The sequence below is a fragment of the Aspergillus bombycis genome (assembly GCF_001792695.1).
Source record: "Aspergillus bombycis strain NRRL26010 chromosome Unknown contig00072, whole genome shotgun sequence".
Lineage (NCBI taxonomy): Eukaryota > Fungi > Ascomycota > Eurotiomycetes > Eurotiales > Aspergillaceae > Aspergillus > Aspergillus bombycis.
In genome coordinates, this window is record NW_019170074.1 from 54,522 (window position 1) to 188,418 (window position 133,897).

Here is a 133,897-nt window from a genome sequence, read left to right on the forward strand (position 1 = left end):
CTTGTTGTTATTGTTTGTTTTTCTATCTTCCTCTCCTTTTCAGTAGCCAAACATAGTTCGATAGCTGTGGTGTTGGGAAACTCACCCTAGGTGGCTGGTAGCCAGGCTGTGGCTGTTAAAAGGGGCTATCTTCTCCAGTCCCTTCTACTTATGTCAGACAATCTCTTGTGAATTTATTGTGATCTTCCTTTATCCTGAGAGACCTTATGATTGACTATCCATTTCGCATCATATTATCGCAGCATCTTTGTCCTCAATAGCTCCATTTTATGAGCCTGACGTCTAGAAGTCGATTCTCGTGCGCCATGATATGCCGGTTGACGAGCATCACCTATTCCAAAACCGAGCAACCGACTTCCCAAAAATATCGTCGCTGTTGGCCAATTCGCGGTCGTCCATAAGTTAAATAATAAGGTTGTTCGAAAAGTTCCATCCGATAAGTCTTTCATTTACAGTGCTCAAGCCCTTGAGCTCGAAGCCAAAGTCTATAGCCACCTGGGAAGGCATCCGATGCAGCAACGACTATATCGACCTGCGATATGAACCAAACGGGGATTTGGAGTCATTTTTGAAGCGGAGCCTGTTAGACGATCAATTAAGAGATCATATTGCCCGACAAGCTGTTGAAGCTGTGGTTGTTATTCACGGGGAAGGGCGTTATTCACTCTGATATCTCTGCGCGGCAGTTTCTGGTCGATAAAGACTATAATATCAGGTTATCTGACTTTGGTGGTTCATTGCATGGATCGAACGCTATTGTTATGGAGAATGCGACGCATTTCCTCCCCCGCGACGAGGAATCACCAAATATTACACGAACTGACATATTCGCTCTGGGCTCGACTCTTTACGAGGTATTTGCTGGACAAAAAAGCCTTACGACGGGAAGGACGAGGAGGAGGTGCAACGGTTATATTCAAACAGAATATTTCCAAAATTCGAGGGAATTATCAACGAGCTTTCATGGCAAAACATTACTCTGAAGTGCTGGATGACCAGGTACACAGCCGCTACAGAAATCCTTGAAGATATCCCATCTATCGCCTTGTCCACGCTTCCCTTCTATTTCCCTGATGTCATGTGATGCCCCACTACGAAACGTTGGGCACGTTTGACGAGAGTTGGAGGGGCGCAAACATAGAAAGCATATCAACACATACAATTTCTTCGTATAGTACACTTGGAAGTAATAATCTTGTGGAACATCTAAGAAGCAGAGACGTAAACTAACAGAGGATACCAGAGATCTTATACGCGGGGGAGCGGCTGATCGACCCGATAACTAAACAATCTGAAATTGACTTGTTATGGCTGGAAATATCGGGGACAAGGCAATGCAAGGGGAGTGGGAAGAGATTTCAGGTTATATATTCGAAATCAAGGAGTGTAGAATAATGGAATTCGAAGATATTTTATGCAATATGAAGATTGGAGTGTCCGCCATTGCCCAGAATAGTATACCGTCAATATTTAAACTGCGAAGAACAGTACATCTCTAATATATCATTTCCTTTCTGTGCTTTTCAGTTGTCCTATCAAACAGCGATTCCTTGGGGTCTCCAAAAATAAGAATACTATTTCTTTGGGAGATTGGGGCTCTCTTCAAATTCTTTCTAGTTACATTCTCTCGATACTGTTTCCTCTGCTCCCGGATCTTCTAGATTTCTTTAAAATATTGTTTCTTCCTCAAGCGCTTGGAATCTTCGATATTTTTGCGAATACAGAATATCACTTTGTTAAGCCGTAAAGATAGATTTGTTATTTCCTGCCAATCATCAGACTTTGACATAAAATTAATAACTGTGCTTTCAAGCGCTTCAGCCTTTATAATTATTGTTTTTCAACTGTAAAATACGAGTAGCTATTTCTAATCGAGAACGTTATTATGCACTCTGCAAGGAGAAAGTTTTGGGAAGATATTGGATAAGACTGATTCTCTAGTAAAGATAGCTCTGTAGTAATAATTATCATTGATTATAAAAACTAAACTAAGTATATAAATAAATATTCTTCCATATTCTAATTTATTCTACTTCTATTATAACTCTGTTAGAGATAGATAGTGGAGTATATTTAATTACAGTATATTATTTTACATACTCCCGATATACTCTCTTGAGGATAGATTATAGAATAGATAATTATATAGTAAGACTAATACCGGCTGTCTGTTAATAGTTTTGTTGAATATTTCTCTATAACTATTTGTTGGTTATCGCGTAGCCTTCCCCGGTGGTGTTTCCCCACTTATTGCCACAAGCCCATTTAAATTGCCCTTTTCAAGATCTGGCAGTTCAAAGAGATGTCCGTTAAATGCAGTCATGGACGGGGTCAGGTGTTTAGTGATATATAACTTCATGTGCGGAGTCAGCTGGGAGCCGTGCGGTAGTATCACCTGCCTCCATACCTTTTGATCCGATCCTAAATAGACATTGGCATTGTGTACTTCTCGCCTCCAATTCTCCGAATCTGCGTCAACATCGCAAGTCGCGACTAAATGAGAGCGGGCCTTTTTTTCATTATCCTTGCGTTTATCTTCGGATTCACGGGTTGCTTCGTTCAACCCTAAGATGGTGGGGACTATCGCTGATACCATCGCAATTCCGATCACCATTTTGCTTTGGGGCGACGAATCTGGTCCACAGCTGAGTATGAGCTGAGACTCAGAATTCATTAAGTACCGATCAGCAGATGGAGCATTTACCCGCTTGTCATTTGCAGGATGTATCAGACCAACTCAGACCCCAAGGAAAAGCTCCACGGCACCCGAGAAGACCTTGGACCAGAAGACTTCACCCACAGCGCACCCAGTCACCAACCCCACCGGTGCTGCTCCTGACGTGCCGAAAGGGCCATGGGGCACTCCGTTTGCAGAAGCGCAGGAAATGACATCCGATGAGTTAGTTCTTAAACATGGTTAACCTCGGAAAGTGCTTTACACTTTGTCCACTATTGGGTCTACTGTGTAAAGCACACGCCGAGAACAGATATATGGTTATATTTCCACTCAGAGCCAGGCAGGTTCTACACAAGGATAGAGTTGCAGCAAATTTCGCTGACATTGCGGATCTAGAAGATTCTGATGGCTGCTTCTGAGTCAATTAATTTACTGTTATGGAGTATTCCTAATTATCCTTTGCCTTTCTTTACCTTTATCTCCCTTGTGTCATTGACAATCAAGTAGATGTAAACCGCCTAGAGTGCCCAACGAACCAAAGGCGCTTATGTGGCTAGCCTATTTGATACTGGCGTGAAGAAAGACTGCGTCAGCTCTAAGCAAGCGGTAGAGAGCATGGGAGAAACATTCTTATCTCCGAGTCCTCTAGCCACCGAAACTTTCTACCGGCAATGATCGACATCTCTTGTGTTCCGCCGCTAATGCAGGTTGCTTATTCTCAGCCAAGGAATGCCCTTGCTTGGCGATAGTATCGTCTGACCATGTCTGAAGAGACGCTCGTTTTGAGAAGTCGGCCCTCAGGGACAATATGAGTTCTGGAATTAGTCCACCACATTAACAGCGTTACCCGTCTCTTAACGTTCGTTCGATTCATTGTAATATCTGTCGAAACAGCTAGCCCTCGGGATAATGTAGCAGATACCTTGTGCCCGCTGAGACATTGTCTATCCTCGTTCCCACAGCTTGAGCTATCACGCATCACTATCTTTCTGTCCATCTTGGCACACATAGCACTGGCTATCATTACGCGGGCCGCTTTAGGCTACAAGATTCAGGAGAATGAAAGGTCACGCCTACAGTCTTGGACATGCTATCTGCAGATATCGGCAGCGCCAAGCCCGATTTTCATGTACCACGCTTACACAAGTCTCCACAGCGGAATCAAAGGCCTTGGAGGGAGAGTAGATGCTCAGCGCATATGCTGAAGTGGCTGAGACCGGACGACCGGCTGTGTGGGAGACATTCTATAACCCACGTAAAGGCGAGCAAGTCCGTACCATTGTCCTGTGGGGCTTCTTCAGGAGAGTAAGAATATGATGCAACACATCTTTGACAGGTATAAATACAGCTCGCATACTGTGTTCTGCTTGTCCAATAGCACAGTGTCTGCTTCTTACGCCCCTCACTATGGCGCTCATCAACGTATCTGCTATCAATGCAACGATGCGAGCTGTTGTCTGGCAAGGAGATGCATATAACGTTGCTGTGGTGGACCTGCCAAAGCCTACTATCATAAACCAGACAGATGTCATTGTTCGCATGTCTAGAGCCGCTATTTGCGGATCCGACCTACACATTTATCGAGGAACACACCATGGACAGCCGGCTCCGTTCGGGCTGGGACACGAAGGGTTTGGCTACGTATCTGAGGTGGGAGCTGGTGTTGACTCACTCAAGATTGGGGATCCAGTGATCGTCCCTTTCACCGTTGACGAAGGGCATCTGCACACCGAACTCACCACACAGATGTACGGCGGGTACGGGAATGGAGGCAGCCTCGGCGGCACGCAAGGTAAGTACTTCTGTCTAATATGAGGCCCATCCAGGCTGACGGTCAAATTCCCAGCCGAATATTTGCGTGTGCCGTTCGGAGACAATGGCCTCATCCCAGTTCCAACACTCGAATACACCGACCCAAGCACCAATGATTCCGCTTCACTACTCAACGATTATGTTATGCTATCCGACATCTTTGGCACTGGTTGGGAGTCTTTGGACTACGCCGGATTCGACGCGGGAGACACGGTCGCTGTATTTGGAGCTGGGCCTGTTGGACTGATGGCTGCATACTCGGCCATCTTGCGAGGTGCATCTACTGTCTACAGTGTGGACTACGTTCCAGAGCGACTGCAACTTGCCGAATCCATTGGAGCTATACCGATCAATTTCCAGGACGCAGACCCTGTGGAACAGATACTAGCCCTGGAACCGAATGGAGTTACTCGGAGCATCGACGCAGTTGGATATGAGCAGGTGAATAGAAACCTGACCGTACAATCGGACGTTATCATCCGTAATATGCTGGCTGTCACATCGACCGGAGGGGGGATGGGCACAGTCGGAGTTTACTCGCATGAATCCAATAATACCTCAAGTGCACCTCGTGCCTCGACCGTCCATACTCACGTCGATTTCCCACTCGCGGCATTCTTCTACGGACAGTTCACTTGGGGTGCTGGACCATCGAAGCCAATTGAACTTGCGCCTCAGCTTCTGCATCTAGTCACCTCCGGCAAAGCGAGACCTGGGTTCATAGTGAGCGATGTCATCAACATTGAGGACGCTCCGGAGGCATACGCCAGGTTTGAGAGACATAATACCACCAAGGTCATCATCGCTTTTGACTAGTCAGCTACCCTGTCCGATTACTGGTGAGGGCGTTGGAGTTCATGGCCAACGAATTGCTTGATAATTATTATGAGCACTTGTATTCTTTATCTGCTGTTTCAATGTAACTCTCATTTCACTCCCTTTCGGTTAGTTGCCTACACCATACTGGTTACCACTACCACGGCTCGGAGACTGCTTTTTAATCTGTTGAAATTGACTATTATTATAAGCTTGCCGAGGTAACTTGAACTTAGACATCATAGCACTGCAAATTATGCTGCTCACTCGGTTGCAGGAGTCTTCGTTCGGTGATTCTTTTTGGCCCATAGACTGTACCCAATAGAGAAGATCGACAGGAGACTAGAGGGCCTATGTCAGTTGAGGTTCAATTACGTTCTTGATCAAGTGTCATACCCATCAATAACGCTAAGCGCAATCGTTGCAGCGTGAACACCATGGCTGCCACTTCCATCACGCTTCCTATAGCAATGCCCGTGATTGTATTGACATTCATGATTCCAATATTGTTGTGATGCCAATGTACCGATGGTCGCAATCCAAAAGATCGCCGTGACACAGTTAGCTCCGACGAGAAGCCAGAGTTTGTAAATGCTCTTGGCAATGAAAGATGCGGTAAGAATGTAGATGGCAACCAGGATCGTTGCAATAGCCTGGATAACCTGTTAGATTTATGCAACGAGTACATGGATGATACTGTGTGCTGAGATATAAACATTCATGTCTACGGCAGATAGATGCACTCACCGTAAAAATAGCAAGCCCGAAGCCTGTCGTGGTCGATGCTATAGTAACGCCATAGATCGAGCACCCGAGGATGATCAACGCGATCACGGATTGTACCACATGGATTCCAAGCTGTATCGTCTCCATCTTTCGAAGAATTGCAACTCTTTGATCTGCACTGGTAGGTAGTTAACAATAGTCGAACCTGGCGCACCATGCCATTTTATGTGCGATGATCGCGATGCAACCCTTCAGCGCAACGGCCGTGATCGAGTGCACGGTGTATCCACCATATGGAAATTTTGCCCTCTGGCGATTTGATCGGGGAGAAAATTGACCAATCCTCTGGGGTGTAAGGGTTATTGTTACTAAAGATTTAGGTAACGGCCGTGGTGGCGCAGTGGTCGGCATCAATGCACCAACACACGAAGACCCACTGCCATCCGACTTTTGTTGCGGAGAAGAGTTTTAGGGCTACCCGGTGGGTCGCTCTTCACGACCTGGAACTATGGTGCCTCCAATCTCTATACCACAGCGGATCTCAAGTGTGTCATGGTTCCATTACGATTTACTGCACTTCATGTCTCTATCCTTGCGGACACACAACGTGTTATGTCGAGTGTGGTCTGGTGTCAGCCGTGGCTCGACTTGATATAGTGGGCTGCATGAGCTCATCTTCGGAGTCCCCCGAACGATTAGGCTACCAGATTGAATGGAAGCGAGGCCCCACCGATCTCCAAAAGTGGCTGTGATGATGCTATTCTTGCTTCTACCACAATCATTTCGTTGATATTTATAACCCTGCAATCAAATGCTGTATTCGTTGTCTGGCATCAATGCTTGGAGGCCATAGAATAAAAGTGAAAATAGCCGCCTCAATAAAGAGGATTAGGGAAAGGGGAAAGTGTGCACCACACACGATGATAGGTGCCTGGTAGAACTTCCAGACGCATATCCTCCTGTGCCAATGATGGCCATGAGGTAATACGATGCAAACGAGCTCTGACATTGTTTACCTCCTTGTCTTGGAATGACTGTGCTAGCCTTATCATATGTCAGATTAGGACCCAGACTTGAAGAGCCCTTGGAGAGATTGTGCTTGAAGCCTGTCTAGTCAGGTATGATATGTGGACGTCTTGGGGGAATCAAACATGATGGTGTCGGGTGAATCCATATCACACCTCGCGAAGCTAGTGGCTAGCTGTGCAAACGACGTTGTAGATTTGTAGGCACTTGACTCCATTGATGTAATTTTGCAGGTTGATTTCGCATTAGGCTTGTCATAATTTCTCGGGGCATATTACAGGATAAACATATATGTAGCAGGGAAAGAGCCACATCAGGACATTTCTCATCTCTGTAACACTGTTCTTTAGCCTGTGTAAATAATACGTGGAAGATAAGTAAGATAGATGGGCAACTGGGTAATTGATGACCATATAGACCCGCGGTTCTCTGGATATAACCAAGTACTAGTAAAGCCTTAAGCAGAAGCTCTGCAGGACTACGCCGTGCAGGGACTTCTCTCGGGGAGGTGAACAACGCTCGGAGTCGGTGTTCATGGGCAATTAGGGCTGGCATCAATAACATATGCTCGACGATGGTGAGATATGTCAAGAGGTAGTGAGTGAAACCGTCAAGAACTCGAAAGAAATTGATTTGAATGCTTGATCGGGAATGTCTGTTGTATGTAGGAGAAGAGGAGATGGCCGTGGACGTTAGCCGTACGAAGGAAGTGGCAATAGCTGAGCTGACCCAGGATTCACGCGAATCTGACCGTCGGCTGATTGTAATGCCGAGCCTAAGACTAGTTCCACAACCCATATCCAAGGTATACGCACACCGTTGCATATACCTTCGCCAGCTATATGTACCATAATTTAGTTAATGACAACGAAGGCCATTCAGGATTCCTCTTATCCTGCACCGCAACTGCCTGGTAATTACTTAGACAGTTTAATACACGTTCAACTTCTAATGCTGACCGAACATACGGCCATCTTCTGGGACCAAGAGAGATATCTATCAAGAAGAGTGTTCGGACTAGATTGACCCGAGGGGATCACCAGTGGATGTTTCAATCTTTAATTGGATGCCTCATCGTGCTGGGGAGATCCTGCTTGGGCATCCTGCATTGCTCCACAAGCCTGTGTCTCGCCCGAGTCATTTATCAAGACCTGCCCTCCCACTCTTTCGACGGCACTGATGCTTGAAATATACTTCTAAGCGCCGGAAGGATAAAGACACCCGCCCGTCTCCCCCGCAGAGAGAATAAATGTACGAACCGGTATTTGCAAGTCATGCTCCCTCCGTGGGATGCATCGATATAACCAATGCGTCTATCGTGGTTGACACAGAAGACTTCGAGGGTATTCGTATCGCCGCGGAAGCCCTCGCGGAAGACTTTGCGCGGGTTACGGGCCAAGCTGCTTCCCCGATTATTTCGAATCCAAGCCAAGGCTCCACTGCAGAAGTCGCTGTTGTGGTGGGCAGTTTCACTCGGTCGCCCACCATCCAGAAACTCATTCAGGAAGGCAAGCTTGACGTAGCCGCGATTGACGGGAAATGGGAGTGTTACATGACAGCGGTCCTTCACGACGCTATTCAGGGAGTGACCAAAGCCCTTGTCATTGCTGGAAGCGACAAAAGAGGTGCGATCTACGGCTTGTACACGCTATCCGAGCAGATCGGAGTTTCTCCGTAAGTTGGTGTTTATCCCTCCTGCAGACCAAACTAATCCCGTGAGGTGGTATTGGTGGGCCGATGTACCCCCGAAGCAAAGCAGGGAGATTTATGCCTTAAATGTTGTCACCAAGTATGGGCCGCCAAGTGTGAAGTATAGGGGAATCTTCCTCAACGATGAAGCTCCATCCTTGTCTGGCTGGGTGCACGAGAAATTCGGACCGAAGTTCAATGTCGAGTTTTACAAGAGAGTTTTTGAACTCCTCCTTCGGCTCAAGGTATGGAGCCGTGATATTGTTATGGTATATTCCCGATGTCTGACAGTGTTTAGGCGAACTTCCTGTGGCCTGCGATGTGGTTCGGCTTTCCTCATCCAGGAAGCAGCTTTTTCATAGACGATCCCCTGAACCAAGAGACAGCTGATACATATGGTATTGTGGTATCCACCTCGCACCATGAGCCAATGCAGAGGGCGATGAATGAATGGTTCGACCGTCCGTATTATGAACCAGAGAAAAGCTGGTCATGGATCAAAAACAAACCGAAGATCACTAAGTATTTCCAGGAAGGTGCTGAACGAGCAAGCAAATATGAGAGCTATCTCACCATGGGCATGCGAGGTCATGGTGATAAAGCAATGGATGCTGAGGACCCACCCACTGTGCTCAAGGACGTTATTTCCACCCAACGATCTATTATCAAGAACACGTACGGAGCGGAAGATGGCGTGCATCGTAAGCCTCAGCCTCCTTGCACGGACCGACATATCATTCTGACCTTTGCGTAGAGCTAATGGCACTGTACAAGGAAGTCCAAGAGTATTACGACAACGGGCTCCCCATCCCCGAGGACATTACACTCTTGTTCGCTGATGACAATTTTGGCGCTGTCCGCAGGTTACCATCGGGTGCGGAATCGACAAGGCGTGGGGGAGCAGGTGTAGGTTCTGTAGTTGTACAGCTCGACACGAATCTCACTGATGCATATAGATCTATTACCACCTAGAATATGTCGGGGTTCCGAGAAGCTACAAGTGGCTCAATAGCAACTCGTGCGGGAAGATTTGGCAGCAGCTAGAACAAACGTACAATCGAGGAGCCAAGGACATCTGGGTCTTTAACGTGGGAGATCTGAAGCCGATGGAGGTTCCTTTAACCTTCGTTCTCACGCTTGCCTGGGATGTGGGAAACCTGGGAATGCATCAACTGCAGGAGTTTTTCTGTGCCTTTGCGGAAAACAATTTCCATCTTGGGTCGGCCGTGTCGCAACAGTGCTCGGAATTGCTGTTAAAGTATGACCGGTTAGTCGCCCTTCGGAAGCATGAGCACATAGAACCAGAGACATTCTCTCTCATCAATTATGGGGAAGCGGGGAGTATTCTGCATCGTTGGCAAGAGCTCTTGAGCCAAGCGGAAGAAGTCGAAAGATCGATTCCCGCGCCCATGATGCCTGCGTACTTTCAGCTCATCCTTCATCCGATTAAAGCCAGTTATATCTATGTTGCACTCAGGGTTGCGCAAGCGAAGAATCAACTGTACGCCATTCAACGACGCAACACAGCGAATTCGTGGGCGTACGAGGCGCTCCGCCTCTTTGAGGAGGACTTTAACCTCAGTGAGGAATATCATTCTCTTCTCAACGGGAAATGGAGTCATATCATGCGCCAGCCCCATTATGGCTATACACGGTCATGGCACGCTCCGTCTCGCGACATGATCAACGGCCTCTCTTTCGTACAAAACCGACAAGACTCAAACCCCATAGTTGGCTGGGTTGGCATCGCTGTCGATGGGCACCCCGGTGTTCGACCGGGGCTCACTAATGAAGAATCCGATCGTACTCATCCTAGCCGTCGCGATCATGTTGCGGGAGTGACGCTGCCCCCTATGGAGCCCTATGGACCCAAATCTCGCTACTTCGAGATTTATTGTCGAGGCAGCAAATCCGTATCCTGGGCTCTCACATCGCCGCACCACTGGCTGACTCTCTCGCCATCCTCGGGAACTATCCAGCCAAAGGGCAGAGACGAACTTGTGACGGTGTCCATAGACTGGCAACAAGTACCGAGTCATTTTGACGATATGCTGCTTGTCGACTTACGTTCTTCGTTGGGCGATTTCGAGCAGATTCACATCCCAGTAACAAGCCGATCGCTCGCTGCGGATCTCACTGGATATGTAGAAGCAGATGGGCATGTTTCAATCTATGCCACATCGTTCATAGATTCGCTCTCATCCTCATATCGTATCCTTCCATCCATAGGTCGCACGCCGACCGGTGGCGTTGCTCTGGCTGTCGGCACTCCAGCATCGCATGCAGACTATCTCCAATACCCGTTTATTACATTCACATCAGTAGCCAGTGCGACACTGATCCTCGAGTTCACACTTACTTTGGACACCGATACCACCTCCCCCATCACATACAGCGTTCAGGTTGACGATGGGACTCTAGCGTCGCACCGCTTGGTGGCCCAGGTAGAAAAGCCTGGCAAGCTACCTGATGGGTGGCACGACTCAGTCATGAACAACGTCTGGACTCGCCATCATTCGGTAGACCTTAGCATTCCTGGCCTGCACACACTCCGTATCCGGCTTCAGAATGAAAATTGCGTCTTGGAGAAGATTGTGGTGAATCTCGGTGGTGTACGCGAGAGTTATCTTGGTCCCCCACAAAGCTTCTTTCATCTTGGCAAATAGAGGTAACTTAACGCACGGCTTGTGTGAAGGACCATTAGCCTCAGGAACTATAACGGACTATTGGTACTCCATTGTGTTCTCCTGGATCTAACCATCTATACTTGATCCCAGAATGTCAAATCGGCGGCCCCATAGCTAAAACTACCGTCAAAGTACAAGTCAGTCCCTCCAGGGCTCTGAAGAAGAGTATCAAGAAAATACGCCTCTTCCGCGGGCTCATCATGCCGTGTCATCTTGTCTAGGTTTTGTGCACGTCCAAAGTCCCTGGTCTCGGTTCGAGATCGCAACGTGGCGATGAACGCCGGCTCAGCCAAGGAGCTGCTAGGTGGATTCGAGATCCATGCCTTGTGAGTCATCTTGCGAACTACCGCATGATGGGCTCCCTTGCTCTTAAGTATGTCTGGGTGGTTCGAGTAGGCAACGATAATCTTCTCCCATTTTCGGTCTAGATCCGTGCTCGAAAAGAACCCGTCCGTAGCCAGGCAATTCAAAATGCATATCAAAGCGTCCCAAACAAAGAATGTCTTGATGTGCCACTGAAACCTCTGTAGATCTGAATTAGCATATAGAGCGCAGTCAGTGTCAAGGATCTTCTCTGCCAGGACGCAGAGCTCCCATCGTTGTACGCCGTTGGAGTTTTGACTCATTAGGGTCGCCATCCGACTGCGCAGGCGTACCATGTTCGCGGCAGACCTGACGATACCAAGTGTCAGGATATGTACTGGATTTGTGATATCGCAGTGCCTCAGATACTTCATCTCTATGTCACTTTCGAGATTGTCTATTAGCCTTTCGATCTCGGCGTTATCTCGCACTTTGTCCTTAGGACTGATAGAGTTCATCTTTACTGCTGTGCGGGCATAGAATTCAGATAGCTCTGCTTTCGTGAGACAAAATAGCATCTCCGAGGCACCTTTCTGCGCATTGGGCGGCTGCTTCATGCCGGGATGTATCTGTTCATCGTTCACGTTGAGTGGCCGCTTCGTATCCCAGCCACCCGGTGCGATGGAAATACCAGTGCCTGACAGTTGACCGGCGTAGCCATCAAGGGGGATGAGTTGCCAGAAAAGGCGCCTTCGCATTTCAATGTCAAAAGGAGAGAGATCTAAGTTATCCCCGTCACGGTGTAGTCCCATACGCTGCGCGATACGGACCGCGACACCAGTCCAGATCCAGAATGTGTGTGGATCTGTTTGAGTCCGCATCGCGATCAGGAAAAGTACGTAGGCTTGTAATACCTGCAATTCGGTGGTTTTCAGCCAAGACGCATTGATTAACCCTTGTTGTGTGGCATACTGATACTTTGACATCAGAACAGCCCTTGGTTCCTCAAATTCTCTGATACAGTCCTCATCGGCGATTGAATATACTGCTAAATGGTAGACAGCAAATACAAGACACTCTTGAGCTTGCGTAGCTCCAATCGAGTGTTGTGATACTATTTCAATCATTTCTGTCGTTGTGGGTATGTGCAGGACCTTGCAGAGAGGCTCGACATTTTGGACATAAATTTTCCAAAGCTTCATTGCGCCTGGATAGGGAGGATGATAGCCTGAGAGACTTTTTGATACCCTTAGCAGTGACCCAGAAATTAGATCATCTACCGGCAAGTCCATGGCCACGGGAGCAGCTTGGTCGTCCACCCCATTGTTAGACAGCTCTCGCATACTTACTTCTGCCACATCGAGCCACACTCGACTGTCGATGTACCGTAATTTTCCATCCTCGGAAACTAGCCTTCCAGTCCTTTCTGCATCACTTTGAGCTGTGCGGGGAGGGCCTTCCTCATGGACGCTCCCCGGAGTTCCTCTGCAAGAGGACGACCGTGTCTCGGTTGTCGGGAGAAGGCCATTCTCCTGTAGAATGCGCTCGTACCTTGCTAAGCGCTCGTCCAGATACTCGCTTTCCCTACGTTTCCGCTTCCGCGGCGGTTGTGGTGCCTTATAGGCGCACTCAAGCCTGGCCTTTTGACAACTCGAGCAGGACGGCATGGCCCTATCGCATTTGATTTTCCTCCGTACGCAATGCTGACAGTTGTAGGACATCGTAGTGAAGGGTGTTGAATTACCCCCGATGCTACCGGACGCGGTCTTGCTTGTCGCCGGTGCGATTGCCACAAGGCGTGTATTCATAGCGATTCTTGGTGGGGTCTGCTTCTGTACTCAACTGCCCGCGATACACTGGCTTGTGGTCTGAAGGAGCAAATGATGTTGTGTATGGAGTAGTGCTGTCAAGGGAATCGTCTCTCCACGTAAGCACTAAGAAGGTGTAGAGTGGTTGGAATTCGTATTCAACTGGCTCGGGCTACGGGCCGGAATGTCGACACTCCCGCTCGGCCCCGAAGTTAATCCAAGCCTCCTATTGGCTGGCGTTCTTTGACCTTCCATGGAGCCCTATACTACTACTAGTAGTACTAGTAGTACTACCAGGTACCGAACTGCTAGTAGGCCCCCTCTCCAGAGAGTATAAATCGGTCATCGTCCGTTCGAAATTGAGCAGAGAATCGACAAGTGAATTGTGAACTCGGTATTTGGGCACCACATGGGTCAAGATGACAACCCAACACTCGAACGCACAGGATCTCGAAGCCGCCAGGTCCAAGTCCGACGACCCAGCCAAGCAATTTGATCCCGACCTTGTTACATGGGATGGACCACACGATGTGGAAAATCCAAAGAACTGGCCACAAAAGGATAAATGGCGAAATACTGTTACCGTCTCCATCTTCACTTTTATCTCCCCGGTTTCCTCCTCCATGGTTGCTCCCGCATTGGCCCAGTTGGGTGCGGACCTTAACATGCGGAACGACATCGAAGTCGAGTTAGCTTTGTCAATCTTTATCCTGGCCTATGCGATCGGTCCACTGTTCTGTGGCCCGGCGTCTGAGGTCTACGGCCGCGTGCGCCTCCTACAAATTAGCAACCTATGGTACTTAGCATGGAATCTCGGCTGTGGCTTTGCGCAAACCCCAGCGCAATTGTTTGTATTTCGTTTTCTTGCCGGCATTGGTGGTAGCGCTCCGGTTGCACTTGGAGGCGCGGCTATTGGGTGAGTTGGGCAGATGTATCCTTATTCCGATATCAACTAGCACTAACCAACTGGTCGGTAGGGATATCTGGACCCCAGAGGAGCGAGGAAAGGCAATGGGAATCTATACACTCGCCCCGATCCTCGGTCCGGTGGTCGGACCCATTGCCGGAGGGTTCATTGCGGAGTATACGACCTGGCGCTGGGTCTTCTGGTCATCTAGCGCTGTCGCAGCTGCCATTCAGTTGGTTGGTTTGATCTGGCTGCATGAGTCGCATCCTGAGACTCTTCTGAACCGGAAGAGGAATCGCCTTGCCCAACAAACAGGGAACCACAAGTTACATACTAGAATTGAAGTCATCAACCTTTCCAGCAAGCTTGGTAGGGCCCTGGGGCGACCGGTCCGCCTGTTCACCACTCAGCCGATCGTGATGGTGGTCGCGCTGTACATGGGTTACCTCTTCGGGACGACATACCTCCTGCTAGCCACATTCCCAACCGTATGGGGTACTCAGTACGGTGAGAGCCAAGGCATTGCTGGTCTTAATTATCTGTCAATTGCTGTTGGGTCATTCATCGGCCTCTTTCTCAACATCATGCTCATCGATCGCATCTACCGAAGACTCACAGAACAAAACTCCGGTAGGGGAGTACCCGAGTTCCGCATGCCAACCATGTTCATCGGCTCGGGGATGATCACTATTGGCCTCTTTTGGTACGGCTGGAGTGTGCAGAGCCACATGCACTGGCTGATGCCTAATATCGGCGTCGCCATCTTCTCCGCTGGTACTATGGGATGCTTGCAAGGGATGCAAACTTATATCGTTGATAGCTACACAACCTACGCTGCCAGTGCCATGGCGGCATGTGCGCTCCTCAGGAGCTTGGCTGGGTTTGGGTTTCCGCTCTTCGCTCCGTATATGTACAGAGATCTAGGCTACGGCTGGGGTACCAGTGTCCTGGCCTTTATCAGTATTGCGATCGGGCTTCCCGCTCCTTTGTTGTTTTGGCTTCTTGGTGCCAAGTTGCGTGCTAATTCCAAATACGCCTCTGGCTGAAGAGCTAATCGAACATCATTTAAGCGTGTGTGATTTGCGTAAAGCGAATGCTGTATACCCGGTTGACCGCCGAGCGCTGGGAGGAGAGAATAGTTCCCCAAAATAGATATATTTCTTGAGTGTAACTCGTGCGCTATAGGATTAGCACAAACAGTATGCTGAGCCCACTGCGGATTTACAGTGCACGAAGTCGCCACCCGTTCCTGGCTCTTCATATAGATTCTTGGTGGGTGGCTGAGGAGAGCGACTTCACATCATCGAATACATCCGCATACTTCACCGCACGCTCGGCATCGCTCTCCCCCTGAGAGGTGGGACCATCGAATATCACAGCAATCTGTTCAAGCGTGTAGCCCTTAGTTTCCGGATAGAAAAAGTACGCTGTCACCCCGTAGGTTAGCAGTACCACAATGAACACGATATAGTACTTCCATTCGATCGCGTCCAAGGCAATGGGGTTCACAAATGTATTGAAGAAGATTGCACAGATAGAGGCTACCCAGGCCACGGTGAGGCCACGAGATCGGAGACGGAAAGGCCATATTTCGCACGGATAGGCGGTTAACAAAGGGGTTCTACAAGAGATCGCAATGTTAGCATGCATTAGTCCACGACTGTGCGTTAGAAGCTTGGAAGGTGGAAAAGCTTACAGACAAAGTCCATAGCCTGCAAAGAAGATGAAGAGAAACGGGATGACGGCCGCTCCGGTGGCTACATGGTGCGTAGCTGCGAAAGATCCCGACAGTGCAGTGACGAGGACGTAGCTCACGAACATAACTACGGCAGATGCCAGGAACAGAGGACGACGACCAAATCGGTCAATGAGGAATGCCCCAAGGACGGCGAATATCAAATTCCACATCTGCATACAGGCAGAGATAAGCGTCTGATCCTTCACACTGGTCACTCCCACCGTATCCAGGATGAGTGCCAAATAATAAGAGACCACACCATTACCTGCCCATTGCGCGAAGATGCCCAAGGTGATGGAGATGAATAGCCGACGTCTGTTTCCAGGTGTTTTGAGCATCTCCATGTAGCTAGCGCTGCTCTGTGTCTCCTGCTCCGCTGCAATAGTAGAGCTAATGGTCGAGATCTCATAGTTTACCAGTGGCGAGTTTGTGTCTCCCCCCGCATGATGGCGTGCCAGGATTGTGCGCGCCTCCTCATGGCGGCCAACTGAAATCAACCAGCGAGGGCTTTCGGGAGCCAGCAGAAACCCCGGCAACGCAATCAGTGGTACTAGGACTTGAAGGAGCGATGGTAGTCGCCAGGACCACGACGATGGGTAGGTCCGTGATGCGAAGATCACCCACCCTGACACGGTTCCACCTACGTACCATCCAGACATGAAGAGCGAGATTAAAACGCCACGGTGACTAGGGTATGCGATCTCGTTGATAAGTAGCGGTACTGAGTTTCCAAATAATCCGGACGCCACGCCAACGAACAATCGCGCTAGCAAGAATGAAGTCTCATTTGGAGCTGCTGTTTGAAGTGCACAGCCAAGAGCTAAGAAAAGATAGCCGGCATAGACCCCTGGCTTGCGTCCAAACCTGTTCGCTAACCACGCCGCAACTGGGTACCCAACACCACCCCCAAGCCAGTATATGGCATTCAGCCATCCAAGACGTACACCAGTAGGATAGTCCAGAAAACTATTCCACTGGTCAAGGGCTTGAAGTCCATTCATCAGAGATCCATCGTAGCCGTTTGCAGAGGAGAACATCACTAAAGAGAGTATAATCAAGTTCAGGCGAAGAAGATGACTTTCCTTGTACCACGCTGGCCTGTCTGCGGGAAGGACAGCTGCGAGCTCTTCCTCCCCGGCGGGCTTGTTTGTACTGTCGGTTTGAGTAGTCCCCATGGTATTCCCAATCCAAGCGTCAGGGTGTAGAGAAAGATCACAGGAATCAGAGAGACCAACAAAGACCGGGGGAGGATGTGAATTATATTTCCGAACCCGAGCTAGGGGTGCGAGCACGACTAGGAGTTCGGGATTCCTGATGGGTCAAGTTTCAAGGCAATAAACCGCCATAGAATTGGCAACTAACCCGTGTTATGCCAGACGGCAGGCAATGAGAATTTTGGGCGGGGACCAATTATTGTACGCCGGAAAACGCCATAAGCGTTGTCGAGTGCTATGGGGCTGGTCATATTCAACACCAAGAGGCGAACTTGTGGAGAAACTTGGGGAAATCCGGGAGACAACAGTGGAGCGAGATCCACGCGGCGAGGGAGAGACGCAACGGAGAAACGGAGAAAAGGAGAAAAGGAGAAATAGGGCATCGGGAAGGTCGCCATCTCGGGCAATGAGAGTCAAGGGGCCCGGTCCGGTGTGGAGCAAATCTCCCTCTCCTTCACGCCGACGGAGAAACGTACTTCGGGAGAGCTCCGCCATTGAACCATAACTGGGATCATGAAAAGAAGCGCAGTCTTTCGTCTCATGCACATACAAAAGGGGCCAGATCGACCGCACAGAATGGCGGTAATTGACTACCCATCGATATTTCTTCCATCGTCCTAGGGGCTTTGTACAGGCAAAGGAAAAGATATGGGCACCATGCCGTTCGTCAAGTCTGCCCCCGATGGAATCGCCAGCGGTTTCGATCGCATTGCAACTGCAGATATTGAACGGATACTACAGCAATTAACTCCAGACGAGAAGGTTGCACTTCTAACCGGTATGTTGTCCTCGCCAATGCGTGATCGCAGGCGTCTAGGAAAACACAAAGCTCACGCCCCATTGTGAATTTCTTACTAGGGGAGGATTTCTGGCACACAGTCCCCATTCCACGACTAGGGGTCCCATCGATCCGGCTCTCGGACGGTCCGAACGGCTTACGAGGAACAAAGTTTTTTGGCAGCGTACCGTCCGCATGCCTTCCTTGTGGGACAGCCATTGGCGCGACGTTTGATCGTGACCTAGCCGTGACGATTGGCCATCTGCTGGCGGCAGAAGCGAAGGCCAAAGGTGCCCATGTGGTCTTGGGCCCAACTATCAACATCCCGCGTGGCCCGCTGGGTGGAAGAGGCTTTGAGTCGTTTTCAGAAGATCCGCTCCTTTCGGGTATGATAGCCGGCAATTACTGTAAAGGCTTGAAGGAGAGAAACATCGTTGCGACCCTGAAGCATTTCGTGTGCAATGATCAGGAGCATGAGCGCATGGCGGTAAACTCACTCGTCACCGAGCGTGCACTTAGGGAGATATATCTACTCCCGTTCATGACTGCCATTGCTATAGGTGAGCCTGATGCTATCATGACGGCATACAACAAGGTGAATGGTATCCATGCTGCAGAAAGCTCCAGGCTTCTTCAGGATATTCTCCGGGGAGAATGGGGCTGGGATGGACTATTGATGAGTGACTGGTAAGAAGCAGAACAATTGTCACCACACATGTTTATGCTCTGTTCCTGACCATATATCGTTCTACGGCTAGGTTCGGAACGTATAGCACGACGGAATCCATTCAAGCTGGTCTCGACCTGGAAATGCCCGGTCCAACGCGTTGCGCGGCAGTGCTCTCACACATGCCATTGCAGCCAATAAGGTATCCATGGCCACCGTCAACGCGCGCGTTCGGGCTGTCCTGAAACTGGTACAGAAGGCCAGTCGATCGGGAATTCCTGAACGAGCCCCAGAGGGTCATTTGAATCGGGAAGAGGACAGGCGCCTGTTAAGAAAGGTTGCTTCAGAGGCCATCGTCCTCATGAAGAACGAGGAGGGCATTCTCCCACTAAACAAGCGGAGGCGAGTTGCAGTCATCGGTCCAAATGCTCAGGTGGCAACCTACTGTGGCGGCGGCAGTGCGGCGCTGAATCCTTACGATGCCGTTACACCATTCGACGGCATCACCAATGCCGCATTGGAGGGCGTGGACTTTTCCCAGGGGGTCTATGGCCATCAGAACCTTCCATTACTAGGCAAGCGTCTTCGCACCCCAGATGGCCACGCGGGTTTTTTCCTGAGAATCTTCAACGATCCACCTACCGCAACAACCAGAGTGCCCATAGAAGAACGTCATGAAACAGACGCCATGGTATTTTTCCTCGACTACAGCCACCCTGATCTGCAATCAATTTGGTATGCGGACGCAGAAGGATATTTCACCCCAGACGAGTCAGGACTTTACGACTTCGGTTTGTGTGTCCAAGGTACGGGGAAGCTTTATGTGGATGGACACCTACTCGTCAATAATGCCGACGTACAGACGCCTGGGTCAAGCTTTCTGGGTTGCGGTACCATCGAGGAAAGAGGGTCTCTTCATCTAGAGGCCGGAAGGGAGTATAGAATCCAGGTTCAATGGGGATGTGCCAAAACGGGCAAGTTCAAGGTTCCAGGCGTTGTTGATTTTGGACACGGAGGGTTCCGATTCGGCGCCTGCAAGAGGCTTTCACCAGCTGAAGGGATTGAGGAAGCCGCCAAGCTAGCTGCTCACGCCGATCAAGTTATTTTGACGGCTGGTCTGAGTGCAGAATGGGAGTCAGAAGGTGAAGATCGGACGACCATGAGTCTCCCCCCTCATACAGATCAATTAATCGAACGGGTTCTGGCCGCCAACCCAAACACAGTCATCGTGCTACAGAGTGGAACCCCGGTCGAGATGCCCTGGATTGACCAGGCTAAAGCAGTAGTGCATGCGTGGTATGGAGGAAACGAAACAGGAAATGCCATCGCCGACGTCATTTTCGGCGATGTGAACCCAGTAAGTACAGATTTTATATGCTGGAGGCGAGGTGCACGTTTAACTTTCGTCGCTTTAGTCCGGAAAACTTCCTCTTACCTTTCCTCGTCGCCTCAAGGACAATCCAACATACTTCAACTACCGTTCAGAAGGCGGAAGGGTTCTGTACGGGGAGGACGTATATGTTGGCTACAGATTCTACGACGAGGCTGGCGTGGACCCGCTGTTTCCGTTCGGTCACGGTCTCTCCTATACTACTTTTGAACTATCTGGCCTGGAGCTGACAAAGGGGTCCAGCCATGATATGAAAGTGAAATGCACGGTGCGGAACACGGGCCAGAGGGCTGGGGCTGAGGTGATTCAGCTTTACGTGGCGCCGGTCTCACCCCCAATCAAACGACCCCTCAAAGAATTGAAGGAGTTTCGCAAAGTGTGGCTAGAAGAATCTGCTCAAGAGGTTATCACTATCCCATTGGATTTGGTCCGTGCGACGAGCTTCTGGGATGAAACAAGTAGCAGTTGGTGTAGTTACCAGGGAGCCTATCGAATCATGGTAGGCACCAGCAGTCGGGGTAACTTCTTGGAAGGCTCCGTAGAGCTCGGTGAGACGACCTTCTGGTCAGGGAATTGATGGCATTGTCTGCAACACGTGATAACGAGTTCATGGAGTCTAAATGAAAGATCTTCGCTTGAAGTGTTCATGGGATGGTAGCTTCGCTTCGGACGCGGTCTGTGTCCACCCAGGATTGTAGATGCAGCGTATTGATACTCTCACTGCGGTCTAGGCGAGAGAGCCAGCTAGTGGCGTCTTGAACATACTCGGCCGCTCGTTTTGATTCCGGTTCCTGTGGGTGGAATGGGCATGCCATGATGCTCGCTGCTATATCCCGCACTTTGTATGCGAGATGAAGACCATTGGCTTCCAAGCTAGCCTGTGGAAGTGTGTGGAGAACAAAGAAGAGTTGTCGGCACAGTTCCTCTCTCTCTAACCACAGGGCTTTCGGGTCCGTCTTGTATGGTGAATATCCAGGGCAGGATGCCGGCAGTGATCCCCTTTGACCAGTCTGTGCCGCCTCCAGTTGGTCAATAAGGAGGCTTTGGAGCCATAGATGGGTGACATGGATATTAGCCCGCATGGTTGCAAAGTTCGATCGCAAGATCGCATCCGTACTACCATCGTTCAGATGCTCCTCATTTGGTGGGCCCCATGGCCGGAGGATGGCAGGGATATCATGAAGGAGGTACTTCAAACTTTGTAGGCGATTGTGTAAATAGGAGATTTGAATTTGAGGGTCCCGAGCGCGAATGCACGGACACGGTTCCTCTGCTGAGTGTCCAGGCAACGGGTCTCTTACGGCAGCCCAGAACACCCGTGAATGAATAATGAAGCCAGTTACCAGGCATGGGGTTTGAGTCCTTGAGACCAGAACCTCATTCTCCAGAATATATTCGTCATCCACTTCCAACGGCATCATGTCCTCTGGATTGATGGTCTGTAACAATGCAGGGTCCAGGTATGATAGTCGTTCTCCGAGCATGTTTTGAAGTCGAGCATGACTAGATGAAAATCAGCTGGTGGCTCCTGGACACCAAAGTGGTAAAATACCTACACCAAACTATAAAATATCAGCCAAAACCCCTTCTTTCTCAATTGAGTCTCGATGCAATTAAGGCCATTATATTGAGAGATGCAGTGAAGGTTTAAGAGGCGGGCAATCTGCATTGCTTCTACATCCAGCATCCGTGATTGATTATGATCCCCCAGCTGCAAGAATGCTGCATAGAGCAGATATGAGATAGCATATTTCTGAAAGTTGATTTCATCGAAATAGGTGGCAGTCCGCAACCTTGTGATGCGGTCGGCGCAGTAACTAACCATCTCCCGTCGTGACTGAAACTGCAGGGGAGGGCTCAGCGAACGATAATGTTGAAATCGGCTGGGTAAGGTAGCCACAACCACTGCCGCGATGGCGAGAACCAGGCCGAGGAAGCCAGAGTCTTCACAATCTCGGTCTTCCTGGAGAGCCCGACGAAAGGACGGTCGGTGTACGATGGGAAGCAGGGGGTACAAGTGGTCTATATAGTCCTCCATAATCAGTTTGAAGCAAGTTCGTTCCCAAAGATCATCTGTAGGATATTTGGTATGTTGCGAGAGACTCCTGTCATTGTCGGGGACTGGGATGCCTTCAGAGGAAAGCGACCGCGACACTGATTCCGTCCGTAGCCTTACAAGCATGTTAGTTATACCAAATCAATGGATCCAGACGTGCGAGAGCGCGCCAGCCAATCATACCGTTTCTTTGGACCTCGTACTTTTGAGGGAGAAAGAAATGTGCAAGCCAGATTCAGTCTTTCGCATCTCGAACATCGTACCTGAGTTCGGTGGCACTTGACTTTCCGCCTTCTACAGATGTCACAAGCTTGAGTGGACAGATCCACGCGTGAGGCCGAGTTCAATGCCATCGTTTGTGTCCGATGTCATAATAATGAATCAATCATGGAGTACGGAGTGTGGAGTCCGGGGTCGAGGGTGAGATACTACTAGTAGTTGAACGATGCATATCCAAGCGGCGCCCAAAGCGGTCCTACTTCTCTAGCAGTATTCGACTATTCGTCTGATAAGGTCACACCGCCTTGGCCGGAATGGTCAACTTACCATGACATCACTGTAGAAAATCAACCTCCGTTTCGTACGGAGTAGAAGAACTTGGAATAATCTGAGTCCACACCAGTCGGGGTTGGCACAAAGACAGCGAATCTCTTCCATATCACTGATTCACTTAATTTCCTACGTAGTCGAGGGTTGGCCGACGACCCGCTTTCACATATATATCTTCTCCCCGCTTTTATCCAACCATTTCCAAAAATAAATCTCAGATAAGAGAAACTAACCATATCTCTATCCCAGGCAGACCACCAAAGTGCGGTTACTAATTAACTGCTAATATATAAAGTACAGTCTACGGCGTGTTGGATGGTATTGTGGGTGAGGTTTATACAGCAACCACCTGGGGTCGAATATCCCGAATTCTGGATGAAGGATCGTCGATAAACTAGACTTCGCTTCTAAGTTCTTGAACAGTAGTTTATTCTCCGTAGTCAACACTTTGCGATACGAAAATATAAGAAGAAACGGATATACGCGTAGTCTAAATGAGTGCCGTGGATATGGTTCTATGTTCTAACTTCTAAATGAGGGAGTTATGGAACAAACCCCCTGGCGACGGATCATTGCAATTTGCCCCAACGGTCCTCAGGCCATGCAAGATCTGTTTGTTCTGTTGTTGGGACTGGAATCTGATTAGAAAATCGAGAATGGCGTCGATTTGGCCTCTTTAACTGGCTCGATGGGGGACCCACTTCATGATAAGCCGAGGTCTGGCCACGCCTTCGGTGCCTTTTCCCTTTTTTTTCTATTCATTTTCTGGGAACCCTTGAAGCTAGACCCTAGATTGCATATAATTTATAGACGGCGCTACCTTTGCCTGTGTCGCTTCTTTCTTTTTTCTTTTTTTATATATTAATATATATATAGATTTTGTTTTTTATTAATATTTTGATACGTTAATTTCTTCTTCATGGAGGCCGCACAATCCTTTCTCTCCTCCCTCTGGCAGTCCGTTGGCTTCTGGAAAGCCGCAGCCATCTTCTTCGCCGTACTGAACCTGAAGACGCTACCGATCGTGTGGCATGTACGTATCCGATGCTTTGCGAACATTTGGCGGAATTGAACCGAGTCCACTGACCACACGCTAGATCCGGGTGTACCGCTACTTCTTCAAACATGGCTACCTCATTACCCCTGCTGTCGAACAACCCCCTCGCCCCTCGACCGAGATCCTGAAACCCGTCAGCATCTTCTCCCGCGCGCCCATTATGGAACTCGATTTCAACATGCACAAGTCCAACTCGACCTACTTCTCCGACCTCGATGTCTCCCGAACCGCTCTGATGTCGAGTATTGTGGTGAAAGGGGCCGCGCTCTTGGAGAAGAACCTGAAGTCGGAAGGAAAGAACGGTCCGCTGGGATTTATCCTCGGCAGCGTCTACACCAACTTCAAGAGAGAGATTCCGGCCTACATGAAGTATGAGGTGAAGTCGCACGTTGCCAGTTTTGACCAGAAGTGGATCTACATCATCACCTACTTCCTCAAGCCGGGCAAGGGATCCTCGAAGAAGAGCCAGGACGATAGCGAGGTCCAGAAAAAGAGACTGCTGGCGGTGTCGATCAGTAAATATGTGCTCAAGAAGGGTCGGTACACGGTTCCCCCTAAGGATGCGTTCGAAGCTGCGGGATACACGCCTCTGCTCGACACGAGCGCGGCCAACGGACACGCGACGGGCGTGGAGAATGGACATGCCAACGGGACTGCCGTTCACAGACAGGAGACTGCCGATGGCAAGTCCGATGAGTGGGACCGTTTGAAGGCGGAGGTTGATCGGGGGTTGACCATTGTCGAGCCCTTCATTGACCAGGAGGACAAGCTCATGGAGGATTATGTTCACAAGATGGGTCTTCCGGGATTCGCATAGAGCTATAGACTAGACCTTTGTATGATAGAACTTGCATTTCGGGGTTTGATTGGGCATAGATTCATTTCGATATACCAGGAGTTGTTTGCATACTGTCATCGCGAATATCACATTGTTATTTCTCACGAGTCATGACCGGTAAACATAAAAGTGGTGGCTGGACGAATGCACTCGGACGCTCGGATCTCGGACGCTCGGCGATCGCCCCGAAGCCCCAAGGACGATCCATCCAGACTGCATTTACCATTTACTCCACCATACATCGCAACTGCCGTGAGAGGAAGCCCTTGAGGAAGTATGAGGTTCTTCTTTGCCGGTTTATCCGTGAACGTTCGTTAGATGGCTCTTATAAAAGCCGTTCATGATCGTATCTCTATGTCGTGGAGTGTTGTCCTCAGCCTATCACACAGAACCGTCCTTGCCCTGAATCGATCACTCGACGGCTTCATATTCCTCCTACCTTTTTCTACACCAATATGTTTTACGAACCTGGCCTTACAGAACATGGTCTCCCCCATGACCCTTTCAAAGTAAGAAAAATACCTGGTGGTTGACTTATCGGTGATAGACTGAGGGGATCCAGGCTGACATGGATTCCACTCTAGGCCTGCGTGGTCCCTCGTCCCATTGGATGGATTTCCACCAAAAATAAAAGTGGACAATGTAATCTGGCGCCATACTCACAGTTCAATAACCTGACGTTTGATCCGCCGTATGTCATGTTTTCTTCCAACCAGACCGCCACTGGCGTGCGTAAGGACACAGTGGTGAACGCTGAAGAAACTGGGAAATTTGTCTGGAACTTGGCAACCTGGGATCTGCGTGAAGCGGTTAATATCTCGGCCGAACAGACCCCCTATGGGACCGATGAATTTGAACTGTGCAATATCACCAAGGAGCAGGCGACACTCGTCGATGTTCCGATGGTAAAGGAGTCGCCCGTGAAGTTCGAATGCGAATACCACACGACTGTTCGACTACCAGGAAATCCACCCATGGGGACCGTCGATATCGTCATTGGAAAGGTTATCGGGGTTCATATCGCCGATGAAGTACTCACGGATGGATTGCTGGATATTAAGAAAACACAACCGATCGCTCGCTGCGGGTATTATCAGTATACCGTTGTTCGCGATACATTCGAGATGGTAATTCCAAATATGTCGGCGGACGTTCTATATGGCTTGGAGGGCAATGCGGCTCGTAATCGCCAGAAGAACAAGGAGAATGAGGAGAGTTCTAACAATTAGCACTTGCTAATGTTGGACTGGACATACTGTCTTTGCTTACCACAGTCACTTTTGACAACCATGCTGTATATGAAACACATAGAATTACAAGTTACCATCATGCAAGATCGTCTGGATCTCTTCAGATGCCTGGGAATTATGGTCTAACTGCGTAGCACTATGTAGAACGCTGAATCCTTGCTTCATGTCGTCTCCCTACGCAGCGTGACGGAGTCCGAGGGGAATATACTGACCTCTTGAATGATCGGCGAAGAAAAATGACAAGGAGTTAGCTATACTCCACTGGCGGGCAACATGGACGAAGGGCACACAACTGACAAGCCTTTGCGTCCTGTACTTGTCTACAGAAAAGAAGTTTATAACTTACGCAACGCTTCATTTGCCTGGAGAATAGAGAAATGCGCCTGTAAGTATTCCTTGACGGGTTTGCATCTGCAAATCGCCCTGTGATTAGCATTGTGGGGGTGGTTTTGGTCAAAGTGACCGATATTCTCTTGTACACTTCGATTGTTGTCCGTCCATGCGTGAATGTAAGTGCTTTCATCCGAAGCATCTGACTGTCCAGTCAAACTTGGGATCTAATAGCCCTGCGTGTCAATGAATCTATTCTGAAAGAATGATATAAATTAAGCTAAAGTAGACATTAATCTACACAGTAAAATACATACAACCCTTGCTGTGTAACACGATCACTGCCACTTCGGCTTCAAGCGACTAATGTCTTGAGGAATACGGAAACCAGTAAATGCGTCCACCTACAGCTTGCCCTGACCAGCGTTGGAGGCAGGGGCGGTGCTAGCGGTGTCAGCGGTGGCAACGGTCTCACCCTTGAACTTGGAAAGAACGTCGACGGTGGAGCCGGAGAGGTCGCCGGAGTTGGTGAACGAGTTTGCCTTGCAAGCGCGGCCGATGTAGGAGCTGCAGGTGGCGGCATCACTGGAGGAGGAGAAGAGCTCACCCTGCAGGGAGGAGCTCTCGACGGCAGCGGTGACGTCGGCGAAGGTGTTACCCTCAGCAAGGACGTAGCCGCCGGAGCCGATCTCGAAGGCATGGTTAGAGTTGTCGTTCCAGTAGTTGTTGACGGCATGCAGGTAGGTGTTGCCCTGGACCTTGGGGGCACGGCCACTGGTCTTGTAGAAGTAGTTACCCTTCATAGTAACCTTGTCGCTGGAGCCGTCAAGGTAGACGTTCCAGTAGTGGTGGCCGTCGCAGGTGGCCGAGTAGTCGGACTCTCCATCAATGTAGTTGTTGGAGAGGGTGACGCGGTTGTCAGCCTCGGTTCCGAGGACGTAGTGCTGGCGACCAATGCGAGCAGTCTAGAGAGCTGTCAGTTATTTTGTTCCTATCCACACACAAATCATGAGATCAGGAAGGCATACGGTCACATGGTCGACCCAGACAAGATCGGCCTGGTTGATCGTGATGGCGTCACCACCCCAGACGTACTTGGGATTGATATCGGTGACGGCAATGTTCCTGGAACCGGTCAATATCTCCTCCTCATCCGAGTATGAGCACCCTGGCGGCCAACGTACTGGATAATGACGTTTTCGACACCGTTGACGATACGGAGACCCTTGCCCTTGATCACACCCTTGGTGCCCTCACCGACCAGGGACTTGTTAGAGTTGACAGTGATACCGAGAGAGCCGGCGTTATCGCTAGTGCGTGTTAGGGAGATGCTAACCCTCAATACCATGCCTGTAGCATACTTACTAAGTCACAGAGGTGGAGGGAGCGCTGGACTCGTAGTTGGTGCACCAGTCATCCTTGTTGATGGCCACCTGACAGGCGGAGCCAGTACCCCAAGGAGCGCAACCAGTGCCCGTGGTGGTACCCTCAGTGTTGGTGAAGTCAAAGGTCTTGCTCAGAACGATCACACGGGCCTCATCATCACCGAGATAGGAGACCAGCTCATCGGTAGTAGAGGGATAGACGGCGGTGGCACTGCCACCACCGGTAGCGCTAGATGCGAAGCCCTCCGCGGTGCCTGAGACACCAGCGGCCAAGGCCTGGGAGGCGAGGGCGGCAACGGTCGTGAGAACAGCAGCGTACTTCATCCTGGAAGTTTTTCGTTGGGGTTTGAGATGGTATTAAAGAAAGAGTGACAAGAACAGAGACAAAGGAAAGCAAAGAATGACAAAAGTGAGATTGCGTGTGTTGAGCAGGAGAACCAAAAGGCTTTCAGACCAGCAGAACTCATTCTTATACCTGATTTTCTCCAGCACCGTTTTGGATTCGGTCTTGTTAGGGACTCTCATAGTGGGCGGGGAGATTAGTACACAGTACACAACAGAGAGTTAATCTCGAACAGCCTCCACATCCAGGGAAAAGGATGAATGAACGAATCACCGCCGGGATGGATCAGTCACTATACATGGTGAAGCCCTTGCCGATCTCTCCGGAGTCTACGTTGGTTTGGGTAGGTGATCGTCAGCATCAGTGAAACAACTCCACCACGGCCAACCGGTAAAATGTCGGTTCGGCATTGGGGCTCACACTGTTTGATATGGTGGTTTCAAGTAGATGGGTGTTTCTCTGGCACATATTGTGCTGGTTCATTGGTGGAATCCAAGGTTGTCCGATAGGGGAAAATGCATGACGCGGCAGCTCCAGCACTAGTAAATTAAAAATCGGTCACCTTCATTTCTCAAGCTCTTCTCCTGGGGGTGGAAAATCATGATCAATTCTTGCGGGCCAGTTATTCAGAGGGTATCTGCCATGCAGAACATGTTCGCCGGGAAATCGCGAGCGATCTTGGTTGCAGAGAGTTAAGTTTGGCGATGATCGTGGACATTTGTCGGAGAATTTTTCTTGCCATGAGGTCCCATTTAGGGCTGGTCCACATCCGCCCCAACCAAGCTACTATCTCAAAGCCTGAAGGAACCATGCAATTTCCGCTGTGGGATGATCCATCAATTGACAAGAAGTAGAGCTGACTCGGGCTTGATCTTTTAAGCTTAATCTACCATTTAATATACGCTCTTCCAATGAGAGAGCAGGCCCGTCCCTGTTATCTCCCTGTTGGCGCAGACTCTCCCGTTATTGCTGTTATGGTTAATTATTAACGTGGATATCAATCTATCCACATTGTAGTATGATCGGAGAGACATTCTAGAAGGCGTGATTTATTGAACGAGCCTAGGGGGTCTCTCAGCATAGCCAACGCCGCCGATAGGGTGTTACGTATGTCTAGATGAAACACGGTATTACTGACTATGACTCCAAAAGCGACGAGCTCTAGACTCACCACCTGGAGTCTATTAGTCTATTGGAGAACGCCCGTATAAGCGTGTGCTGCCAAGAAACTATGACAGCGCCTCCTGCATGGTACGGAACGCACACTACCGATCTGCCCTAACTCCGTACATCGGCTGGTCGTCCTAAGTTCCCAACATACATCCCGAGAGGAGATACTCCGATCTACTGTGTACTCCGTACTATGTGTATTTTGTCAAAAGGCTCCACTCCACTGGAGTGGGCCCAAAACCTTGTGGTAGTGCTTACACGAGGAGAAGCGGCTGAGGCTGTTCAAAACTCATGGACTGACCTTGAGTTCCGGTTGTTCTGGTCTAAGATTTTTTTTCTCCTTCTTTTGCTACAGGCACTTACGTACCTGATGGATACAGTACAATTAGACTGAGTCTATAATGGTTATCCACAGTGACTGGTTCGGGGATACTATCGTCAAGCATCCATCCATTGCCCAAGCCACTCAACCAATAAAAGGTTCAGACCTAAATGACATGCCTACGAAGCATTTATTAAGGGATAAAACACACTGATGACAAAGCTTATCCTGACATCAAGCTCTTACAAAATTAGCAAAACGACAAGAGGATGGTCTCATTGACCGCTCCTTGCGCAGCGAAGGCGGCTTTGTTCCACCAGTCTCGACAGGGATGTAAAGCACGACATTACCCTGTGCTGTGAATGATGGGAATGTAGAAGGCATCATGCCAGATTCCGATACTCATAGTACTGGTTAAGATCCCGGACTATGCTTTTGACTATGTACACTAATGTTCAACAACCCACAACCTCCATTCAATACGAATGCAGGGTGGTTGACAAAGCCTCCCATTCTTTCACGCCAACACCGGCATATTGTCCCTGAGCACCGGACGCGACTAAGATTGCGCGGATTGCGACAGTATCCACCGTTTCAAACGCCACCACGTTGGGCGTATCGGTCACTTCCAGGGGATACGATGAGGTATTTGCAGCCCGTTGCCACGTACCAGAACCGTCCTTGTATTCGATGTACCATTCCTGGGGAGGCGCAACACCTTCATTAGCCCCAGCAGCATGGTCAGCGAAGAACGCCATAGATGTACCATTAAGCTGGACCGTTCCATTCCAAGAATAAACGAGCGTGCTTATTTGGGGTGAGTCTGTTGCCTCGTAGGAGCTCCAATAGTCTGGTGGTAAAGGGTTCGCTCGAATGATCCCATCATTCAAGGCCTGTGCCCAATACTGAATCGGCGTCGGGTTTGCAGAACTTGCTACCGCCTGGGGTGCCACATTGTAAGTGGGCGGGACTGGCGGTTTAGGCCCGAAGGTCTGTTGCACAACATTGATTTTGGCGGGGGTTTGGCTATCGTCCCAGGTGAGCTTATCAAAGGCAACACTACGGCGAAAGTGACCTCCTCCAATGGCGTCGGCCGTGTGGTACACTAGATACCATTCATCATTCCATTCGACTGCTCCTGGGTGAGAAGTAGTTGAGGATACAATCGGGAGAATTACATCCTGGAACGTCCAGGGGCCCATTGGAGACGACGCGGTTCCGTAGGCGATACAGGCGTGATACGAGGTTGGTGTACAGGGTGAATCAGACCCAGCATTGTTTGCTGCAAACAACATGTAGTACACATCCTGCCTCTTCATCAACCAGGGCGCCTCAAAGTAACCCGTCAGGCTGGTCACTTGCGTAACATTCGATGTCACTGTAACCATATCCGGGTCTAGTTGGTAACCAAGAAGCTGCCCAAAAGTTCCGAAGTAGATATACACGTGTCCATCGTCATCGACAAGCACGGTTGGATCGATGTTCTGGATGGTATTGCCGGGTGGTGGAACCGACTGGGAGATGATCGGGCCCGAGGGGTGAGCATCCTGGAAAGGGCCCGTTGGAGAGTCCGAGACGGCCACGCCGATCGCAAATGCATCTTCATTGGTGCTATCGGCCTGGGTCACCGGGGCGTACAAGTAAAACCGGCCATCATGACCTTGGACCACTTGCGCCGCATACGCACTGCCAGATGCGGCCCATGCAAACACTACCTGAGGGTCTGCGACGTCGGGATCCAACGTCCACGCACCCCCCTCTGGCTTTGCGGATGATGAGACGAGCATCCCCCATTGGTTCATCACGAAGGCATTCTCATCCGGAGGTGCGCTGTCGCGTCCCGTGATAATATACAGCGTGTCATTGACGACTAACGGAGCAGGGTCGCCGGAGTACCACGACCCATTGGACAAGATCGGATTGCCATTTGAAGTAAATGAGAACGGTGAAGAGCTATCTACCTGTGCTGTCACCGTAGCCACGCAAAACGCCAACTTGATCAGCAGCAGAAGCATTGTTTGTAAGGCGCCAGAGGCCGTGCCTTTGGTCTGACGTGCTGAGCAGTACTTAGTTCCAAACTTTATACAGCTTCTACCCATCGTTTCACACGGACTGGCCTCCGAGAAGGACTGGGAAGAAGAGCCAAATTAACCGACGGGACCAGGTACTAACCGAGTCATGAAACAACCTCTGCAAGTCTCAATTTCCATCTCTAGGGGTTCGGCTTTTCCCAAGTCCACCAATAAAATTCCGGAGAGATTTCTCATTGATGGAGGTGGGATATAGGTAAAACGTGACGACAGTAAGGATTACATGGTAGAGGGAGCTCAAGAAGCTCAAATAGATAGATAACTATAGCTGTCCTTCGGTCTATTATCCACATACGTTATCGTGACATTGCGAGGGAAGTTTCTCCAGGGAGTACGCGGCCCGTGTGCTGCAAGATATATATATCTGAGTATGGTTATTGAAGGACCTTCACAGATGTGTGGACTTGTCGTAGCAAATCAATTGCATTGCCCTAGGATTCCTATCTTGGAGAACCATGTCAGAAGTGTAAGAATCTACTTGTCAATGAGATTGTATTTCGTTTGATATCTTGTTTGCTGACGCGTGACTCTTGTTTGTGGCAGCGACAAGTGGCGGTGCATCGCGTGGTTGTTGCCCCAGGCAGGAAGGAATGTGACCGAGAGTGCGCCGTCCTTAGCGCCCACACTTGTTGCGCATTGCTGTGATCGCACAGCCAATGCTGAGAGCATAGAGCTACGAATCACAACATACGGGTGCGGCGATAGATGGGAGAGTCTGCGGCGATCTAGTGTGATTGTTCTTTAAAGCTACTTGATAGTGCTATCCCTTCATCACCTTCTAAGGCTTACAACACAGCAGGCCTCTCCAACCAGTCTAAGTTACTGCCTGGCCACCGTGACAGTCGCGGAGCCTCCTGATAGATCAACCGCCACACCTCCCCTTGTCTGGTCCCCGCTGGCTGTGACTGCGTACGCGTCGTTTGTACCAGGATTCTCAACCCATACGATCGCCGTGGTCGCATTGGATGTCCCTCCGATAAGCTTCAGTTCCAGAGAGTTTGGTCGAGTTACGGAAAATGAGAATTCCTCGATTTGGCCAGCATTTATCGTGACGTAGACACCCATTGACGCAACATATACACGTCGCCGGACGGCATCACGCGGTTGCACGGTCACTGTGTCGCTCTCCACGGACAGATTGCCGCCGTATGCTATGATGCCGACGTCAGGGTCGTCGACGATGTATGTACCAGCGCCCAGCATCATTCCGAGGAAGTTAGGACCGTAGTCTCCGGAATAGTCGTCGCCCTTGAGAGTATCGGGAAATGAGTGGAACGCGTTGTACATCGAGCCGTCCTCCCGGATATTGCTTAACGGGCCAGTGATGCCGCCGTAACCAACCCGGAGGAGATGAGTATCAGTCGGATTTTGTCGAAACTCAGCGAGAAGAGGCAATGCGTTGAGGCTGGAACCATAATGATGAATCATGCGCTCAATCCGCTGGAGCTTCCCGGCATAGCTAAAGGATCTTAGTAGTGGAACGACAGATGGAGAACCGAGTCCTACATGAAATCCCAGTAACGTCGGGCGTTCCCATTCCAGCCCCAATGAGATACTGTCGGCATCAAGCCCAAAATGCTATTGATGGTCTTCGTCGTTGTCTGCGTGAGATTGAAATAACTTTGCTCGTCGCCATTGTTAACTTCCGGGCACGAAGATACCGCAAGGAAATCCTGCGTAAGAGAGAGAGAGAGAGAGAGAGAAAAGAGTGACTTACTTGCTCCAGTAATAAACGCCCTCCTGACCCGTACAATCCCACGCCATTTCACTTCCAAAGGGTTCCGACTGCGAGTCCCACGCTTCCGCGCGAAGTTTCATGGCGGCCTCTACTGCGTCCGCCTCTTGGGTCCATCCTTCACGTTGCAGGTCTGCCAGAAGCTCCCCGACAACAGTTTCTCCCATCAGGCCCAGGCGCGAGTAACCCACCAGGCCGTCTCCGGCAGAATTTGTCGCAAAACACGTCACGGTCGTATTGTAAGCCTGGCCCAGGTACCACTGCCACGAGTGCACCTTGAGAAGCGTCGGGTTGTCGCGGCCGACGCGATACAATGACCAGTATGCTCCAATAACGTGGATATAGTCATACGCACGATCAGTGGAGTATGAAGCATCCTTATTCCAAGACCACCAATTTCCCCAGTCGATATTGCTGCTGTACTCATAATTCGGGAGTTGTTCTGGATCGTAGTAGAAGACGCTCTTACGAACCGTAAAATCGGTGTTTTGAATGGTACCAAAAAGCACTTTGGACGCAAATTCTTCCAGCTTCGCCACCTCCGCCGCGTTCGGAAGACCGTGCTCTTTCATCGTGGAAGCGAGAAATATGGCGCCGCCTTCGTCCATGAGTCCAGCAATCCAAACTCGCGCCTCTTGAAGCACCTGTGCTTTGGTAGCCTCGTCATACGTGATCACCGAGGGTGCCCGACCGAAGGGGTCCTTCTCGTCGTCAAACCACATGGCAGTGGTTGAGAAATCACCCAACTTGGAGATCACATCCGGGGCAGTGTCTGTGATGAAGTAATGGACTGTCTGGACTTTTCCGTCCGCGTAGGAGATGGTGACCTTGGTCCTTCCCCAGGCTGATTCGGTGGGAGAAAGGGAAACTAAGTTGGATGAAGGGCGTGCAAAGTCGAAGGCATCGTTGTCGGATACGATCTTGGAGACATTGGCCGAGTGAAAGATGAAAAGCTGTGCCGTAAGGTCGCGGGGAACGACATATCCTGTTCCTATGGTCAATGGGGTATTTGTCCCCCGGACAGCTTTTTGAATACCGCGCACCCCATCCTTTACCACGGAGAAGCGAAGGCCTACCGTGGTGGATTCGCCGGGTTTGAGGCTGCGTGCGGTTGGCTCATTCCATGGATTCACCTCAGCCCATTCCTTCTCCGCATATGCCTTTGAATGAATCTGCCACTCATAGAACCCTTCGAATGTTTGGCTACCGTACCCGGTGTACTGGTCAGATACCTCCGCGAGGTTGCGCCAGGCTTCGAACGGGGTGCTCGTATTGACCAACGGGGTGATAATCAAGGCTGGACCCTGTCCGGAAGTCGGAGTGAATTGTAGATAGCCGGCGTCCAGCCCAATGTACGGGTCCACGAGGGAGCATTGCGCTGTAACCTCATCCGCCGTGCGATTTGTAAAAATACTGTTGGACTCAATCGGGAAGCCCAGGCTGCCGATTTCTACGCTACTGTTGCCCTTGTTCGTGAGGGTGAAGCTCAGTCCTAAGTCTCCATCGACATCCAACCATTGGCGAACAACTTGTAGAGCAGAGCTGCCAGGCAACGTGGATGTTAGATCGGCCGCGGCGAGCGCATCAGCGTCAAGCGACTTGACAACGGCTCGAGCCTGTGAGGAATCACCAGCAGTCCATTCGGTATCCCCCACCGCGCGATACCGGAAGGTGATGTCTCCAATATGGTACTGACCGTTGGCTGCTCGGTACGGCAAGTAATCCGACGGTAAGAAGTCAAAGGATGATCCGGATGGCCTGAGCGATGCTAGGATCTGGGCGTCCGTAACGAGCCGAAGGTCGAAGTGGTCGGTCTTCAGATTGGTATAACCATTCGCTAGGCCTAGATCATCACTCTGACCCCGGACGAGGAAGGCCGAGGCGGAGATCAGTGCCAGCGACGTATAGAAGCGCAACAACCCCATTGCGCAGATGGCGACGAGTAAAGCATTTTACGCCCGTCACTCAGAGCGCACGCCACATTCAAATATGCTTCCCCTGACGATACGGGGTTGAACCCGCCCCCAGGCAACACTTGACATCATGGCTGGGTTCCATTAGGGTAGTTTTCCTGAGGGGAAATTGCCCAGTGTCCGACCTGCATAAGCGCACGTCGGCTTCGCATCCCGTTGATATGCAGATTCGCCGATTGGTGGACACGATTGATTCAGGGGCAGATATAGTGAGACATCTCGCTGTAACCCTGATCAATCTCGCATCATCTGATTGATTGACTTGAACTCGAGAGGATGGCAACTCCCTTTAAAGTGCGGAGACAGAGACGGTTGCATTGACACTCGGATAGCCATCCATGCCTATTAACCGATGCATGCGACGATCACTTTTTCCCGCACGGGCTTCCGACCGCAAGATGAGAAAAGCATGGCTCCACCGGACCATCAGAGCATCCCAAGACAAGTACTAGGAATGCGACCCTTGAAAAATCAGGAATCTCCGAACATGGATAACCGACCGTTGATCTTCAAGACGCCGTATCTGAGGCTACATTAATTCGACTTGTCTCCCTGCAACTTACATCCAGCCGGGTGTCGATTTTTTTTTTTTTTTCAGCATGCTTTTCAAGCAGAGGAAACACTCAGAACAGCTATTTCAGGGGCGTTACCCTGGTTACTGGGCCCACTGTGCAAGGTATATCGCTGAACCGAACAGTCCGAGTGTTGCAGGCCAGAGGTACAATTTCCCTCAAAACCCTAATTACCTGCTCTGGGTTCCTCTACCGTCTACGTGTTTGCAACATGAGAATTGATGGAGTCAAGGCTTTGATCAGCCGTACTATCTGGCGTACAAATTAGCACCATTGTATCAGCCGCTATCAAGTCGACCTGAGCTTGTAGTATGACGCCGGTAATCGCGGACTATTAGCACCGGTATCTGCTACGCTGCTCACATTAACCTGAGTGCTGACAACAATGTCCCCCCCACGATTGTGGCAAAGCTCCTCCTCCGAGTCTGCGTGTGAAATGTTGGTAGCGCCTTGTTTCAGTCTCTGGACAATGCTGCCTTTGATCATCTTCCGATTTCCGCGGGCTTTCGAAGTCGTTCCCAGTTCGTACGAAGATGGCTTCCGACCGCTTGAGCCGTACAAAGTTCCTGAAACATGTGTCCTCCAGACCGATCGGAGGGAGGGCATATTGGCTGTCATGATCGCCGTGCAGAGCTCAATTGTCGTGACGATCGCAACGGAGCCGTAGACGTAAAAGGTCCTGGAGCCGCTGGCCAGTTGCACAAGGACGATGAAGCGGAGAAGGGACACCAGAATTGTGCTCCCACCGACGGTAAAACAGGCAATCAGTCCCACTCGTCGGCGTGCAGACATCTGTAGGGTCCATAGGGGATATATCGGCAGAATGTAGATGAGGAGATCAGTCAAGACGTTCTATGAGGTGCGAGGCTATCAGAACTCCGAGCCTAGACGGCAACTTTTCCGGATATTGTTTCAGCTCACCATGCTTGCAGGAAAGTACAGCGTTACTGCCGTGGGGATACACTTCGCATTCGGATGGGCCTCCGGATGGAAGAAGGCATCCAACGGGAGACATTGCAGCCCGTAAAAAAGCAGAACCGCCAAGGTCTGCGCCGAGGTAAAGGCCATCACTCCATATATGGTCCGTTTGTACAATGGCGAGATACTCAATACTCGAAGATAGAAGGTCAAAAAGGACATTTTGATCAGCCATTGGCAGAAGATATACACGAATTCAATGACGAAGAGAAGCTTTCAGATGGGTCAGCGAGTGGGATGTACGACTCATCATGGCCGACTTACCGTCACAATCTTTAGCAAGTTCTCGGGTGGAACGTCTTTATCCTGTCTATAATTATAAAGAGGGTCTGTGAGTATGACAAGCACCTATCCTCAAGAACGATCGACTTACTTTCCCCCTCCGAGCCTAATCATCTGCCCCAAGATGCCCTGGTTGACGAGCCACGTTATCTACCACTGTCAGTAATAAGTCTTCAATGAAAAGGAAGACAAACCAACACTCGCAGCTACCATAAACCAGTCGTCGGCGCCAAAAGATTTGGAGAGGCAAAGGCGAGAGTATATTCGAAGGAGACACGACAAGCTGGTGATGACTACGAATGGCATCGACACAGCCCAAGTCATAGGCTGCAAGTTTTCGTTGATCCCCATTCCATGAAGGTCTTATCACCTGAAAACCCTCATGAATCGCACTGCCAGATATATAATGTTGGATAACCACGGGCATCTCGTTGCCTCTTTTTCTCTCTCTGCTTCCTGCTCATTTTCCACGTCCCACCGGCATTTGATCCTGCATAGGAGAGTGAACCAACTAGGGCTGGATCATCGATGAAGTGGAGCTTCTCGGGTTTGGCTGACTGTAGCGTCCTGTCAAGGAATTTAGCGCGTAGATGCTCCCTTTTTCAAAGTAGTCTAGTCTCACCCATTTTACTTACAGAGGCCTTTGTTGCCTCTATTCCGATAGGGTCGTAAGTAGCCCCTATGCCCACTTTGCTTCTCTCAAGGCATTCAACCGGAGTAGGCGACCAACGAGAGGCCTGGCCTCAAAGAATTCTCACTCACGTTTACTGTTCCAAAGTCCACCAGCAAAATAAGGAGCCAATAACGGCTTCTGAGTTACGAGACCAGTTCGGCACACTTCAAGATTTAAGGCGCTTACATGCTTCAGTAGCCCTTCACTACGGGTCAATTATTCTGTCCGCGATACTGTATGTCGGTATGTATGTACTATGACTCTGGGATGGAACACAGGATGAAGGGGTATTCCCCGTTGGCAACGATGCTGTGGAGATCGCCATTCGTTTTGTCTACTTTCTGAACGTCCTCCACAAGCCCCACTTGGGGTATATTCTCATTGGAGTTGTTCCTAGATAGGGTCCACACGGGATATTCGCGGTCTTCATTCGGCCTCCCCTGGCGTGCAAAGATAGCACACTCGGAAGTTTGCCGCCCTTGGAAGACGGCACAGAGATTTGGGTAACGGCTTGCTAGCTTCTGTAGGAGATGATCTGCATCCTCATGCATCTACGCCAACTGACAACTGACCCTATCTTCTGGACTGGGCAATGGGCGGACCAGTCGTTGAGGTGGCATATCAAAGACAATCGAATTGTGTGAAAAACAACAATTAACGGTCTTGAATGAAGATGGTCTGGGTGATGCCGGAATGCTATACTCGCCGAGACGTTGACTATTCAATAACCTAGTTGTTCTAATGGCATATTGTCCCTTGAGCATGAACCCTAGTTTGAGGAGAAAGACTGAGCCGCGTCGGTGGCCACATTATTGATCCTTATTATCCACAGTAATCTGTGACCTGTATACTACCTGGATGCCATCTAGTCCGCATACGAAAGTACTGTATGGAAGGATCAAGATCCTAGATGAAGTGGACCTTAATATAGTCTGATAAGGCCGCAAACCCATCAAGGTCCACCGGCTATCATATCAATATTTTTTAAAAGGATGCACTGAGCCATGGCTAGCTTCACCGAACCCACTTTCCAGGGTCATTAAAGCTTCTCCCCGCAACCTTGGTCACCACAGTGGTAATAATACTGTGTAGCTTCTGTGTACTTTGGTTTGGCGAGGCAAGGGTGTTAAATAGAGTTAGCCTCTAGTCATGGAGTGTTGTTAAGGTTGACACCCTAGGCATAGGTCCTGTATAGGCTTGAGGTCCACTGCAGTATCTTCAACCGTAGGCGAGCCTAAAGGAATCCGATACTCCATGCTCTATGTGATCTGAACACAACGAATCTCTCTGAAAGTCGCTGCTGTAATGTTCCCAAAACTCTGGTCAACGAACGTATAATGTCCGGCCACGCCTTTCACTCGACTATTGCATGTCATCTCCACGAGCCGAATGATCTCCGGGGTATTTTGATAGTCCGGCAGACACAAACCAGTTTCGAATTACTTGGCATGTAAGTGACAGCTTTGGGTATCGGCCTAACGACACCCCTGGATTCGAAGGAGGCTTTATTGGGAAAGCTAGACGATAGACATCCAATCACCCCCGAGTAATGCTGGTCCACCTGATGCCTAGAAAGCTTTCTAGTTCATCTTTAGGCACAATCATTGGCTAGGGCTCTCGGCATTTGAACGGGATGCATGCTGTGTTGAACGCATAGATACGCTGTTAATAACCCTGAAGACCCCATCACCACTTCAGTCTTGGCTGTTTCCCTTCCCTGGAAAATCTTATAGGTTTGTTTTTTTTCTTTTTTTTTTTCACTTTCCTGTAAATCCTGAACTACTTTACTATCGGACAAGCCATGGCTCCCAGTGCAGTGAGTGCCCAACAGCTCGCAGAAGCGAAAGCCAAATTCAAGCAGGACGGATGGGCCGTCGTCCCTAATGTGATCGATGCCGAAAAAGCAACAGAGGTCGTTGATCGCCTTTGGAAGGCAAAGGAAGAGAGTGAGCGGCGAGGCGATCCAACCTACCTGGACTGGCTGGATCCCAACTCCAGCAACGTCCGTATATTCTACCTGATGGAACTGGATCCTATCTTTCGCGAGCTAATCTCACACCCTGTCGCTGTGGAGATGGTTCAGTCCGCACTGGGCCAAAACTTCCTTGTCTCCAACTTCACAGCGAACATTGCACTGCCCGGATCCAAGTCCATGGGCCTACACTCCGATCTCTCCCTACAGTGCCCCGATCCCTGGTTGTCGACTTGGGGTTTGAACGTGATCTGGTGTTTGCATGATGTTTACTACGAGAACGGCGCCACTTTGTACATCCCCGGGAGCCACCATTGGAAGACCAAGGCGGAGGTGCCCTCAGATGAGGAGGCAAGGAAGCTCCTGGTGCCATTTGAGGCCAAGGCTGGGTCGATCATCGTGATGGATGGGCGCCTCTGGCACACGTCCGGTTGCAATATCACTCAGGATAAAGAGCGGGCGCTTTTGTTCGGGGCTTATAATGCCCCGTTCCTAAGAGGCCAGGTGAACTGGGGTGTTGGGCTGTCGGAGGAAACGAAGAAGACCCTGAGTCCTCAGCTCCGGGAATGGCTAGGAGTTAATCGGGACGGCAATCTTGGGGTGGTGACAGGAGTCAATGATGTCTTTGCTGAGGGTGCTGCTCCTCCTGCCCATGCGTGATCATACGATTTCCGTTCCGCGTAGTTATTGTATTTATGAAGTTGGATACATGAAATTGATATCCTCATCCTACCATTGCCACTTTTCAGGTCGCAGTAGGAATGCCTGTTCCTGGCCTATCTCCTGACATTATATGATCGAAACACTACGTTGCCAGGCGCTATACTCATGCACCAAGAAAATTAGAAGAATGAATATGTGGAAGAGAAACTAGCACAGAGAGTAGGATTAAGAAAGTATGTGAATCGCAAGGGGTATCCAACAGAGGCTAACTATAGTTCCATAGCACATCTATTTACAAAAGCCACCATCTAAAATAGTTCGTTTCGTCAGATCATCGCTTATCCAGCCTTCAATGAGCGCTACTGTATCTCCAACAAGCTTGTCATAGTATGTGCCCCGCGGAAGAAACATTGACTGATGAGCCGTGATCTCGTCGATGCCCTCCATCTGCACTGGGATCCACAGGTGCTCTTTGCCATGGGATATATCTTTCGGAAGGTAGCAGAACTGCCGGCGGGCTGCTGCCTGGGACTTATTGGAGATCTCACGGCCCATTTTAGGGTTCTCATGTTGGCCATCCGCTACGGTGCTTTGCATAACCGTCGCCACAGAAGACTCTAAATGCAATGATGAATGCTGGGCACCACTTGATTTAGGACGTATATCCTCCTTTCTCCCCAATAACCCAGCAGAACCAACCAAACAATGTGGTGCTGATTTCCGCCGAGCATGGCCGGGTGTGTGGTCCACTTCGAGCATATTCGTTGCATCGTTCAAGCTTGCTTCCCAATCCGGTTTATGAAGGTCCTCATTCTTGACTATGTGAGTTGGAACTGAGTGGTCTGTTCCACCTGCTCTTACTGTCCCCGTACTCTTCGTGAAGTAATTCACGAATCGGACTCGTGAGGCACCACGGCTCTGAGCCTGGTAATCTTGGCTTAACTCATCGATCGCCTCCAGCTTCATGAGCTGTTTATGTCGCTTGAAGAGCTCAGGGTAGTTGTTCATACATCCAGCGTGGTCATAATACGAATAAGCATACTGCAGAATGGACCTCGATAAGTGATGTGAGTATTTCGAAACGAAATGCCATGCGCCATCCCAGCCAGTCCATCGCGTTAGCTTCACGTCATTCTGAAAGGCTGGGTTGAACGTCGTGTCTGGGCTATAGATGCCCTCATTTATGGATGCAATCGAATCGATGGTGTTGCTCGTTTCGTCTGGTTTGTGGCGGAAAAGTCTCCCAATGCCAGTGGTGACCACGCGAGGATGAAGGCCAAAGAAAGGCACATCAAAGTTGACTAGTCCCAATATCCGATGGTTCAACGTCGTGTCCGGCACACGCCGGGTTCCAGACTGTGCTGGCATCAGTGCAACCTCTGCGCCGACGATGCCTCCCAGGCTGTGACCCAAGAGAACAACATCTACATCTGGAGCTTCATGGGGCGAAAGCCTGGGAATGCTCAGTATATTTCAGATACGATTAGATGGACTCGCCCGGTTATCTCACCATTGGCTAAAATTGTCTCGGGCTATATGCACCGGTCCTCGAGTCTTATACCGAGGATAGATCTTCGTATAGACCACATGGGTCTCACGTAACGATATTGTTAAAAGATCATGAACATGTTTGGGAAAGTCATGGAAGCTTTCTTCGGATCCAATGAACCCATGGATGTAAACCAGGAGTAGTCTACGTTTCCCTTCGTTGGTGCCTTGGTCAGACTGGCTCAGGGCTAGCGAAGCTGTGGAGCCATGATATCGACTCTGCCCGACCGTAGTATATAGGCCGGACCCTGGCGGAAGCAAACCAGGCGACGGCTCGGTAGATTGAATCGCAGAGTAACTGGGCGGGTTGTCTTCTAAAGGGCAATGGGGCTCGAGTATGCTGGGATTCGCAGCGGACGACATCGCGTTGCAGCTTTCCGGATGATTGAATTATTTCCCCACTGCAACCGTAACCACTGGCGTAAGACCTCCAAATGGCCTTTTCATGTACCTGAGTCTGAGTGAGTTGCATAACAGTTACACTACAGCAGCGACATATGCGACGAGAAAGTCCCTGTTGATCAGGCTACCGTGTGGCATTGAAGCTCGTACTCGTATTCTCTCCAAGCCTCGAACGGGTCCACTTGCGAGACTGAGGTTGACGAATGAGGATCCCATGGGGATTCTTGGCAATAGGCTCTAATCTAAAAAAAGAACCTAGCAAGACAATGGATTTCGTGCATGGGGTACTGGGGTAGGCGTATCTCATCTATGAATCCTGGACGAACTTCTTGGTGGCGCCCGTTTCAGCCGTATATACTTGCTTGCGACCTACGAAGAAAGACAAAGAAAAACAAATCACGAAATTGAAGGAAATACTGCAGTTTAAGAAATGCAGTAACCCGCCTGAGCATATATATATTGAACAGAAAACCCATTCAGTGGGAAATTCGGTGAAGGGCCGTCTCTCCCTTGCGAGACACGCCATGTATGTTATACTCGTAAAACCTGTGATTGACTGGCTACATACTCGCTACAACCCCGAATCTCATTTGCTTCAATTTTCAAAGCGAAATGAGTTTGGCCTTGGTTTTTCATTTATTCCTTATACTCTTGGTGTCCGTTCGCAGAGAGATACCGGGAATCCGAAAATAAGGCATCATTCGCGACTTCGTTCTTCCGCTCGTATACCAATGGAAGCCACTAGTATTGTTCGTGGAAAATGAAATACCAATCTGCCAGTCGAGAATTTTACCATCAGCGCCTTAGAGAGTTCTATTTAATGCGTGCCCAGACTCGTTCTTCGGACCCTAGAACCGGTGGGGCGTATCTGGAGAAAAAAAAAACGCTGTACTTCAACTGGTTATTACTATATACAAAACCCTAATATACATATTATCGGGGATCACTCCAGAGAGGATCAATGAGATATACAAGACCATGGGCTACGGCCGCAGCGAGAGGCGCCACCTGCAGATTCGCTCGTCAGTATACAGCCTCATGGAAGATCGCCGGAAGAGAACATACCCAGTGCACCCAATGATAGCCGGGGAACTCCGATGCGACATAAACGCCAAAGCAACGGGCGGGATTGAGACCTGATCATCAACCTGTTAGTACGATCCTTCCCTGGCGGTCCTCGCCGGTCAAGCTTACTGGCTCCAATATACCCCGGCCGCGTGAAGGCCGTCGCCCAACAGACCACTCCCAGGACGACACCAACCAACCAAGGCCCCGCGGCATGCCCGAAGATCTTCGCTTGACGGGGATCCAGGGCCACGCCGAACGCGAGGAAGATCAACACTAAGCAGGCGAAGAACTCGATAATGAGGGCGGCGTTCACCGGCACTAGGGAGGTGTCCACATGGCAACCTCCGACGGTGAAATCCCGGGATCCGTAGGCCGTGTGAATGGCGAATCCCGCTAGCGCGCCCCCAAGGGTCTGGCCTGCCATATATAAGATGGCCCGAGGGAGCGAGATGATCCGCGCGAACAGCGTGGCGAGAGTGATGGTGGGACTAATGTGGCCGCCGCTCGACGGCGCAAAGGTATAAATGAGCAACGGCGTCAGCAGGAGATTGGTGATCCCGCCGAACAGGGGCGAAAAGAAGGTCAGCGTGTGGTAGATGCCAACTTCGGTTTTGGGGGCTTCGACGGCGGCGGGAGCGTGCAGGGTGACCCATGCGGAGATAAAGACGTTCATCATACTGGCTGGCAGGGGGGGACCCAAATTAGTTGAACGTTCACTACTGCAAGGGTCCAAGATAAGATTCAAAAACGCACCAATGCATTCCAGACAGGCAAACTTCCACAGATCCAAACTCAAAAATCCACGCAGGTCCAAGATTTCGCTCAACGACATCCAGGGCGCCGCGTCCGGCACCTTCTCCAGGACCTTCTCATTGCGCGGATCACTGCGATCGACTACAAAATCCTGATTCCCTCCCAGTCGTCCAGCGAAGGGAGCAACCGCAGGAGTCAATTTGCTTTGCGGGTCATGTCCCTCGTATTCAGGGAGATAGGGCACCACCATGTTTTGCAACTGGCCAGTAATCGAATCGCTCACCCTTACTCAACTGGGTGTGATTCAAAGATAAGAACGAAGGGAACAGGGGGAGATAAGACTACATTTTAATCCTCTGGCAGGAAGCTAGAAGATAGCTCCTGTCAGACTCGGTTAGAGACTACGCGATGGCAGCAGGACGAGTAGAGCCTCCGAGTCGTCTCGGAAAGAGACCTGCACGGATGTCTAGGGATGCGACAACTCGGCAATCCGACGTCGCTGCATCGGTGTGGGGCCGCTTGGCAAGATAAGAATGCAGTTTTAACTATTTTCTGGAATTGGTTTGCAAATACGTTTTGTCGAAATAAATCCCAGCAGCCACTCAGAGACGGGGAATCGGATTGATAGCTGGATTCCATCGCCGGCTCCTCCGCTAGGGCTAGAAGATAGAAATATGGGTCCTCTCGGTAAAATCACAGCCGACGAGTCTAAACTCTTTCCCGGCTCAAATGCCCTGGCCCCTTGGCATATATCGTGCCTGGTTCATTCCCTTCTGAGCCCGGGAGGCGACCCTCACGCGGGGAGGACGTTGGCGATGGAAGAACGTCTGGTACCCAGACTCCAGACGTATTTCTGGGTGAGATGCAAGTGTGCCTTCATCTAATCATCATATCGTATCTGCGTGGGATCCGGCACTTGCCCCAGACTTTAAGCGAGCCGAAAAGCCGAGCGTTCGCCCAGAATTCGCCACGGCGAGAAGGGGGCAAACTCGTCGTTTCGACCAGAGAGCCCCCCTATTGCTTGTGGCGTAGATAGCTCCTACATCATGCTCTTCCATTGTCTACTTGATTTATGTTCATCGAGCATGTATACTTCTCGTCGGTCGTGGTGGATTCTTTTTCCGTGGTACTTAGGGCTGGCTGGCTGGCACGGTTCTCCGGGAGAGAATATTCCATGAGCACTAGTGATCGAGTACTCACCAAATTGAACCGATCTTCGGACCTTTTGCATTCCCTTTGCATCAGGAGATCCGTTGCCCATCGGAAATCTTCGGGATGCCAATACTCTGGGCTCAGAGTTGACCAGGTCTAGGTCGCGGGCCCTAGATGCCTCCGCCGGTCTATGAACCATTCCGGGTGGATAGAGATGCCTGTTCCTATTCCCGGATGCCCTTCCTACAGTCCTCGCGATGTTAAGGCCACGCTGGCTTATTGCGCACGTCTGCATCTGGAACGGACCTGGCATCTCTAGTTGCGACCGTACGTAGGTGGAGCTGGAACTTTACGCTCGGAGTTAAGCCACTCGTAAGCAGACTGGTAACTAAAATCCCTTAGTGCTTGAGTAGGTCACTCATGTCGCGCAACCAAATTCGAGTTCATCCGTCGTGTTTCATGGTTGGCAACGTTAGTTGCAGTCCAGACGGTGGAGTGATATGGCGTCAGTATAACCCCGTTTCTTGCATATACCAAAGTCCCGTTCAAGGGTCTGGAGATAGTCCTTCTGCAGTTCAATGAAACGAACGATATTCAATTCTCGCCTTGACCCACATGGTTCATCCACCCGATCTTTGATAACGATCTTGATGTCATTTCGAAGTGTAATATAATTATACAGATAGGCTGAGTGTAGGAGGTTCTCACCCTCTCAGAGCAATTGCACGCCCGGCAATTCACCGGCCCAAGGCTTGTGCACGGACAATGAATCTATCGCTATCTTTGGAGTCGACTGGAAATACCAGGCGTTCATTTCCGTAGAGCCGAATGAACCTGGGGCTTTCTCTGATCGATCTCAGCCCTGGCATGTCCACAAGTCGGCTGGTGTTAAGGCACATGGCAGTCAAATCTCTTGAACGCTGATACTCGGAATAATTCGTCCAGATCAGTGAAGGGAAAGTGAGCTGGTCGGAGTCTCTCAGCGCTCGCCGCATGGCATTTTCAAGACTCGACGGATGTATGAATACGTCTCCCTGACCAAACAAATGAATTCAAGTGCTCTAGCCCCGTAATGTCATCCCTAATTCAATTATCCCCGTGCTTGAATGGCCTGGCGAAGGACAGGCGCAAAACACTACCTGACGCCGCCATTCTCTGACCCCAAATGTACCCCGAGACGCGACAGACACTCATTCAGGAACATCCACTCCACTAAAGGATAGATCCTGGCCAAGCTCACCGACACCGTGGTCGACACATGCTACTCAATATAGAGAAGACATATATCCTGCGAAAGTGCGATGGCTTAGCCCTCATTATGTCATTCTGTGCCTTCCCACAGTGTACCAAACAATATGGAGGGCTCCTATCCAACGATAACCATGAGTTGTCCGCGGCCTGGCAGAACACGCTTTGCAATAGAGCCGTTGTGGAAGAAATCCTTGGGCTTTCCCTTAACAGCCTGCTCGTGGAGCCGTGCTGAATATTGTAGGAGAGTATTCGGGGTCCTGGGAGCAATAACGGGCTTTCCGGTAGCGTTACTCGACTGTTTTAACTACACATGTCAATATATGCTGGGCTATTGGCCAGCTGATCGCACCCAATGTCTTAAGGGCCATGTTGCGGCGTTCTGACCAGTGGACCCACCGCACTCCATATGCCCTCCATAGATGTGGCATTAATCATTGGTGTAGCTCTGGCAACGGAGTCAATATGGTGGTTTGTTCGCTACGGCAAGCGGCAGGCCACGAAAGCAGCTCTTCGGTGTCTAACGATACCTATTGCTGATCCTACCTTCAGCATCGATGATATGGTTGAGGTGACGATATACACAAATGAGATGGAACACGGAGCCACCAAGGGTATGTCCTACGTTGCGCCGACATATGCTGTCTTCCATGGATCGCACAACTACTCTATGGAAGCTCGTCTAGGAAAAGCCCCACATGCTTCCTTTAGCATGGAGTAAACGAGCCAAACTCCTGTAGCTCCTCCATTGACGAGTACGCCTTGGGATATCCCTTCAGTTTGAGCACAATGGGGGCTCGGGGATCATCAAAATCCCTAGCCCTGGACATGGAATCCCTACGTGTCGTGTCAGGACACAGGTTCGATTGCTCATGTTCCCGATGGGTATCAAAGATTACTCCTGGGGAGCCGCAACAACGGTGGTGGGGGTAGTAACACCAAGGAGACGAGATATCTTTGCCAGACTTTCAGTAACTTGTAAGGAGGTTGGCAACAGGGGTGTGACCGTTCGAGACGAACGTCGGTTTGTAATGGGGCCTGCTTGTTTCAGGCAGTATTGGTTGCATTACATGTTAGGGAGTAGTATGTGGTAGCCCCTAATGACATGCCAGTTTAGCCTTGGAGAGGCTGACATATACAAATAACTAGTATCCTTTCTTCAGTGCAGAGCACCCAACAACATCGCTTTCCTTTCTTGGGAATGCCACTACTAGCTAATATCTCTGGTGTCGGGGGGCGGACGGTGTCGAGTGAGAGTAAGAATGATCTCACCTTTAGATTTTCTCGATGCAAGCTCAACTACTCCATTCCAGGCAGAACCGGTTGATCTCGCAACCATAACCTCGACAAGATTACTGGTTGATGCCGACGAGCCAAACCATAGCGACAACGTATACGGCGTCGAGATAAGGTCACCGAGCGCGAAGAAGTATACGAGGACGCAAGCCAACACGACAAACCGATGGTTCCTGTCTCCACCCGAAGATAATGAAAGTGAGAGAGAGAGAGAGCCTTTGGTATTGTATATTAGAACAAGAAATGAATGGTCAACTCTCGTCTGCTAAGCAAAAGGGAAGACTCGAGAAACGGAGCAAAAGCCACGGATTTATGATACAAAGCAAGAGGTGCACTTTCCATTCTTTCCAGCTTCCCTTCTTTCCATCCAGACAGGATCTAGAAAGCCGACTTGGGCAGGCGTGGGTGAGGATGGTAGCGGTGTCGAACTTGGATACAGCAAGGACATTCAGCCGTGCAATGGCCGTATACACCCATTTCCATCTTGCCATTGGGATACTTATAGATCAATGGGCGGTAGTATGTCAACAGCGGCTTTTCACAACACCCACAAGCGCGTCCACAGCATCCACCGGTGTCCGCACATGGCAAACGATCCATGACCCAACTGTACGGGCGGCCATATCGATCTCGGTGAGAACGGAGAAGTGCAATCTCCACCACATTCATGGCTAGAGGCATTGTCTCGTCCATAGTAAGCAAGGCCCTATTGCTTGTCCAGTATGCCTCCATCAGCTCATTGACTTCATCCTCCCATTTCCCCTCGCGCGGGTCGCAAGCTTCTTTGTCGCCTGGCGGCTTTTCCTGAGACTCGCCTTCGAGTTTCGAGCGTGCCACCGGTTTGAGACCGAGTAAGCGACGCCTCCGCTGCAAGATCGCATAACCAAGATTTCTTTCTTCAAGATACGGTGTAATCCACGATTTGAGAGCCTTGTCCCATGCGTCGCGATCGAACCACCTTGCCGATTCTTCCTCCCATTGCCGATAAGCAATGTCAAAGTTCCGCTCGCATTCGGGTGATTTGGACATTCTGTACTGGGCAACAGCAGCTTCCCTTGGTAGGGGTCACAATAGCGTTGCGGAAAGTAGGGTTTGCGCAAGGCAGGTTAAGTGTGATATTGCATCTGCTCGGGGGAGATTTGTTGGATGATGGTCACCCGTTCATCTTGGACATCGAGAGCATGAGTCACATTCTATTGTGATCTCAGGATGAGCACTAGACCACGCGTAATCATTCGGTCTTCTGGTTTCTCGCAGAATTCAATCCAGCCATGGATAACACAGCCGCTTTCGACATCATACCGAGTGACACTACGAAGACATTCTTTTCGACGTCGGCTCTCGTGTTTTCACTGTTTTGAAGTAGATATATTTGCTCCTGGATATTTATCATTTAAACCTATGGAGCACAGCTGATTTTACCTATCCAGCATGTCAGCACTGCCGACGAGATGGATATGTAAGGTGGTCTACCTACTGGCCATTGAGGTCAACAACCAAAGGGGCCCGATTATCGCTTGTAGGCTGTAGCCTCGGGCAGGAACTTTTTAAAATCCTTCATCAGATCTGGCTCCCCGTCAAAAAGCTCCTCGACCTGCTCATACACCTTCCGCAAAGGCAGCGACTCCCGCTGGTACGCCTGCAAGATCAGAAGAAACTCGGTAAAAAGTTCCGGGCGCTCAGCGAACCGATCCTGGCGGGCAAGTACTTAGCATGGGATACAAAGATACCATGTTCTTGAACGAGATCCTTACCTTCACCTTATTCACAAAGGAAGCCGCATCCCCAAGCCCCATACAACCGTCATTACCTGAACCTTTCTGCGACGAGCGCCCAGGCTTAGAGGACGACATGCCTGTCGTTGCAATTCACTCTGGCGCTACACCTTCCACCTTTGACGTGCAAGTCAGATTCCTTCTAGACGCCCTGAATTTAAAATCGTATCTTATTAGTTATGACCACTTCAGCCGCTCCAAGGGGTGGAGTAGCAGCAACCAAAATCGAAAGAAGGAATACCGTTCAAGCACAATAGGAGTTCAAGTGCAACCGAAATTCCACACAGAGCGTGTACAATAAGGAGTAATTGCCTCCAAGACAGGAGAGAAGAACGCGAAGTTTTCTCGTGTTTTAGCTTGCCAAGAAACTGGTTGCCTCGGTCTATTGCCAACGTAGTATTGGTCAATGTTGCGACGTGGTACTTTCATCTTCATCCGTCGAGATGGCAGGAGGCCCCTTCCTAGTGACACATGATGTAGGAATCAGGGGTTCTAATAACTGATCCCCGTACTTCGCACCTCGTACTTCTCCAGAGTGCCGCCCATATATACAGTCCATGTGGGAAGGGCTTGATTAACAGACATGAGAAACACTAGAGGAAAGCTTCGAGTCCAAGCACCCCCACTTATTGCACTAAGAATGGTGCGAACAGATGTGGATCCCCTGTGTAAGATTATGGAGACCAAGTACACATCACTCCCAGAAGAAGAAGATCTCATCTAAATAGAGTAAGGCTCTTGAATGTGAGCGGGTATCCATGGAATGTAGTTCGAGACCTACACAGGCAGTGCTTTTGGTCGACAGTAGACATAACAACAAAAACAGGAGAACAACAACATTGAACCGGATATGATAGCGCCTACGAACGGTAGCTCCACCGGTGGAGAATTTCAACGCCTTTCCCAAGTGTGTTCCGGCACGAGAGCATTCGGAGAGATTTTTATCACATCACATCACAGATATGGAAACACTGGAGCGGGTCGCGGGGCCGGTCGACGCTCTTGTCTATTTCACTGACTATCGAATACCGATTGAGCAGTGGCTGAGATACATCGATGGACATATGCCAGATCATTGATGACCCGCTTATTCTACAATTATGCAATTGCATGGCTACCAGCGTCTTGATTACTTGGAATTGTTGGTTGATCGATCAATCGAGCTCTGTTCCTAATATAGAGGTTTCTCTGGTGATATCATGATATGTAACATCTCGCGCGAACATGGAGGCGGGAGAAAAAAAAAAAAAAAAAAAAGTTGAACTCTCAATGAAAAGAAAAAGAAAAAGACTACACCCGTAAAAGACTACACCATCAGGTATGGGGGAGACTACTTGCTCTTGCTCTTGTCCCACACATCCACGTAAACATGGCCCAGAGGTCCTGCCTCTGGGCTCCATCCCCCATGCTCGACCCTGTACTTGTCACTATTGTCCAGCGTTTCGACCAGGTTGACGAGTCTTCCTTCACGATTGTCCCAGTGGAGTTCGCAAATCTTGGCGTCGCCGTGGAACAGGTCCAGACGACCTTCACTGCCTCTACGTCCGTGAGCACAGATCTCGCCGATGCCGTCGGCAGGGATCACGATATCGTCGATCTCGTCTTCATGAAGCGATTTTCTACGATCGTTGGGATTGTGGAACTCGCCGCTGCGGGGAGAGGTTAGCAATGGCCTTGGTCGAACGAAAGGACGGACATACTCTTCGATAACGGTGTGTCGTACGGAGATCTCGCCGTCCTTGATGTGGTCCCGAATATGGAACTCGACCCATTTGGAATTGTATTTGTTCATGTCGTCCATGGTGTATAGGGTGTGTGGGGGGGGGAGGGGTTGGAATTGGACCCGGGAAAGAGGATAATATAAGTGGGCGATGAGCCTGGAATTGTCACTGAAGATTGATGAAGTAGGTGAGGAAGTAATGGACTGACCAGGCAGACGGAAGGGGGGGAGAAGACGACCGGTATTTATTGACTTCCCTTGAGTAACAATCGTTCAGTTCGGTCATTCTTGGGGCGTTGGTGGATTGATGGAAGACGTCATGCGCTGGATCATATGACGAGACGATCAGACAATGCGGTTGGCCGATTCGGTCACCCGATCCACGGAACCCTAAACATTCTTTGCGGAGAAATCCTGGGGAACAACCAACCTAGAATGTTGTTGATCCCCCTCTTTTCTGCATCGAGACGCTTTTCATAGGTCTGTGGAAGGAAGCTTGGGTGGAGAAGAAATCGTCGCGTCATGCATTCATGTCTGTGAGTTTCAGACTGTCCTCCGTTGATCGACTTCCCCATCTCCCACCCATGGTGATTTCCCCTTTTCCTTGTTGTAAATATGTCATTTTCGATGTTTGTGGTGTGTTTTTGTTTTTCCCTTTCCTTTGTTTCCGGTGGTTCAGTTGCCTGGTTGGATTAGTCGCTTCCTCTCTGTCCTGGAAACTTTGATAGACCCCTGTTGCCAAACCATCGTTCCAACTGGTTAGTTTTGATCCTACCCCGGATGTCCGCAGGAATTGACTCTGCAGGTAGTACTCCGGAAACGCCTCCGTACCAATAGATCCTGGTTCTCATATCTTGGTCCCACCACACAATCCAGGGCTGGATGTTGTTGTGGTGCCACGGCTACACCTGGCTGCAGTGGGCACGCAACCCGTCCAAAACTTGACTAACAGCACAGATTCTCACTCGTCACTCCTCGGACGTAACGGTTGATCTGAGAGGGAACTGGTTATCTAATAGTTTCTAAAGGGGTAAAAAATAAAAAAAAATTACAATTATCTTCGGCGTGCATTGGAATCCAGGCCATGCTACTGCAACAGACTGGACCACGTCGGAAAGGCGAGATCAACCCGAGCGATGAGCGATCGTCTCCACAGTTACTTGAATGGGTCAAGGTCCATTTATTGATCCCGTGGGCACCCAATAGTGCAGTAACCACTGAGAGCGAGTGCGAACGTTTGAGCTTCAGTGGCAAGCCAACGAGCGGGCTGCCTTTCTGTGGGGAATTTTGCTTGGCATGAGGCAAAGGTACTGAATTCAATCCACTCCAAATCCCAGCATCACGCGGTGGACAACGCCACTCGGCCTTCTGCCTTTGGATGGCTCCTTCCCCTGCAAACGGCTTCATACAAGCATCTCCCGCCTGTAGACGGTCGTGGGGAAGGTCATCTGACGCAAGAGAACAATGTACACACTAGCTCAACGAGATCTCGTTGGTCAATGGCAGGATATACTGAGCCGTAGTCATCGGGCCAGCCGAGGGCGAATGTGATGGGTTAAGTTGATTGTGAGGCCAGGCCATTCCCTGTCCTCGGAGACAGCCAGAGACCGGTTGTATTCTTATACCCATGTCTATATTATATTCCACGTATTATAGTGTCTCAAATGAGTAGCATTTTCGAGTACTCCAACCGTATAGCAACCGAATTACCTCCGAACACATTGGAACAACACTTAAGACAGAATAGCTAGGAAGCGACAAAGCATGGGACAAGGGTGGGGAGTCGAGTTTCTTTAATCTAAGTATTCGAATGAAATTCTCCTACTTGCAAATGAGTCCGTGTATTTTCCTGCAACTTAATTTCTCTCTACATGCACTTCCTGCCGCACACATATTTGATCCATGTACCGAGAATTTTCTTCCTCAATAGTGGCCACGAGTGATTCTTCGTCATTCTGCCCGGGGCCCGTCACATAAGATCGACTATTCCAATCGGGTCCGCTGTCGTTCGCATCGGGCACGTCGACAGTGGTCGTTGTAGTGGTCAGCAATTCGTCCTTTCGACCCGCCCGAGCGAAGTTCCGCATGGGCATCGCAAAAGTCGGTTTGTTACGGCTTCCACTGCCACTGCCACTGCCACTTTCATCTTGCCTTTTGTAGGCTTCATGGGACTCTTTGACACTGGATCCGTGGACAATGTACCGGTAAAGGGGACGGACCGTGGGAATGCCGACGCAGATAAGGGTCACGGCAAGCTCGACCGCGGACCAGATAATGAGCGGAACTGTGTCCTCTACCGAAAGAGAGAATCAGCATATATCAGCTGTTTTGGTCCTTTGCGAAACAGAGGTGGGTCACCACAGACGTACCCGTGTAGTTAGCACTCGACAATCCGCCAAGCTCTATGGTGCGAATGATCCCGCAGATACCGGCGCTGCAGGATGCACGTTAGTAGATTATCGATCTTCAGAGACATGAAAGGCTGACATGAATCCCAAGCTTAGACTAATAGCGATGGTCATCTTCTCCTTGAACCGCATGTTGAGTTCCCAAATGAATATCCATGGCAGAATGGCGAAGTAAAAGTCGACCGCCGCACACCATGCTAAGCATCAAACAAAAAGTTCAGTAATTCGTCGGGCTGGAATGGTCCGCAAGGGTAACGTACAACCAAGAAGCACCGAGAATGGGGTAACGCTGACAATAGTTCGGCCAGGCACCCGAGGATCATAGATTGCCCTAGAGGGAAGGCGTTGGGTCCAGAAGATAATCGCCGTCATCACCGAAACAACTGATAGACTGACCATCGAGATCCAAATCGAGACGCGATGCCATCGTTTCACCACGATCCGCAAAAGGAATATACCCAGTGAAAGCTTCGCAATGGCCATCCCCAGCACGGCGAACGTCTGACCGATCATTTCCATGTACACAGCCTGGACGGCTTCATCCATGGAGAGGCTAGTAATTGGCTGTCCGAACCCGTGATGTCCGGCTATGGTGGTGAATATCGTATATAAGAGGAGAAACACCTGGTATCGAGCGTTAAGGATCGATACACAGTCACTTGACGTTCAGAGAAACCTACCCAGCCCAAATTGAAGACATGGTCATCCAACCCCAGAGCTTTGACGATAAAGATCCTCGTGTACAGCCGTAAGGGGACGAGAATGAAGGAGATAATAGCCATTACCCACATCACTGCGATTGCCTTGACCCCTTCGCCAGCCAGCATCTTGAACGCACTTGGGAAGGAAACTACGACAGGAGAAAATACTGGCTCAGCAACGCGCAACTTGTGCGACAGGTAAAAGGAGGTGGAATCAAACTGGAAGACGGAGGCATCGAGGGCAGAGTGTGAACAAGATTAGATATACGCGGTTGAACTGTACAAAGTACCTTTGACGCACATCCTCCCTTTCACCTGTGAACTATCAACAACCCGTATTTTCCTTTTCATTTAGACTAACTTCGAGTTACAGCAGGAGGGATACTGTACACCCTCCTTCACGTCCTATAGGTCCAAGCTTCTCGCTCACTACTTTGTACTTTTATTTTGCGATCTCCGTCTTTCTCAAGAAGCTTTACTTCGCTCCCCGGATACTGGTCATATTTGAGCGCGTACGGGTCCACTGGTCTGCGAATAAAGTTCTGTCAGTGCCTGTATCCACTGTCTACCTGTCAGTTCGACGTAGCGCAACGGCGGTCGGTCTGTGCCAGTGGAGCTATCCAAATTCCCGGGTGGGAGAGACGCATGGAGTGGAGATCTCACCCGAAATAGTAAACGAGCCTCTCGGGGCAAGCGGATGCAGGCTCCGGAAGAACCAATAGATGGGCTGTTAGCTCCAATGAGAAGGTACTTTGGCGTCGGGGAAGAGCAAGTGAAGCAGTCAAGAAATTCTAGGGGTGGGCACGGGTGTCTTCATAGCGCACGGCGTGCATTAGTGTGTGTTCTGGACCCAGCATCATAGCGTCGATGGCAGACGCATTGGCCAATTGTATACGGGGATCCCCTCGTGAACTTTTGTCGCAGACGCTCTAAATACCGGGAATACTCTGACCCTGGTCTCTCGAGATTATTTGCTTGTTTCATCTCCCGGGACTTTCATCCTCAACTGATTCCCAAAATGGATTATACCCTGTCGTGGGCGCTCGACTATAGCCTAAGAGGCTTCGCCGTCTCGCTCTTTGGCACACTGTGGATAGCCCTGGTCTTTTGGTATCTAGCGACCTATCTCATTTCTCCTTTACGCACGATCCCTGGACCCTTTCTCGCGGGTAAGTTGTGGAGGCCCTTCGCGCCAGTGCTTGGACGCTCTGCCGCGTCGCATCGGCCTTGATTGTCGTCATTAACCTCTCGATCGTAGGATGGACCAACCTCTGGCGGATGTACCATGTCACGCAGGGACAGTCTCAGGTGGTCCTCCATGAGCTTCACCGGAAATACGGCCCAGTGGTGCGTATCGCCCCTAATGTCGTCGACTTGGATCTACCGGAGATGCTCAAAACAATCTACAACACGAAAGGGGACTATCGCAAGACCGAATTTTACCATGGCAGCAGTGCCAAAAGCAACGGCCGAATTATTTACAACCTATTCAGCGAGTGTGACCCCGATATCCACGCGCAGCAAAAGCGACCGATTGCTAAATATTACTCCTTGACCGGTGTCTTGCCCCTTGAGCCCCATGTGGATGAGGTGATCAACTACCTCTGTCAGAGGCTGGAAGCGGAGTTCATGGATGGATCGAACGCGGACAAAACATGCCCGCTGGACCAGTGGCTACTGTTCTGTAGGGTTACCTTTTCCCTAGACCGTCGGTGATGAGTGCTGATTGTGATAGACACATGGGACGTGGTAGGACAAGCCACCTTCAGCGAGCCCATCGGCTATCTCAAGAATGGCTTTGACTTCGACGGCACCATCGCCATCTCTGACACTGCCATGGACTATTTCTCTCTCGTTGGACAACTTCCAGTCTTGGACCATCTGCTCGACAAGAATCCTCTTTATCGAATTGGGCCCCCAGCCTTCGGTAATATTACCAGCATCTCGATACAACATCTGCTGGACCGATTGCAGGGCAAAGACACCAGCTACCACGACGCAAATAAGCCCGATTTCTTAGACCGGTTCATCGACGCCAAAGACAAGTACCCCAACGTTGTCGATGACAGCCAGATCATCTCGTACCTCATGATCAACATGATCGCTGGTGCAGATACCACCGCCATCACGCTGAATGCGGCCATTTATTTCGCTTTGAAGAACCCTCGGGTGTGGACGCGCCTGCAAGAGGAGGTTCGTGGCCATCAATTCAGCCTGGATGGTGCCCCGTCGGCCGTACCATACCACATGGCAAGCGCGCTTCCGTACCTCAACGCGGTGGTCCGCGAGGCAATGCGGATGCATCCCGGTGTCGCTATGACCCTGGAACGGTATGTGCCACCTGGGGGGCTCACCCTACCCAATGGCCAGTACATCCCTCCGGGCTGCATCGTCGGCATGAATCCGTATGTCATTGGTCGGAACCGGTCTATCTGGGGCGAGGATTCCGACGTGTTTCGCCCGGAGAGGTGGCTGCGTGACGATGCCCAGGAAAGTGAGGAGGAGTATCAGGCACGCTTACGGTTGATGAATAATTCTGACCTTGCCTTTGGCGCTGGGAGCCGCATATGCATTGGGAGGAACTTAGGTCTCCTCGAAGTATACAAGGTGATGGCTACACTAATCTCACGTTACGATATCAAGTTGGCTCACCCACACCGTGACTGGAAGACGCACAACAGCTTCTTCGTTCGACAAGAGGGGATTGATGTTAAGCTCTCTCGTCGCTCTTGATGGTGTTTTGCGGCCGTCATTGATTCAGGATCTCTTCTATTTCTATTTCGTGTTGTCTTTCGGGCGTTGTCAGTACCTCCAAATCATTATGTTAATATTACCTTTTTTTTTTTTGTATGGCGATCGTGGGTGATCTGGAAAACCACACACTGTTCATTCTATCCCCCTTCTGGGGTCTATAAGCTACTTATATACTTGTCATATGTCCATTTGCAACTCAAGCAGTCAATTAGCTGGATCCGTCTCCGAGTTCATATACTCGCCCATGTGCTACCCAGGACAAATTACCATACCAAATTCTTCCAAGCAGTTTCTCGGATAAAAGAGGAGGAACAAAAGCAAAAACAAAAAGGAAAATCGTATCCGCAGCCAAATATGTACATTTCACGGCTGGCATCAGACTTTGGTCGTGATACGTAGGCCTATATATATACTGAACCGGCTCCAACAGCCATTACCCTTATACACAATACAAGTGAAGCCTCGTCAATCCATATCTTCCAGAAACCCGTTCGACTCATTCTACAATCGACTTGCCTTGAAAAATTCCTCAATCCCCTCCGATGCTTCCCATGCTTTCTCCACGGCTCGCCCGCTGTTTGCCGGCAGCTGCCGTGTCCAGCTCAGTAGCCGCTCATAGACATTTCCATCCTCGCAACCCAGCGCGCTACAGAGACTGCTATCGGTAAAGTCCCAAGCGTCCGTCAGGGCAGCGATGTTGGGGAGGAGGTGCGCTAAAAGCTCATTAATACGGACGCGAATTTCGTTGAGTTCATCCGGCGTGAGCAGTCCATGCTCCAGGAAAGAACCCGCTGCAAAGGACGGAGTGGGACTTGTGATCGTTGTCAGAGCAAACAAGCAGAAGAGATGCGATAAGACCTGCGATACAGGAGCGTCCCGTGTCGCCGAGGATGATGTCCGCTTCAGGAAGGATTCTAAGACAATATATTCCACGAAGGCCTGGCCGGCTGCTAGACTGGTCATCATGCAGGTGTTCCACGCCTCTGCTGCAGCGCAGCGATTACACATCTCTCTGTAAGAAGAGTATGCAGTGGCTAGTAGTCGCTGCGACCGTTCCTTATAGATCAACAGCAATGTGGAGCCATCGAAAAGCGTTTCCTTCTCGCAGCCCCGAAGACGAGACGGGGGGGTTTCTTCATTGAGGTATGTGCGGACGCCAGCCATGTAGTCCTTCACTTCGATATCGACGTTCTGACCGCCGCACAATGCCTTGACCTGTTTGAACAGGTATACTACCAGCTGCTGCCACATCACATAGTTCTCGCCCTCGAACGTGACGGTGGCAGAAACCGTTCCCTCGATCTCCGGGAGGCCGGACAGGGCAACGAACCCATGGCCACCGCACATCTTCCTTGCTTCTGTAGCGCCGGCACTGGCAATAGTAGTGGCCCACGCTTTTAACCCCGTGCTGAGGGCGTGCATGAATGGCAACCGCGCGTGATCATCCTTTTCTTGTTCGCGGACGAGCTGATCATACCTGACGTCAAAGTCCTTTGCGGCAAACAGGATCGCGTAGGATTGTGCGATAAGTGTCAACAGTCGGTAGTGTTGAGACTTGAACATGACGATGGCTACTTCTTCATCTGTCGCATCAGAAAACATCAATCGGCCCTGCTCGCGCACTATCGAATACCGCGCTGTAATGGTCACCGCCTGAGCTAATCCGAAGGCGACACATCGCACGATATTTCGCCGCGTGTCCAGCATGGTTGAGTATACCCGTTTGGATACTGGTAGGGTGCCCACCTCGGTCTGCGCCTGGCCATACGTGCCGTCGCGCGAGACCTGCGCATGGGCAGCCAGCAGGCTGCTCCTTGGGACGCGCAAGTAATGAAACCGTGCGTAGCCATTGCACGTCCCGTTGTAGGCCATCTTCATGCCTAGATCTCCGAGCTCCACGCCACACACGGGCGCAAAATCTTCCAGCGAGCGGATCTGGACGATGAACATATGCACGCCGTGGTCCTTTCCGCGTGTGATTAACCTCGCCGCCACGATGGCATGAGAACAGCTGAAGCCCAGTCCGCCCGGCCAGTATTTGACCGATGTCGGCGTGGGGGAATGAATGGTGAAGGTATCGGTACCGACATCGAAGGTGGCCGTGGTCTCGATTCCTCGGACAAAGGTTCCATGGCCCAATTCGGTTTGAGCATATGCCCCGTTGATTCTCATCTGGTCGATCTCCTGCAGCCAGTACCGCCGTTGCTCCGCGGTGCCCTGCAATTCGATCGTTCTGCGAAACATGAGAAAGTTCATCCCGAACGGAGACGAGTTGCATATTTGATAACGTTCGTTCAACCACTGGAAATGATGATGGCCGTGGGTTATCATGTCGTGCGTGATGACGCGAGCCCGGCGCACGCCTTCCAGGTAGAGTCCTTCGCGGTCGAGGCCCGAGTATACGTGTGGTAGCTTCATGTTATCGTGCAGGTCCAGTGCGTCCTCGACACGATGGAATGCGGCTCGTCGAGAACTAACTGTCGCTTCGCTTGACAAGAGATCAGCTTTCATCCTAGATAGCGGGGTGGATTCAAAGTACTTGTCGTAGATGACGACCGTCAGCTTCATGGGATTGAAAGTCGATGAAGCTCTGGCCTGCTGCATCAGATCCATCTGTCTATTGAATAAGGCCATGGCTGAAGAACCATCTGGTGATAACAACTCGGTGACTTCACTTGGGTAAGAAGGGACCGCTGAACATGAAAACGAGCATTGAGATATGGGCTTTGGCATGGGCTGGTCAAGTCCATATATGTAGTTGTTCTCATTGCTTTATCCCAGGCTATAGCAAGGCTTACCCCCCTTCCCTTTGTTTTTTTTTTTATTTTTATTTTTCTTTATTCTTGTATTCCCCCCCTTCTATCTTTCTTGACTCCGTATGGACAAACGCCAGCCTCGAGTCATCGCGCGCCGCAGCATCAGCCCTTCGGGATACGGCTGACTCCAGTATCTGGATTGGCTCACGCCTTCGCCCGTCAGAAAGTTTACCGTTGGGAGGAGTCAGAGACTCGACTGCGGTGGATAACATACTACGCTTTCGGGGTTTGCAGCTACACACTACTTCTGGCTGTGGCCATATCCGTCGACATCAGTGGATGCGACTTGGTAACCCACAACATTGAGTTGTACTACCTTTCGGTCATTGGACGTCGACTCCCACAGAAAGTGTATTCCAGTGCGTAGCGAGCCTTCGGCGCCCCAGGCGGCCCATGACTTCTACAATGGTGTGCTGCCTTCCTGTTCCTCCGTCTATCTAGAAGTCGCCCGGTGGGACCATGACGTTTGCGGGCAGGCCTTCAGCAGCAAAGACGTGGCTTGTGGTTCTGGAAATGTGTCAGACAGCCCTCTGCAGTGCCAGGTCGCCTGTCGGTGGACGGGGCCTTTTGAGGTTCCGATAGAAACCGCTTTGATAGTTCCTCTGTCGATTCATGATTTGCACCCTCGCTTGCTCTCTCCTCCAGCTCTCTGGCGGCTCCCCGGCGTTTCGATCTCCTGCCACGGGATTTGCTTTGTATCGGTATATATCGTCACTCACCTGGGGCGGGGGGTCTCCTCAGGATCTTGTTTTTGTGATAATTATTACTCTAATAATAATTATTATTATTACGACGATTCGGCATGCGTTCCTGTGCTCCGAGGACCATCCCTTCGTGCAAACGATTAAGTAACATAATCGAGGTCGGAATTCTATACCACTGGGGGAGGGACTTGGCGTGCAGCGCCGTTCGCATATTCGCAGCTGGCACATGCCCACTATTGGCCGCTATGCTTATCGCGATTCTGCAAGCCACCTTTGCCAACCTAAAACGCAGGCATCTGACATGAGCTTCTCTTCTGCTACACGAGTCTGACCACGGGTGAAGGAAAAAAGCCTTTGCCTCCCGGGTGATTGGGTCATGGGCGCCCTGAACCAGCTCGGATTTCAATCCAGGGTTCACAGCGCATAGCCGCAATGCTTCAGGTTAATTATAGCGCGGAATACGATGCATGCTGTGGCAGCTGAGGTGGTCGTTCGGTCGGTTACCGCAGCCATCGACCTCTCTCCAGTTCAGTTCGTTCGCCCACGGGGGAAGTTGCTGAACACTTTCAGATCCCACTCAGCCTTAACTCGCACACGGCCCATGTAGCGTCGGCCGAAAAACAAACCGGAAACACCAATCACAAAAATAAGAATCAGAATAAAAGTAATAAAAGTAATAATCATAAAAGGGCAATGCTTGGAACAGTCCGTATCCTATACTGTGTCAGCTGAGTCAAACTCAATTTGTCCCGAATCCCCCATTGTTAGGGCTACCAGGATGGCTGGCTGGCCTGTCCGCATCGATCAGAGAGACACCCTTCACCATTCGTCGCGGACAATACTTCGAATCTACACAAACAATCATTGTCCAATTCCAAGCAGGAAAAAGAAAAAAAAGTCGCAGGTCAGTGGCTCCTGCTGTCATACGCTATGGATGGCCATTGCTATGAAATGACGTCTGCGGATTGGGGCTAAACGTCGAGATCGACTCACTCGCTCCGAGTCGAGAATACGGGTCTGATGCTACATACTGCCACGTTCAGTGACATTTAAACTCAGTCCATGCGTGCAGTTCCACGTGAACGTATGCCCTACGACCCCCTGTTGACTTGGATCAGATGGGCGATCTCGGCTGCAGTCCAGCGGTTGTTATCCACACATACACCCACATAGTTGGAGGAGAACGTGAGGGGGGGGAAAAAAGGAAAAAAAGGCATCCGAGGGGTGGCTGTAGGCAACTAGGGTCAGTCGCGGGAGAAACGCCAATCAAATGCCCGTCGGTGGCGATAGTTCAGGGCGAAGTTGGCGAACCTCCAGAGGGCCAGCCAGCCTTGTGCCCTGTCAGGCATCCCACGGCAGCGGAGGCTCTCCTGGGAAGTCCAGGCTCCAGATGGTCGGACGGACCCTTCGCATCGTGGCAGTTCAGACTTCAGCCCCATAGCACTGCCTTCGCGATGGACGACACGATCGACATGCCGTGGCCCACACCGGCAAGTACGGCTTCATCGTCAGCACGATCATCATGGAGTCGAGCTGCAGCTGGGATGATGGAAGGATGGATGCCCCGTTGTTGATCGATGATGCACCGCTACCGCTGCCAAGAGCCGCCAAACGACGAGCAGGAAGACCCATTGATCGCCATTTGTTCGCGCGGAATGCATGGAGGGCTGAATATGTCAGCTACACGTTCTACGGCACGGATCTTGAAACTTCCCAATAGTCCTACCTGTATGGATGTACCATGGTAGCTAGTCAGGCACTAAAAAAGGCGCTACGGCCATACGTATCTTGCTGCAACCTTGTCGGTGGCTGGCTGCTCGCTCCTTCATGGATTCCCTTGAGCCCCGAGGGTCCCTCTGGTCGATTGCATAGCTTTGCTTTTTGTTTTTGGCTTTTATTTTTTATTTTTATTTTTATTTTTTTTCCTTCTTGCTCGTCTCGCGACTGCATAACCGACCGAGAGACATTGATCAGGCGCTTGGGACCACAATCGAGAGGCATCCTATTCCGCAGGCTTTTCAGGCAACTGATCGACACCCTGGATAATCCGCCAGCCACATTCGATGGAGAACGGCTGAAGGTCGTCCTTGAATCGCTCTTGGTCGATATGCACGAGGAAAATCTCCCGAGCTGCAGCACCTGCGCGTTCGCCAGACTTTGGGTCTGCCTCATGCCCCCCTCCCCCCCTCTTTTTGGGGCACTATATATGATCTGTCTTCGCCGTAGAGGTGAGAATGCTCTCTGCCTTGACGACATGCACGCTACCGTTTATTTGTAGTTGACGGGAAAGAATCCCTCGTAATTGCCTCGGAACTTGGAGCCACAAGGAAATTTGTTTTACAATGGGCGAAACTGATCGAGCGTCCCCATGGATCTCAGTACGACCATTGTCGACTCAGGCCAAAGCAACGCAGCCGCAAACAACCCTCGGCATGGCCCTGTCTGATCTCGTTTACATCTCGGGGCGCGAATGGGCAAAGGGGAAGCGTTACAGTATCATGATAGATCTACAGGTGCCAGTTAGGCTTGCCAAGATTTTGCGAAGGCTTTCCTATCCATGAGAATGGATTTCTGCTGATCGCCTTGCCGCCGATAGCGGTTGTCCAGCACACACATCTTCCATCGTCATTGCCTCTACGTAGCTCTCCTCGGTGGACCACACGGGGGGTTGAATAGCAGTCGTTTCGCAGATGCGCACGCGCCGGTGAGCGACAACAGCAACTCTCTCCACAGCGACCCGGAAAACCGATTTGGTCCCCAGGCAAGCCGGACAAAGCCATCCCCAACCCCCCACCCCCAGGCACATCAGAGTGCGAAATGTCCTCGCTCTTCGGCAGATTTATCATTTCCCAAACGTTGCCCACGCTGACAGCGAGTGATCATGCATCTTCGTCCGATTATCCGATGGCAGGTAAGGTTATTGCCGTCGGGTCCGGTCCAGTTGGAAAGTTACTCTTCGTTTGGCTGCAGGAGTATAAGGATATGTGACGGTCGGCGAATACAATTTCCTACATGGTGAAGCAGTCCAATGTCTAGGCTCCGCGATTCAATCGTGTCGCAGTGTAAAAGAAGCCGACAAACTCCTGAAAGGGGGTGGTGGAGGAAGTTCCAGGGCAGGCAAAAGGGAAAAGAGGACGGACTCTCGAGTCAACAAACACAAGAATGGCCAGGATGGACCCGCCCTCTACCGCCTGCCCTCTTCGGAGGGATCGGGCCTGGAATCAGTCGTTCTTCCGGAGGTTTCTCTCCATGAGTCCGAGATGACCGGAGAAGAACAAGAACAGAGGAAGGGAATCGAAACGGTCTCCGTTCTGGACAGCGTTGGATATACATCATTATTATTGCCGTATCCGTAATTCCCCCGGAATCTTCAGGTTGCCAATGGAGCTGCAGTAGAACTTCGATCGGCTGAATTTGTTGTATATATATATCTACGTTGTAGATATTGAGCGAAGGGCTGGATCACCGCCGTTAAAAGAAGGTTGCATGGCAACAACTTGAAGTAAGCTTAACTAAAATGAAATCCATCCAGTGGACATCGTTTCGCCTTTGGACAAAGAAAAGTGGAACAGGGAGCAGAGACAACGAGACCAAGGAAGGAAAAAAAAGAACAAGGAGGAGGAAAATGCTCCCACGCGGATTTGAACCGCGGACCTCATGATTACTAGTCATGCGCTCTACCAACTGAGCCATAGGAGCAGGTGTATGTGTTGCTTTGTTGCCTTAAGTGTCTAACAGGGAAAGGAACAACAAACGTACTCTTTTCTAGTGTGGCATGACCATGCAGCAGCTTCTGTTGCTGGCCTCCAATTTGATCCGCTTCCACATCTTGACCTGCTTTGCAAACCGTGGTCTACGAATTCACTGACACTATACGAATATTATCAAGATGATTGACTGTGCATTTCATGGGATAACGAGTGTGTTACGGAGTGGTTTCCACGCTGTACCCAGAATGATCGCCCGTCGACCAGAGGGACTTGGAATCGCCCTAACACATCTTGAATCTACATACAAGAATGACTATGCAGAACATGGAGGGAATTTGGAAAGCTGTGAGAAAGTCTGGACACAGCTCTAGGTGCACACCCAGGAGCCTTTCACTGTTTCTCACCCGTTTACTAGGTCACCTGTGGTGGCTCTTTCGCTAAGCTCACAAAATAGTATCTTCCCAATCCCAGGCATTACTTGGACAGTACACTTCTTCTAGAAACCTGTCACGTCTCCTGACGAGCATGCCACTGATCACCCACCCGGAAGCCAGCCGGAAAAGGATCGGACGGGTCCAAGACCATCTGCTTGAAGCCAGTGATCCACGCACTGCCCTTGACTGTTGGCAAGACAGCTTCATATTGGCCGACCGTGGTGGTTCCTCGTATATGGCAGGTGAACGTGGATCCGATAATACTCTGGTGGACAAAGCTCTCCCCTACCTGGAGCTCGCCCCTGGCGTGCAAGACGGCCATCCTGGCCGAGCTTCCTGTGCCGCAAGGGCATCGATCAAACCTTCCGGGAGAGACCACCACCGTATTCACACCGACTCGCTGGCCATTTTCCTGATGCAGGGGCTCTGTAAACTCAACAATCGTGACCTCTCTGATCTTCTCGTTTTCTGGATGAACTGGGGTATAAGTGTCTCTCACGGCCTGCTTGATTCTCTCGCCAAGTTCAATCAGCTTTGGGCCATTCTCATTGGCGATTTTGAGACCGATGGACCGAGCATCCACGATGGCATAATGCATCCCACCCCAGGCAATATCCACCTTCACTACCCCCAGGCCAGGGACCTCGACCGGGAGATCCAATTGGTATACAAAGCTAGGCACATTATCAAACGCCACGGCTTTGCATTTCCCATCTTCACAATCAGCCGTCACCCCGACCAAGCCCGACGGCGTGTCGAGGACCAGCTTCGTCACAGGTTCCGTCATTTTCACCATACCCGTGTCTAACAGCACCGTCGCCGTGCAGATAGTATTGCCGCCCGACATGGGCGGATACTCATCACTTTCCATAATGATAAACCCGGCATCGGCGCGGGGGTCGCAGGGTGGGAGGATGAGGTTCATACACATGGCCGGTCGGCCTCGTGGTTCGTTCATCAGGAGTTGTCGGACGTCGTCGGCTTCATTCTGGAAGTAGAGGAGCTTTTCATACATGGTCTTGCAGTTCGGTGGGTTGAGAACTCCACCGACAATGACATCGCCAACCTCGCCGGCGCAATGGCAGCCCACGACCGAGATGGTGCGATTGAGTCTCATCGTGTGCACGAGAACGAGGAATGTCGGGTGTGGAGATTTCCCTGCGTCCTAGAGTCGCACGGCTCTCCCTGCGATTTATATCTTTCCCCTCAGAGATGTGGAGGCCAACGACCCCCACGTCGGTTTCCAAACCCGACGGCTCCTCCCTCTTTTTGCACATAGTCACTTGTCCATCAAGGGGAACTGACTCCGGACCGCATTCCGTGGATGTGAGATATCGTTATCAGCGGGCCCAATCCCCGCCATTCCCCCGCAGTCATGATAGCCCAAGGCTTTTTTGACGAGGGACCCGCCGATCGGCTGTCTTACCGGTCTACCGGATGCCATGCCGACCTGATGTGGATTGATGCACCACCCAGTCCTATAAATAACCATTCTTCAGGATTTCCGATTCATCCAGTAAGCAAGTAACCGGGTTTATAGTCGGACCCCGCCACCGTATTCGTTTCCTTCCTCTCCTCCCACCAGTTCTCCCTCCCAGAGCGATAGAAAGGAAAGATGACTGCTCAACAGTCGCTGCAGGGCAAAAATGCCATTGTAACCGGTGGATCTCGCGGCATTGGCAAAGGCATCGCCTTTGAACTCGCCCGTCGGGGCGCCAATATTCTCCTGACCTACAACAGCTCCCGTCAACAGGCCGAAGAGGTCGCGTCGCAGATACGGAGTGTCGGAGTTGACGCAATCGCGGTCGAAGGCAAAGCAGATGATTTGTCGGCACCGAAAAACATCGCCGATGCAGCAGCGGAGCGATGGGGCTGCATTGACATTGTGATCAACAATGCCGGTGCTCGAGAAGACTACCCCGTTGAAGAGATGACATACGAGGCCTTTGATCGTCAAATAGCTGTGAACCTGCGCTTCCCGGTTTTTCTCATTAAGGAGGCGACGCGACATTTCGGAAAGGCGCCGCGCATTGTCAACCTTTCGAGTGTTTATGCTCGGGATGGGCAACCGGGATGTCTGACATATGTGGCAAGTAAAGGCGCAATGGAGAGCCTGACGAGATCCTTGGCCAAAGAGCTGGGACATAAGTACAACGCAACCATCAACTGCGTGAGCCCCGGTCCAGTGAATACGGAGCTGTGGGCCTCTACTACCCAAGACCCCGAGACGAAAGAGGAGTGGGATCGGGTGATCCAGAGCACGCCCGCTGCGCCGAGGGTGGCAGAGGTAGATGATATTGCTCAGATTGTCGCGTTTCTCTCCGAAGAAGGGAGTAGATGGACCACGGGGAGCTTGATCAATGCTAATGGAGGTCTCCTGTTTGTTTGAGGATGGGCCTGACCGTGCCTAAACGTGGACATGGTTGTTTCACCTGTGGACCTAGGCTGGGCCCGAGAGACGAGCGTCGACTAGGTGGTTCACGTCAAGACATTCTGTACCTAGGAACAAGTCCGAGTGCACCAGAACGGAACTGCTTCTGAATATGCTCTGAAAATGTTGCATCATGTGGATCAAGCATACCTAGCTGAAAGCGCATGGGTCGGCCTTGGACCTTCTGGCGAAGCCAGCCTTTGGGGAAGTGTTACTTCTATCTAGACTTGACAATATCTCTCTCAAGATGGCAGCTGCAAGCGTCAGGCAAGAATGTGGGCTACTATATTTTCAATTCAATACCAAGACTTTCAATTGTACAGGCCCGTGCGGTGTCTCCTTGATTGTCGCTTTATGTCGTAGTCCAATACATATCTCAATTACACTTGTCTGCCATTACTTGGCCATTTATGAGAATGCGACTTCCAGTCAGATTCAACGTTCAAGACTTCGCAAGTAACTAACCACTGGATGCTGAATATATAGTTCACGATCTGAATGAACAAATACATGAGAAGAAACGCAGTGAACAGTACTTGCAAAACTCGCGGATCTATGATTCTCCCAACTACACCGCGGCATTGGTGTATAAGTCTAAGTTGTTGTCGTAGCTCCCATGCATTCTGCCCACCTAAGTAACTGTTCTCAGCCATGCAGTGTCGTTGACTTGCACAGGGAAAGACCAAGGCCCAAGCGGACATGGTTAATCGGGAAAGTTGGCACACTCCTGGCTGCGCAGGCCGTGCGTATCAACCTGGAAAACGGCAAAGCGATATTCCAAGGGCACTTGATTGCTCTTAGCAGGTATATGACTACCATCAGCGCAAAGAGCACAATGGTATACACCCAGATGATCTCGGAGATTACCCCTAGGTGCTCAATCGGTAGCCCAGTTGGTGAAGGATGACGGTCATGATGCCGGTCGCTCGAGGCATTCGAAACCACAGGATGGAAGTGTTGCAGAAGGCGATTGATTTGGCCAACCCTGGGGTTACATTGGCATGGTCTCTGGCCTATCGCGCCGATTCTTTGCTTTTATATGCGGGAGTCGGCCCCTAGGGTTGTTGCCTTTCAACGTACTAGGTACCTAAATGTTAATATCGCTAGAAGATAACAGTGTATATGTTCCCCAAAAGATTCCACAGAGACGTTGTGTGTTTCCAAAGTGGGAATCGGCTCATCTATCCCGCATACAACTCGCCATATCGTGGTTTCTCGACAGTCTGCGAAGTCAAACAGCAATGTCCCGGCTGATCGCCCTCCTGATGCCGCACCGCACCCCAGGATAGAGGCTTTCCGGCCGCATCGGAATCCTCTTCTGGGGGATGACACGCAGCGCTTATGGCAACACTGCAACTGCCGATCACCGGGATGCCCGGCTTCAGCTTGAAGGTGCTGACTGTGGTAAGTACGGCAAACATAAGAACTGCCACGGCGAGCGCCGTGACGATAGCGAGTGGGCTGTATCCGCAGGCCGTGATAATGCCACTATCACTTGCACTAGGGAAGTGGGTGTTGGGCCGTGTCAAGAGCTCATTGTTGGGTTGGTAGATTTTCAGATTGATGAGAAAGATTGACTGCGAGATCAGCCAATGTATAATGGTACTACAGGCGAGGAGTGGCAGAGAGTATCTCCACGGAAGCTGTAACCAATACGTTTCTCTCTGGGCTCCCCAGGGAAGGGTCACCCGAAGTGTGGTCTGCTGGTAGGCGAACATACTCCACTCATAGGCGGATGCCATGCCCGTGAGCACAGCATTGTACATAAAGTACAATCCCGAGAGTAGCAGTTGTGGGAGGTTCGCTACGATCGACGTGGTGACAATGGACGCGGCCGTACCTCCTCGGTAGCCGGACGTGTTGACGATGGCATTTAAACTAAGTGCGCCAAATCCCGTCGTGAACGCGTTCCGCGCCCCGACAAGGTTGATACCTTTAAAGAGAAAAACAAGGCCTACGATAATGCTGGCGAGCCACCTAGAAGTGTCCTAGTTAGTATCGCCTCGCCACGGTCAACCATCTGCTGAGCGAATGGGACCTACAAGAGGATGCATGCTCCCCAGCGCCTCACGGATGTACCTTGATAACACCGCCCTAGCCAACCTTCGCCGTGCTGCCAACGTTGTGCCCACGCAGGATCAATGTCGCTTGGGTCGGGGAATATCGTGTCATCCATTTTGGAGAGGAGGCATTGCCCCTTGGAGACCATATCGGGGGACCTTAAGAAAGAGTCCAATGCATCGCCGATAGTTGCGAGAGTCGGTTCGCGAGAGACAAGAAGACATAAAAGAATGGAACTGAATTTCAGAGCATTGCACGCAATCGCAATGTATAGGATAATCGGGCTGTACAGCAGCTGGCAGGTATGACTTGACTCCGTTACCAGGCAATGGTCGATCTCATAATGCTCTGGTAGAATGGCCCATTTTGTGGCATTCCTCGTTGCCGCAGAGCCGCTGCATTGGCCATATAAGATGGCATCGGGGTGGCACATCCAGTCGCTCGTTTGTGTGAGCGCATTGGGCGCCCAACCTGTCCCGTTCACCTTATGCTCCTGGCAGGCAAATGGAACCGATGCTTCATCCCAGTTCTCATCAAAGCAGTACCTTGGGCTATCATTATCCTTTCCCCATTGCTTGCACAGTCCACTACACCATTTCTCAATCTGATCCGGATAGTCCAGGGGATGGAAATACGCCAGCACAGGCAGAGTCGTATTACTCGGAGGCGGGAAGATCTTAGACTGATTCCACGCATCACTCTGCCTGGTAACAGCCAGCATATTGAACGACCGTCCCTCTAAACCGGCTGTATAGGTGGAGATGCAACGACTGGGATCCATCTGCGTCAGGCTGCTGCGGTTGTTCCGGGCTTGATCAAACAACCAGCAAGTGACATAGCTGGAAAACTCGGACTGTCGGTATTTTTCCATCGCTTCACTGGTACAATCCAGGCCAATGTCACTGCGGCTTTCCAAAAATTCCCGAGTGACAACGAGTCCGCTGTAGTCGTTGAAGGTGGTTGTCATCACTACGGCCGAGTTCCACAGGAGGTGCAAAGGGAGAGTGCTCACTAGGAGAGCCAGCCACAACGCCAACTTGGCCTTCCCAATGAAAGATAGATTGCGCATTGAATGGACGCCGATATCCAACCATTTGCGCTGAGCGTGGGCTTGGTCCACCTGGCGTCGCGTCGGAGCCGTCAAACATTGCATGTTGTAGTTGCTCGCACCAACCAGCACGGTCGCAATCACATTCAGGGCGTAGTGCAGCCTGCTGTCCAGACTGTGAATATGGTCGCAATCGCTCTCCTGCATGATTCCCAGGTTATCGCCGCTTGGAGGGTACGTCAGCCGAACATAGATGGTGGCCGCGAGGTTGAGGCCGAGGCATATTCCGACCAGAATGCATGAAATCAATGCCCCAAATCGCCATCCATGAAAATGATTTGGATCCTGAGCCTTGCCGGGCAATCGATTATAGCCTTTTCCTGAGCGAAGGACCGCTCGGGAATACCAGCTTTTGGTGGATGCCCAAGTGCCATGTCGTGTCCATGTTTGGGCAATCTCGGGATTCTCGGAAAGCTCGACAGCCTCGTTTGCGAGAAGGTTGGTCGAGTCAACGCCCATATCGCAGTTGGAAGCAGGATGGCCTGGGTGGTGTCGGAGAGCAACTGGAGAAGAGAAGTAGAGTCCAGCACATGAGAAGCTTGCGAGTGTCTGCCGATCGCATCTCAGCCTCGCTTGGCTCGCCGATCCTTGAGGCTGATTCGCTGTCGCTATTACACGAAATACACCAAAAGAGCATGCTTTCACGCAAGGGAAAAATCGATTTACCGGTCCGAATGCTACGCATTTGACTGGGCTTTACGGCCATGAACAGATTGTGGTTCATTTCGGAAAACGCGTGCTATCCAACCTTGGACAGCTCACCCTGGTATCTACTTTGAGCGGGATACGAAGAGACACAGAACAATCTGACTACGCTACAGTGCAGTCCGCTAGCTGCTGTGGAGAACCAAATATGAAACATTATGAAGTGGGTATTAATAGAATCATTAAGTACTAAGCGTCGTCCACAGTCGTCACCACTGATTGAAATCACATCGAACCATATACAACCGAATGATGCCACACCACGCGCATCCGCTACAGGACGAGAGCGCCCGCGACAGCAGCCGCGGCAGCCCCAGCCATACCCACACGAGCTGGGTGGTTGTCTGCGGCCGCTCCAGTCGCAGTCGCAGCCGCGCCAGTGGGACCAGCCTTGTTGAAATTGCCCAGACCGGCCGTGACGGTCAATTCCTCATAGAGGACCTCAGCAGAACCGGTGGCAGTCACTCTGGTGGCCATTGAAGTAGAAGTGGACTGGCCTTTGTATTGGACCGCGGCACCGACCGAAACGGAGCAAACAGCAGTGGCAGTCGAGGAGGTAATATCGCAATCTTGGACGATCGTCCCCGTTCCTTTGGCACCCATGGTGGTCATCGTATAAACCGCGCTCATGGTGAAGGTGGAAGGGCCTTGAGTGATGGTGATGGGCTTGGTGAGGGGACACGAAGAAGAGCCCTCCTTGCAGTTCACCGCGTACGTGGTCGCCTGGGCATCACCGCCAACGACACTGCCTCGAAGGTCGTTGAACGCGAGGGTGTTGAGGTGGCCGTTGAGAATTCGGACGACGGTGGTGGAATCGTCGGCGGCAAATGTGGTGGAGAGGCTGGCCGCCAGGAGAAGGAGAGACTGGAGGACACGCACCATCGTGGCGATTCGGAGTCTTCTCTAGGACGCGAGGAGGAGGAGGCGGTCAACTATTTGGCCTGAAGGGACGGCGAAGAAGACTTGTTCCCAGGAGATGAGAAAAGAGTACTACGAAAAATTTTGCGGATTGACTGGGGTAGATCCTGTTATGTACGCGATTGCGCTCGAGCTATTCTCGAGCCTGAAAAGGGGCCCAAAGAACTTCGAGGGAGTCGCTGACTGGAACCAGGATGCGGCTGAAGTCAGACACCCTCTGATTGACTCATGGGCCTTTGACAGAGACCGTCGACGACCGTCATTAAACCTGAAGGGGCTGAATTTAACTTGATTGGCCTGCTGGAGGCTCAAAATCAGTGGATACGAGGGGTTCCACCGACTGCTGTGATAACTTCGGCCCAACCCGACTCAACCCAGGTAGAACTGACCAATTCTAGGGGATCAGGGCACCTGAAGTAATTTTGAAGGACCCTCACTAGTTTGGGGGCCAAGGCCAAGGCAGCTTGTTCTTTTTTTTTTCACCCCTCGTGGTGGGCCAAAGCCCCCAGAAGATTTGCTTCGCCATCTCGTAGCCCTATCAGGTGACCCACCCCCAGGCGTTGATCTTTCCCTAAACGGCCCCAGTCCTGCATTTGAAGAAGGGTTCAATATGCTGAACAATAACTGCGATTTTCATTGGTTCGCTGCGATCCAAGATGTGAAGCCCCTGGTGATCTGGAGACATCCCTTCGGTGTCCTCGGCTTCCAAACCCCATTGTTCCAAGTCCACCACTGTCGCGTCCACCGTCCGCTCAGTGTTCGTCTCGCAGGCAATCTTCTGCCACATTTGCTGAAAGCTCTCAAGGTTATAGTAGAGCATCACCCTCCAGGGACGCATATACTCCCTACCCTAAATGGCGCAGCTCAAGGCTGATATCGAGCGCCCACTTTAGCCGGTAGGAGTCGGAGATTCTGGCGCAGTCTGTAGCCGAGATCCAACACGATGACCCCCCTGGCGTGCGCACTGAAGCACATGCGTAAATTGGGGGAACGCGGCGATGCCTGACAAGAGAAACATACCCTGCCCAATGCATGGATATTCACCATTTTCCCAGGCTTAATCGCGCCGAGCCGGGCATTTAGCTGGCTTCAGTGTTACGCTACCGAGGAGAACAACTCACTACTGCATAAAGATAGCGCCGTAGCTCGCTACTGGGACTGTTTCTCCATTTCCTTAGGGTAACCCACATTGGTGCGCTGAGCCGAGGTCCAATGTGCCTTTTGTACCAAACGGATGTGTCGATCGGCATCGTGGGCTCCTGAACCTTGCAAAGTCTGTAGGGACAACCATTGATTGCAGAGGGTGGGGACTTTAATATACGGGGCGATGCTTGGGCGTCATTCGCCAATGTATGAACAATCTTCTGCATAGTCATAATCCAGGTCCAGTCTCCTGGCCGATTAATGCAGCACCAGTCTTGAAGAAAGTGACTCAAGAACCGACAAGCCACCAAGCTCTACGGGCTGAGTTCACGGAATCATCCTATATATACCATTCTTACCATAGCCTCACGACATCCGGAGGAGATAAAGACTTGATCCAGCATATCGCGGACGAAACCACCCGGGATGCAGAAGAGTATCGCAAGTTCTGCGAGACTGCTACAGCCAACGGAATCGCTGCAATCTTCCGCACAGCCATACACGCACAGTCCCACTATCTGGTGAGGGAACAACTTGAAGCCGTGAAGGTCGAAAACTTTGACCTGGGAAACTCAAATGCGTTACGTTTCATTCGAGATGAAGCACAGGGTTTCTACGCCGATGAAAATGAACACCATAATCGCCAGCGCGGAATCACACGTACTAGCCCTTTCAGCCGTTCTAACTTTGATCGGATCTTCGACTATGCTCTAGCACGAACCAAGGAGGAGTGGGATGTGGGAAAGTGTTCCCACGGGCGCCACACTAGTATATAAGTTCCACCTATTCGACAGTGTTTTCCAAAGCTGGGCCACCTATTGGCGGGGCCACTTCGGAATCGATATCGACTTCATCCACCCCGACATTATGAATGGGAACCCGATGGCCTTGGGCATTCAGGGCCGACGTACCACCATTGTAGGCAACGAATATGCCGATATTATCCAGCCAGCTTTCTTGAAATGATTCGGCGATGCCACCACCGAAAATATGTGCGTGGCAGATGTGTACTTGTGTCCGAGTGTACATCGTCTCAGAGAGTACCAAACGGTGCCTGGAGCTGCAGATGCAATTACCGGGCAGGGTCTGGCCAATCCATTCGCCACTCTTCGTGCTGCAGCTGCCATTTTAGAGCGACGCGGTGGGTACCCTGGTGTGTGCGTTCAAAGCCAGATGGAGAGAGACATACAGACCCTGTTGATAAGGAAGCTTACAACACCAGATCAAGGCGGCTCTCGTAGCACGGACGCGGTTGTTGAGCACTTCCTGAACGCGATTGCTGATCCTGTCGCACCTGGACACCATCGACCAGTCCTGATATAGCCTTAGGAGGTATCGATGTCATGATGGGTAAGAGAGCCGCGGTGGTAGTGGTTGGCTACTGGAACGACTTCGTCTTAAGCACGCTGAGCCATGTGATTTCAGAACTATCCAACTCAGTTCCGCGTCTTGTCGAATATGCCCGCCATCAGGGCAGCGAGGCCATCTTCGTGCGCTTTCTGGGCGACGCCAGCTATCAAGGATCAAGTTGGAGGTATCGGAATGTAGTGCTCGGGAAACCAGAAAAATGTGTCGAGGGCATCGTCACCCCTCGCGCTGGCCAGCGGGTCTTTGACAAGAAGGCTTTATTTGACTCTTTCCTCATTCCTAAGTTCTCAGAGTCTGTGTCCGAACAGGGATTTGAGCATTTAGTGTTGGCGGGATTGTACAGCGACGTCTGCGTTGATGCGACGGCTCGAACGGCATTTCCAAAGGGGCCGTGGATGACGGTTGTGGAAGACTGTACCGCTACTTTGTATTCGAACTATCATAATCATTTGAAGTTTATGGAAAAAGTGTATGGGGCATGCGTTGGACCCTCGGCTACAACCTCCAGCACACGATATTTATCAAGGGGAGATGAGCTTCATCGCCGGATTCGAAATTCCGATCGACGATTTAACAAGCCAATACTCTGCCACGGTAAGGAACGAAGGTCGCTCAAGTCATATTATGCAAGGGTCTACCACTTCCAGACAGGACGGTGAGCGGGAATGCCTCTTGTGTCCAGGCCTCTAGGCTTCTGGGACATGCATAAACCGGTAGGCGAATGGCTGGGAAAGATCAAGATGTCGCCATAGGAAGCAAAGCTCATAATTTCCTCCCAGATGGGTTGCCATCTTCAGCACCGGCGACGATTTCGTCCTCGACCTCCAAACCCACCACCATATCCACCACCATATCCGCCATGATGCGGTCTTCCGCTCCATCCAGGTCCATATCCTCCGGGCCCCATTCCAGGTGCTCCATAGTGAGGTCGGCCGCCAAAGGAACTCATGAGGGTATGTCTTCGGGGTGGAGGCATCACGCCCGGGCGCATCCGGCGGTGGCTGGGGACGCTGCAGCAGAGGCCCATACTGGGGTACTGGGATTAACCAAGGATATTATTCTAGTAGGTTATGTAGACCAAGAAGAGATGTCTAGGGTCAAGACAGGGGGGAGTTGTACGAGGCTACGTATGGAATGAATGTTCTCTCATCTACCCCGAGTCATGTCGTCATCCGCGTCCCACTGCAGAGTCAATCGCACCCAAGCCCTTCGCATCTTCGACGCGCCAATCAAATTGAAGCTGAGGGCTTGGCCATCTAACTGGGGACGGTGTTGTGGCTGCTGCTTTGACGACTTCACTCGGGGTATCAATCCTTGAGATCCAATGTAGGTCGCCAGTCCATGCGTCTCCGCCAAAGAGAACGATTCTGGATACAGTACAGATGCCAGGAGATTTGCTCAACATCTGAGATGAAACGCATGCGGCGGCAATATGCAAGGATCTTCAGCCAGCCATGAAGCCCAGATAACAGCCGACGTATGTATGATCTGTCTGGTTGACAAACCCTAGCCTCGCCGAGAGCTCTTTGGATATTGATGGCCAGATTCGCCTATCCCGTACTCTATGGATTCATTCAGAGTGTTTTCATGCAGGGGGAGTATACGTCTCATATGCTTGCCAAAAAGACCAAAATACAAAAAGCAATCTCCTGTCGCCCAAAATCAGATTGTGGATGATCAATGCGACTATTTGCACTTGCGGGGACATATCAATTTCAGCTGGCAAAACAACCGTGATCTACATTGGTCACAATATCTTTATCCGTCTTGGACAAAAACACAGTGTAGCACCCTTGTTCGACACGTCTTGAACATACCCGATACCGCCATGCATACGAGATTCTTGTTTCTCCTCACCCTCCTTGTTCAGGGAGGACTATCTAAGCGTGACTGCGATCAAAAGGGTATGAGATGTCACTGGGAAGGCACGAGCCCCAGCTGTGGTAGCACCGATAAAAAGTTAGGAGACACGGAGTACGAGACGACGGTACCTATGTATTGCACGAATAGACCAAGGACTACAACCGAAACACCATTTGGAACAAAAGCCTGGTGGGCTACGGCTGCATCAGTCAAGGGTCCTACGGAGAGTCATGCTAATTGGCATATAGTTATGCAGAGCTAGAATTACATAGTTCGGTACTGACTTTCCATGTACCAGTCCCAACCCTGAGACATCTAATGACAGTGAGCCACTCACTGGCAAACCCAAGGCATACACTGGTTGGGCATTCGCCGGCAGCGACCAAGTCCTGGACTTGGATGACCAGTGCAAATCCCTCTCGCGTTCCTTGTATGTCGCTATGAATATTTAAGTACTTTCTCTTAATCTTCGCAGTGAATCTAACATGGTTTACAGGTTTAATGTGGGATCTCTTGATATCCCTTGTTCTTTGCACAACAGAACTCATTCAGCCATATACTCGTACGCACCATCTGGATTTACTTTCTCCTCTTATCCAGCGCTGATTAGGTTTGCTTGAGATAATAGGGATGCAAAATATGCCAACGGAATTATCATATACAATAGCAGCCATTATTTCCTTTTTTCGCGACCAGGCAAGGGGAGAGACACGGCGACATTGGCAGCCGCGTCGCAAGCATCAAGTGCCAGGTGCGAGCCAACACAGCCCTGTGGACATCCCATGTTCGGTCGGTCGATTATCCGTCGAACGAGAGCGTCGGTCAGTGCCCGAACGAAAAAATACTCTGCCTTCTGTAAGGGTAAGCCCCGGTCTGGCGGACTTTATTGCAGCGACTATGCGACGTGCCAGAAGGCCTTGAACCTGGGAGATGCTTGCACGAAACAACAGGAGTGTGGTGTGAATATTTGCCAGGATAACACCTGCCAGCAAGCCTCTCAGTCGCCTCTTGGGTGGTATGGACATAAGTAAAGGTGAAGGCAACCCGATTTCGTTCGGTCTAGGCATGGCATTTCGGAAAGCCGGGGCAAGTTTCAGGGTGGTATATGCTGAAGGCAGGATTTTTAGACTCTCGGTACTTGACTTGATTTAATCTTTAATACGTTTTAGGATAGTATAATACATTCCTCGCCGAGACTAGAGAAATGGAAATCTAAATATAGTAATCGAATCGTTGACCTAGATTAGATTCTCTTTTCAATCAGTATATATATACTTTGTAGATCAAGATTCAATCACTTTCTGATGATCCGTTCCTCATACCCTCACCTAGTTGACGGCCGACAGGTCATCTACCCTGTACACAAGATCTTTCTGTTATCCAAATGGCTCCTGAGTCCTGAACGCAGTGGCTTGGTGGAGAGCCAAGCCAGCCATCTATGACATGCCTTCGGTTATTGCAACTGAGCTCGGGCTGTCGATTACGTCACGGAGCTGCCGCCATATCAGGAGACTTCGTATTGTATTCTGAGCCATGGCCACGTCTAGAACCCCCAGTGCTCTCTAGTTCCTTGGTGGAAGACCATTCCAACTTCGCTGGTGGCAATGGCGAGGAAGATGAAGTGAAATACAGATGTGCTGCCTCCAACCAGGCCAGATCTGCCTGCTGAGAAAAAAAAAGACCTTGGGACACGAAGACCATTTGACTGGCATTTCACAATGTCTGAGAAACCCCTATCACCAGCAGAAAGGAATGGATCGCCTGAAGTAACTCCCACAACCCAGCCATCTACAGTCCCCGCCCCGCTAGGAGAGGCTCCGAAAGTGATACCTCTAACCCTGCTCACAAATCGTCCGACCATAGTGGACTGCCCATATTGCCATGCACGAACAGCAACTCAGACGGAATTGATTGTTGGATCACAGGCTACGTGATTCTCCCTTTCTGTGCGGTGATAACAGGCCAATAACCCTGGGTATAGCTGCTGGTCATGTCTGTGCTGCATCTTTCTTGGCCCGCTTGGTGCTCTCATCCCGTGCATTTTGCCAAATTGCAAAGATTGTGAGCACTACTGTGGGAGCTGCGGTAGGCCGCTCGCTGTCGTTGAACGGCGGGGAAACGTGCGAATCGTATATTATGATAGTCGAGCGATATGACGTTTTAGTGTTGGAGGGAGAATGCGCCTCTATATCTGGTTGCTATCAGGATCTCTTGACAATAATGACTATTCGGCCTCTTCAAACATCTCTGTAACAGACCTCTCCCTAAGAAATTGTGTGGTGTCTTCTTGAGCACCGACAAGGAGCCTCTCTCCCTACGTCTAGGCCCCCTTTGATGGGAAATTCGGGGATAGCTCTACCCCCATGTGACCCTCATATTGGTATATTACATATGCATCTACTTGTATATGCTCGAGTCATTATAATGACTGCAGAAGTGATCCGCTTCGTTCTCCAACCTCGCTCTAAGTGTCAAAGACTAGACTACTCTTTCCATATCTACGATGGTCTTGGAATTGTCTGATGTAAAAGAAAAAGAAAAAGAAAAAGAGATACAAGTTTTCTTAACGTTGCTGGTAGTTATTCCCGCCGCAAAATTAATCGCCAACACGGATTTTTCAGAAGGTTGGATCTATCCTATCAATCATCCCTAGAGCATCTGACACGACTTGCTCCTGCTACATCGTAGGAGTCCTCAACGGATAACGTCGCGAATGCTTTTGCAACTGGGTAATGCATTTTTAATCGATCAAAACAGTGCTTATCTAGCCCGACAGTAAGTCATGGTGATAGCCATGTTACACCACCCTCAGGCCAACTTGTCTTGCTATGCTAGTCATTCTTGCGGGTGGCTAGGATCCATTAAATGAATGCGTTTCGCAATCTCCAGTGGATGCGAGCCTAGATCAAGAGTAACACACAGCTCGTAGAAGTCTGACTGTAAAATAACGAGCACACCGGCCGCAAGAACGGGAGCTTAACAATCCCCCGTATGGCCAGAAGTAACCACCCTTTCGTTCCTTGAGTTCTGCTACATTCCCTAGCTCATTGAGAATTTCTTTCATCGGTGCCGCTGCAGATCTACAATACTCATCGGAACCTGGAGTAAGCATCCGGATAGGATACGAGGAAGATCTGCTGCCCCGGCCTCGGCGCTGGTTATAAAATGAATGACTCCATGTCTGGCGAGTACCTAGTCCAAGTCCCAGTATCTAATACCATACCTTCAAGGTTTTAGTTCCTAGATCACAAGTGAGCCAACTCTCCTAAGACAGCCGCATAGACTCACCAGAACAGGGGTATGGTGCCATTGCTTGAAGTTTCGAAATTCCTTCCCATCCAACGGGTAAACGAGACCGAGGGCGTTCGCTGTTAACAGTCTGGATTTGGATCGTTCGGCGGGGATGTGAAAACTACTCGTTAGCTGTTGGCGCTGAACGCAAACAAGGAGATTCCGTATTAATATCGCCATTACTTCTGCTTGATGAGGTGAGGTAAACATTCCGGTCTGGCCACGTAACCTCAGTTTCGACTCATGGATAGCTACATTGGTTTATCATGATACAACATCACATTCTTCCAAGCACCTCACTCGCAACAGATAGGAGATACGATTGAAATGATCGGGAAACAAGACATGCAACCTTCAATGAGCCGGAATTAACGCGCGGCGGGGAGAAGAAGCCCAGGCCAAGAGGTGGTGGGGAACGAAATCCAAGGAAGTCGAGCTCAACTGGACGATTCCCTGCCGAGGTTCAGCCTCGCTTATGAATAGACTCCACTACGGAGTACCCGGTCGTACGACTCATAGTCACCAGCTGGCCTCAAGTGGGTCTGCAGCGCCTTTGGAAATTGTAACTTCTTGCCCCAATTTACGCACGGAGTCGCCGTCTTGACCCTGAGCATCGCTGATTTGTGGGTTGATAAGACTGCCACAGCTATACTCCGGCGTAAGATTTGCGATTAGGATACATTATAACAGATCAAATTTCAAGAAAGGCGTGTTGGTTGCTAACCATTTTACCCGAGGACGAATGGTGTAGGTCGTGTATATGAAGTGAATCGTGCTAAGCAGACTAGTAGTACTGCGATAGGGCTAGCTCCATGACTCCGGTGCATACTATTACTGCACTTAATTAAATTGAGTGCCGGCTAAGCTCTGTCGTTTCTGGCCGGTGTCTTACGATGAGTCAAAGGCTTCTAGCTCTATAGCCTCAAGCCATCGGGGGTGAGGGTGACAACAGCGAAGCTGCCCGTAGCCAGAAAGTCATCTGAAGGGTTGGGACAACAAGAGATCAAGATGTTTGATCGAAGCCAAAATTGAATGGTATTCTCTAGCTGGAATCATTATTCATGAATATCGTGGCTCCCGTCGGGTCTCATCTAGGCTCCGTAGCGATATGCTTTCACCCTTCGCCAGTACTTGGCCGTGTATAGATGTCGAGGGGCTGTCGTGCGAAGGATTCATGCCGAGGGGCCACTTATCCGTCTCCCCGGTGATGTTCTCCCCAAGCCTGGAGAAGCCATCTCCTACTTTCGCTTTGACATTGCTAGCGGTGTACCGCTGACCTCGGGTCTTGGAGGAGTGTTTGCTCATTAACTTCCGTGGTAGAATCCGAACGATTAACGGCCAGATAGAAGGGAGACACGCCGAAATGATAATGATGCCCGCTTCGATTACGGTCCAGATACCTAGATTCACCGATGCCCCTGTCCAGTGATATTAGTGACGACCAATCGATGACAACCAAGTGCATCTTGCGAAGGCTTACAGGTCGGATCAGTGAGAGCGTTCTCCTGGAAAAAGATAGTCATGCGCAAAACGCTGGCGACAGTCCCCCTACAGGAGCATACATGAGACAACGGCGGCGGTGGCATCGTTACGCAAAGTACTTACATTCCTCCAAGTATGAAGACCCCTGTCAGGGCGAGTTTCTGTGTCATTCGTGTCTGCAGCTTCCAGACAAACGGCAAGGGCATGACCAAGATCAAGACATCTGTCAGAATGTTCGGAGGGGAGACATAGCGATAAAACGCTTGTTGGTCAAAGCACGATCCACCTGGAATGGTCTTATCCCATGCATATTGCACAGGGGCACATTGGAATATCGCCGCGAAAAAGACACCAATCCCATGGCCCAGGACAATAAAGCCAACCGTGTAGGCTATCGTGCGGAACTTGGGTGTGCTGAAGATGCGGATATAGAAGAGAAGAATCGAAATCTTCGCCGGGGTCACGGTAAAGGGAAAGTCGAGAATTTGGTTGGCCACCAGCCCCTGGAATCGGATTAACGGTCGCATTAACGAGGGCTCTGAGAGAAATGTCACCTTTTGAAGATTGACGAGTTTCTCGGGGGTCTGCATCACGTATTCGAGATGATAACCCAGCCCACCAATCTTGAGCACTTTTCACCAGTCAGAGCGTCTTCTTGAACAGTTGGATTGATGATGTCCGCGCACGTACAGACTATGTATAATGCGGATTGGCCTAAGCTGGCAATCTATATGCAGGGAGGCCAGTTAGTACCGTTAGACGGAATGCCGGGTGGATAGGGAGAGCAACCAAAGAAGGTATAATCAGGTAGTCATCGACTGCGTAGGCGACTCGCTGTACATAGCGGGCATAGAACCGAGCGGCGACCACCAGTATTTGGACGACTGCGATGGCAATGGATACGCCCATCAGCGAGTCACCACAGTAGGCGACATCCGCACGGCCTGCCGAATGGCTCATTGTCACCGCAAGGGATGCAGCAACGCAGGCAATCAGACCCTGCACAGGGTGGGATTCTCAACATCTTTTAAAGCAGGAGCGCGCACAGAGTTACCTAATTTCAAATCTCGCTGGATTTAATCAATTGTTCGGGGCCAAGACTCGACCTGGCGCTCTGGCCATGGATCGCGACGGCGTGGAAGTGGAACCCGCGATCTCGAGTTTGGCATCGCACGTTAATTTAATCGCTTCCGGAGCTCCACATGGTCGTTGCGTGGGAGATTGGAATTGGGAACAGCAATCAACGTGCATCCTTCCTTCAAGACCCAGCCTCCGTCTGAGACATGACGCCTACTCGCTTATCTGGCCTTCGCTCGGCGGGTGCGAAACAGCGTCCCTGAGTAATCTCGTTCCTAGCAGAAGAATGAAAACCGTCGCTCTGGCTTGGCCTGGAAACATACTCCATATGCCCCCCCCCCCCGAGTGCGTATCTCCACTGTTTTCTCGTCGGTGGGTCCCGTGGCATCCGGTTTCAAAAGCCCAATGTCTCCCTCAGCCATATCAAGGATCTTGAATATTCCCAACCATCAGAGTGGGTCGTGGGATTTTAAAGTCTCCTCTTACCCCCGGGTTGAATGCCCCAAATATTATCAAGAACTGGATCTTTCATAAGCGCTCCAGACTAAAACATGTCGAGTACTCCTTCTCTCGAAGAACAGATCGCGTCGCTCACACAGACGGTGCAATCGAACAGAGAATCTCTGGACGATGCTACCCGATTGAGGACTCTCAAGGCCGCACGAGGCCTTCTGGACGCCCTGGGGTCTCCACCAGAAACTGTGATGCAAGATGTGGTCTTAGTATGTGGCGAAAAACACCCATAGAGAAGCACCTGGCCAAACCGGCATCGTGTCGGCCCCAAAGATCAAGACGCTAACTAGCCGATGCGGTATAACAGAATCCTGTTTTGCTTATGGCCCTTCGCATGGGGGTGCAGCTTGGTGTATTCCGGATGATCTGCGACCACCAAGAAGAGGGGACAACTACCGAGCAAATCGCGAGCCAGTCAGGAGCAAGTGTTCTCGTTGTCGGTGGGTTCACGTACTTTTCTTCCTATCATGCCGGCTTCAAGATGCGTTGCGATTGCACGGCCTTAACACTTGACGGGTCTCACGCGCACTATGTCGATCCTCAATTTGTCCCGTGTTTGATCAGGGACTGGATATATAGCGCGATCCCAATATTCTTCTGACATCACGAGGAACCTACATTTGCTGACGACATGTACGTACGTAGGTCAGATCTTGAGGTTGCTGGCCGCCGCAGGATACGCGTCAGAGACAGGAGTCCAAACCTACAAGCCCTCCCCTCTCACCATGGCGATGGCGGATGGGACTCTTGAAGCGACCACTAGAGCATGGTATGCAACTTCCTCTCCGGCGCATCAAGTGTGTCCAATCAGGGGTCACTCATTCTAATGGGTTCAGTTTCGATATTGGAAATTACTGCACTACCTATGCCCCAGAATACTTCCGTCAGAATAACAATCAGTTCCCAACATCGGTAGAAGAGACTCCCTTCCAGCTAGCCAAGAACACTCCCATGAGTTACTTCGCGTGGCTGGGACAGAACCCGTCCCTGGCGAAGGACTTTCAGCAATGGATGACACTCAAGCAGCAAACAACCCCAAACTGGGTGGACTGGTTTGATATTCCAGGCAGCCTCCTTGGGGGCTTTCGCAACCAGCCGGATGATGTCTTGCTGGTGGATGTGGGTGGCGGCGAAGGACACTATCTCCACGCATTCAATGACAAATTTCCTGATGCCCCGGGGCGTCGTATATTGCAAGATCTACCGCAAGTGATTTCCACCATTAACAACCCCCCAAAGGGTACTGAGTTGATGGCGCATGATTTCTTTACCGCTCAACCAGTGAAAGGTACGAAAAAAAATATCTAGACTTTGCCTTGGCAGGAGAGTGTGCTTTTCTCTGCCTTCATCCCATCTTCTTGACTCTTAATATGCTGACCAATCCATCAGGAGCTCGAGCATACTATATGCATTGGATCCTGCATGACTGGCGAGACGAGCAAGCGCACAGGATCCTCGGCAATATCGTTGATGCCATGGAGCCAGGTTATTCTCAATTGATCATCAACGACCAGATCATCCCTGACCAGGATTGCGACTTTGCCACCGCGTGTATCAGCATCATGATGATGCTCCAGGTCGTGCCTTCGAACGCACCGAGAAGCAGTGGCGTGCTCTTCTGACGTCCGTCGGCTTGAAGGATGTTTCTTTCTACCAACCGCCGGGCAATGGGGAGGGCATCATTGTTGCCACCAAGGCGTGATCTGTTATTGCATTATTGTGTTGGAGAGATGTATATTTATCGCATTATAGACATGAGTTTAGCACAAGAGATATGGCAAAATCTAACCAGATCGGTGAGTAACGAGTCTCATTCGGTCATCGATGAGGCCGGCCATTATAAATCCATGACGACCCGGAATATAATCTTCGTACGTCGCGGCCAAGCGACGATAGTGCCTTTGCTCTACCTCGCAGGTAAGAGAGAAATACTGCACACCTTCGGGGGAGCAATTAAGTATTGTTTGTAGGATTCGAGCCTTTCAGGACGCCAGTTCGCTGCTGTCTCTACGTTATGGGCAGCCAATGAATGTCGCCTTGGTCGTATGGTTCACGCCGGAAGCTCCAGGAAGCAGCAAGATACCCAGCATTCAAAATGCAAAACAAAAACATACAACAGGAGGGATTCGCTGGTGGTCACCCACCCAACTACTAACCTCCCGGCGTGTGGCTTAAGTACGGCTGAGCGGACGGGAAGCCCTGTTCTCCACACCCTGTGGTCGTATGTATCAATTTGCGCCAAATTATGGCTTGTATGGATAGGAATATGTAGCTGTATAGCAAATATAATCGCTACATGGGAGATCAGGGACTCCTAGTACGGCCCTTCTACACCTCTTGCTCCAGTAGGTTCTCATTGGCCAGGTGGCATACGGAGCTTCATTTTCCATCGACGAGAAGACAGGGTAGTGTCAGCTACTAGTTATGAAATGCTTTCAGCTTAACTAATTAAAAACCTCGCGTCTTGGAATATGGACGTATACTCAATATCCACAAAAAAAAGATCAATTTTCTGTTAAAGTATAGATCAAAGTATATATCTCTACGTTTGCTAGTAAGCCGCTCTCTTCTTTCTAAGAGAATGGTGGCGTTGTAAAAAAGTTGGTTGAATATATATTTCGCTGCGGTTCGGGCTGTAACATGTTTAGTGCAACCTTTGACGGTAGAATACCGAATACTGATTGTGTAATGTCATAGATTCAAAGGCAACCCTGCCTGATGACTGTACACTATACTCTGCCCCTTGTACACATATCTCTCGGACACCGAAAAGCCCGACGGCACATATATCCATTGGCTTCAGCATATTACACTGGGCCACTTGTGTAGGCGACCCTGATACACTGCACTCTCTCCCTTTCCCACTTCTTGTCGATATCCTCCTGTTCTGGAGATCTCAGCAAACGGCTACCAGGCTATAACAGGCCTCGACGAGGCTTGTAAATGTATTGGAAGTAGTAAAACTTACCTAGCCATATAGCAATATGTAGAGTTGCGGTAACCTACAGATCACTTGTTTGGGAGGGATCGGTTTAAACGAGCAGGTATAATTTGGAACATGAAACACTACACTGCAGGAAATGGCAGCAAAGTAGCTAGAGTTCCCTGGGTTGCTTATGATCCCACATATGCTTAATTGTGACCCCTTGAACCTAGGGAAACACAGAGTAATTATTGTTGAATTTCTCTGTCTATAATGATAGATGGGAAAGTAAGGAAATCGAATCAAAGGTCCCAGGACTGCTCCTTACAACTTTGAAGGTCTCTTGGCGGGTAATTCAGCAGCTGTCAAATCCAACATTTTCCACCACTGATCCGAAAAGGACGACTTCTCGCTCGCTGGTAGTTCACTCCAACCTTCTGCAATCCGCCGTTCATCATCTTTCCACTTTTGCACCACCTCGGTTAGCCAAGGCCCTACAGCACTTGCGGTTTGGCCAACCTTTTCCAGCGGCAGTGTATGGCCAGATTGGTCGATGACAAGGTGCTTGACTCGACTGTATTCTCGCCCACCACTGCCTCCAAATCCGGTCCCTGTTTTTTTGGCCGCTCTGGAGTGGTGTCCGGATAAGAAAAGATCACTGTTGGCTCCGCTGAGGTATAAGACGGACGGTCGAACATGTGGCAGCAACCGCCAAGCTAGAAGTGGCTCAGGACGGTAGAACCTCACCTTTTGGTGCAACTTGCCGATCATATCTGGAACCAACAGCGGATCGTGGCGGGGACTGGGACAGTCCGTAGTATCCGGCAGGCCTAGCTGTTTGTGACCGTGAAAATTGGGCCGGATGTACATGGATATCTCCTGGGTCTTGGTAGTGGTAAGAGTTACTGGACGGTCACCGCTGGCTGCCCCTCGTAAAGGATAAAGAATCGTGGGCAGGTCGCGAAAGCCGTATTCAACCCATTGGCCAATAACTCGGGGATCCCAGCGCCTCCAGACCTTAAGAGAAATCTTAGCTGCCACAGAACGTGAAGGCCATGAATCCTTTCGCCTGGCGGCTGCAGCGATCCAACTGCCGCTCGCACCGTCCTCCATGTCATGGATAAACGGTTCGATGAGAATAAGTGACGTAAATAGGCGAGCGTGGATTAGGGATAAGAAGATTCTGAGTACCTCAATCAGTGAAGGCCATTCCTTAAGAACTCATGAGGGGTCCGCATCACCTACTGTTGGACTGCACCGATGCTGTGGCCGAGCCCGATGATGGGCTGCGCCATCTCTGTGCGGAAATGGTTGATCATGTGTAGCATATCACGACTGTTGTCGTACCAGGAAGCTAGTTTGCATCAGATACTCTGATTTCTATAGAGTATTGCCAACGTTTTCCAAGGACACCACTCACCATCATTACCTAAATGGCTCTCATTTTGAATGCCACTGGCCCCCTGGTTGACGGCGTCAGCGATCCAAATGGCGCGGATCCGGAAGCCATCCTGCTCACTTCTTGCGACAAGCTCCTCCCATAGTGGCTCATAAACTTCCTAGTTATTCCATGGCCTATTAATCCGTTGCTTCTGGGGTACGTGGTGGCTCCTGGCTACGAACCTTCGGAAATCCGGTTCCGTGAACCGCGATCAAGGTTATATCACCTGGGTTGGGATTTTGGTTGTCGATAGGGGTATACTTCTTTACTGAGAGCTTTAAAGGTGCATCTTGGGTAGTAGTTGCTCGTGGATATTCTCGAATATATTGCGCATCAATCAGGTGTTCCGTCACAATAAAGGGCGAATTGGACATGATGTGACTTTGTTCAACTTGACTCGGCGGCTCTTGGGCTGAAATACAAAAAAAAAGGAGAACGTACAATGCACTACCACAGACAGATATACTCTCAGCACCATCGATGTCTGCCTTCGACCGGTGTTGTTCGGAGGGGTCCGCAACAGCAAATGTCGGGTTCACTCTTTCGCTCGGCGTGCCTCCGGAAAAGGAATCCGAGGAAGTGGTTGGGATTACCGGTGGAGTATACATTTCCAAGGATCTGTGTGGGTCCCCACCAAACACTCGATTGCAATATTCCACGTAGTTTGTAGTATCATGACTCGTGCTAGCTACGGTGGGCCCCGAATGCTATCGTAAAAGTTTCGAACGCTGGTGATATCACCAGTCACGTGGCAGATGGAAAGCTGATATCGATCATTCTGTTTTGGGTTGAATTGTCTAGTTGTATCTTCTTTGAAGAGGTGGGATGCTTGGGAGTCCCATATATTCGATATACGCCCTAGAGCTCTCTTCTTTTAAACTGCGCAATGGTACCCTGCGAGGGAGTTGCCGTCGAGTATCCCTTAAAATGATATTCACATCTCTTCCCCGTAGTGTTAGCCGCACAGCAGGGCGCCCTCGGCGCGAGTCGCATATCATACAGGAATATAATCCGTGCAAGGCCTACGTTGATATCCATCCAGGCCAATCTTCGTCCAATGCATGACCTGGGGCCAAGGCCGAACGGACAGAACACCTGCCGTGCCATACGAACACTCTGTTCATCGGCACCCGACTCGGGATCCACAATCCACCTTTGCGGCCAGAATGCGTCCGGTTGTTTAAAATACTCTTTTTTGCGCAGGAGGACATACAGCGAGGAAGCGACAGTCACTCCTTCAGGGATGTGTCGGCCATCTACCGTGAGGCCACCAGCAAGTACGCGACGTGGAGAACCGTTTGGCACGCCTGGGGTCAGTCTCATGGTCTCGTTCACACAGGCTTGTAGAAAATGGCATGAGTTCAATTTGGGACCGGCACGAATCTCATCCTCGTGATCGAAGGTGCCACGAACTTCGGCAGTGACACGAGAGAGGGCATCATGATGGTGCAGGATGTAAAAGAACAGCGCACTCATGGTCGTGGATGTAGTATCAGTACCTAGAAGCCAGTCGACTTGGTTAGAACCTGCGTGTTCGGAATAAGTCTGGAGGCAAGCCCACCTGCTCCTAATAGCACCATGGATTCGGTCCAAAGATCTTTCATGGTATACCCTTCGTTGCTTGCCTGGTCCCTAGATGTTGTCATAATAGAGAAGACGTCCTTTCTTTCAACCTTATCGCCCATATGCGCACGATCTTTGACGCGGTTGTATACCCAGCTGCCGGCAGATATGATGTCTCTATATAATGGGAAAAGGAAGATTCGATCTAACTTGAATTTGTAGATCTTGGGTTGCATGAGACACTGAAGGGGTTAGTACTTGAAACCAAGGAGGGTAGAGAATGACCACAGTAATGTAGGGGATGTGTCATACCATCACGCCTCGATGAGACATCTTTGTGTACACTGGTCGGACCCATCGCTTCTGAGGTGAGTCCAGCATCCCAAAACTACTTCCATATGTGATATCACCAATGAGATCGAAAGCAAACCAGTCGAAGACGGTTGCCACGTCTATCGATGATGACCAGCCGTTAGGCAACGATTCAGTATCGTTAGGGAACAGATGTGTAGTCAGACTGTTGATATGTGCAATAACCGTTTCCTCGATTTCGCTTAAGCCCTGGTCGGAGAATGCCGATTTCAGTGTCCGACGTTTAAAGGCATGGACCCTTTTGTTAACTGCACTCAGAATGTTTGGACTGTGGCGGCTAGCGCTGTAGACTTCCCATGCGTCAACCTTACCAACATTGACTCCTCCCGTGTTGTAAATATCGGAGTACATAGAGTGGGAGTTGAACCATAGGGTGTTGGGTCCGGATCTGACGATTTCGCCTGAGTCAATGGTTAGGGATCATCATTGCTGGGGACATGGTAGCGCTCTGGTTGCCTCACCGTATTTGTCATGCCATGCTCGATTTTGCAGGTGGAGATCGCCCCTCCATGCATAGAAAGCAGTATACCAGTTTGTGACTGCCGCGAATTTTGGTCCAGGGTATTGAGACAGAGGGTGAAAGAACAGGCGGTATATCGACAGCCAGAGAATCTTCACATCGGGAGCCCAGTTAGCATTGGCAATGATTAAGAATCTACTGGGTTCTACGCACGTAAGTTATCGCTGCACCGGCGAGGATAGCGAAGAGATAGGAATTCATTGTCACAGTCACTGTCTATTCATGTAGGGAACGCTTAATGGGATAGATATATCACATATCAAATAACTGGTGGGAAAGTAATGGTAACGTGAGAAGCGTCAAGGATTAATTTTTAGGCGTAACCATCACAAATTTATCTTTACAGTCAGAGATTGACCTATCCAATCTTTGCTGTCTATCTATACACAGAGCAGCTAATGCTGATGTCACTCCCTGTATTCTTGGTGAGGATCTAGATCAGTTAGACATCTCTCGCTCCGTGTGAATGGGGTCCACTACTATGAGTACTTCCTCCCTCTCACGTAGGTTATGTCGTGACCTTCGTTGCGCAAGTGTCGCCCATACGCTCATTGCTACTTTGGTTCAGTTGGTACCGATCGACGGATCCACGGTAGGAACGGGTTGGGGGAGATCGGCATTACCGAAGGGATGTATAACTAACTGGTGGGCCTAGACTTAAACTACTCGAGAATGATAGGGACTACGTCTGGTCGAAGACCGAGAACCTACGAGAAACCATAACCTAATTTACCATACATAACCATGTAAGCCCAAAGTTAGATAAGACCTTAGGTCGAAATCTTGGATGCTATAGTTTTAACTTTCGAAGGCACTCGAGCTGGGCCATGGTTGGGTATATCTTGGGTTCTGCGTGGGGCGTGCCTACTGTTACATCCGTCCATGCTTAGGCCCACCAGCACAATGAGTGATGATAGAATGGCACATCCAGAAGGAGCAGCGTCTAGAAGTACCATTACATGCCATGTGAGATATAGCGAGAATTCAAGTGTCATCGTCATCCCCATATCTCTATGCAACCCTGTGGCAATACCAGGCCCGTATGTATCTGACGCGGCTTGTTCGATTCGTAGCAACGCATCGAATCAAAGATGGTCGGTTATATTAGGCAGGTTAATGTAAATGGCCCTCTTCAATATGATGGCAATTGGGGCTGGGCTGCAGTCAACCATAAAGCTTAGCACACTTCCTGTTACAAGGGTGAGAGGAACCCTTTGTTGCCAAGGTTTCTTGATCTGCTATCCTGAAAATTCTTAGCATTTGACTTCAAGTTCGAACGAGGAGGGAATTGAATATGAGATAGTCTCCTGAACTACTATACATAATTTCTTTCAACCTTTGATTTCCCTTATATACGTTCTATCTCTTACAGCCCATTATAGTGGAATCTTACACGGAAATCTGCAACTGTGTTCCTCATCACGATGGATGATCCAGAAGGAGTTCGCAGGCCGTCCTCTATCTGTGGCCTTGACGATGACGTGAATGTCGCCTGCGATACCGAAAAATATGATCGCACGAGCATCTCCAACTTGAATGAACAGAGGCTCCACGTTGACCAGGACTGCCCAGAGCACGATGCTCGCGGCTGGAAGCCAGCGTACAAGCTAGCCATATCTCTTGGTGCGATTGCGTCTTATTTTTCAGTGTAAGTCATTGAAATATGTATAGACTGTCTGTCAACTCTATGGGCAAACGCTGACTCGAAAACCCCTGTCTAATGAAACAGCACCCTTGCTACTTCGATATATATTGCCAGTATACCGGGGATCATGGATGAGTTTGGCACTAGCCTAACTTTGACGATTTCCCCCATAACCTTCTATGCAATGGGATTTGTAATAGGTCCCATGTGCTCATCTGCATTCTCGGAAGAGTTCGGCAGACAATATATCTACAAAGTCTCTCTGCTTCTGCACATCGTCTTTACTATTGTTGGTGGATCGGCCCAGAACTTTCGGACATTGGCAGTTGCTCGTGCGGTATGTGGCATAGCTGGTTCCCCATGTGTGACCGTCTTCGCTGGGGTATTGAATGATTTGTGGGTGCCAACGGACAAGGCAGGGGGGGCTCTTTTCGCGGTATATGGCATTATGGGGGCAGTCGCCAGCGAGATTGGGCCCGTTGCAGGGGAGGCAATTGTTGCTGATCGTGACTGGCGCTGGAGCTTCTGGCTTACGGCGATTCTTGTTGGGGCCTGCTTCCTGGTTATGGTATGGGTACCTGAGACATATGAGCCTGAGATTCGAAGAAAGCACCTGAAGCTACCGCGCCGGAAGTTTCAGAGGGTTTTAGTCCCTGCGTTTGTGCGACCGGTGAAGATGCTTTTGGTAGAGCCTATTATCCTTCCCACGGCAGCTATTGTCACAATGGGTCAGGTCGTTGTCTTCGTGTTCTATGCAAGCTATCCCCTCATCCTATCGCGCGAGTATAACTTCTCGCCGTACCAGGTCGGCTTAGCATTCCTACCCTTAATGATCGGTAGCCTGCTGGCACTACCCGTGTTGTCGATGACGATGAAACGAAGGCAAACGTGCTCGAATCCACAACCAGAAGACACGATGAATGCCGCAATGATAGCGGGAATCTTGTTACCTGTTAGCTTATTCTGGTATGTGATAGTTTGCTGAAAATGGCTACAGAGGATTAATATGGAGAAATAGGCTCGCATGGACGGCACGTTCTAGCATCCATTGGATATGTCCACTTATTGCCGGAGCTCTGTATGGGTTGGCATTTGCTTTATCCCAGGTACGTGCTGAATGTAATTACTATGAGCATCATACTAAGACTCAATGCGAGTAGCTTGTTTACCCGTTGTACAAGAACGAGGTCTATGGGGCTGAACTAGGCGCCTCTGCATTTGCAATCGACGTCGCTATGCGCTACACATTTTCATGTGTCTGCCCCCTTTTCACTGTTCAGATGGTCGACAGGATCACCTTTGGATGGACCATATCACTCTGCGCATTTATCTTGCTGGCACTAGTACCCGTACCTTTGATACTTAAAAGGTATGGCCCAACATTAAGAGCGAAAAGCCGGTACGTGAGAAAGAAGGGCTTGGACACCGAGCACAACATGATGGGTGAATCTTCCTAAATTGGAGGGTCAGAAGGTCTGAAGATAGTCGAAGACTAAGAGTATAATATTATAGAATATTTTTAAGGATCTTACATAAAATGCTCGAATGCTAATGTTACGTGAAAATGGGTTATGTGTTATGACATTATATGCCCCCTTCATAAGTAGCAAATACACTGTAAGTTTTAATGTATGGCGTTCAAAAGTTCCACAGTTAATCTGTATATTCAAAGGCTCATCATAAAGTCGTTTGATAGGCCCTAGGAAATACAACACTGATCTAAAGCCTTGAATATAAGCAGGACTACGCCGTCGGATATACTGGGGCTGTTATACTTCAGATAAATTGATCAGCTTGATATTAGGGCGATCTGTTCAGCTTCCATGGCAAGATGCGTTGGTGGAATTGATTGAAATCCTCCCGTACGTGCAGCCTTGTTTCTGGGAACTCTTCAGCATCACTGATCTCGACAGTGACTTCCCACAGATCAGTCAATGGCTTCCAGCAGGGCATTCGAACGATCCAAGTGGCATCGCCAGTCCACCAGGGTTGATAGCATGTTTTCAAGAGCAGATACGCTTGTCTAACATTGTAAAGCGTCTTTTGTCAGAACTGGCTTCCTTGAAAGATATTGCAGACAAAAAGCGTCAACACAGAGATGGAACCGTATGCAGTATATTTCAGTGTTTCCTATAGTTGACATGGGTATTCACCGTTGTCACGGTCATATTACTATATACGAACTGGCCCTGATCCGCCACATGGAGCTGTTCGTGTGCTGTGGCCATCTATACTTCGGATGGCATATTGACGATTGTCAAAGGATGTTGTGTTTTCAATCCCAGCCTATAACTCAGATGAATGGTAGAAGAATGCAGTATACCTGAGTGACCTGCGGTTACCCTTCTTACACCCAGTCTGATTGTAGCTGAATCTGCCGTAGCTAGAGGTCATGAGCATCCTAGTATTTTTTGTATATAGTCCCGCTCCCGCTCTGCAAAAGATTCACTATTTATAAATACCCCTGCACCTGGGCCAGGGCCATGGCCTATTATTCTCTCGCAGTTTTCTATTGAGCAGTCAGGGCAGCTTTCATCCGCTCCTTCGTCTTTTCAAGGTTGGTATGAGGTAGCCGCTAGAGAAGAGGCCAAGTATCAGGAGCGTACCGGCCAATTTCACTGCCCAATACCTTGTGAAAGCTACTAGAGCTGGTCATGGTAAGTCTATCGGGGCGAATCCCATCAAATCTACTCCAGCTGACCAACTAGGCTGTATACTGAGCCACACCCGCAGATGAGGTCCGAGTGGGCTAGGATTGGAAGGTCTCCTAGGTAACTCCTCTCCGGATCAACTCGTAAAACCTGTGGATGATCCGACCGGTACAGCATCTAGAGCGTCCAACACAAAAGCAGTCTACCTTTGGTGGCCAACCGGTCAACCATCCCCATGTTATACCGGGGCCTGTGGGGTAGTACGGTGCGCATTGAAAGTGACCATAAGCGTGCCGCAGCTCTTGAGGTTTTCACAATACTATACTCCCTATTTCATCCCGTCATACCTGTCCTACGCATAGAGGCGCATGTTGAACCCTATATATGGGTTACAGGAAAGTAAAAGACCCCCTTCATTCACTCAGGACGTGCTTTGATATTTGACTATCAATCGTCCTCTACCGATTCCTGCTTTCAGCTTCAAAGATACTGCGCAAACACTTGTTGAGACCTCTCACCCCAGTCATCCGGCATCAAGCCCAGGGGTGCTACCCCGTGATTATTCGGAACATGAGGGTGAGCTCCTCGTTTCAATAGCGCTGTGACCAGAAAAGGTTGCAGGCTATCGAAGGCCAAGTGAAGCGGCGTGTTCCTGTCCTTGCCAGCCTCTGAGAGTGCTTCCGGGCGGACATCAATTACAAACTCTGCGGCATCGATGTTATGGTGCACTTCGCCGTCGAAGTGATCAAATGTATTTCCAGCAATGCAGTGCAGGATATTGTTATTTTCACGCCGGGCCGCGAAGGAAACCCCTCTGGCAAACAGTTGCTGAAGTAATAATCTATTTCCTCGCCACGACGCAGTGCGGAACAGAATCTCCTCGCCTACTCGGGGTATATCGAGTTGGTCTAGTAGCTGCGATATTGTCTCGGGAGACGTGGAGAATGCCAGGCACAGAACACAGCGGTCGAAGTCCCTTGCTTCCACTCCAAAGTCTGTTGGCAGCCCCTGGGACGGAGGAGGATACAAGGAACCGTCACAATATTTGCTACAGAGATCCGTTACCTGGCTGGCTAACAGGTCCACCGTCGGGAATAACATGTCGGATGATGTAGTGAGATCTGTCCTGATAAATGGTGTCTGTATTATCCCGGAAACCGAATTTGGAGACCACTTACTACATAGCTATCCCAACCACACCTATTGGGATATACCGCTGCTGGATGTTAACCGCCTACGCATGTGTCTATACGAATACGGAGGATAATCAACCAAAATCAACCAAGTCTCCTTCTCTTTCAGGCTGTGATGTTTGCAGGGGTTTGCCCCACAGATTCTCTTCAGCCCTCTTAGCGGCGTTTCGTGACGATGAGAGAAGTGCGAGAGATTTTCTATAATTGGGTGAAAACTGTGTACGAGGCTGATTATGAGACGGACGGCATCTCTGGCAGTGGGACAGATGCATGCCACTGGGTGGGCCACAGTCTGTACCGTGGCACAGCGATCGGGCTTCAGTATAACACAATACAATCTGATATACAACTCTATTCTTAAGGAATACACAAGCACCTCTAGTGGTGTATGTACATTCGGGATAAATTGATTGCGTTGGGGTCAAGGCGTTCTATGTGTATCTACGAAAACGCGCATACCCTGCCCATGCCGGCACAGCCTGACTTTAATATACGTGAGACCTCCTGGAGGCCCACGATAGAAGGCAGCCATTGAACGTAGGGTTAGAGTCCAGGTTGAACACTTGGCGCAGCCACTCTGCCTAAAACAAAGCTTTGTGTTATCCTTGGTCGAATATTGAAGTCCCGGTACCTTCTGCTCAACAACAGCCCAGGCGCCGCCATTGGGACCGAAGCCGTATACTATCCCAACCCAAACACATCCACAAACTCAGAGCTTTGGCAGTGTGACAGAGCTGGAGTACTGGCGACCCATTTTCAAAAGTTTCCTGCAGGCTACCCCGGAAAATATTGCGCCAGATATTGCTTATGTGAATCAGGGGTTTGCTGGGTTTCATATTTTGTTTTTTGACGGTGTGGCCTTGCACCGGCCCCTTGCACAATATTCCTGCAAATGGTCTTTATCGAAATCAGCGAGCGAGATATATTCCTTAAAAAAGGTGGAAAGCGCATCTTGCCAGGTTATCTGTATCCTGAAGAATCTCCAGGGACGAAGGCTTGCGTCGAACATGAACGGGGTTGGTGCGGAAGCGCTGCTGCCTGCGATTATCTTTCATCTTATTCGAGTTATCGTCACTTCGAGACAGGGAAATTAATACTGGGCGAATGGCAAAACCGGTACCCGTTTGCGGAATGCTCGCGCGGCATACATTGTGAGACGAACCACCCCATCATGTCAACCCTGCCTGACCCCTTTCACGGATTTTCCGTCTTGGGGCCTTTGGTCTTTTTGGCTGACTCCCTCGATGTTCAATCTAAAACATGTGTTCTATATGATCTCCTGAGGCGACTACGCCGATGCTTAGATCATGCAGAATGAAGTTGCGAACCACTTCGCGTTTTGCGATTCGATTGCCGGGTCCCTTCACTGATCTTCTAGCGAACTTATAAAGAATCCAAGGACATGACGACCATCCTAAGAGATATGAGCCGAGCACCAACCTTAAATGGAGCCGCGTCTGGCATCAGTGCCCAGCTCATGGCTACTTGACTTGCGATCAAGTAAGGATCGGGGAGAAACATTGGACCAGGACTTGAACTTTGCGATTTGTCTCTCCGCAAACATCTCAGCCTCGATTCCCTGATTCTGAATATCATTCATGCACTGTTGCGCTTGTTCTTCTATCTCATGTATGTGCTTCTGCGCTTCTTCTTTCATTTCCTTCATACATTCATTGGCCATCGTGCGTACCTCGGAGTTCCCATCGTCGACCTGCTCGCGAAATTCGGCCTCGTTCATTTTGCATTCGTCGAAGAACTGGTCACGAGACTTGCTCACAGCACTCTCGACAATCTCATCGACAATCGGTGATATGTGGCGCTTAATTATCTTATCGATATATCGTTCCAGGCGGCGGCGTTTGATCAGCTCGCCCTTGGCAAAGCTGACTTTGGCAGACGCAGACGCAGATGGCAGGCCACTGTCTACATCATTTGGCATGGCTAGCAGATGGGCGTGTCCTGATGCAATTAATACTTCGCGAGCCTGGTCTTCTGACAAACTACTGAACTCATGTACAAGGCCCGCCAGTCTATTACGCTCTGTGCGGCCAGGAGAGAGAGCACGCGTGAAGCAGGTTGGGCGGATTAAGGATGGGGACGGAGGGGATAGGCGGAGAGTTCTCGGTGTATCGGGCTCAGTGGGAGAGCCTAATGATGCAGGGGATGAAAGGAGCGCTATTTTTCGTGGTTTATTGTCAAGTGGCATTGAATCTAGGGATTACTAATGAGCTATTGAATGCCAACATACATAAGAGTATAAGAAGATGAGACAATACCTCTACGCCGTTTTCTAACCACCTGCTCGGACACGGACTCCTCGCAATATGGGGGTGGACCCACCTGCTTCACCTGTTCCGACACGGCTTCCTGACAATATGGGGGTGGATCAGACGCCAGACCGAAGACATGCCAATCTCTCTGGACCATGCGATGGCGAGCGTGGTCAAAAGGCTCTGCCTCAAGACTTCTTCCTCGCAGGGCCTGGGAGAAACTTTCGAGCTTATTAAGTTCTTTATTCACACATTGTCGTCTGGCAAAGTGTATACGGAGAGATTCGGATCGACAGATCTTTGCAAACGAGTGGAAATTTAAGTTTCCTGGTGTGGTTGGACTGAGAGACTCCGTCTCAGATGGACAAAAAACAATGCCGATCGTACTGAGGGTCAAACACAGTGTTGAGACGGCCGAAACATTGGTGACAAGTGCCGGGATCGTGGGAACCAAACTAGGTGAACAGAGGCCGTCGTTGCTAGTCTTGTGTAATGTACATTTTGCGACTCTTTCTGGGGGAATATTCAACCTCACCTGTGCTCTGACGCGAGGGTTAGCGAGATCTGCCGTAATCGAAAGGGTGATAGATCCCCGGCCGGCAGTTTTATCATGGAAAATACGAAGGCTAGCCCGACACGACACATCGAGATCGGGCGAATGAACAATAACTGCTTTGTTGAATACCCAGGGCAGGTTTTGCGATGGGGTGGTCATTGTGTTCTTGAAATTCGTTGGATTAAAAAGTAGAACCCTCGATGAATCGAGTATCCCTCCCACCCGGGCTTTGGAATAGCGTTGAGCAGCCCTGACTCGGGTAATATGGCGGATCCAGAATGATGATAATAACAAGAAGATGAGAGTAAAGTGGTACAAGCTCTTGCGGCCTGGTCACGGGTGCGTGCCCAATTCGAAGTCAACAAGTGAAATCGGAGAGTCCTATGAACACACAGGAATGGCAGGACTGGCGACGAGGGCGGCAAAGAGCAAATACTTCCTTTACGGGGTGATTCTGATGTCGCAGGGAGGAAGATGATGAAGAAACGGCCAGCGGGAATGGAAGGACGCGGCTGGGGCTTGGCACGCTGACCACGTGATGGGATACGCCGGGTGGGAACCGGATTTACGTATGTCCCTTCCGTCCACACCCGATCAACAACACCCTAATTCAGAGGGATAACATCCAATCGACTGTCCGGTCGGCTGCATCCGCAAGGCCCACGATGCTGAGACTGAGGATGGAAGTGGTTCTTTCCATCGGCCGGGAATTCGTCTCCCCTGCGTGCGATGTCAGAGCAGCGTTAACCAAAAATTCAAGGAGAGCTGCATCACGCTGAGCTATGTGAATGTCGTCAGGTGGACTCTCCTGTGTCGTATCAATGGCGTTGAGGATGAACCGAATGCGTGGTGTCGTCCGTAAACTGTGAGAACGATGAGCCAATGCGGGTTTCACGTTCGAACACATGAGTGGCAGGACCACGACCGCAAAGTCGAATATATTAGTAGTATTCAATATCCATACAGACAGACAGTATTACCTCCGTTGCCCATGGGATGGAAGTGTCTTGATCCGGATGTCTTTCAACCTGGATAGCTGTAGGCTACCATAGGTAATGAAATGGGCTGCGAGATCAGCGTTATGGCTTGTTCAGCATTCCTAGGGTTAGCAAAACCCACAACAATTAACCTCAAGCAACAAGATCTCAGAAACATGTAGGCAAATCCCGCGCCCTTCTCATTTAGTCTGGCTGAACACCTGCTTCAGATCCCGTTCAATTAGCCCCTTCCAACGCGGGGTTGCAGCAATGTCCTCATCGGACGGGAGCCAGATGTGCCCGGTTGGGTCTTGCAGATTCGCGTCAGATAGAAGTATGGGAGAGAGATCCAAGAGAGGGTACTGTGACCCACCTGGCTCTCGTGGGAGACGATCTCGGTAAGCAAGCCGGCCCTAATAGAGATTCCCGAGTCGTCGTGGTCCTGTAGCTCGTTTTTCACCCGCCGGAGGAGCTTTCTGGGTGCTTTACGCTCTGGGTTGGATAGACTAGGTTTATTGATGGCAGTGTGCTGCAATATAAAGGTAGTCATTATAGGCAAAGGCCTTCTAGAACCAATATGGGAGACATACCTCAACCTCATCGAAGAGCATCGTTGATCCTTCTATATGACTAGGAAGAGTACACGACTCGTCAAATCTCCGCAATGATTTCGATCTTGTTTTAGGGGGGGGGGTTGTCATACACCCACTGAAAGAGTTGTGGACACCCTTCGTTCGTCTTGTCTGTTGTGGCTATCAAGTCTGCCGTGTTCCCCTTCCAAGATATTGACTCGTGGACATATTACACCGTAGAAATGTCTGGTAAAGGGGCCTCTTCTGCAGCTAACTCAACATTGAGCTTTGCATGATAGAGTGCACTGCTATCGACAAAAGGATCTCCAGAAGGCAAGGAAGACAACGGAAAGTGGAACCGGTATATGTCAACACGACCTATATCATCTCGTTCTTCCGCAGCGTTATAGTCTCCGGGAACCGCCAACTCACTTGAATAATGAGCTGTAAAATCCACAATGAGCTCATAATCGGCCTTTTCCCTGAGTACGAGTACATGAATATTGCCACGGCCCTCTTCGAAGGCTTCTCTGATTCTTTGCAAGAGTTGGCCCTAGGGTACAACAGGTATCCCTATTTTGACATCCCCTTCTTCAGTCATTACTATAACTGTAGTAAAACTTAGCCCGGCATCGAATACTATAGGAAACAGCCCCCCAGTGGCGCCTTTATCACCGACTATGTCGAGTATTCGATACGTGTAGTAAACTGGCCCCAGAATTATTTGTACCGTCACATTGCAGATGGGCTTAATACGAACGAGGAATTTTCCAATATCTCGCGAGTGAAGAGGTCAACTCTGTCTGGCGGTTGACAGATATCCTAACGACCTGGCAGGGCCGCGCCTTGATGATCACGACATCCCCGAGATGGATGAAGTGACAAGGTATCCGAACCATCTGATTATTCCTTTGAGTGACTCCCCACGTGTTGTCTGCGAGGCACTCTTCTTCCCCATCCATGCCAGTTTTATCCTGATGTCCTGCGCTCTGGGCCAACATTGTATTTGTGGCGCGCCGGCTAAGGGGTTGTTGTGTAGCTGATAGGGAGATCAATTAAAAACCGTCTATGTGGATTCAGGATAGGATAATTCGCTTACTATGTTGGCTGCCAGAAGCCATGTGTTCTGTGAGTGGAGAAGAAAGTCTGTGTACGGGGGAATGTATAGACCTTCGAGTGCATTTGCGGCGATCATAGTTTAAAAGACTTTCTTGAAAAATAATAAATGAGGATATATCAGCCTGTGCTTGCGATGCATTAGTCGCTGTGCATTCGGTTGCATACTTGCGACTGTGTAGGACCTATACTCTAGTATGCACATGGGACCTCTGGGTTTGAAGTGGGAATAGGGCATCTATGCTGGCTCATTTTGGTGTTCCCGGGACCTAGGTGAATCTGTTACCCGGACTATGTGGGAATATATCTACATTGCGTTTATCTCTCTCTGTCAACTATGGAGGCGTGCTTCAAAAGTTATCGAACTATACTTCGAGTGGCATAACTCAACTGTTGTAATCTCGCTATAATTTAGCCTGACTAGGATTAGTTAGTTAGATTAAAATATAAATCTTCTTAGTTCATCTAGATATAGATAAATTAAGATCCAGACAGGGACAACCAGTTGGAGCTTAACATCTGCCATAAGCATTCGCGGAGGGCGGGGCCTGACTCCAGAGACGGGGGAGTGTCCTTGCCCACCACCATGAAGCCATAAACATACTTGACGGGATACGGGAGAAGGGGAATGACCCGAGCCATCTAACAATTTAACAGCGGGGAATTCAAGCTCACAAGGACGCTCAGTAGACCTATTTGCGACGCATCGACGCACCGACGACCGGAGAGCAAACGGCAAGATCAAACCCCTTCCCATAAATTATTTGCGGTTGATAATGTCGTGTATACTGTTGTAGATTGCCATCTCCCCAAAACCTCTCCAATCCTACCTGTCAACCTGATAAGCCCTGGTCGGTGTATTTCTGCCGAGTGCAAAGATGCCTTTAACCATCACGCTTTCATATATCCGCGTATAGGCAAGCTGGGGTAGAGACATATGACTGCACGTCATCTATTATATTGACGAGGATGTTTCATAGGATGAAAACTTATTTCAGCTATCCCACGGGATTTCTTGTGCCTGGCTACTGTAGGAAAGACAAGAAGATAAATTGACAGACAAGCCGCCCACCGATCGACGGCTTCTGCAGCTAGTTGGCTCCGACTCATATATGGATCCATCCGTGAGAAAACTATACCTTGATTGGTCTGAGCCTTTACGAGCAGTACTAAGGAGGCAAAAGTAAAAGAATGACATGGGATGATGATTGGCCTCAGTTGCCCGGTCGTATGTCGACGGATCTAGAACTGGCTGTCGCAGCCTAGGCGATGTAGGTGGTGGTTGAGCCCTTGTGGATATCTTCAGCAGCAGGTTGACTCGGATGCACGAACCGCGAATGAGGCGCCTGCAGGCTGAGATGGGCTGCGCAGAGACCCCTGCGGCCCATTCAGGTGGTCGAGCGAGAAACAAGTGTGCGAGAAATCCCAGGCACATCAAACTCCGTGCCTGCCAGAGACGTGAGAATTGAACGTGAGCCATGAAATTGAAGGTCTTCTTTGTCTCCCAGCCTCTCCTGACGGGCCGCAACGCCCCTTTTCGCCGAGACATTCAGAAAATTATGCAGTTCCGAACCAAGAATTCAGAGAGACTGAAATTATATGACGTCAAGGGTTGGGAGACCGTAGAGCAGAAACTGCTTGATAGCCCGAATCGTAGGACTATCCCTCCCTCCTCATTAACATGAGTGACAAGGAGCTTGAGCTCCTTCGGTCCATTTTTTCTCTGTGCGCTTTCACCCAGGGATAAAGTTGGACCTGTGTAATTGTTACACTATCAAGCGAATCACCTCGAATTTTTGGTCGTTTTTCTGATTGGGAGGTGTACATTAAAGCCCCGGACGGGGGACCAGTCCGCAATAGTCTCAACGGATTTGAGAGTATCCAAGAGATAATTGTCATCTCTGTTGTTGACCACTTCGGCCACCTTCTGTATGCGTTTTTGATTCTCTCTGGCCATTTCTACCTTGAGAGACTCCAGTGTGAGAGACGCAGCTAAATTCGAGTTTGCCCAGCCTTCGCAATGCGGCCAGGCCAGGAGAGACCGGATTGCGCGCAGGCGAACACGGTAGTCGGGACAACTGGAGGCCACGATAAAAAGTCCGGGTATGACCCCTCCATCGAGTGTCATCGTTGGACGGGCTGAGAGCTTGTTCACCAAGCTTCAACTGCCGAGACTAAGGTGATATACTCCGGTATAAAAGCTTCTGGGACAGCGCTGCGTAGAAGGCAGATTTTAAGCGGGAGAGTCTGAGAGAAGCACTGGATTCGGACTAGGTCCGCTTTTCGCTTCTCTCTTTCATTAAGGTCTCTATATGAGTGTTTGCAGAATAGTTCGAACCGGTGCATGAATGCATGATAACGGGAGAGGAGTTTCAACTGAGTAAAAGATAACGCCGCATATTCCTGTATAATTTGTTGTGGTGATAATCTCCAGCACTGAGCCAGGAAAGGAATGCCAGCATTTAACAAGTGGCTTAGAACATCCTGCACTTCTGTAAAAGTCGAGAATGCTACAGTCGAACTTGAATCGAGTAGTTTATCATCCAGGCCAATGTCTGTATGGAGTTGTGGCCGACCACCACCGAAGTGAGAAGCTTGGGCATCCAGACGGGTAAATTCAGCCGCCAGGAAATGCTCAACAGGGGTTTCTAGAGATCGGTTTGCCTTGAATTCTTTCAAGACCCTTAGTCCACTGTTTAGATGTTTGATTGCGCTCTCGTAGTGTCCCCATAAGATTTCGGATATGATATAAACCAAGCAGCACAGTAGCAGAACTTGATACAATTGAGGATCATGAGATTTGCTTCGTTTGTTTAACAAGGAAAAGGACCGCGACGATTGATCTAGCGCGAACCTATGACGCATACGGTAGAGATTCGCACCGGTCAGACGCATTCCATTCTCCTCGGACTCTTGATGGATAGCGCCCAGCATAATCACTGCGTGGTACGCGGCTTGCTCCGCGTGGCTCATCTGGAGAACCAACTGTTGCCATAGAGGTGAATCCGAGAGCCCAACGAGACTCGGGATAGAATGATGCTGGAAGTAGGAAAAGAAATGTCTCTCCTCTACCGTTGTTATCCAGCCAAAATGAGTTCCAAATTGCTGCGGGCATGGAAACCTCTTGCTCTGGACCCCCAGCCGGTGCAGGTCGTACCCATCACATTTTCGCCCCGTGGAGGTGCAGTTTTGGCACAGCCCTGGGCTTTCGTCGCATTTCACATGGCGAGCTCTACCAACAATTAGCCAAGGCATCATATAATCGTCACCCCAGTTACATTGCCATACTCACCGACAGGTTCGGCATCCTGTAGTTGATCTTTTCCCAGAAGCTCTACGTTGTTTCCGAAGAGTTAAAGCATATAGCTGGCCCATTGTGCAACAATCGAAAGTGAGTACTGATCGTGGGGAACTAGATATGCTGTGCTGTGCCGTGTGGAAGAGAGAAGAGGCTCGGCTGGTCCGTCAGGTTACAAGACAGCCTAATGATTCGACTACTAGTTAACTAGCTAGTAACCAGGTTTAAGGCCTCCCATGACTAATCATTGCCCAGACTTCATCGGTAAACTGGGGCTGAGGCTCTCGGCTCGGCACGGCTCATCTGGGGCACCATCCGAAAAAATATATTCCAATTAATCATGCTCCGTGCAGATCTGGCACACAGAGGTAACTAAGTATTTCACTAGTGCTGATTTGGCTAGTTATCAATATCTATTGATTCTCGGAGCAATAATATGCAAATAGAGCTACCCGGCTCCACTTGCCGGTGGGTACTTTGTGAATCAAAACGATTGGCTTGAATGAGATGATTTTGGTGTACAGTAACATTTGTACCAGACAGCGGGGCTGTCACATGGAGCTTTCTCATTATATTCTTGGTTCCATTAAACCGTTGATTTGGTGGGTTGGTAGGTCTCATCTACCCTGAACCCTGGCCAAGACAGTGATATGCAAGCACCTTCAATCTTGTGTACCTCACTGCATATCGCAGGGGAAGACAGGGTATCGAAGAGAAGGACAGCATATGCAGGAACGAACTGTATCCAGGTCGCAAGATGGGATGCAGGATTCCAACAATAAGTCGTCGACACATGCCAGCGCTCAGCTAGACTCTTTAACACAACTCTTCCCAACAGTACGCGGAGTTTGACTTTAGTCCGTCGGCATCAGGGCATGTTCCCTGCAGTTGCGTAACCGTCGTCGCCATATAAGGAAAGGGATGAAAATTCAGCAACAAGCATCAGCAAATAAAGCTAGAACGCTCAAACATCGTACTGCAAATACAAAGATATAGGATAAAATAAGAAAGTGCCCTACCCCAATTTAGCTCCGTTCACGGGAAAGAGGTTAATTAATCCGCTCTTGGCATTCCGAAGTCGAGCACAATCTTATCCTTCATCCCCTGAATGCTTCACTAATCCCCATACTTTCCCAACCTCTGCAATGTCCACACCCCGCACACCATGGCCTCTTGTGCAGTTTGAGATGGCACGTCTGCCTGGTTAGGTGTTGGTGTCTCGTGATCTGGCCCGTGTTTGTATCGAGGTCAAGAGCCACCGTCCTTGTTTGAGCTGCATACAAGAATCACCTTTCACGCCAAATACATCTCCCACCCAGTGAGGCTATTTTAACGACAGTAATTGGTAATAGCTGGACTGACATAATCTACGAGTCAAACCGATACTTAGACTATGCGAGCGAACGTATAGTTCCTTTCTGGCCGGCTGAGAGAACCCCGCTACAGATGCCGACAGATGTAGGAAGACCTAGTACTGTAAGAAATGCATTTTGTCGGGGAGTTCGGTGGCTCACCGCCTTTAGTGCTTACGCGCAGGTGGAGATCCTACCTCATATTTCAATCGACAGCACCCTCGGCGAATTGGGTATGGTACTTCTCAACCTCATAGGATCCACTGTGTAGGAAACATCGGCTTTGACAGATAACTAGTACCTATCTTGTAGATGCCAACACAGTGACTCCCCTCTGCAACAACGGTAGCAAGTATTTCATCATCAGTCTTGCCTGTGCATGGACCTTGTGAAGAGTGAGGGTGATTATTAATGAGCAGAAGTCTCACTGGATGGATGAATAAATATGCGCCTCGGTGAAAAGTAGACAACTAGGCCACTTTTTTCTACGCGACAGGACCAATCCAAGCTTAGCACTATACCTTTACCCTAGCTGCCAAGCCAGTGGCTAAACAGTCTGGGTGAAAAATAGATCGCCACGGGATTTAGCTGATTCTTAGTCTAGGGCCAGTCGTGCTCCGAATATACTCGATGCTGGCTTGCCTCTGCGGCTTAATTACTTGTAAGGGTTTTACTCCAGATCGAGATCGACAGTTAATACTCCATATTCTTGTAACATTGCTAGAGGACGTAAGTAGTTTAAGTACGGCATATGGTATGATATGTTCAACGATTGAGCTATCACAATTCAGTTCCTATAAAATAGCCCAAATCACTTAGATCTCTCCTGTGACCTTCGCACAAAGTCATGAAGCGCATTTGCAGTAATTTCAGCAATATTGTTCTCATAATTCTTCCACGCCAAAGCCCCAACCCAGTTGATAGACCCCACAGCGAAGACGGCGCCCCCAGCCTGCGTCTCAAAGTATACTAAATCACTGCGCACCTTATCGCTCGTCGTTCCTAACGTATTAACCATTGGAAACAGAATCTCCTCGTTGAACAAGCCATAATTATCCGAATGACCACCCGCCAACTTCGTCGTCGCCACGATGATCGCGTTCTGTGGGGTTCCAAGCGAGTAATCCAGCCGGTCGATCTCGTCCCCAGACGCCGCGCCCTGCACTAGGCCAAAGTCGCCGATGACGGTCGTGGTAGGATCCCACAGTCGGGGACTGTCGAAAAGGAAGGATAATCTCGGATTCACTCGCACCTCGGGGACAATGCCGTATGCTGCTCCTTGACCCATGCCACACGCATCGGAGCCAAGACCACACAATCGATTCGGCGGGCGCCCGCGTGAACGCCAGAGGCCACCGATTTCGCCGGTCGATGCGAGATGCCAGTGTCCTGGAGGTAAATTGAAGGTGCGACAACCTTGGTCGGCCCGGCGGACTTCGATCTGGTGAGGATTTGAGGCCTGATGACCGGTGACCCAATAGTAGCCGTTGCCACCGAGGTACAGGAAAGAGCCGCCCTTGGCCAGGAAGGCGTCGTAGGTGTCGAGCATACTGTAAGTGGGGTATTCGGGATGGCTGCAGGAGAGGGCAACAGAATAGCGAAGTAGCAGCGAGTGGCCATAGATAGAGAGGTCGTGATCTGTAATGATATCGTAGTTGTCTCGGCCAAGCTCTTTATCGAGGAACCCGACATACCATAGGTCGGCCGGGAATTCACGTGGACCACCAAAGCCCCAGTGATAGTAGCTGATATACGTTAGGAGAACTGTAGAATGAAGGGGAAAAGAGAGGGGGATCTTACTCGGGCCTCATATTCACTACCACTCGCTTAGTAGAGGAATGTACCGCACCAGAACCATCGTTGTGGCTGTCATACAGCGAAATCCCTAGATCTGGACGATCCTCAAGGATATGAAGATGGCGACCTTTCGTCACCAAGTCTGACCCGGGTATGTCAATGTGCACGTCCCGCGAAGTGTCAAACATGCGATCATTGGCATACGCGGTGTAAGTGAAAGTTGGCATGATAAGGACAACCGGGGGATTGGTTGACCTGGACAGATCGGGTCGGACAAAGATTGGAATCACATCTTCGGTGTCCCCGTCCGAAATGACGACGCCATAGCATCCTGAATGTAGATCAGTGGGAAGCACTAGCTCAAAGTCCTTCTCCCACTCAGCGTCATCCACGTCGTCGTCATGGAAATGGATGGCACCGTACCCATAAGAGGCACGCGTCCAGTCCACCTCGTGAGCGTCCCAGTCATGGCTGGTCACGGCGCGGGTAGGGCTATTGACTATTATACCGTGTGTCGCATGAATGGAACGATCACGAAGCGACTTTGTGGGGATATCTTGGCTAAAATCAAGATCCAGGATGCACTGCGATCCTACCTCGACGCGGAACCCGTCGATCTTACCGTTGAAGCTACTCGACGACATGGGCTTTGGCGCTACTCTCTCACCACTGGTGTGGCTGGCAATCGTCAGACATTGCGAGGACTTCAACTCCATGGGCTTCACCCGCTGGCTTTCAGTTTGTGTGGTTGGTGCTAGCCCAACATCGTCGGGCTTGCTTCGCACATCGGCGCTGACAGAGTTCGACACCGGATCCCAGGTTAATAACAAATAATACCACATCCAGCGCTCTAGACGAACTGACAGAGGTATAGTCTGAACCCCATCCGCCGCTCCAGTGAGCAGTACCAGAGTGCCCTCATCGATCAGTGCCGCCAGGCCCGAACGCCCATCTGGATCGAGCGATGAAAACAGATACTGTCTATGACCAGCATGAGGTAGAGTAGGTTGTGCCCAGAAGGAGACTCTCAAAATACCATTGTGAATCAGAAGGTCACTCTTCCAGTGGACTGTAGCAAAGGACCCCGGCCGGGAGAATTGCGGGCGACCGAAGTGCTTAGCGGTCGCAACTGACTCAACGGGGCGACGATCCTCGGGCGGAGCGTCAGGGTGGTCCAGCTGACCTGGGCCTAGTCGGACAAATTGGCTGGAGTATTGATCGCGGTGGCAGGAGACATGGATTGAGACAGTCTCGCCGGGCGAGGCCACAAGAGGGTCGGCATAACCGATGATATGGGATGCAGCCATTTTCAGGTATGAATCGTAAGAATGGTTTGGCAATAGGACGCTGTTCCGTTTCAGCAAGACTTTAAAGTGGCGTTTTTAGGACGGATTCTATCCCTGCAGGGTTGCATGGAGCTTCAAGCCATTTATAAACGATTTCAGAAGACTTGCCGACGCACCCAATAAGATCAACAAGCAGAGATATTAAAACCCCACTCATACCCATTCTCTTATTTGCCTCATATTGTTTTTGATATCCGCGTTTTGCCGTTCCCTTTCTTCTTGGCTTTTCTTGTCCTGCTCGGTATATTGGCCATGAAATTGTGGAGGTTGACCAGGTGAGGCCTAATACCGACTGTAAGAACACAAGCTGATGGTCACAGCCCTTTCGCCCAGAACCTCCTGGCCTCTATCATAGTTGGCCTGGGGCCAGGACTATAGTAATTACTGGCACGTTAGCTACACATTGTCCCCGAGTAGTCAAGGTACTTATCATTTAATAAAGTGAAACTTTTAGACACCCTTGAAGCAAGCATAGGAGAAGATAGGGTATACTGAAAACATCGAAGCAGCGTGGCGCACTACGGGGATCCACTCTCTTGATCCTATACTCTAGTACATAGGATACAGATATATATATTGTGTACGTCACTGCTGATTGGACCGACTTTGATATTTCTATATATTTCTGATATCAAAAGTATCTAGTAATATGTTGACCCTAGGGTGTAGGCCTTGGCACTTTCGGAGGTTTCTGTCTGGCAAATTATCCTAATTAGGAATGCGGCCATATATACCAATGAACCAAAAGTTTCAAACTTTTTGCACCACTGTATATCGGGTGGCTGTGGAAATTCCTGGTGAAGGGGCGTGATGATTTGAATATATCAACATACAAGATAAGCCCAGTGGGATAGCACTGGGTTCACAATTGAGGTGGTTCTCGGCGGTTGGAACGGAATTTGAACAATGCAGACTTTTCGACTCATGATGATCAGTCAAGATGAAAAATAGTACTCTGGACAGCTGTTTTAAGAAAATGGAAGAAAGCTGATGTTGGTGTTTAGACGCTTAGGAAGTGCTTGTTGAAATAAAAATATAGATCGCTGGATCATATCGGGTGGCCCATAGCACGGCGACCATCAGACATAGAAGCTGTTTCTATCCATAAAAGAAATACGAGTGTGGTTGAAATGTATCTTAGGTGATATCTTGCCAAATTGCGATAGCTCTGAGCTGTCTTGTGTAACAGGGGGGTGTCAAGATAGTAGGATCTCGAGACCGTTTTACTCACAATCTTTGCTAATAGATATTTACTACCGATTTCGATTCACTAAGAACCAAGAATATCAAGGACCCTCTGAGGAGCCCATTTATACTTGCAAAATACCCCCGGTAGAATCGCAGGTCAGATACAGTTACCAATATCCAATCTTCCGGACAATCCGATACGCGTATTATCTGGAACTTGGAAGAGGTTCAAGGATTGGAGCATATCACTTTTTAATCCTCGGCTCGAACTGCTAGCATTTCTCTTGTTGCCCGTTGCTTCCGGTGTCCCGAACACATAACGCCATATCGCCGTCCTACGCTGAGGGCGCCCATACAACTAAGTAGTGGCTGGTGTTTGTGCCATATATTTACTATAGACTGCATTATCTGATTGCACTATGAGCTGGTCCATACAAATCATCGCCTAGATTACCAACACCACAGCCCTGATCCTTACAAGCAATGATAAGTCACTGTTGCCCGTCTATCTGCTTATCTGCCGCCTTTGCTGTATACTGTTTTCTGCTCTTTCTAAATCTTAGTGTCGTCCCTTCTTAGCATCGTCGTCTAGCGCCTTGTCCAACTCTTTCCGGTAGTCCTCTTGGGCCTTTCTCAGATCCTTCTGCAAGTCTTCCATGTCTTTCCGCAGATCCTTCATCTTGTGATGAGAGGGACCCTGCTGCATGTGCTGGGAAACGCGGTTGATCTTGTCCTGAAGCTCTTCTACCTCCTCCTGCCTTTTCATCACAGACTTTTTATTGTGATGCAGCTGATTCAGTGGATAGACTTGACTCGGCGGATATGGACCTTGCGGGGGATATTGTTGATATGGACCCGCTTGCGGATATAGCTGCTGAGGGAATTGCTGCGGGTAGGGGCCGCCCTGGGGAGGAAGATTCTGTTCATCCTTATGCTGGTGTTTCTTGTAGATGTCTTGAGCTATGGAACCGGCAATCGCACCACCGATAGTTCCGAGGAAGCCGTGGTTGGCCTTGTGGCCAGCGAAACCACCGACAGCACCACCGGCAAGCGCACCGGCAAGGCCACGCTCACCATCCTGGGCCTCACCAGGGGCGGTCGGCAGCTGCTGCTCGTTGTAAGACTGAGGGTACTGATTCTGAGGCTCTGGGTACTGTTGCAGATATGATTGCTGATACTCTTGGGAAGGGCCCTGGGGAGGCGGATGCCCAGAGTAGCCATACCCATTTTGGGAGGGAGTTCCATAGTACTCTGAATTCATTATTGCTAGCAGGGATCGAGAAGGTTCAAGGTAGAATGTTGAAAAGTAACGTATGCTGAGTATTCTGTCACACTCCCCAGCAGGGGAGCAACAGCCTTTAAATATTTAAATTTTAAGAATCTCGTCTAGCCCTAAATATCCACTACTCTTTTAAGAAAGACACTGCGAAGAAACGTCAGCTGGGATATATCGACATCACACACTCTGCATAAAGCTTGTGTCCCGCAGTGCCCGTATTGATTTGGGTATGATCCGCATTCATACTAAGTTCCTGTTCGTTATTGGGCCAAGTTTTAGCCCCCATGCATCAACACCAGACTCATTTTGGCCCCCATGTCTGGCTTCTGCTGTCGGGTCTATCTATAGTTGTGTCTGTTTTTTTTTAAATTCGGGAATTCCGTCTATATTACTTCTATTGGACAAGCGCCCTGAGTCCGGGCTCAGATGGATTATCTCTACGGGGTATCGACTCCACAAACAGAAACCCCAGCCACGAATACGCGCGTACATTTTCCAACGGATAAGTCGCTCTTTTCGCTAAGCAGTGCTAACATTTAGTCGGCTGCATCAATTTAAGCTGCCTTCGTAGTTTCTTCCAGCGTTGCTACAGAGTAAACATAGCTTCTCAATTGATCAATACATCCAAAGCTGTCGGGGGAAGCCGGGATTCACTGGTGCGTCGGAGCTTATTTATTCTGGCTTGATTCAAGGTTGTGCCTCTCTTCTAAAGAGAGAAAAATACTAGTACTGCTTCAACTTTATCGGACTCAAGTGGAGGATTCTAGGATCGATGGATAGAACCTTGAAATCCATTATATAGTTTATACAAAAAAAATAGGTGTCCTAATTATCTTCCGTCACCTCCCCCCCCGCGGGGTGTATCGCCTTGTCATATAATTTACATTTACGTTCCAATGCGAGAGCATGATCTACAGACTAGCTAAATTTGGACTAGAGGATTGCACTATTTACTTGGCATTTGGATCTAAGGGAGTTTCTTCATGTAAAACATGGAAGCCAATTTCGACTTCATATGTACACAAGAGCTAGGTTGGTGTTTCCTTGCTTTAATCAGATCCTCCAGTGAGCCTGTTGTAGAGTGGAACGGGGTCCCCGCCGCACCCGCCCCGAACCCGCCCCAACAAGGCGCTCAGAACATTGAAACCAACACCCAACTTAAAAACGTTATTATAATGTGTTAATCGATCGAGAAAGGCCTCATAAGACCCCAGGAACCACTATAGAGATCCCAAACCCCCATGGTGGTGGTCACCGAGTGCGCTGAGGTGGGTATCCCTGAGCGGAGTACCACCATCACCAGCACTGATATATCGGGGGGGGGTCCTAGGGCTCTGGATATATCTATTAATCTGGATCAGATAAGCAACAGTAAATCTAGTAGGTCACCAAGTAGAGCCAGCTCTAGAAGGAGCTGGAAGACACAGAACACTTGGAGCAACCGAAAGTAAAAAAACAAAATCAGATACTAGGAGATAGTCTAAACCCTAGAGCAAGTCAGACGGTCAATGCTCGGAACATCAGAATCGACACCCAACATAAACACATTATTTTAACGCGCCAATCGATCAAGAATGGCCTCCTGAGGCCTCAAGGACCGCTATGGAGATCCACAACCCCTATAGTGGTGGTCTACCGAGCGCATCGAGGTGGGTGCTCCCGAGCAGTTTACCACCACCACTATCACCATCATCACCAACACCGATATATCGCAGAGGCCCAGGGGCCCTGAATATAGCTATAGAAATGGAGTAAATTAGCAACGGTAAATCTAGCAGGGCCCCAAGCAGAACCAGCTCTAGAAGCGTACACAGAGCACTTATAGTACCCGAAAGCAAAAAGAAACAAGACTAGGCCTGAACCTCCAATCCCTACGTAAACTAGCAGAATCGCTTGAGAATCAGAAATATAAACGACAGGCAGAGATTAGATTGATACAAGCCTATATTAATCAGGTCTTGCTGTACATAACATTGTTGGTGCTCTAAAGATCATCCTACTATGCTTCAGCGAAGGGAGGTGTTGCTTACCCGTGCTACAAATGCTGTTCAGGGTTTTCCTCTTGTTTCTTACTTCCCGCTTGTACTCGTACGATTCATGCCCACCTTTCACCTCCACATATGGTCCGGCGTACTCGCTCACGGCGGTACCGTCACCGTTCGGCTTTTTTTGCTAACTGGAGTCGTTGGATTGGAGCCTGTACTTGTAGTAGCCTTTGCTATTGCCGATGACAACGTCCTTGTGGTGACCGCCAGTGTCTTTCATCAGTTGATTGAGCCCATCGTGTTTCGCGCCACTGCCGTCATCGTAGGTAGACAGACGCTCATCTGTGGGAATCCATACGAGAAGCCTCGTCGCGTCTTTGCCCGCGGTCACTGGGGGAACAGCCCTCTTAGATAAATCAAGGTCTGGCAGAGCGTTGCTCGCTCTTGTTATGAAGTCACGAGCATGGGAGCGAACGTCAAGGGCCGTGCCAGCACCGGCCGCCTCAGCCGAGGCGTAGGTAAAAGCGTTCGCCAGGAGGAGCAGAGGAATTTGAAACTTCATTTTGGGAAGGCTTTGACTTAAAATGCGGGGGAAGTAGTCTTGTAATAAGACGAGAATTTAGATCTGGTGGTTTATACTAGACCTCAGCACAGCCCACCTGTGGGCAGTGGGAGACCGCCCGTAGCTAAAAGATTATCTTTTATAGTACTGAAGATCTGATACTCCGAGTCTATAATTTTAAGAAGATCAAGTATTTTAGATAATTATACAAAATCTCGGTATATATAGAGTTTCTATATTTTTCTTAATTAATCTGTAGTTTAGAACATAGCTGGGATTATAATTAGTGATATAATACTGAGTAGTAGACGAACTGTCTCTGTTCAAATCTATTGTATCTGCTGCAGAGGTGGCTTGATTTGTAAGGATAGAATAAAAAGAAGGAAGGGAAATCAAGAAGTATAGAAATATTGCAGCATAGAACAGCAATTTCAAAAAGAGGGGGAAGTTACTGATGCGGGAGGGTGGTGATTGTAGAGGCGAACCCCATTTGTAGATGGGCAGCCACCCATATTCGTCTAGATCACTCGGCCGCTCTACAAGGAGTGGTTCTGGGTCAGGCCTCCGGCAAACCAGGTCTGGGCCCGATCATGATTCACCACTCTAATATTGACTTGATCGACTGACCTCCGAATCCTCGGTCACCAATAACGCTTTTACGCATTAGGTTGTTGATATTTCTTGGCAATCCTCCCTCAGAACTATATAGGGAAATAGCTCCCGATTCAAGATAAATCTGCATAGCTAATACGACCGGAAAAGGTATTTCACACCTCGAAACATACGGTCCATTAGTCGCAAAAAGGTAAATTTCGAATTCCTTTTGTGCAAAAGATTCTCTCGGATGTTATGAAGAAAGGCAAACTATTACTTATTTGGGTTATAGTCTACCAATGATCCGGACCGCTGCAGTGTGTGGCCATAAGATGGTCATCCCAATTGGATATTACACTAGCGGAGACGGGAATCGGTACATGAGACGACTTGTTTAGATATATACAGACGATCTATGAATTCTGTGGCGCTTTAGCAACAAGTGTTTAATAAAGTCGACGCACAACCGAGGGCGTTTACAACTTTCTCTTTGTTAATTTTTGATCATACGGATTTGCAAGCCTTTGCCACCCGTTATCAATACTACGCTGTTCCAACTCATCATTCCTGAGATCCTGTCCGCACCACTCTTAGCTCACGACAAAGGCTATTTCTTGAGTGACTAGACTATAAGAGAGGAGTCTGGCTTTCAATTGCCTGTCAATATTCCCGGCCTATGCCCACTTAGACAAAAGAAATCTCACCTCTGATCACCGCATTCATTGGAAAGTGAACTGTGTACTTTTTATAGCCGAAGGTTTGCTGGCCCAATATGGCCCACGAGCGATCCTACGATTTCATTGTCGTCGGTGGTAAATTTTTGCTCCCCATTATTGCTATCAGTCAACCACTTATCTAATTTATAGGCGGTCCGGCTGGATGTGCACTGGCTGCGTCTCTGGCAAGCTCCGCCAAGAGGCCGAGCGTATTGCTTCTAGAAGCCGGCGGGCGGAATGAGGACAAATCTCTGCGGGTCGATGGAAAGCGCTGGAAGACTTTCATGAAAGAGAATATGAACTGGGGATCCCAGACAAGCCCGCAGGAGCACTGCAACGGCCGTCAACTCGATTACTCGCACGGTAAGGGGCTCGGGGGCGGCTCTGCGATCAATTTTGGAGTCTACACTGTCGGAGCACGAGACGACTATGATCTATGGGCCGCCGAGGTCGATGACGAGACTTTTGCCTGGGACCAAATGCAGGCGCGGTTCAAAAACCTGGAAACATTTGCTGGCACAATTGATGTCCCAGAAAACCAGAAGTACAGTCAGCCGGAACCCGCAGGCCATGGCAATAAAGGTGGCCTGCACGTTGGCTATGCCAAAGACTGGGATTCAGATTTGACAACAGTGCTGGATGCATTCGAAGCAGCCGGGGTCCAGCGGAATCTTGATCACAACTCTGGTAATCCCCTTGGGTTCGGACTTTGTATCAATTCCGCTTCGAAGGGTATGCGATCAACCGCTGTTGATCTGTTGACTGATGTCTCGGATAATTTGGTCATTCTCTCCAACAGTCCAGTGCAACGCATTATATTGGACAAGAATAAGGCTGTGGGAGCCGAAGCTAATGGCACACAATGTGGGTTCTCTCAAAGGGCTTAGTTACTCTGGTTGCTGGAAGAACTCATGCATGCTTGCAGATTCTGCCTCGAACGAGGTCATCCTCTCAGCAGGATCGCTTGAAACCCCCAAGATTCTGATGCATTCTGGCATCGGTCCTGCCGACGAACTACGCAAGTTTAGCATTTCAGTCGTTCACGATCTACCAGCCGTAGGCCAAGGTCTCCGTGACCACATCTTTGCCCCACTTATTGTGATGCGCAACCCCGAAAGCAACGACCGTAATTCTTTCTACCAAGACGAAGTAGCCATGGAGGCCGCGATGAAACAATGGGAAAGAGACAGGACCGGTCCATGGACACGTTACGGCTGCCAATTAGGGATCGGCTGGTTCAAATCCGACCGAATAACATCCTGTGAAGAGTTCATGGCTTTGCCTGGGTCTGTACAAGATTTCATGAACTGCGAGACCATTCCGCACTACGAGATTATTAGCCATTTCCCCGTGCATTTCACCTTTCCGCAGCTCTTCCAAGATTACAGCTACATCTGCCTGCCTGTGTTCTTGATGAACGAGCAATCTGTTGGAGAGGTGCGATTGCAGTCGTCCGACCCTAATGAGCCACTTTCATTTAACCCCAAGTATCTCGAGCACCCATTTGACCGGCGAGCATGTATTGAGATTTACCGTCATCTTTGGGACCTGACCCAGCACCCATGTTTTGCTAAGGATACGGTCTCCACCATAATGGCACCGGCATCCCATTCCGATGAGGACATTCTTCAGTTCTGGAAGAACAACCTGTCATCCAGTTGGCACATGACGGGAACCGTGAAGATGGGGAGAGATGGTGCCAGTGATGCCGCTGTCGACAGTCACTTCCGCGTCTTTGGGGTGGAAAGACTACGTGTGGCTGATATGAGTGTGGTACCAGTTCTAACCAACAATCACACCCAGGCCACTGCTTATATAACTGGAGCAACATGTGCCGATGTCTTGATCCGCGAATATGGCTTGAATGAATAGCTATCTATATGCACCAGTCGGGACTGCTAACCGTCAATCTAACTCTCCAAGGCTTCTCCGCGGGTTAGTGCATGGCCAGGGCGCGGGAAGCTAGCATTAGTGCGACTTAGACGATTAAATTTTATCTATCTCTTTTTATTAATAAATACAGAGAATTTAATTCTATTAAATAATCTATGTTTAATATTTTATTTATATAAATTTAATCTAAAAAAGAAATTTAAAATAGATAAAAATGATATAATATTATTTTTTAATAGTAAAACAAAGAAGATGATATATTTAAATATAATTATTTTTATAATTAATAATATAAAGATATGTTTAGAAGAGCAGTCTACTAACAAGTAGGCTTCTTCACGGCCTATCCCGCTTAGGCCTACGGTGGGTTGGGCTTTGGGCCCTGAAGACTACTGACAAGAACAGGATTGAAGATATTGTTTATCTATATATTAAATCTTCTAATTTTATTAGTAATTATCACTTGCCAGCTTAGAACTCTGTAAATATAAATTCTCAGAAAGAATATAGACCCTTAATTAGATAAAAACAATATTCTATTCATATATAAAAAGTCTCGATAGTATTCGATTTACTTTTGTATATATCAATACGGTATTTTGGATCAAATAGAAGAGGGAGGGTCTTGGGATTCTCTTAAGCACTTTAAACTACCACAAGAAATAATAATAATAATATTGACCAGTGTAGTCTGGCAGAGGAGATATAAAACCAGTCACTTTTGGACCTCTCGTAATGAGAGACTATTTCCTACACCCTCCAAAGAGAAAGCTGCTTCAATACTCAGCCCTTGAGATCGGCGCAAAGACCTTTTTTTTTTTGAAATACCATTCCTCCCTGAGCAGGGTAAATTTCATCTAGGCCTCGTTTTGTGGCGCATGATGAAACTGCATACACCATACCCGATGGCATCACAGGGGTCGCAGTATCGAAAAGCAGGAGCAGCTTTACTCAACACTAACAGTTAATCCTCGTTACCCTCATCCATTCCACAAGGAGTATTGCCCGGCGGCTACTACTCGGGTATGTTGCATAGGTTAGAAGTTAGCCTGCTTACACATGGTAAAAGGCTCCATGTTGAAATTCTTCTTCCCACCTGCAAAGCTTCTTTGTACACTAATAGCAGCGTACTGTCGCATCTGACTCTCATACTCACCTATCGTCGCCGTCGATAGTCCCTTTTCTGCCAAGAGGGAGCCAAGCACATAAGCATCTTTGATTGCCGTACATGCACCCACTCCACCGGTAGGACTCATTACATGGATAGCATCCCCTAAAACCGTGATGCGAGGATCAGGAAACCACTCCTGAATGTCAGGACTGACACTGAGGATTCTGATCGCTGCTGTATCCCTCGTGTCTTGTAACTCTAGGAGACCGTGAATTGAAGGGTCCCATTCACTGGTCATGGACAACGTGAGCTCTCTTCCAGGCTGTTCCAGAAGTTCCTCGAGCTCTTCCTCCGTGGATGCTAGCAGTCTCTTGCGAAACAACAAGGCCCAGTACACATAATCATCCGGTAGGTCATCTCTCCGGCCCCGATGAGGAAACCGCATTGGCTCCATGAACAGTGTGATCGGATTGTCACCTATTATGATACTCTCCATCGCGGGTGCGTTGTCATAGACCAGAGTCATCCACTGGAAAAGGTGTGAGGGGCATCGTTCAGTCAGCGCAGGTGTGATAGGAGTCTTTCCGTATATACAGACTCCTTCTGAATCGAGCACACGGTGCGCGGGGAGATATTGTCGTCTCACTCTGGAGCGAGTCCCGTCGGCAGCGATAAGGAGGTTTGCTTTTGCCGTAGTGCCATCTTGGAAATGTGCCACTACTGTGGTATCGTCCTGCAGTTCGTAATGAGTGAATTCCTTCCTCCAGAGGACATTATTAGACTCAAGACCTTTCAGCAGAACCTTGCGCAGCATCGAACGGTCGACCGTGTAAGTGTCCCTGTCCCCGAAACCCGCCTTTCCCTTTCTGCTCGCAGTGACCACCCCCGTGATTGCATTGATGTTCGTTTCCCCTAGGACAGTCTCTCCACATGTCTGCTCAAAATCCTGCCATAAATCCTTGCCCAAGACAGCACGGAGGGCGGCAGTTGTATCTCCGTGGACTTTGATGCGGTAGCCTTGCGGCCTTGCGTCCGTGGCATGATCACGTTCGAAGATGGTGAAGTCAATCCCTGATTTCTTCAGACTGTGGGCCAGTGTCAGGCCACCTAGACCGGCCCCGATGATGGCCACTTTTAACTGCGACGGAGGCTGAGTTTTGTCGTGCAACGTATACCCATTCAAGGTTGTAGTTATGCCTTCTACCATCGTGGAGTGGTTTGTGAGATTTGCTATGGCTGTTTTGTTGTTCAATGGAAGACAAATAAGAGACTTTCGGCGATTTCCTCTTCCGTTCTTGACTTTCTGTTTTGCTTTGTTTATTTTTATCTTGCTCCACGCTCCATTTTGTATCTCATGTGTCTCATAGGGCTATCGGGCATGGACGCCTTATTAATTGGGACCTGGAAGCGAAACTGACCAATAGGGATTCAGCTTTGATCCCCGAACAACAGTATACAGCTCCACCATCCCCGGAGCTTCCCTTCAGATAGTATCTCATCTCATCTTTGTTTTTCTACAGCTTTGCCATATTTCAAAGCATTTTGCAATGTTGATTAAGCTGGGCGTCGATCATACTCACTCGGGGCCCGAGAAGCTAGCTTTTCTCTTGGAGCCGAAGCTCGTTTAAGAACCCAATTCTCCGCATCCTGCTTTGTACCGAGTTGAGATAAGGAAAGGAGAAAAGCTCCATAGTTTTGTAATCCGATCTTCCCTTTACACGGTTCTCCACCATGTCAGATTCGAAGGAGCGCCAACTGCACGAAAGCGATGTTGGAGTCGAATCGTCCAGCGAATCTGATCCGATCCAGCCCCAACCAGAATATCCCTCCGGGTTGGTCCTCGGTGTCACGATTCTCGCTCTCTGCATCTCGGTGTTTTGTGTTGCATTGGATATGACCATCATTTCAACGGCAATCCCAAAAATTACCGACCAGTTCCATGCGCTAAATGATGTGGGCTGGTATGGCTCTGGTGAGCGACTCTCAACTGGCCGGCGACCCCGTCTCGGAATTGCTAACAATTGCTTTTTATTTCCATAGCATATCTATTGACAACATGCGGTATTCCTCATCCATTCGCTGTGGCTGATATTCCGACTCTCTAACATTATCTTAGCGTTCCAACTCCCTTTTGGTAAAGTATATGGTATCTTCAGCCCAAAATGGACCTTTCTCGTCGCTCTTGCTCTGTTCGAAGTGGGTTCGTTGATATGTGCGGTGGCACCTTCATCAGTTGTCTTGATTGTTGGGGTAAGGCACCATTCATTCCTCCTAGAAAAGAGACCATGCTTTATCTTTGCTCACACTAATTCATGGTGTTCTAGCGTGCGATTGCCGGAATAGGCGCTGCGGGTGTATTCAGCGGTGCTCTTGTCATTATCGCTTATTCGTCCTCAATGGAGAAACGTCCCATGTACCAAAGCATGCTCGGGGGCATGTTTGGAATTGCTTCTGTAGTGGGACCCATGGTAAGAAATAGACAAGTCTCTTTCATAGTTTGATCATAGCTCATTAAGCGGCAAATAGATCGGCGGTGCTTTCACTGACAAGGCTACGTGGCGGTGGTGCTTTTACATTAATCTTCCACTTGGGTAAGTCTTTTCTCTCTTTCCCAGCCTGACCGTCTTCAGGCCCTTAACCAAGCGCTAATTATGTGTACATACTAGTGGTTTCACGGCAATTGTTATCACATTTTTCTTGCATCTCAACACAGGAAAGAGTTCTCGGAAAAGCCAGAGCTTCTGGAGTCTCCTTTGGAGCCTCGACCCGATTGGTTTCATGCTTTTCGTACCAAGCATTATCTGTGTCCTTCTGGCATTACAGGTATGTGTTGGATTCAATCGCTTACATCCTAGCTCTTTGCTTGGAGATTCGAGACTAACAATAATCACTCATAGTGGGGAGGTACTACCTATCCATGGAGCAATGGGAGAATCATTGCTCTCTTTGTAGTCTTCGGCCTGGCATTAATCGGCTTTGCGGTAGTTCAGGTTTGGCTGGGTGAAAACGCTACACGTAAGAGAGCAATCTAAGGCCGGACTCGATATGTGGGATGGACTATTGCTGACCACTCTCTCCAGTCCCGCCTCGAATTGCAACCCATCGTACGGTCTGGGCTGCCAGTCTCTTCTCCTTCTGCCTCTCTGGTGCATTCTTCCTGCTCATCTACTACATTCCTATTTATTTCCAAGCGATCAAGGGGATAGACGCTCTCCACTCTGGAATCGATAGTATTCCATTGATCCTTTCCAACGTTGTTGGTATCATCCTTGCCGGTGCCCTCACCACCAAGCTTGGTCATTATATGCCATTTATCTATAGTTGTGTGCTACTCACCTCCATCGGGTCCGGTCTTCTCACCACCCTGGAACCACACACCACTAGTGGAAAATGGATCGGTTATCAGATTCTATTTGGCTTTGGCTGTGGCTGCGGCTTCCAGCTCCCTCAGATCGCTGCACAGGCCGTTTTGCCCTTTGAGGATGTTCAGACGGGCATCGCCATCACACTTCTGTTCCAGAACTTTGGTGGCGCCATTTTTGTCAGTGTCGGCGGTACTGTTCTCGATGAACACTTGTTGCAATATATTTCCGACTTGGATGCTGGGGTCGATCCCGAGGCAATTATTCAGGCTGGCGCAACCGCCTGCGGGGTCTCGTTCCGAGTGAGCATCTGTCCGCTGTGATCGGCGCTTACAATAGCGCGATTGTCAAGACCTTTCAAGTTGCGCTGATTGTCTCGTGCCTGAGTGCTATGGGTGCTGCGTTTATGGAGTGGAAGAGCGTGAAGGCACCTGCCAAAGCTGCTTCGGGTGGAGAGTTGGCGGATGGTGAATAGTAGGAGTCGGCCTGGGTTGACGATCTTGACTATATAAAAGTAGAGGGCATTTATCTACTATGTGCTGCAATTCTAATTACATTTTGAGAACAGTTCAGTTGGGCTAGTTCAGCGTGCCGCTAGTCATAAAAATGGGAAATCTATATAACTTCCATATTAAACCTTCTTCGCCCATCGTTATGCCTTATTCGGATGTAGGAACCGTGTCATCGAGCCTAACAGTCTTAATCTGCATAGCAAGACCAGCAATATGAACAGCATAAACGGAGTCGTCAAATCCGACCTTAACCTCGTCAGCACGCACGGCCTGAACAACCGACCCACCATCCATACTTCTCCAAAAGACCCTCTTCAAGAGCTAATAGGGTAACTTGCTCCGAGCGCTCGTGTCTTTTAGACATTCCCTGCATCGCGCAAGGTCCAACCGGGGAGGCGAATACGAGAAACACGAATGCCGATACAAAACCGAACAAGTTGCGCACACTGTCGATGCTTTAGTGAATCTGTCCGTCAGAGTCGCACCGAAATATGACCCACAGCGACACCCCCGATGTCCGTGCATTTTTGGTGGTCTAGTGGGGCATTCGCCTTTCGTTGAACTGAATCATTGTTGCAATCTCACCCCCCTTCCTTTACTCGGTGCTATTGAGAGAACGGCCGAGTAGCAAGGATGCTCTTCCTGCAGTCATCATGCAACATCCACGTGGAACACGTACGGTGAGATTGTTTTGGATCGGCCGTTCATTGGCACGCCATAATCGGAACCGTTCTCGACATTGAGATGGGATTCCGATATCCCTCTATCTGCTCCATTTCTTGATCTCGTTCTTGATATCTACGCGGAAAAGCGCATGTTCCTGTATTCCTGTATATATGTGCCTCATCTATATCTAGAGTAGGCAATATAAATAAGCCTCGGCTAAATGCGACCGGTTGCTTCTGCAACGACTAAGAACCAGCCTACACATGGGAAATGGTCCCCACCCGACAGAAGGATGTGATAAGCTCGCTAGTGCATGTCAAGCGAGGCTTAGGAGGGGACTATGTATTCATCAAATCAAGCTTTCATCGTGGTTGGATTGTTGGTTTTCCGTACAGCCTCCATGCTAGCGCGGGAGGCCTAGCCGGATGCCTGGTAATTCAGGTCGATGGTACCTTGGTCTTGGTTTTTCTGCGAATCCCACCCAAGCTTCTTTCTCTTTTCTCTCACCTCTCCCCCTCACACACGCAGACAAAAGAGAGAGAATGTGTGTGTGAGATACATCTCTAGGCTGCTTCTTACACTTAATCAAATTACTTTCAGTTAACCTATTTTAGATCATCATTTGAAGATACAACTCAACCCCCGTCTCGATCCCTGACTATGCCCCTCTCATGAACCTCACCGGCCATTACTGAGACCCCAAAATGTCTACGGACAGCTACTCGCCTCCGGACTTGCAAGTTCCGCTGCCGTCCACATTGACGGGGCGCAAGCGACCTAAACTACGATCGTCATGCGATGCTTGTGGGGGGGCGAAAGTGCGTTGTGATAAGGTTCAACCCCACTGCGGCCGCTGTGCCGCCATGGGACTGACTTGCGTCTACGGACTGTCGCGCAAGATTGGCAAACCTCCCAGAGGGAAGCCCGCCATCTCCGAACGAATCGCCCGAGAAAAAGGCAGCTCAACCCCACACTGTACCCCTCGAAGTATGATCGGATGCTCCAGACATATGCGACTGGTTTTATTAATTGCCTGATAGTGGTATCCGAATATTCCATGCATCCCTCGCCCCAACATGCATTACCGCCCATCGATGTGCCCTCAGGTATTCTGTGCGATCTACCCTCTTCAGCCTCCCATCCAGTTGCGCCGATGGTGGATATTAACGATGTCACCGACTTCGAGGTAGATTCAGGGCTGGGAACCTCGATTGACTTTGACATGTTCGCCGGCTGGGGTTTCCCCGATCACACAGATGCGTTCATGGGAATGGGGGACGCGGAATCCTTCGCAAAACCGACCAGTCTCTCGCCCGCATCGGATGATAATATTCACCGCAACGGGGCTAATTGTCACCGAACAGCATATGGTATGTTGGAAAGTTTATGTTTCCGCTCGACGCCGGAGGAAAACCCGAGCGTGCAAACGCTGGACCAAATTTTGCACCGGAACGAAGAAGTTATAACCAAACTCCGTCAACTTCTCAAATGTATCTGTTCGCGGTCTCCACATCTCACCATGCTCTATGCATCTATTCTATCCAAAGTCCTGATCTGGTACCAACAAGCTGCCGGCTGTAAGCATTCGTCCTCGTGGCGTTCGTCATCGTCGACATATGCTGGGTCCGGCAGCTGTACATCAAGTTCAGGGCAACAATCGACTACCCCGTCACTCGCTCAGAGCACGGGGTCTTTAATTGTGTCCAAGCCGATCATGATAGGGACCTTTGCTGTTAAGGAGGAAAGTACCCAAGAAATCCTCAAGAAGCAGTTGATCCTGTGTGAGCTAAAGAAACTGAGTGCCTTGAACGAAATATTCAGCTCTCAAGGCTCAGCAGGAAATCATCATTCGGGCGGTGGGGTGGATGATCTGTATGCGAGTCTTGGTAGGTGGCTTACCAGTGAGCTCTCCCGAACCATCATGGTTCTGAAATCAGGAATGGACGTAGTCAATCCGATGAATTGACAGTTTTTACACTAACGAGCAATGCAGCGATTTCGTATACATGTATCTCATTTAATCTATATAAAGAATATAAAACTAACGATTGTGGACCTGATTCGAGTGTAAAGTGGTAGATAAACCTGATAATATCTGGGAAGTTAAGGGGAGAAGATGACACAAACTAGGTACCTCCTTGCTCTTTCGCTTTTTCGGTCTTGTAGGGCAAGCCGTCTGCTACAACCCCCGTCCCATGAGGTTTATTTCATGCGAAGGATATCGTAGGTAACAGTAGACGTTCATTGCTATGGCAAGCAGTGTGATCCTTCGTTGAAGCGCCAAGGGCCTTTGTATAACCTGCCATATACTAAGCTTCTACCGATAGCTTTTACATAGGCAATCAAAGGATTACTCCTACTCCTATTGGCTATCTCTATAGTAATTGGCATCTATTTCCAACTGGGCCGATTAAGTAAAAGACGTAATAGAAAAACCGGTCAAAAGTGGGTTTGGCAATCCCTCTCCTATAATCTCAACCCTTATACCTAAAGAATATTCTTCTGTTTCATATAATGACTATCATATCCATCTCATGTGACGACTAGCATCCCAATAACTCTAGGCCACCCGTTCAAGATCTAAAGACAACCTCCAAAACAGACATCACACTCCCAAACGGCTGCACAATCTGCACCAACTGCAATCTCGGATCCGCGGCAGCCAAAAGATCCTCCCAATCCCCTCGATCCCTCTCATGACTATTGAACGCCTGCATCATAGTCAAGTCTCTCACCCGCATGATCCGCTCCACGGAGCTCGGTACCGTTGCCGGAGCAGGCAGCACCGAGTCCATGATAAGCAGTCTACTGCACCGACTCATTGCCGGTAAAATGTTCCGGAGAATCTGCACGGACTCCTCTCGGGGCCAGTCGTGCAGGATCATCCGGAGGAGGTAGATCTCCGCCCCTTTGACCGGCTGTGGCTGCGTGAAGTCGTGCGCTTGGTAGATAATCCGCGCGAAATAGTCAGGTGGGAGCGTGGACGAGGCGGCTTGGCGACCGTTGTCGACGTTTATGGGCAGGTCTTGCACAATGAATATCAAGTCAGGGAAGGCTTTGGCGAGTGCGATGGCGGCGTGGCCGGTTGAGCCTCCGATCTGTTAATGTAACGAGGAGATTAGTCTCTTTACCTTTTCCACTATGTTCAATATTATCACGCCTTCCTGGAGAGAAGAAGAAAGGCCTTACATCCACAACCGTAGCAGCCCCCAAACTCCCCCAATCAAACCCGGCCAACAGATGCTTGATATCTGTGCCTCATTCGTCGTGACATTCTTCATATAGGCAGCAAACTCCGCCGTCTTCTCCGAGTCGGTCGCAAGATGATCAAAGAACGGGAGGTCCGTCTCGAACGCGATATTGTACGCCGTCTCGTTCTTGCGCACCGTTCCGGGCCATTTCTCATGCGCCTCGACCATCTTCATCGCCGTGGGTGTGGACCTATCACACATGTATTTAGCCCAGGCGTACATATTGTCATTTGCAGCTAGAAGAGCCGAGGTAGCTGAGTGGGCAATTTGGCCCGGCGTGGGCTCAGTGAACAGCATATTGGTCATGGCCATCCGGGCGATGCTTTTCAGCGCTTGCTCCGGTACTTGGGCTTTAGCCGCCAGATCTGAGTACGACATACTGCCGGTCAGGGGCAGGTGATGAATGATGTTGAAGTGGCAGAGCCATCGGAGACACGTGATGTATTGGTACTAATTTCCATTGTGTCAGATATCCATCCGGGATACGATCTCTGGGAAGCATATTCTCCTTACGCCAGTGGATAAGTGAGACAGGAATTCACTTGGACCAATGGCAAGCTGGAACAGCTTCAGTGCATCTTCGATCAGGTTTTGTCGAGCTTGCCGGATGCTCTGCGGACAGCTTGCGGGGAGGACCTCTACGGGGCCGTCCTGCGCCGTGGATGGCTGGGGGAGCTCATGGGCGTGCAGGAACTGGCTTATGATGCTTGCGTTCTTGGTCATCTGCCAGCTTAGTCTTTCTAAGGGGAAGGAAGCGGGATTTTCGCTTTCTGGGTTTGTTTGGGTCATGGTGTATGAGGAATTGCTGCCTTGCGTGTACCCTGTGTGTGTTTGTTGAAATTGATCTGAACGGAGTTGAGTAGACAAAACAGTTTTTATACGTCCTATACATCTTGTCATAGTCAAAATAAATATCACAAAGGCTGGGAAATAGTGTCCCCACTACACACACCATGGGCTAAAGCACCGGGCCATGCCCGGGGTCTATCAGCCTTACAGCCCCCTACTTCTAATTCCCCAGCTGACCCGGTCGGTCCCCGAACCTCCCCCGAAGAAAAGACAACCAACTACACAGTATACCCAATTCAAGCAATTCCAAGCCTCCCAACAGTGTCCATTCCCTAATACCCCACTGAATCCTTAATCTAACAAATAATCCATAGCAAGCGATACTATTTGCCCACCAAATCCAAAGATCTTTCCAAAATTTACCTAATAAGAACTTGAATGACTCGCTAGATACCCCCCATCCGCCAACAGAACCGATCCATTGCAATACGCCCCGGCTTTGGACGCTAGATATACCACAGTGCCTCCGATCTCTTGGGCATCCCCGAATCGCTCTTCCGGGGTCATGGATGCGGGGAGTCTTCCGGCGGTCTTGTTGTGAAGACTCTCTGTCATTTCGGTGTGGAAATCTGTAGTTATCAAGTTAGATATAGTTGATGGAAGGGTCAGTGGTTGAAGCACCGTGATAGGTAACAGAGGAAGACAAGAAGAAGAGAAAAAAAAACTCACACCCCGGCACAATAACATTAACCCTAATCTTCCACGGAACCAAATAAGTCGACAAATTCTTCATCATCTGCGCCGTGCCTGCCTTACTAGCCCCGTAAATAAACGCCGAATTTTCCCTTCCAAACCCGCCAACACTACTCAGTGCAATAACCTGACTGCGCACGAAAAACCTCCGTTTCGCAGCAGCTCCATTAGCAGCAGGAGCCCCATTCTGCGCCCCCTGTTCCCCACGCACCTTATTCCCATTATGCAACAGCTCCAGAAACGCAAACGTCACCATCAGCATCGCCGTCGTATTTGTCTCAAGCACGGCGGCATAATCCCCGAAGGATTTCTGGAACCAGTAGTCCCGCACCTTGGCGATATCCCATTTGGGGGTGGGGCGGGTGGCATGGGGACCGAGGTTGGGGGTTGCGATGCCTGCGTTGTTTATGAGGAGGTTGATGTGCCCGGATTGCGTGGTAATGTGGTTGACGGCTTTGGTGAGGTCGTCGTGGCTGGTTATGTCGCATTGTACTGGGTGGAGGCGTTGGAATTTCTGATTGAGAGTTAATGGGTTGCTGGTTTTTCCCCCTCTATTTTGGGAGTTTTAGAGACAGTGGGAGGGGAGGGGAGAGGTACGGCTTGCTTTGCTGCGGCTTCTAGGGCTTGTTTTCTTCGGCCTAGGATATAGACCGTGGCGCCATTTGCTTCAAGGGCTTTGGCCATCATGAGCCCTAATCCTGAGCCTCCGCCGGTTACTACGGCGATGCAGCCTGTTACGTCGAAGAGGTTGGGTATCTGTAGCGGATCCATTGCGATTTCCACTGGTTGATTGTGCTTGTTTGTGAGAAAGTCAAAATGAAATGAAATAAATAAAATAGAGAATTTGTAGTTTACTAAATGTAGCAGTAATGGTCCACGTACAACTTAATTGTGATTTGTAACCCCAAACCGGGCGGATACCGTTTCCTACTTATCTATCTACCAACCAGCCTGCATCTAACAGACAAGAAAAAAGAACGCACAGCCTCTAACGTCCCCGGAGCTAAGCTAGCTAATTCCTCTACATCGGATATTTTCTAATGGAAAAAGGGACATCTCGTCCGGAGGTCGAGGGAGAAACAATTTGATCCTTCGGGGAATGAGACATGAATCGGGCTCTGCGGCTCAATGTTCGGGTTTCGCTTCACTCGCGTTCAAACAGTTGGCAGAGTCAGATTAGGCTTTCGCTAACTTTACAGACAAATCCTATTGGACTCAATGTCTGAGTTTCAGTCAGCTTCGGGTCATGAGTGAGGCTCGTGGCGAGATAGAGTATCTTGTGATATGGTTGTGTGGTCCCTATTGGAAGAACTGGTCTCCTGTGGGGGGAGTAGATAGATATAGTTCTAAGTAGATAGGGCTGCCCTCTGTGGAAAATAATTTCAGTTTGTAATGCCATATAATGTACTTGTTTGCTTAATAATATATCGTAATTAACTAACGTTAACTTGGCTAGTTGAGTTGTTAATCCCTCATTTTCTGGACCGGGTTACATAATGATAGCTACGCGGTGTCGGTTGGACGCCCTACATTAGGCCTTCAATTGCCATGACTTCCAGTTCCAGAAGCCTTCATCTCGGTGATCCGTAAGAATAGTGGAAGCAAATGGAAACCTTTACTACTTAGCTATTCCTTAATTAACTCAAAAAGTTCACAAATCCTGTTGCTTCATGGGCTAACTATTACAATTCTGAGTAGTCCGTACCTGCAAACTCCTAGCTCACTACCTTTTATTTACAATCCCATTGACATCCACCGTCATGCCTCTCAGCACATATCCCTCCTGCATGGCCTTCTCCCACTGTTCCTTAACAATGGCCAAAGTGTTCTCGTTCCGAGGAACGAATCGCGCCGCAAATGGCTTAGGCGGCCTGAACGCAGTATCGTCCCACGCATGCTCGCTGACATCCATCCCCATCGCCTCTGCGCCATCAACCATTGGGGGCCGGATCTCAAAGGCCCACAGGATATTCGATAGCGCGATTGTGAGCGTGTTCTCTGCCAATCGTGCCCCAGGGCAGATGCGCCGTCCAACGCCAAAAGTAAAATGGTCTCGTTTGTACGGGTCACTTTGGGCCGCATAGTCGGCGCTATAGAGCGGATGGTCCAGGTAGCGTTCGGGCTTGAACCGGAATGGCTCGTCGTATCGCTCAGGATCGAAGTGGATGGCGCTCGGATTTGCAAGCAGCACCGTTCCTTTGGGGATGACGTGCGACTTGTATACAATGTCTGCGTCGGCGTAGTGCTTGATGCCCCAAATGGGGACAGGGCAAAAGCGCAGGATTTCTTTGACAATTGCCCGGATGTAAGATAGTTTGGACACATCTGTAAAGGTGGGAGTCCGGTTGGGGCCGACCACGCGCATTAGCTCCTCGTGGGCCCGTTGTTGGACCTTTGGGTTCGCTGCTAGTTGGAGGATAAGATTGTTCATTGTGACGGAGGAGGTCTCCGAGCCCGCCTCTACAATCCCCCCGGCGATCCATGCCCCGTCGGCATCGGTCAGACCTCGTGCCTGGTAGTCACTTTCCATGATCTCTCGGCCGTAACAGGTCGGTGCCTGGCCAGCGACTAGCTGCTTCTTGAGTCGGTTCCACAGTCGCATTTTGGCCTCCAAGATCGGCTTGGAATATTCCACTGCCTTCTTCCGACTAGGCTGCAACCATGTGGGCAACCTGGCCAGCGGGGGGAGCTCATCCTCAACGAAGGCGCCCGCGCGAGAGACTTGTCCGATGAGCTTGGCACTCTTCATTGCATATAGGACGTCCTCATGGTCCCACCGATTGATGCGCGTGCCGTAGCTGGAGGTCATGATAATGCTAAATGAGAAACGTCGCGTGTGGAAGTAGAAGTCGCGCTGGTTGTCATTTTTGAACGCGAGCTCGTATAGCAGCTGCTTAGTCTCGTACTCTTGTGTTGGGATGAAGGTCTCTGTCATTTTGGGCGACACGAGCTGATGCACGATGGCACGGTATGTGCGCCATTTGGGTCCGTAGGGCATTGTGAACATGCGCAGGCCACCCATGACTATGTCATCTCCGATTGGAGCTGGGGGCTTGGATGATGTATGGAGGGACTATTTGGTATCTTTGTTAGTTCTCTTAAACATAGCTTCTCTGCTTTTTTTCCATTTGCGATCAGAATTATACGTACTTGTTTGTCAAATATCTCCCTCATAGCTTCGGGAGTGTTGACAACAATCCAATGGTACCACCCAACTTTGATCTTGAAGACCTCTCCATACTCAGCAGCCCACTGCCGAAAGATAGACGGCGAAGAAGGAGGAAGGCTCAGGCCAATACCAATCACAGGATATCTTCCCTTCGGGCCACGGATGGAGTCCAGCCGGCCGTCTCTCTTGAGCCATGATATCAAAATTACAACAACGAGCACAAGCCCGGCGAGGACTAGTAGTCGATTATTCTGGTACACAGCGAGTATATTTTCCATAATGCTTGATTTGAAGCCCAGAGAAGCTGAGACACTAATCATTTTCATGTATTGAACCAACAACCGAGGTATAACGAATCTTTATAGCAGTCCAGATGACCAATCTGCGCTAGGCATCATCACCTCAAATCGTGGAACCGTAGATCTAGGCTCGTAGCTGAGTCAAAACGCTATGGACCAATTGGAATACCGTTTGGGAGGCCGGTACCTTGGAATTCAGCCCCCAACGTCTGCCGGGTATTGATCGTTGGTTCATGCTCATTTCCAACTCGTGTGGCCCTCGTGGTTGCCACGAGTTCCGGGTATTATCCCCGAGACTAGGAATTGGAAGGATCCTATGCAACCCGATAGAGAAGTAGTAACTAGACGGATCAACCAACAGGCATTCGTCGACACATGTGTGTAGTCGATAGTCGGCATCCGAGGAGGTCAGTTATTCACTCCAGAATCAGAGACAAGGGTCCTTGTCTCCTTGGATTTCCCGAGAGCAGAGGACCGGATAATATGGAAGCCCCGAACGGTAAGATTCAGGAACTCTCAGTTATACAGTCTATAAGAATAGTATATTATCCTTGTATGGGAAGATACAACCCTCAAGCCTTCAATTTCCTCCACTCGCAATTTTGAGTACATCATAGAGAACATATAGAGATACACCATGACTACGCCTTTTAAGCTGCTTATCTTTGGAGATCAGACCTACCATGTACATCCCCATCTCCGAGAGCTGGTGCAATCGAATGAGCCAATCCTAGTGGAATTCCTTGACAGAACCTATGCCGCCTTGCGTACGGAGCTATTTCGTCTCCCTCCCGAGCTTCGAGAGGCCCTGCCACGGTTCACGAGCATCACAGACCTGGCATTATGGGGTGAGCAGTCGGAAGGTGTTCATTTGGTAGCTTTAGACATGGCAGTGACCTGCCTATATCATCTAGCTGCATTTATTAGGTGAGGGCCTCTCCGACTTAGCTTGGCTATGTCATGTTTATATTTTCATTTTCCGGTCACATATATTCGCTCAAGACTTGGTTTTCCTTTGGTACTGACCGCGAGAGTAGTCGGTTCAGTCATTCATACCCATTACCAGAGGAATGCCATATACTTGGTCTTTGCACGGGTACCTTGGCAGCATCCGCAGTGAGCTGTTGTACAAATGTCCTGGAGTTGGTGCCAATAGCTATCGAGACGGTTGTTGTCGCCTTCCGTACGGGTCTCCTCGTGTCAGATGTCGGAAGCCGCATAGAGGCTCACGATAATTCCGAACCCTGGTCCTTGCTGGTTCCCAGTTCTGATGCAGCCCAAGCTGTGCAGGACTTTTGTCAGGGGAGCGTAAGTGGACATCCTTCAACTCAATATTGCACTTTTGCCAACTTCAATGTACATAGGCTCTACCACTCACATCGCAACCCTATATCAGCGCATATTCACCCAGCTGTGTCACTGTCACCGGGCCTCCCAGTATCCTCTCTCAATTAAAAGATACAAAACTCTTCCAGGGTCTGAATATCAGGTCAATCCCTGTTTATGCTCCATATCATGCGCGACACCTTTTCTCTCCAGATGATATTGAAGAGATTTTGAGGCCGGTGCCGGCCGCAGCCGGGGCCCCCAGACTCCCAGTTATCTCAAGCATTACTGGAGATTATATCACCGCGCCTGACATTAAATCTCTCCTCAAAGTATCCTTGGAGCAAATCCTGCTTGACAAGATCGACTGGAATCAGATTCTGGAAAAGTTTACGGGGTCACTGACAAACGTCACTCAGTCAACATTTACAGTTGTTCCGTTCGGGACCCTCGCTGACCAGACTATTTACTCAGCCGCACGGCAGGAGTCCTTGAAAGGTATGCAGCTCCCGCATCATGTCAGACAATCGTCCGTTCTCGAGACTGTCAATTCAGGACGAAAGTCTAAGATCGCGATTGTCGGTATGTCCGGAAGATTTCCAAACGCCAGGGATCGCGAGGCCTTCTGGGACCTTCTCTACGAGGGCCTTGATGTGCACAAGGAAGTCCCTCCCCTGCATTGGGATGCCAGGACTCATGTGGATGTGAGCGGAAAACTAAAGAATACGAGCGCAACACCATTTGGCTGCTGGCTTGACGACCCGGCGGCGTTCGATGCTCGGTTCTTCAACATGTCTCCCCGGGAAGCGCCTCAGGTAGACCCTGCCCAGAGAATCGCGCTGATGACTGCATACGAGGCGATCGAGCAGGCAGGTCTTGTACCTGACGCAACTCCGTCAACCCGAAGAGACAGAGTTGGTGTCTTCTATGGTGTTACCAGCAATGACTGGATGGAAACGAACAGCGCTCAGAATATTGATACCTATTTTATCCCGGGAGGAAATCGGGCCTTTATTCCGGGGAGAATCAACTATTTCTTCAAATTCAGCGGGCCCAGCTATGCTGTTGACACGGCATGTTCGTCGAGTCTAGCTGCAATTCATGTGGCCTGTAACTCTCTGTGGAGAGGGGATATTGACACTGCCATTGCTGGGGGTACCAATATTCTGACAAATCCGGACTTCACAGCGGGGCTAGATAGAGGTCATTTTCTATCAAGAACGGGAAATTGCAAAACGTTCGATGACGAGGCAGATGGCTATTGCCGAGGAGAGGGTGTCGGAACGGTCATTCTAAAGCGTCTTGAGGATGCACTTGCAGAAAATGACCCAATTCAAGGAGTGATTCTAGGAGCGTATACCAATCATTCCGCTGAGGCAGACTCTATCACCAGGCCACATGTTGGCGCTCAACGCGCAATATTTAGGAAGATCCTTAATGAAAGCGGCGTTGACCCATACACAGTCAGCTATGTCGAGTGTCATGGAACCGGCACCCAGGCTGGCGATGCCACTGAAATACAGAGCGTTTTAGACACGTTTGCTCCTTCCACCTATCCTGGGCGGGGAGACAACCAACCTCTTTATCTGGGCTCAGCAAAGGCCAATATTGGTCACGGTGAAGCGGCATCTGGAGTATCAAGCCTGGCCAAGGTGTTGCTCATGCTAGAGAAGGGCTTTATTCCACCCCATTGTGGGATCAAAACAAAGATCAACCACAAGTTCCCAGCAAATCTGGAGCAGCGCAATGTTCGAATTGCAACGGAACCAGTACCTTGGGGTCGGAGCACCGATGTGTCAAAGCCGCGCAGGGTCTTTTTGAATAATTTCAGTGCTGCAGGAGGCAACTCAGCCCTGTTAGTCGAGGATGCACCTGTTCATGAAGAATCCAGCTCTGAAAGCGATGCGCGCACGACCCATTTGGTG

The 133,897-nt window shown here is 49.8% G+C and overlaps 44 protein-coding genes across 44 annotated transcripts; 15 read left to right on the forward strand and 29 right to left on the reverse strand.

Moving 5' to 3' along the window:
- Window positions 1–4,084: 4,084 nt before the first annotated feature.
- On the forward strand, window positions 4,085–5,305 carry ABOM_008694 (glutathione-independent formaldehyde dehydrogenase; the record flags this gene model as incomplete). The annotated part of the gene is made up of 2 exons (XM_022535823.1): window positions 4,085–4,469; window positions 4,524–5,305. The coding sequence occupies 2 exons, from the start codon at window positions 4,085–4,087 to the stop codon at window positions 5,303–5,305; spliced, it is 1,167 nt and encodes a 388-aa protein (XP_022387063.1).
- A 263-nt stretch (window positions 5,306–5,568) lies between these two features.
- On the reverse strand, window positions 5,569–6,178 carry ABOM_008695 (MARVEL domain-containing protein; the record flags this gene model as incomplete). Its single annotated transcript, XM_022535824.1, has 3 exons — window positions 5,569–5,647; window positions 5,702–5,967; window positions 6,053–6,178. The coding sequence occupies 3 exons, from the start codon at window positions 6,176–6,178 to the stop codon at window positions 5,569–5,571; spliced, it is 471 nt and encodes a 156-aa protein (XP_022387064.1).
- Window positions 6,179–8,306: 2,128 nt separating this feature from the next.
- On the forward strand, window positions 8,307–11,412 carry ABOM_008696 (uncharacterized protein; the record flags this gene model as incomplete). Its single annotated transcript, XM_022535825.1, has 5 exons — window positions 8,307–8,731; window positions 8,778–8,991; window positions 9,045–9,447; window positions 9,501–9,652; window positions 9,703–11,412. 5 exons carry the CDS (start codon window positions 8,307–8,309, stop codon window positions 11,410–11,412), a joined length of 2,904 nt encoding a protein of 967 aa, XP_022387062.1.
- Window positions 11,413–11,507: 95 nt separating this feature from the next.
- Window positions 11,508–13,544, reverse strand: ABOM_008697 (putative C6 transcription factor; the record flags this gene model as incomplete). The annotated part of the gene is made up of 1 exon (XM_022535826.1): window positions 11,508–13,544. One exon carries the CDS (start codon window positions 13,542–13,544, stop codon window positions 11,508–11,510), a length of 2,037 nt encoding a protein of 678 aa, XP_022387059.1.
- Window positions 13,545–13,963: 419 nt separating this feature from the next.
- Window positions 13,964–15,497, forward strand: ABOM_008698 (MFS transporter; the record flags this gene model as incomplete). The annotated part of the gene is made up of 2 exons (XM_022535827.1): window positions 13,964–14,460; window positions 14,522–15,497. The coding sequence occupies 2 exons, from the start codon at window positions 13,964–13,966 to the stop codon at window positions 15,495–15,497; spliced, it is 1,473 nt and encodes a 490-aa protein (XP_022387060.1).
- A 211-nt stretch (window positions 15,498–15,708) lies between these two features.
- On the reverse strand, window positions 15,709–17,364 carry ABOM_008699 (sugar transporter; the record flags this gene model as incomplete). The annotated part of the gene is made up of 2 exons (XM_022535828.1): window positions 15,709–16,072; window positions 16,148–17,364. The coding sequence occupies 2 exons, from the start codon at window positions 17,362–17,364 to the stop codon at window positions 15,709–15,711; spliced, it is 1,581 nt and encodes a 526-aa protein (XP_022387061.1).
- Window positions 17,365–18,060: 696 nt separating this feature from the next.
- Window positions 18,061–20,815, forward strand: ABOM_008700 (beta-glucosidase J; the record flags this gene model as incomplete). Its single annotated transcript, XM_022535829.1, has 4 exons — window positions 18,061–18,181; window positions 18,262–18,868; window positions 18,975–20,205; window positions 20,264–20,815. The coding sequence occupies 4 exons, from the start codon at window positions 18,061–18,063 to the stop codon at window positions 20,813–20,815; spliced, it is 2,511 nt and encodes an 836-aa protein (XP_022387076.1).
- Window positions 20,816–20,882: 67 nt separating this feature from the next.
- Window positions 20,883–22,420, reverse strand: ABOM_008701 (fungal specific transcription factor domain-containing protein; the record flags this gene model as incomplete). Its single annotated transcript, XM_022535830.1, has 2 exons — window positions 20,883–21,741; window positions 21,795–22,420. The coding sequence occupies 2 exons, from the start codon at window positions 22,418–22,420 to the stop codon at window positions 20,883–20,885; spliced, it is 1,485 nt and encodes a 494-aa protein (XP_022387033.1).
- A 1,342-nt stretch (window positions 22,421–23,762) lies between these two features.
- ABOM_008702 (acyl-CoA thioesterase) lies at window positions 23,763–24,717 on the forward strand (the record flags this gene model as incomplete). Its single annotated transcript, XM_022535831.1, has 2 exons — window positions 23,763–23,876; window positions 23,941–24,717. 2 exons carry the CDS (start codon window positions 23,763–23,765, stop codon window positions 24,715–24,717), a joined length of 891 nt encoding a protein of 296 aa, XP_022387077.1.
- Window positions 24,718–25,193: 476 nt separating this feature from the next.
- ABOM_008703 (flavin reductase family protein) lies at window positions 25,194–25,967 on the forward strand (the record flags this gene model as incomplete). The annotated part of the gene is made up of 2 exons (XM_022535832.1): window positions 25,194–25,247; window positions 25,323–25,967. The coding sequence occupies 2 exons, from the start codon at window positions 25,194–25,196 to the stop codon at window positions 25,965–25,967; spliced, it is 699 nt and encodes a 232-aa protein (XP_022387078.1).
- Window positions 25,968–26,722: 755 nt separating this feature from the next.
- ABOM_008704 (polysaccharide lyase family 1 protein) lies at window positions 26,723–28,027 on the reverse strand (the record flags this gene model as incomplete). The annotated part of the gene is made up of 4 exons (XM_022535833.1): window positions 26,723–27,283; window positions 27,347–27,443; window positions 27,503–27,628; window positions 27,684–28,027. The coding sequence occupies 4 exons, from the start codon at window positions 28,025–28,027 to the stop codon at window positions 26,723–26,725; spliced, it is 1,128 nt and encodes a 375-aa protein (XP_022387034.1).
- A 1,987-nt stretch (window positions 28,028–30,014) lies between these two features.
- On the reverse strand, window positions 30,015–31,553 carry ABOM_008705 (endo xylanase; the record flags this gene model as incomplete). Its single annotated transcript, XM_022535834.1, has 1 exon — window positions 30,015–31,553. The coding sequence occupies one exon, from the start codon at window positions 31,551–31,553 to the stop codon at window positions 30,015–30,017; it is 1,539 nt and encodes a 512-aa protein (XP_022387035.1).
- An 894-nt stretch (window positions 31,554–32,447) lies between these two features.
- On the reverse strand, window positions 32,448–35,288 carry ABOM_008706 (uncharacterized protein; the record flags this gene model as incomplete). The annotated part of the gene is made up of 2 exons (XM_022535835.1): window positions 32,448–33,087; window positions 33,346–35,288. The coding sequence occupies 2 exons, from the start codon at window positions 35,286–35,288 to the stop codon at window positions 32,448–32,450; spliced, it is 2,583 nt and encodes an 860-aa protein (XP_022387036.1).
- A 4,354-nt stretch (window positions 35,289–39,642) lies between these two features.
- On the forward strand, window positions 39,643–40,473 carry fmaF (Fe(2+)/2-oxoglutarate-dependent oxygenase fmaF; the record flags this gene model as incomplete). The annotated part of the gene is made up of 1 exon (XM_022535836.1): window positions 39,643–40,473. One exon carries the CDS (start codon window positions 39,643–39,645, stop codon window positions 40,471–40,473), a length of 831 nt encoding a protein of 276 aa, XP_022387037.1.
- Window positions 40,474–40,764: 291 nt separating this feature from the next.
- Window positions 40,765–42,387, reverse strand: ABOM_008708 (uncharacterized protein; the record flags this gene model as incomplete). The annotated part of the gene is made up of 2 exons (XM_022535837.1): window positions 40,765–41,929; window positions 41,987–42,387. The coding sequence occupies 2 exons, from the start codon at window positions 42,385–42,387 to the stop codon at window positions 40,765–40,767; spliced, it is 1,566 nt and encodes a 521-aa protein (XP_022387074.1).
- A 972-nt stretch (window positions 42,388–43,359) lies between these two features.
- Window positions 43,360–44,497, reverse strand: ABOM_008709 (putative aquaporin; the record flags this gene model as incomplete). The annotated part of the gene is made up of 3 exons (XM_022535838.1): window positions 43,360–43,434; window positions 43,492–43,562; window positions 43,621–44,497. The coding sequence occupies 3 exons, from the start codon at window positions 44,495–44,497 to the stop codon at window positions 43,360–43,362; spliced, it is 1,023 nt and encodes a 340-aa protein (XP_022387075.1).
- A 3,824-nt stretch (window positions 44,498–48,321) lies between these two features.
- On the reverse strand, window positions 48,322–48,972 carry ABOM_008710 (uncharacterized protein; the record flags this gene model as incomplete). Its single annotated transcript, XM_022535839.1, has 1 exon — window positions 48,322–48,972. The coding sequence occupies one exon, from the start codon at window positions 48,970–48,972 to the stop codon at window positions 48,322–48,324; it is 651 nt and encodes a 216-aa protein (XP_022387043.1).
- Window positions 48,973–49,453: 481 nt separating this feature from the next.
- ABOM_008711 (protein sin3b) lies at window positions 49,454–49,796 on the reverse strand (the record flags this gene model as incomplete). The annotated part of the gene is made up of 2 exons (XM_022535840.1): window positions 49,454–49,636; window positions 49,698–49,796. The coding sequence occupies 2 exons, from the start codon at window positions 49,794–49,796 to the stop codon at window positions 49,454–49,456; spliced, it is 282 nt and encodes a 93-aa protein (XP_022387042.1).
- A 1,252-nt stretch (window positions 49,797–51,048) lies between these two features.
- On the reverse strand, window positions 51,049–51,519 carry ABOM_008712 (aegerolysin family protein; the record flags this gene model as incomplete). The annotated part of the gene is made up of 2 exons (XM_022535841.1): window positions 51,049–51,367; window positions 51,419–51,519. 2 exons carry the CDS (start codon window positions 51,517–51,519, stop codon window positions 51,049–51,051), a joined length of 420 nt encoding a protein of 139 aa, XP_022387041.1.
- Window positions 51,520–53,294: 1,775 nt separating this feature from the next.
- On the reverse strand, window positions 53,295–54,673 carry ABOM_008713 (uncharacterized protein; the record flags this gene model as incomplete). Its single annotated transcript, XM_022535842.1, has 5 exons — window positions 53,295–53,731; window positions 53,808–53,872; window positions 53,926–54,043; window positions 54,107–54,470; window positions 54,527–54,673. The coding sequence occupies 5 exons, from the start codon at window positions 54,671–54,673 to the stop codon at window positions 53,295–53,297; spliced, it is 1,131 nt and encodes a 376-aa protein (XP_022387040.1).
- An 892-nt stretch (window positions 54,674–55,565) lies between these two features.
- Window positions 55,566–57,280, forward strand: ABOM_008714 (cytochrome P450; the record flags this gene model as incomplete). Its single annotated transcript, XM_022535843.1, has 3 exons — window positions 55,566–55,716; window positions 55,806–56,231; window positions 56,283–57,280. 3 exons carry the CDS (start codon window positions 55,566–55,568, stop codon window positions 57,278–57,280), a joined length of 1,575 nt encoding a protein of 524 aa, XP_022387047.1.
- A 522-nt stretch (window positions 57,281–57,802) lies between these two features.
- On the reverse strand, window positions 57,803–59,935 carry ABOM_008715 (putative acyl-CoA oxidase; the record flags this gene model as incomplete). Its single annotated transcript, XM_022535844.1, has 1 exon — window positions 57,803–59,935. One exon carries the CDS (start codon window positions 59,933–59,935, stop codon window positions 57,803–57,805), a length of 2,133 nt encoding a protein of 710 aa, XP_022387046.1.
- Window positions 59,936–65,038: 5,103 nt separating this feature from the next.
- On the reverse strand, window positions 65,039–66,082 carry ABOM_008716 (proline racemase family protein; the record flags this gene model as incomplete). The annotated part of the gene is made up of 1 exon (XM_022535845.1): window positions 65,039–66,082. The coding sequence occupies one exon, from the start codon at window positions 66,080–66,082 to the stop codon at window positions 65,039–65,041; it is 1,044 nt and encodes a 347-aa protein (XP_022387045.1).
- A 498-nt stretch (window positions 66,083–66,580) lies between these two features.
- ABOM_008717 (SDR family NAD(P)-dependent oxidoreductase) lies at window positions 66,581–67,354 on the forward strand (the record flags this gene model as incomplete). Its single annotated transcript, XM_022535846.1, has 1 exon — window positions 66,581–67,354. One exon carries the CDS (start codon window positions 66,581–66,583, stop codon window positions 67,352–67,354), a length of 774 nt encoding a protein of 257 aa, XP_022387044.1.
- Window positions 67,355–68,577: 1,223 nt separating this feature from the next.
- Window positions 68,578–71,024, reverse strand: ABOM_008718 (uncharacterized protein; the record flags this gene model as incomplete). Its single annotated transcript, XM_022535847.1, has 2 exons — window positions 68,578–69,373; window positions 69,439–71,024. 2 exons carry the CDS (start codon window positions 71,022–71,024, stop codon window positions 68,578–68,580), a joined length of 2,382 nt encoding a protein of 793 aa, XP_022387039.1.
- Window positions 71,025–71,543: 519 nt separating this feature from the next.
- ABOM_008719 (putative GPI anchored cell wall protein) lies at window positions 71,544–72,152 on the reverse strand (the record flags this gene model as incomplete). The annotated part of the gene is made up of 1 exon (XM_022535848.1): window positions 71,544–72,152. One exon carries the CDS (start codon window positions 72,150–72,152, stop codon window positions 71,544–71,546), a length of 609 nt encoding a protein of 202 aa, XP_022387038.1.
- A 1,363-nt stretch (window positions 72,153–73,515) lies between these two features.
- ABOM_008720 (cysteine hydrolase) lies at window positions 73,516–75,650 on the forward strand (the record flags this gene model as incomplete). The annotated part of the gene is made up of 5 exons (XM_022535849.1): window positions 73,516–73,538; window positions 73,696–74,068; window positions 74,415–74,484; window positions 74,661–75,168; window positions 75,479–75,650. The coding sequence occupies 5 exons, from the start codon at window positions 73,516–73,518 to the stop codon at window positions 75,648–75,650; spliced, it is 1,146 nt and encodes a 381-aa protein (XP_022387081.1).
- A 5,262-nt stretch (window positions 75,651–80,912) lies between these two features.
- Window positions 80,913–82,295, reverse strand: ABOM_008721 (uncharacterized protein; the record flags this gene model as incomplete). The annotated part of the gene is made up of 5 exons (XM_022535850.1): window positions 80,913–81,271; window positions 81,334–81,401; window positions 81,459–81,966; window positions 82,026–82,062; window positions 82,125–82,295. The coding sequence occupies 5 exons, from the start codon at window positions 82,293–82,295 to the stop codon at window positions 80,913–80,915; spliced, it is 1,143 nt and encodes a 380-aa protein (XP_022387082.1).
- Window positions 82,296–82,963: 668 nt separating this feature from the next.
- On the forward strand, window positions 82,964–84,547 carry ABOM_008722 (uncharacterized protein; the record flags this gene model as incomplete). Its single annotated transcript, XM_022535851.1, has 5 exons — window positions 82,964–83,134; window positions 83,233–83,365; window positions 83,571–83,694; window positions 83,762–84,213; window positions 84,315–84,547. The coding sequence occupies 5 exons, from the start codon at window positions 82,964–82,966 to the stop codon at window positions 84,545–84,547; spliced, it is 1,113 nt and encodes a 370-aa protein (XP_022387079.1).
- Window positions 84,548–86,172: 1,625 nt separating this feature from the next.
- ABOM_008723 (alpha/beta hydrolase) lies at window positions 86,173–87,663 on the reverse strand (the record flags this gene model as incomplete). Its single annotated transcript, XM_022535852.1, has 4 exons — window positions 86,173–87,031; window positions 87,094–87,202; window positions 87,269–87,407; window positions 87,472–87,663. The coding sequence occupies 4 exons, from the start codon at window positions 87,661–87,663 to the stop codon at window positions 86,173–86,175; spliced, it is 1,299 nt and encodes a 432-aa protein (XP_022387080.1).
- Window positions 87,664–88,147: 484 nt separating this feature from the next.
- Window positions 88,148–89,945, reverse strand: ABOM_008724 (cytochrome P450; the record flags this gene model as incomplete). Its single annotated transcript, XM_022535853.1, has 5 exons — window positions 88,148–88,788; window positions 88,851–89,094; window positions 89,165–89,625; window positions 89,686–89,836; window positions 89,898–89,945. 5 exons carry the CDS (start codon window positions 89,943–89,945, stop codon window positions 88,148–88,150), a joined length of 1,545 nt encoding a protein of 514 aa, XP_022387085.1.
- A 6,729-nt stretch (window positions 89,946–96,674) lies between these two features.
- Window positions 96,675–98,218, reverse strand: ABOM_008725 (uncharacterized protein; the record flags this gene model as incomplete). Its single annotated transcript, XM_022535854.1, has 2 exons — window positions 96,675–97,444; window positions 97,510–98,218. The coding sequence occupies 2 exons, from the start codon at window positions 98,216–98,218 to the stop codon at window positions 96,675–96,677; spliced, it is 1,479 nt and encodes a 492-aa protein (XP_022387086.1).
- Window positions 98,219–102,507: 4,289 nt separating this feature from the next.
- Window positions 102,508–102,852, reverse strand: ABOM_008726 (uncharacterized protein; the record flags this gene model as incomplete). Its single annotated transcript, XM_022535855.1, has 1 exon — window positions 102,508–102,852. The coding sequence occupies one exon, from the start codon at window positions 102,850–102,852 to the stop codon at window positions 102,508–102,510; it is 345 nt and encodes a 114-aa protein (XP_022387083.1).
- Window positions 102,853–102,875: 23 nt separating this feature from the next.
- ABOM_008727 (Zn(II)2Cys6 transcription factor) lies at window positions 102,876–104,099 on the reverse strand (the record flags this gene model as incomplete). Its single annotated transcript, XM_022535856.1, has 2 exons — window positions 102,876–103,956; window positions 104,017–104,099. The coding sequence occupies 2 exons, from the start codon at window positions 104,097–104,099 to the stop codon at window positions 102,876–102,878; spliced, it is 1,164 nt and encodes a 387-aa protein (XP_022387084.1).
- A 2,086-nt stretch (window positions 104,100–106,185) lies between these two features.
- On the reverse strand, window positions 106,186–108,478 carry ABOM_008728 (N,N-dimethylformamidase beta subunit family domain-containing protein; the record flags this gene model as incomplete). Its single annotated transcript, XM_022535857.1, has 2 exons — window positions 106,186–107,119; window positions 107,175–108,478. The coding sequence occupies 2 exons, from the start codon at window positions 108,476–108,478 to the stop codon at window positions 106,186–106,188; spliced, it is 2,238 nt and encodes a 745-aa protein (XP_022387087.1).
- A 1,786-nt stretch (window positions 108,479–110,264) lies between these two features.
- On the reverse strand, window positions 110,265–110,966 carry ABOM_008729 (uncharacterized protein; the record flags this gene model as incomplete). Its single annotated transcript, XM_022535858.1, has 1 exon — window positions 110,265–110,966. The coding sequence occupies one exon, from the start codon at window positions 110,964–110,966 to the stop codon at window positions 110,265–110,267; it is 702 nt and encodes a 233-aa protein (XP_022387088.1).
- Window positions 110,967–114,897: 3,931 nt separating this feature from the next.
- Window positions 114,898–116,713, forward strand: ABOM_008730 (GMC family oxidoreductase; the record flags this gene model as incomplete). Its single annotated transcript, XM_022535859.1, has 3 exons — window positions 114,898–114,937; window positions 114,992–115,705; window positions 115,767–116,713. 3 exons carry the CDS (start codon window positions 114,898–114,900, stop codon window positions 116,711–116,713), a joined length of 1,701 nt encoding a protein of 566 aa, XP_022387053.1.
- A 1,058-nt stretch (window positions 116,714–117,771) lies between these two features.
- Window positions 117,772–119,052, reverse strand: ABOM_008731 (FAD-dependent oxidoreductase; the record flags this gene model as incomplete). The annotated part of the gene is made up of 1 exon (XM_022535860.1): window positions 117,772–119,052. The coding sequence occupies one exon, from the start codon at window positions 119,050–119,052 to the stop codon at window positions 117,772–117,774; it is 1,281 nt and encodes a 426-aa protein (XP_022387052.1).
- Window positions 119,053–119,576: 524 nt separating this feature from the next.
- ABOM_008732 (MDR family MFS transporter) lies at window positions 119,577–121,530 on the forward strand (the record flags this gene model as incomplete). The annotated part of the gene is made up of 8 exons (XM_022535861.1): window positions 119,577–119,817; window positions 119,886–119,906; window positions 119,962–120,095; window positions 120,170–120,313; window positions 120,372–120,436; window positions 120,512–120,668; window positions 120,743–120,860; window positions 120,926–121,530. 8 exons carry the CDS (start codon window positions 119,577–119,579, stop codon window positions 121,528–121,530), a joined length of 1,485 nt encoding a protein of 494 aa, XP_022387055.1.
- Window positions 121,531–123,089: 1,559 nt separating this feature from the next.
- Window positions 123,090–124,406, forward strand: ABOM_008733 (uncharacterized protein; the record flags this gene model as incomplete). The annotated part of the gene is made up of 3 exons (XM_022535862.1): window positions 123,090–123,372; window positions 123,426–124,257; window positions 124,379–124,406. 3 exons carry the CDS (start codon window positions 123,090–123,092, stop codon window positions 124,404–124,406), a joined length of 1,143 nt encoding a protein of 380 aa, XP_022387054.1.
- A 552-nt stretch (window positions 124,407–124,958) lies between these two features.
- ABOM_008734 (uncharacterized protein) lies at window positions 124,959–126,425 on the reverse strand (the record flags this gene model as incomplete). Its single annotated transcript, XM_022535863.1, has 3 exons — window positions 124,959–125,483; window positions 125,601–126,086; window positions 126,150–126,425. 3 exons carry the CDS (start codon window positions 126,423–126,425, stop codon window positions 124,959–124,961), a joined length of 1,287 nt encoding a protein of 428 aa, XP_022387049.1.
- Window positions 126,426–126,848: 423 nt separating this feature from the next.
- ABOM_008735 (SDR family NAD(P)-dependent oxidoreductase) lies at window positions 126,849–127,949 on the reverse strand (the record flags this gene model as incomplete). Its single annotated transcript, XM_022535864.1, has 3 exons — window positions 126,849–127,054; window positions 127,155–127,692; window positions 127,776–127,949. 3 exons carry the CDS (start codon window positions 127,947–127,949, stop codon window positions 126,849–126,851), a joined length of 918 nt encoding a protein of 305 aa, XP_022387048.1.
- Window positions 127,950–128,901: 952 nt separating this feature from the next.
- On the reverse strand, window positions 128,902–130,625 carry ABOM_008736 (cytochrome P450; the record flags this gene model as incomplete). The annotated part of the gene is made up of 2 exons (XM_022535865.1): window positions 128,902–130,251; window positions 130,329–130,625. The coding sequence occupies 2 exons, from the start codon at window positions 130,623–130,625 to the stop codon at window positions 128,902–128,904; spliced, it is 1,647 nt and encodes a 548-aa protein (XP_022387051.1).
- Window positions 130,626–131,283: 658 nt separating this feature from the next.
- On the forward strand, window positions 131,284–133,797 carry ABOM_008737 (uncharacterized protein; the record flags this gene model as incomplete). Its single annotated transcript, XM_022535866.1, has 4 exons — window positions 131,284–131,573; window positions 131,684–131,954; window positions 132,011–133,720; window positions 133,783–133,797. The coding sequence occupies 4 exons, from the start codon at window positions 131,284–131,286 to the stop codon at window positions 133,795–133,797; spliced, it is 2,286 nt and encodes a 761-aa protein (XP_022387050.1).
- Window positions 133,798–133,897: the final 100 nt, after the last annotated feature.